Here is a 144,179-nt window from a genome sequence, read left to right as displayed (position 1 = left end):
TATTCACCAGTAACTGGCCCATCCTTTTAGGGGTGCAGTGAGCCTGAAGGAACTTAATTTTCCAATTAAAAATTAAAAAGTCATTTAGATTTGCCTTTAAAAAGCAAGAAATTGTTCCAGGAGAATTCCTTTCTAGAAACCGAAGTTAGCTAGTCCAGTTCTGACCAGGGAAAGCACGCTTCCTCCAGGGAGGTGAATTATCGCATCATAAAACCCGGCTGGTAGGACTCTAGCTGCTTGAGGTGTTAAATGCCTGCGTCGCCTTCAAAGAAAACTACTTTTGACATTTACTTCTTAGGAGAAAGGCAAGAGCTAACACAGGCAGGACTGGCCTGAGGCAGAACTGGGACAGCACAGAGGTTGCTCTTGGTTGCCTGTGTCCCTTCCTAGCCCCCCTCTCAGCTCTCTCTCCAGCACTCCCGACTGGCTGCCTGTCTCTCCCCACCTCCCCCAGCAGAACAGGTGCGTGAGTCTTCCTTTACACTAAGCTACAAGCAACTGACAATAGCAGAGAAACCCGGCCCTCCCTAGAAGAGGCACATCTCCACGGGCATCAGTTACATCAGCGTTTCTCAAACTTTCGCAAACACTGGCATTGCCTGGAAGACGCTTACACCACAGATTTCTAGGTACCACTTGAGATTCTCAATAGGAAGTTCTAGATGGGGCCCTGGTATCTTTTAACAAGCTCCCAACGGATGTCGAGGCTGCTGTGTAGGGCTCAGCCTCTGAGAACTATTGAGTTGGTGATCGGTACCCATTCAGTTACCTGCCACAGGTTCGGAGCTTTCTGAATATGAGGTCTGCCTGTGCCCACATTTCTCAAACAGGTCTGAGCATCAGAATTTAATGAATACATAAATAGATAGCCAAACATTTTTTAAAATATAAAGTCCCCTGAATTTATGCCCAAGATTCCATTTTATTAGGGCTACAGTGCCATGTAGAAATCTGTAATTTTTTAAGCTGTTCATTGGATCCTGAGGCTTTCAAGCCTTCAGGAACCCCTCTCTTGGGTGGTCAGCGTTACGGGGAAAAGAATTTCTCTTAGTTCCACCCCAACCCCACCTCTTATCACGAATGGAACTCTGGGTAAATTACTGAAACTCTATAAGCCCCAGTGCGTGAATCCATAAAATGCCATCTAAGGCAGCCTTTAAACTGCCTTTTGTTGTCAGTACCCTGCCCTGCCTTACTTGGGCGGCAACCCCCACCTCGATTCTGGAAGGGAGTAAGAAGGAAAGAGAGTGCACCTGGCAATGACAAAATTTTTAATTTGGGGCCCCCAACCAAAATCTCAGGAGTGGGAGGGGAGAGAATATACTTTTTCATCTCTTTTAGTTACAAAAAATTACTTTGCCAACGACTGAAGAATTGCCTCCCTGCAAAGTCGTGGCTGTTTGGGCAACCAGCACACACCATCCTGCAGACTCTTAAACTGGGGTAATGGGTACGTGTGCTGATGGCTTTTAACAACGGCCTGACTCATGTCATCATCCCAATGCCCAGCTTTTTTTTTTTTTAATTGGGAAAGATTAATCATCAAAAACCTTAAAGGAACTGAATTCATCCTTCTAAACTCGACAGGCTGATTAACAGATTTTTGCCTCTTGCCACAGGAAAAAAACACATAACTGAGCAGTTCACTTAATGTCTTCAATAAACAGCTCTCAGGTCACGTGGCGCAAGGGCTCCGTAGAGCTCCATGGATGGGCAAGATCAACCCTCAAAGCACTCATGGTCATTCCAGCAAAGCCTTCAAATGAAAAGTCATAGTTTCCTGAAGAGAAGCCTGTAGAGGGTTCAGTGCATCCTATATAATATCCATGTATTATATGCATGATGCTAGTGTGTGTCAAACCCATGCCCAGATGCAGGGACCAGCTAAGACAGTGCTTTCTGAGTTGCAGCAGGCATGGGTCACCTAGAAACTTGATCCAAACCACTTTCCTTAACCCCACCCCAGATTCAGGAAGTCTAGGGAAGGTCCCGAGAGTGGGCTTGTCTACCAAGTTCCCAGATACTGACGCTGCTGGTCCTTGCAGCACAGCTCACTTTACAAGACAAGGAACTCTTCCCAGGGTGTGAGAGTGCAGGCTAGACACTTGGAGGCAGCTTGCAATAGGGAGATGAGGGAGATGGGTGACGGGAGCCTGGAAGGCAGGGCTGCCTGCTGAGAAGCGGATCGCTCATAATGCAAGCGTTCAGTGGAACAAACACGGAAGCCCTGGATTCTAAGAGCAACACCAGGATGAGAGGCAACAGAGGACAACCCAGAAACATGGGCCTCAGCCCTCAGACCCCAGTTCACATTTCAGCTTGGCTACCTACCAGCTGGGTGATTGATGTTAAGCAGGCTACCCAATCCCTCAGACAATTTCTTCTTCTATAAAATGAGCAGACCGGGGGAGGGATAAATTAGGGGTTGGGGACTAACAGACTCACATGACTATACGCAAAATAGACAAACAACAAGGACCTACTGTAGAGCACAGGGAACTATATTCAATTTCTTGTAATAACCTATAATGGGAAATAATTTGCAAAGAAAAAATATATATGTATGTGTATGTATAACTGAATCACTGCTGTACACCTGAAACGAACATTGTAAATCAATCACACTCCAATAATTTTTTTAAATGAGCAAATCAAAGCCAAACTCCCAGCGTTTTTGTCAGATGAAAGGAGGTGTTTCACACCCGCGAACTTGGTGCTGTGGGCAGCACGTAGTAGGGCCATAAATAATAGTTAAGTAAGCGCAGAGCACTGGCTCGCTAACCACACACAGCCTAAAGGTGAAGACTGACACTGACAAACTGAACTTCATCCCAGGATGATCAGAATAAATGCTCTATTTGTGGTTAAAAAGTAAAGTTCAATGGAAGAACGGATTATTAACAGTAGCCAACTCACAAGGATACTTTGATAATTAGACACAATCTTGCATCTGAAGTCCCCAAGAGGAACTTCTGATGTAACAGGCAGTCCGAAAATGTTCTGTCTCCCTCCCTCCCTTTAATTCCAGTTGAGAAGATCTCTGGGAGAGCATCACAGAGCAGATGTGGCTTGGGCAAAGCTGACATTCTCCTAAGCCGGGCATTGCTTTTGCGCTTTTCACTAGCGTTTTGAAGCGATAACGCTTTATCAGACCACCCAGGTAACATTTCCAAATGCTTCCAGACCCCGCTAAGTCCAGCTCCCCAGACCACAAAGCATTGCCATTCCCTTGCTAAAAGTCCGCCCAGCCGCCTGACCGCTCCCGTCTCTGTGTGATGAAAGGTACAGGGAAACTCACTGAAGTGTAACATTTAGGATCAGAAACTCGAAAACGCTTTTTAAAAATTGTACCAGAGAGATCATGAAAGCCGCTGTGGTCAGACTCACTGTGCATGGAAAGGCGTTTTTGAACTTTTTACCTTTTGGTGATGCTTTGGATTTGCAATGCACATGATCTCTTGAAAAGCATAGTATTTTGCTTAAACTTCCAGCATTCACCACTTTTCCCAGCAGCCTGGGGCTGGGGGCCGGGGACTGCAGTTCAGGGAGCTTGATGTCACGGCATCGGCATCGTGTCATCCAGGACCCGCCAGGACACTGCTGCAGAGGTATGCCGGGGAGGGGCGGATTCGGGCTCGGCACTTAGAGAGCTCTGCAAGGTGAGGTCAGGACGCATCTGCCAGTGAGACGACGCCTAATTACTCAGGAATGCTCAGCCGGGGCCGGCCGCCACACAGGGCAATCAATCTTCGCGGAAAAGCCAGACACCTGGTTTTCAGATCAGATGCCTTGCCTGCATCCAGTGAAATTAATCGTCTTGTTTCTCAATCCTCACACGGTCTTTGGAGAAAAAGGACAGCCTACATGATGAGACCAGCCGCTGATTTGTGGCTGGACTGCAGGTGACGGGGGCCTTACAGAGCAAGCAAGCTATGGATAACGTGAGTCCAGCGTGTATACATACTCACTCTCGGGATCTTAATTGTATGTAATGGAGCTTCTCGTATATGATGCTTTATGTCTCCCCGGGGGGTGGGTAGGAAAACAAGACAAAACCTGCTCCACTCTAATCAAGAAACACTTGGAGTCAAGAGAACACAGAACATCAGCTCAGGGGGATTTGCTTCTCAGGGTGATATGCTTCCCCGTTAACATCGCTTTCTCTTCCTTTCTGCTTCAAGAATGGGATTAATTGGGGGAGAATAAATAGTTCCTCTTCTGATGCAGCCCAAACAAGCACTGAGTAGGACGTGATACAACAAAAGGCCCAGAGGTTGGAGGTTCAGAGTAATTTGGGGGCCGATGAAATGAAAGACACGGGCTAGGCAATCTTCCTTCCTTATCGCCCCCCCGGCCCCACTTCTCACCTCATACAGCTTCATCGTATCCAGTTAGAGGCAGGAAGAAGCAGGGACGGGCGAAACAGTGCAGGCGGTGTCTCCGCCAACACCTGCTTTTCCCAGGAGCCCACAGGCGTCCCTTTGTGTCACTGGCCAGGATTAGGACACATGGCCACCGCCAGCTGCAAGGGAAGTTTGCAAATCAGAGGGCAAGATTATTATAATTGTTTGGCGCAGTCACGATCCGTTCCCTAGGACACACTGAAGCCCCAACAAAATCAGGATTCCATGAGCAAGAAAGGAGGGGAAACTGATGTGGGGCTGGTGAGGGGCAGGGTGTCCCCTACACTGCATTTTGGAGAAAGTAAAGCTGCTCTATGAAATCAAACATGAGGCAGGACAAACAGATTCACTGGGACAAGCAGAACCTTCTAGACGTCTTGATGAAGAGGACTAGGGTTTCCTGGGCTTGTGAGAGATTCGAGGTGTGACTCTTCTGCTTATTGGAAGAAGAGCTGTATCTCAGTCAGGCCAACACCCTCCCCGAGCTTCTCCGGAAAGAGACCAAAGGCATCGTCCCAGAGCCCACATGCAGAGGCCTGGAGGGGGCCCCGTGCTCTGCCAAGCTCTCTATCAAAGCAAAGGGCTCCTCGTAGCTTCTGCATCAGGGCCATTTTCTTTCCTTTCCCCTCGTTCTTAACCCTCACCTTCCCTCCACCCCAACTTTCCACTGGGTCCCAGCATGAAATGCCCATTGGCTCTCACAAAGGAAACTCTAGAACCAACTTTGAGGAATAGTGTGATCTGGTCTCTTTTTCAGGAAACTTTGGCAATGTTACCAACCCCTGGGTTTTTATAAACTGATGGGTCAAATTATTTACATGTCTGAGAAGCCATGTGGAGGGAAGATACAAAACTCCTGGGCCACCTCCAGGGCACTTCCTCTAATAGTTACCTAAGAATAAATCCAGGATGGCTTCACTCTTGAGGCTTCTGTGATCATCCAGGAATGAGGGCTCCAAGTTCAGTGTTTTGCCCGGTGGCACCACCGCTCAGAGCGACAGGAGCCTCTGAAAAAAGCTTCACAGTAAATTAAGTACAATTAGCATAACAAACATGAACGCTACCAGCCCAGTAAAGAAGTAATCACTCAGCCTTCATTCTCAGCACCCATTAAGACTCGAACCATTTCTCAAATCAGTGATCTTTTTAAGTGATCGTTAGCATGAGCTCCTTCCTAAATGAGGGAATCCTCATTTAGGGGGACTACAATGACAGGGAACCTCAGCCTTCGCCAAGAAGTGGAGGGAATAAAGCTTCTCAAGAAGCCACAGCTTATGTTTTCGATCCAAACCATAAAAATAGCGAAGTCACTTTCTAATGCATTGATAAGCTAAGCTTTTTTTTTTTAATGTTCCTTTAAGAAGCATTGCCTAGAATGAGAGACATTCAGAGCTGGAAGGGACCTTGGAAAGCATGTAGTTCTGCTCTCACATTTGTCAAGCAAGGAGCCCGATGCCCAGCTACGCCTAATGATTTGCAGAATGTCTCTCAGCTGTTTAGTAGCAGAACTCGCTTAGCGTACTCAAATAGAGTCAGAAATAAACCTCATTGAGACAGAGGCCTAAAAGCATGGGCACCTCTCTGCTTTTGCCCCTTCCCGGAGGGACCAGAGAGGATCTGCTCAGTCCAGGGAAGTGAACAGGGCTAGGGCAGACTCAGCAAATAAAAACACAGGCCGCCCAGCCAAATCTGAATTTCAAAAGCCAGTAACTGTCTAGTATCGGTTTGTCCCGTGCAATATTTGGGATGTACTGATGCTAAAAAGAAAATCCGTTTTTATCTGAAATTGAAATCTGACTGCGCATCCTATCAGACAGCCCTAACCCCGGCCCGCCTGAAGACAAAGAAGAAGAAGTAATGAGATCTGCTGAGGCCGGGCCACTGCAGCAGCGATGCGTTAGGGCCCCTATGACAAAGACAGCGGACACGGGGGTTAAACCCAGAAATGCTGTGTCCCGGTTCTGGACGCTGGGCGGCTGAGGTCAAGGTGTCGGCAGGGCCGGCTTCCTTCTGAGGCTGGGAGGGGGACTCCGTCCCAGGTCTCTCCCAGAGTCTGCTGGTTTGCTGGCCATCTTTGAGGCTCCTTGGCTTGTAGATACATCACCCCGAACCCTGCTTTTACTTACTTTGGACAGTGACTTCCGTATCACTGATCGAGTTGTAATATCTGCTTCAAAGTTTCCACAAAAACACTGTGGGTGCCCCTCATGAGCAATGGTTAATCACCCAGCTTTGTACAAAAAAAAAAAAAAAAAAATGGAAGGAAGGACTTTTTATACCATAATATGAATTTTGCCCCTGATAGGACATTGCACTCATGCCATTATGTCAGAAATGGAGACAGATTAACGTGATATGGTCTCTTTGACTGAAGATGATGAAGTGATCAGAAGAAAGAACGTCAAAGTCTGGAACCAGAAATGAATCCTGTTTCCTATTGGGCGTTCCTGCGAGAAGGAGAATCGTTATTCAGAATTAATATTTTTAAGCAATGAGATTAATACACTTTAATCTTTATCCGACAGTATCTTTTGCTTCATTTTCTACTTAAATAGAATGTAAATGTACGCTGTTAACTTCTGGGATTATAATCTGTTTCAAAACCTCCTAACCTCGAGGATCCTGAGGTGTAGGACAGGTTAAATAAAAGTGTCACTGTTCTTAACCAGAGGCCTGTGAAAAGTTAGAGCCAAAAGGACAATAACAAAAAACACAATTTGACCTTCAAAAAAAAGTCTAAACATTTCCAACAGAACAAAATTTAAGATTTGATTGGGAGGAGGCAAAATATGTGAGTTCAAGTTCAATTTCGTAAAGCAAGCCTCAGAACACGACACCCTGAGGTTGGTTTAGCTTCAGCCGGACTGTCTACAATATTCTTCCGGCTCTGATTTTAAAGACCATCTTTGCAAAAAAGACAAACAATGAAAAAGATGCACCCAGGTCTGTGACAGGAAATAAACGACCATTTCTGGAATTGTTTTTCAGTGATATTGATTGGAATAGCCCCACCCTGTGAAGCGTCAGCCAGGATTTCAGACACACATGGTACAACACGAGACAGAATGAAAATCTTAAACACCTCTACCACGTTCGAGGGCAAGACGCAACAGATTCCTTGGGCTAGGGTTGTTTGATGGGTCCGCCATACACATACGGCCAGAACCTCAGTCCAGGATGTAAGAACTCATCCAGACTCGAGGAAGGTCAGGCCAACTACGGAGAGGCATGTTTGGGATCACTGTTGACTGTACGCTACCAAACCGATTAAACGTACACTGGAGGGGCCGAGCATCCGGCTGAACATGAAGCTATGGAAACCAATGTTTGTTTGCAAAGTGGCCTGGAAGTCCCCAGGGTTGAAACAGCTTCTAGAATCTCAGCTTACAGCCCCTCACGACGGCATAGCTGGGGGTGGCACCACTTTTATACAGTCCTTGGTGGTATCTGTGCTTATATATATACTATGTATTGACATAACTCAAATGGCAAATGTCCGTGGATATACGTGATTCAGGAAGCACACTAGAGTGATTACTTATTTTAATTGCAAAAATTATTTCTGAACTTCAGTGGGGAAGGGGTAGAGCTCAGGGGTAGAGTATACACTTAGCATGCATGCGGTCCTGGGTTCAGTCCCCAGTACCTCTATTAAAAAAATTTATTTCTAAACTTCAAATGGAATAATAGCACATGATGAATACTCTTGAGACTAAGAAAAATAAACATGTCCGAGCAAGAAAGGACTGGTAGTTAAGGGAATGATGCTACGCTTTCAATTCGGTTAAAATGGGACTGGGGGAGTCTACCATGCCAATCCATGTCCAACCACCAGGTGGCACACTCCTGCCTTCTTTCCACCATCCAACGTCACAAAAGAAAATACCATTGGAAGATGTTGGGTTTAGTTTATTGCTTGCTGTTTTTTGTACTGACTAGCCACCAAAACCAATTTAGCATCATAAAAGTGTACGAATCTACAAGCTGTTCTTTCTCAGCTTTAAGATTTTTATTACTATCAGTGGAAGTTACTTTGCTTTGCTTTTTCAGTAAGCTTTGAGCCAACAAGATATAAACACATCAATGAGCAGAAATACCAATAAAAATAGGTCCATTGATTACTCTTTACGTGAAAACAGAGACAACCGGAGAAATCGTTTAACCTTTCAGAATACTCAAGCAAGCATTACTTTAATATTCTACACTTGCTTATCGTATCTGCAAAGTATAATATACTTGTAATAATTACCCAAAAAGTGAATGCGACAGAATAAGTAAAAAATCAGATACAATCCGGTTAGAATTCTGAACACTGGAAAGAATTTGGTAGCTTTTTTTCCAACCCTTATGAAATGACTTTATTGCCAAAATATCAACGTCACCTCAATTTTTAAAATATTTTAACAGCATTGTCCCAGATTCAGGGACAGAGACTGTCCTAATGCCTTAGAAATAGTCCTTCTTGCCTAGAAGTAAATATGTTTTTAGCTTTGATTTACTGAAAACGGCACCCTTTTTATTTACTAGGGTATATCAAACAGATTTTAGATTTACCCCAGTTGCCTACAAATTAGCAAGCAGTAAGTTAAACAGGACTTTACACAGAACTTTTAATGTTTTCATGTCCATTGATCAAATGGGAATTTTGCTTCCTTCAGTTCTAAAACGATCACAAGACAGAACGAGGTGAATTCTAGTCCCAGTGTTGCCACTAACTGTGTCGCCTTGGGCAAGTCACTTAAACTCCTTTACGCCTCTTTTTCTCAAATGAAAAATTAAAGTAGAATATTTCTAAGGCTCCATTTCATTTTTAACACTATGAATTTATTACCTATTTTTGAAAATACCATTTCAGTATAGTACGCTGGAATTTCAATATGCTGAAAATGTCGTGCAGCTTAAGAAGGCATCTCAAGGTAACTGAGGAAACGAGAAGCTGGGGAAGATTCCTGGTACGATGACCAACCTCACGAAGAGGAGTGTACAGACGGCTCCCCCATCGCCCCCGGTGAGTAGAACCAAGCGCTCTAAACACACAAAAGAAGAGGAAACCCTTTGGTTTAGAATTTGTTTCCTCCCTCTGGTCTAATTAATATTTAGCCCCCTCAGAACAAGTTCCCTGAGCTCTTTCTTTGGCGGTGGCTGTCCGGCACAGAGTCTTCAGTAGGTAGACCCACCTCATAGAGTCCAGCTCCTGGAATCTGCAGCTTAAGGGCCCAGTAAGAACGGCAGCCGGGGCTTTAGAACGAGATGTTATGCCCAATGGAGACCATACTATAAGCACTAAACTCCTTTTCTCATAACGTGCCCCTGACTTACGCCCTTAACTTAGAGCTGCATTGTATTTTAATATTGAGTTTACAAAAGCAGAAAGCTCTGAATTCCTCAAATTTAAGAATGACTCAAGAGCATACAATTCTATAGAGGAAACCTATACTGAGCAAAGAACAGACCCATATTTTTACCTACAGGTGTATCACTTCCATAACAAGCTAACGCCGCGCGGATTTACAGATTTGCCCAAGAAGCACGTTTAACAGGCTGCCCATGAGACGATGTGTTTCTTTTTCCGTGTACAAGGGCTTCTTCCCTCCCTGGTCGTGCACGCCTGATGGTATTTTAAGAAAGCTTTTCACGAGGGATGGGTCCTTAATTAAGACTTTAAAATGAGGGCAATAAATATATTTTATTGGTTATAATACCTTTTTCTTTATTAGAGGGGTAACAGACTGCTGGTTAACTGGTCATGAAAAATTAATTAAAAAGAAAAATATGTGGTGGAAGCAATCTCACTTGGTGCCCAGCTCATGATTTTTTTCACTGGGATTTTTTTCTGCACGAAGTTAAAGGCACAGAGACCCAGTCACGTCACTCACCGGGCAACGCCACCTGATCTTGCATCTCTTCCATCGGCAGCTCCGGAGCTGCTCTGCACCGACATTAGGGACTCAGAGAAAAATCGCGTTTGGACATCGGCAGTCAGAAAACACACTCAGGACAATGCGTTCATAGCGGAGCCTCCCACAACGGTGCGACTGAACCCGGCAGCTCCGCACTGAACGACTCTGTGCCCATCAAGCTATTGAAACGGGGCACTCTTTCTGCCCCGGGCACCTACCTCCCTTGGCTAAGCGGCATCTTCCATAACTTTTGGTTAAATCCCACGTTGCTCCCAGATTTACCCCACCTCCAGACACCTCAGCCGGCCCCTCTTCATTAAAGGAAATGATTTAAAACTAAAATTTTAAAATTCAAATTGAATTTTAAAGTGAATTTAATTAAAACATTTAAAATCTTTAAAAACTAATCTAATTTGACTCTGTACCCCACAAAAGAGTTCCAACTCACAGAAAAAACTCAGAGCCTTCAATGACTCATATTAACTACAGGTAAAAGAGTAAATGTTCAGGAGATGACAAAAATGCTTTAATCTGGGGGGCCAGCGCCAGCCCCTGTGAACTTTTAACCCCAGTCCGGCCGCAAAAAATCGGAAAGTCTTGTAATACCGCCTTTGATTTACGGAAGGAAAAAAAAAAGAAGACGTTGCTGAAAAGACCCATTACTCCTGTGCCTCCCCCAGTAGTTCAGTGTTAAGTACTCTGCAAAACTGAATCCTTGGTGGAATGCAATTCTGTAATTCAATCGAGAGATCTTGCTAATGTCCCAGTCTGCAAGAACATAGCTTAAGGGTTTAGGTTTAGCGGGAAACCTTGCAAACTGGAGACAGAATTGGAGCCTGCCTCTTCAGTCGGGGATGAGTGAGGCTTGTTGGCAATAGTAAGAGTGTTAAAAGGAGGGGGAAGAATTGTAAGGTTAAGTTTGTCTTGGTCAGAGACTGAAGGTTGGAAGGTCAAGGGTGAAGACAAGGCAGGACACCAGATGAACAAGAGGTTAAGGCTGATCGTCTCTGGAACTGATGGTTGGTAAACAGGGACTGAGTAGACCCTTCACTCTACTTTGGTGTATGTTTGAAAATGTCCAAAATTAAAAGTTTAAGAAAGGGGGGAAAAGATGCTATCAAAAGGACTGTGATGGGAAAAATAAGACTTCTTGAAATCCATGGAATGTGTAGAGTTTTTTCATTTTCATATTACATGTCAATATAAATAAATGTGTGATGACTTCTGTAAGATTTTAGGTCAATTAGTCAGTGTAAATGGGACCTTTCAATGCAGGAGAAAGACACCACCTCTGCGCAGTGAGGGAGCTCCCCTGTGTGATGATGCTTGCAGGTTTTTGTTGTTATTCACCCACAAAGGCACACACAATGTTGTATATATAGTCAGACTTCCAAACGGAAAGTTAGGATGGTGGGAACACTGATCGTTTGTGTCAAAGAAGGGTCATTGCAGTATGTCTTTATGCATCAGTGCATGTCAATAATATGGCTCAAGAATGTCTTTTTTGTGGAACAAACTTTTTCTAAGCTCTAGCTACAATTATGATCAGTTGGGGAGTATTGGAAAAACACATATTACCTGATTCTGCTCTAGACCAGATTTTTTAATGCATCCAGAATTGAGGGGCAGCTAGCCTACTGCTCTCCGGGAACACAGCTAAGGTTTCAAGTGATAAGCCATCTTCAGGATGTGTCAGAATAGATCTGGCCAAGTGGGAAGATCCCAAGCCTCTCTCCTCCCACAGACACACCGAACTGCAGCTCGCTACAGAGCAGCAATCTCTGAGAATGACCCGAAGACGAGCAGAACAGACTTTGCTACAACTACCGATGTAAGAAGAGGCCACGTTGAGATGTGGGGAGGAGCAGAGGCGTGGTCGTGCCAGAACCCGCACCCCCAATGCTGCCACCCACCAGGGAAGAGAGATCACAGCTTGGGCCCCGCCCCCCAAGGAGTGAGGGGTCTGAGCCCCACGCAGGCTCCCCCACCCAGGGGACCTGCGCCAAGAAGATGTGCTCCCCCATACCATCTGACTTTGAAAACCAGCGGGGCTTCTGTCTGGGAGAGCTGGGGGGCCGTGGGAAACCGAGACTCTGCCCCTGCAGCGCTCACACACAGACTCACCTGTCTGAGCCCCAGAGCAGACGCAGCAGCTTGAAAAGCACCGGGAAAGTTAAAGCGAGGCTCTTAGAAGCACTAGTCCCATGCAGGGGAGCCCCCATGGGACCGTCGGCTGGTTTTTCAGCAGAAACTTTACAGGTCAGAAGGGACTGGCACAACACAGGCAAAGTGCTGAAAGGAAAAAACTTCCAACCAAGAACACTCTGCCCGGGGAGGGTACCATTCAGAACTGGAGGAGAGGTCAAGAGTTTCCCGGACAAACGAAAGTGAATGGAGTTCCACCACCGCCAAGCATGTCTTAACGAGAAATGTTAAAGGGCTTCTTTCAACAGAAAGCCTACGACTCGAAACAAGAAAACTCTGAAAGAAAAAATCTCACTGGTAAAGGCAAACGTATAGTAAAGAAAGTGGATCAACCACCTATAAAGCTGGTGTGAAGGTTAAAAGACAAAAGTAGCAAAAATCATCTATATCTAAAGTAGTTATGCCATACACAGAATTTAAAAGACGTAAAATAGGTGGTCAAAAACATAAGCCATGGGAGGAGGGGGTGGCAAAAACATAGTGCTTTTAGAATGCACTCAAATTTAAGCACGCATCCACTTACAACAGGCTGCTGTGGCCGAGTAGGACTCCGTCGTCTGTATATGCCCCATCGCTGTCCGTTCATCTGTTGGTGGACACTTGTACCTTGGCAATTGTCCATACTGTTGCCATGAACACTGGGGTGCATGTATCCTTTCAATTTAGTGGGGTTTTTTTTTTTCGGATATATACCCAAGAGTGGAATTGCGGGGTCATACGGTAGTTCTATTTTTAGTCTTTCTCAAAACCCCCATCCTGTTTTCCCCAGTGGCCACACCAGTTTACACTCCCACCAACAGTAGAGGAGGGTTCCCTTTTCTCCACAGCCTCGTCAACATTTGTTATTTTTATTCTTTTGATGGTAGCCATTCTGACAGGTGTGAGGTGACATCTCACTGTGCTTTTGACTTGCATTTCCCCGTGGTTAGCGATGCGGAGCATCTTTTCATGCGCCCATTGGCCATCTGCATTTCCTCGTTGGAAAAAATGTCATTTGAAGCAATATGGATGGACTTGGAGGGTATTATGCTAAGTGAAGTAAGTTAGACAGAGAAAGGCAAAATACGGTATGACATCACTTATATGTGGAATCCAGAAAATATGACCAACTAGTGAATAAAACAAAAAAGAAGCAGATTCGCTGATAAAGAGGGAAAAACAGTCATTGCCAGTGGAGGGTGGTTGTAAGACAATACCAGGGTCGGAGGGGGGGGTTATTATGGGTTATATGAAATCATGCGTGTGAGACTTTTGAAAATTCTAAAATACCATAGAATTTAAAGATTCTATCAATAGATAAATAAATACAATACTAGCAACTAAAAAAAGTAGACTGTCATACAAATAGGGTGCTATACATGAACCTTACGGTAACCACAAACTAAAAACTTGTAACAGATACACAAAAGATGACGAGAAAGGAACATAAACACATTATGATAAAACAAATAAGTCACGGGAATGTAATGTACAGCATAGGAATATAGGCAGGAGCGTTGCAGTAACTTTGTATGGTGACAGATGGTTACTAGACTTAATGGTGATCCACTCGTAAGGTACACAAATGTCAAATCACGGTGTTGTACACCTGAAACTAATGTAACATTGTATATCAACTATACTTCAATTTAAAAAATAAAAAAATAGAAAACCTTGTCTGGATAACCCAGCAAGATTGCCATATTGTTCGGATAACCTCAACCATCCATGCTGAGTAGGGACGTCTCTGCCGTAGAAGAGTTAAGTTACAGTGAAAGTCAGGGTGTGCTTGATGTTATGTAGAATAACATGAAGGAAGCTGAAAAAAAGTCCTGAACTGTGGTGGCTGGCCAGTGGGGGAGTCCGTGCCGGACTGGAGACCCACTAGTAAAACGTGGGGTGGGGGGGGGGTGCAGACCACACTAATAAACATTGGAAAACTCACCCAGCGGCTGACCGAGCAAACTGTGCCTTTTCAACCTCACCCTCCCCGTCATGCTTTATGTTATCAACAACGTCAAGAAACTCCTCCTCGCCCAGACCTTTTTTTCTAATTTCCTTCCGAGGATTCTCATGCCCCTTTCTCCCTATCAGCACAAAATCTTCTTTCTTGTATTTTTATGAGATATTCTTGTGTTCAAGGTTGTCTGCTCTTGAACCAACAGGCTCGTCTACCACAGCGTCAGAAGGGAAGACCTGGCTTCAGACTAGCCTCATTCCAGTCCCAACCCAGTCCAAAACCAGTATTAGTTCTTCTCCATTCCATCAGGGTTCTCAAGGATCAGTTCTCTCCTTAGAATGGGAATTCCTAGAGTCTAGAATCTTTTTTTTTTTTTTTCGGGAAAGTGTAGTCAGTTACGATGTGCCAATTCCTGGTGTATTCATTTTCATATTCTTTTTCGTTAAAGGTTATTACAAGGTATTGAATTCCTGGAGTCTGGAATGACCATGGACAGATAGGACCATCACAGCTAGATTCCAGAAGTAGCTGGAACACTTTAACACACAGGAATTTATTTAATCGGTACAAATCCAATTTATCGGATCCTGTTACACAGGTAGGACGTGAATTATTACCCATATCTTACATATGGTCAAGCTGAGGCTCAAAGAGATTATGGCTCACTCACTCTCACGCTGCCTGTCAGAGTGCAGGCCAACGTGATTTTCTGACTCCTGAGCTGGTGCCCCACTCTACCAGGTCTCGGCTGCCTTCCACTGTCCCCAGCCATCCCACACAGGTATTGAGCAGGACATTAATTACACTGGATGCTGCGAAAGAGACAAGAACAAAAGGTCCCCATCCCACAACAGCTTGAAATTGAATTGAGAGAACAAGGCATTTCATTTTCTGAACCAAATGGGGGAAAAAAAACAACAATATATAATACCCGTGTTGAATTTTGGAAAGTAGATAATGAAAGACAGTACAGACAATAGAAGCGACAGGCCCTGGTGTTTCAAACTGAACAAGAGGAAAGAGTCTTTCAACAAACACTTCAGTATTTATTGAGCACCTACTGTGTGTTAGGCATTTTTCTCCAAGATCGAAGACCTTGGACTTTTCTTACCCAGCCCCTCTCAGCATTTGGAGACTCTGGGTGGGAGGGACACTCGAGAGTGCACCCAGGTGACTTTTGGGGGCCCCTGGGGTGCAGAATTGATGGGCCTTCCAACCCAGGACGTCACACCGAATTAGACGTGGCCAGATGGCTCTCTCGTGCCCCCACCCTCCTCTGTCTTGTCGCGCAATCCGTACCTCAGAGAAAACCACCGATAAAACGTCCACGGGGCCAGGTTATGTCTGAGATCTGCCTAATGTACCGTGAAATGTGCTGCGCTGGCCGCAGCGATCAAAGGGGCTGGGTGACCCGTTCTGCTGCACAGCCACGTTGACCCGTCAGGCTCCGGAGTCCTATCCTTCTGATTTTTATCCTCTCAAGTCCCTGTGGGAAAGGAAATCTCCCTGCAGCTTCTCCCAGTTTGTCTGTCTTTCCCGTCCACTTGCCCACACACACATCTTCTATTTTTCTGTTTTGCTGGGGAAATTTCTTCCACGTCCCAATCTAAGCCAACTCCCAGTCAGAACAGCCAAGGAGGGAACCCCAGAAAAGATCTGGGGGTATTATTTGGAAGAGGAATTGGGTTTATCTTAACAAAATATGTTTTATTTGATTTGTTGCCGAGTGGTAATACTTCCTACAGAGAAAGCTTCGTGCTTCGCACTGGCCCTGAGCTGACCTTAAGTGATTTTTAAGTTAATTCAATTAAGTTCAATTAAATGAACTAACTCATTCGTGTAATGAAACAAATATATGCAACAAATATCTACCTACCATGTGCCAGGAATGCATAAAGAAAAAAATAGTGATTTCTTTATTTCATAATAATTTTTCACGGTGGTTATTATTAGATCTATTTAAGCAGATTACAAAGATTGAAAGAGGTTGTATTTGCCTTGCGTATCATGACGCCATCCTGCATTCACCTCCCGCCACCTCGAGGTAGCCCCTCTGTTGTCCTCACCCCCTGAGTCCATCACCTTGGCTGGAATGTTCCCAGAAATGCTTATTCATATTCTACATACCCTAGGGCCAAGGCAGTTCCCAGGTCCTACTGAAGTTTTCTTGGCCACTTGGTCCTCAAAGTTCTGTCTCCCCTGAACTCTCTTCCACAGCAGCCGTAGGTAAGATCTTTGCCATTTCTTCAGCAGGTCGGAGGCAGGATGCTCTCCTTGCACCATGCACCTCTTTGCGCACATAGTAGGTGCACTGTTTGTCAATGAATCAGTCCCCTGTATTGCTGGAGAACCTAGAAAGAAAAAAATGGGTCCTATAAACGTTTATTTTCAAATAAGTCTATTTTTTATATCCTTGTGTCAGAAGGTAGTCATTTAACCTCTCTCCTTTTTGCATTCTACGTTTTGGCACACTTTCCCCAAAAGTCTCAGTCTCTAAACTGTAGTCTTTTTTGTGTCCCTCTTTGTGCCCCATCAGTACAAATTTAACCATTTTCATTTCTCGGAAAAAATGTGAAACTTGAACGTGGTGATTCCAATTAACTAGAGGGTGTTCTTACTAAGCAAATCAGAGATCCTCTGTCTAGGAACAAAAACGCTGGTAAAAGTCTTAACATCTGCTTCATGGATCTGCAATGTCTCATTCTGCCCAGTCCCGAGTCGTTTCTCAGCTATGATCAAAACCGGGTCGTGTCGGTTCCCTTAGAAATTGTCACCTGACCCCGGTCAGATTGGAGGACATGCACCCTGGGTTGGACAAACCCAGACCAGGACAGTTTCTGCAGGATCCTCTTTGTGTGGCATAACTATACACGGTTTTAAAGATCTTAGCCCACCTCTCCTGCTCCCTGCCCCCCAGAACTAATCTATATGCTAATTCGCACCTGATCATGCCGCCCCACAATATGGTAATTGCTGTAATGTTTTCCAGGGAGGAAAAAAAAAAAGTAGAAATGGAGCCGCCACGCGTCGCTCACTGAGGTCTGTGTGTTCATGAGAACCTCAGCACAAATAGCAAGTTGTAGACCCTGAGCCCACGCTGCTGCTTTGCCGCGTCCAGGTCAAGGTGAAATCGTCCTGGAAAAACTGGAAATATTCTCCTAGGCTGCCCGATTTTGCAATGATCCCTGGAAGTCAGATCGCTGCACATGGGGATCCTGTTGTAGACGAGGTAAAATGACTTTGCTCTCCCACCTGAGAGGGTCCCCAGATTTACAGGAAATCTGAAACCCCTGACTTGCCAGTTCATCCTCTGAAGGCCCACAGCCACGTCTTCCAGGCTTCCGGCTTCTCCACATCACCTGAATCTGCTCAGGGGTCCCTCCCTTCCTGCCCCGTTTCACTCCCTGTGTCCTCCCATGCTATTAAGATATCAAATGCGGTAATGACAACAAGAGAGCCCTAATTAAACAGCAGCAGAGAGGGCCCTCGAAGGAACAGCCCGAACCCAAATAAGAGGGCCTTGGGACTGGAAATGGGGAAGAAAGACGATGGGGGCCTGGAAATCAGCTGGGTTGAAAGCCATGGGTTTGTTGTGTGTATTTAAAGGACCCGATGACACAAGCTGGAGACCGAGCTTGGAATCACCAAGACGGAAGGGGTAATACTCCCAGAGTCCTGCGACCAGAATCACATTGTAATTGGCCTCCGAGAGCACTTACGGCAATCAGGGAAGTAATATGCTTCTGAATAATTATGAATAATTAGGCACATTTATGAATAATTACACTGATAATGACTAACGCATTCCACTTGGAAATTGTAATTCAGTCATTATGCATTGGGTAGTCAATCCCGTCATCCCGCTGTCTGGATCGTCATGGCCTCATCCATCTGCTCACCCGACAGTGTCCGGAGCCTCTCTCCAGGTCAGGGCTGATCCAGCCACAGCTGGGTCCTGGACTCACCTTGGGGACCAGAGAACAGACAGGGCAGGGTTGGAACTTTGTCACTGTCACCATTGACTTGAAAGAATCTGAACAGTAGAAAGGGGCAGAAAGGACATAAGGCAACATCTTCCCAAAACACTGGTGCTTTGCTGACTTGTGACTCATTTATCAACGTGCAAATGCCTTAAAGGTGACATCTGGGAGCTCCCTGCTGCTTTTCGGAATGACGGTAAAAAGAAGCTGTGGTTTCCCCGTATCATTGTAACGAATGCCAGTACGTTGCACAAGAGCTGTCTTTCCACTGTGTCTTCTGACCAGGGAATTAGGCTGCTTAGAAGTCAGACGTCCCAGATTGAAGATAAAGTCAGACGTCCCAGATTGAAGACAGAGTCAAACAACGTGTGTTTCTCCCAGCTTGAAAGCAAACCTGCCTTGCTCTTCTCCCTCATGTCCCATTTTCCTTTTTTTCTTCCTCATTTCCTTCTTCTTTCCTCCCTCTCTCTCCCTCTCACACTTTTGCCGTCTTCCCTGTCACCTCCATGCCTCTTGTCTGTTTCTGTCCGAGCAACGACAGTTGAAAAAGTAAGCTGATACTTTCCTGATTTGAGAAGTAATATTTGTTAACTCTGACATTTGGAAAGTGTCAGGGCAGCAACTGGACAGGACCTAGACATGATCGTATTGAGCGAAGTCAGTCACACAGAGAAAGACAAATATCATATGATATTACTTATATGTAGAATCTTAAAGAAATGATACAATTCTATTTATAAACCAAAAACAGACTTACGGACATAGAAAATAAACTCTGGTTACCAAGGGGGAAAGGGCAGGGAGGGATAAATTAGGGGTTAGGGATTAACAAACACACATTGCTATATATAAAATTGATAAACAACAAGGACCTACTGTATAGCACAGGGAACTATATTCAATTTCTTGTAATAGCATATAGCAGAAAAGAATCTAAAAAGAAAAAATATATATGTATGTATACGTATAACTGAATCAGTTTGCTGTACACCTGAAACTAACATTACAAATCTACTACACTTCAATAAAAATTCTTTTAAAAAATAAAACAAATAAATAAATACAATCTAAAAAGAAAAAAAAAAAATCCCAGAATTTTAAAATCAATCATCTCAATGCCCGAGAGAATACTACTCAAAAATAATCACTTTCTGTAGTTGTTGTTTGGAGTTTTCATAATTAAAATAAAGGTTTTGCTTTCTTCCATCCCACCCCATATGAATGTTTCTGGTTGGGTTCCCCAGAAGTTGATCATCTCCATTGTTGGCTTGCCTGATGACACACACAATGTAGGAAACTTGAAACGATTCAGCCTCAGTGGGTGTGTGATTAAATATCCCAGTAGACCAAGGGTTGTTTGAGATAACCTAGACAGAAACAGTTTTTACAAATTAAGGTTCTCAAGGGGGACGGTATAGCTCAGTGGTGGAGTGCATGCCTAGCATGCACTGAGGTCCTGGGTTCAATCCCCAGTTCCTTCATTAATTAAATAAATAAACCTAATTACCTCTTCCCCCCACCCCCCCAAAAAAAAGAATTCAGGCTTACTATAATCATACAATCATTTGCATCCCTTTTCTTGGAGAACTCAAGATAATTCAGAATTTTCCGATGCCTGTAATCGTCGCTTTGAACATCTTTATTTTAGGGACATCCATCATTTTTCTGTGACAAAGACTTACAGGTGAAAATTTCGGAAAGACAGAGGGCATCTCTATAGGGGCAATAACAGTAACGGTGATGAATGTAGCAACATGACACGCCCGTAGGAGCACGGACTTACAACCCGGTTTCTCCCCACAGTCACTCTCACAGAGAGACCCCCCCCATGACTCCCTTTCACACTTGAATAGAGATGTCAAGGGACCAGGAGGCTGGTCCAGGTCAGCAGCCAGGGAAGGGCAGGGGCAGGAATTTGAAGCCTGCCCTGTCTATCTGTTTACCCCCAAGCTCTTCTATTAAAGGCTCATGACCTCCCACAGCAAGGTTCAACAAGAACTCAACAAAGAAAAAAAAAAAAAAGAGGAAACACAGTATTGACAAACAAGTAGAAAACAGCCCATTTACAAGAGGAAAATCACAAGGCTAACACTTTTTTTTTTTAAGTTCTTTTTCTAAAGGAAAACCAGGTTTGTGATTGAAACAAAGCAACAAAAAGTGCTTCATTATCTATTAAAGGCATTACAAGCATAATCTCTTATACAGTCTATTTTAAACTGATATGGAATTTAGCCTTTTATTTTTTGTGATAAAATTGGAGATGAAATGGTGGTAAGCCTCCTTCCAGTTCAAATTTTGAGCACAACATCTAAATGTCATTTTCCTGTAACTTCTGTCTTCCTATATCCAGAGGCTGATGGAAAATGAGGGATTCTGATAGAATCAGTAGAATTCTGAGTAATGTCAAATAAAATCCCTTCTGTGTCATTTCTGTTTTAATTGTACAGCGTCTTATAGACTTCGGTCTCTACCAGAATGATCAGTCTGTCACTTGAGTTATTTGACGATTGATTAATTTTCAGAAATGTGTTGACACAGGTCTTGCTGTAAAAAGAAAATCAGCTCCCCTGTCTCCTGCCACCAGGATTCTGAATCTCATGGCTTTGCCTTTTTGCATGATTAATGTTGCTCTGACAAACCTAGAAAATCAATCAACATTTTCTGCAGCAGAGATAGCTACATCCCCAAAGAGGGTTGCCTGTTCAGTTTCCCGCTCCATCCACAAAATGCATCACCCTTTGGAACAGAAGGCTCATGCTTGGCTGGTTGATGAGAATCAGGAATTTTGTTCAGATTTGTTTATGCTTTTCCGTGTGGAAGTCCTGTGGCTAGGAATACACTGCACCGTCTCCTGGGGGGCCTGGAAGAATAATTACACTTACTCAGGTTGATATACAGCCCTGAATGACCCAAATTAAACATTGGAAGTATCTGACCCTTTGAGGCATCTATTCTGTCTTTTTTTTTTAATAACAATCTTTTTTTTTTAATAACAATCTTTTTTTTTTTTTGGTATATGTATTTTGTTGAAGTCTAGTCAGTTTACAACGTTGCGTCCATTTCTGGTGTGCAGCATAATGTTTCAGTCATACATGAACATACATATATTCATTTTCATGTTCTTTTTCACCATAAGTTACTACAAGATATTGAATATAGTTCCCTGTGCTGTACAGTGTAAGCTTGTTGAGGCATCTATTTTGAATGCTTTTTTTTTAATTGAAGCATAGTTTACAATGTGTTGATTTCTGGTGTATTGAGTGCTTCTTGAAAGAATAAAACTGAGAAAAGAAATCTCTTTCTCTCTCTCTCTTACACACACACACACACACACACACTTTCCCTTTCCATATGGGGTTTTCTGGAATCAACACCGTCCCCAAGTGCCTAGACATCTACCGGGTTCCAGTGAATGTCATTCACTTAGATTGAGAAAGACCCTCTCCTCTACTGACGCCATGTAGTTTGACTCCTCTCGCTCCTCAGCAGGGGAAAGATGTGTACAAACACACGTGCGATATCTAAACACAACTGCGTGCAACACACAAGAGTCCAGGAAAGCTCGGAGCTAACGGAGAGCAGCAGATGCGGAAGAGAGAAGAGAAGAGGTTCCCTGGACCCTCCCTTCCCCCACACCATTGCAGAGGGTGGTCATCGAGGATGAAGACTGGGCTTCAGTTCTTCTCAAGATTAGGGCTTCTTTCTAAGTCAAATGAATGAAATAATTTGAAAGCAAGTTTTAAAGGCATAAAGGGGAAAAAGAAACTCATCATAAAGGTCAAGTGCTCTTGGCTCCCCCCACAGGCCCCCCAACACGTGCTCAATCACTCCCCTGTGGCCAGGAGCGTGACTGGAAGGTCCAGCCTTGAGGAACATTTGACACAGAGCCCATGTCTCGCTCCACGTCACTCCAGACCCAGGGAAGGAGAAGGAACGATGGATGACTGAACGCACAGCTGAGCCCTTTGCCCCGTGCAAATGGGATTCTTGTGATTCTGGCCTCTGAGTTGGAGCTGACTGGAAAAATAAAGCAAGACAAGGAGAATGTGGTCTGATAAGCTGGGGGAATGACTGCCAGTTCCCTCAGCCTGACTAAGGCCCTTGCCGGGACCTTGTCAACATGCTGGATTTGCACTCTGAGTTACAAGAAAAGACTTGTACTGTGCGCTCGTTCGTGGCCGCCAGCTCAGAGAGGCAGAAGCACGGGAAGCCTGAACTTCCTTCCAGAGGACGCCGTGGCTTTGTGCAGCCAGGATTCCCAAGTCAGCAAGCTTCTGCGGCAATTTGTGGCCCAGATCTTCGGCGAGAATTCTCTCTGTGCTTGGAAAGAATAAAAATTAGCAGTCCAACCATGTCATGGAACCAACCTGGGACATCACTTAATATATCTAATTACATGAGAATAATTTCATTAGCACCAGCTTTCATTTGAATATGCTACAAATGATCCAAAAACGTGTGTTGCCTTGCTGGGACACAGCCACAAGGAGATTCCTGTGGCTGAAGATTTATTCCACGTGACAATTCCAAGGCACCAAATTTTGAGCTAAACGAACACACGCCGCAACCAGGCAGGGCTTCCTGGGTTTGCGATTCTCATTATTGGCAAACTACTCATAACAACCAGGCAAATGTCACTAAAGTCCTATGCGCAGTGTCAGGGAGAGGATCTAAGTGATGGACAGCTTTTCAGAGGCCAGAGATCACTGGGTTCCTGGCTCCTTATAAACCCTTCGCCTCCCCCAAGGCGGGAACTAGGATTGGGAAGCAGGAGAGACCCACGCATCCTCCAGGGCCCCTCACGGGCCCGGGAAGCCCTTTCTCTTACCAGGCGCAGTGACCTGATTTCCTGCTCTGGGCGTCTCCGGGTGAAATCTGACCAGTCAAGTTTTCCTTCAATCCCCGTCCCCTCCTTCTCTCCTATCTTAAGCATTCTGATTTTAGTTTCAGCCCAGTCCAGGGTTTCAGGATATTTAGCTAAGCATTATTTATGGAGAATTAGATCATCCCAGGACACCTCAAAGACTAACAAATAAATACGTAGAAATACAGCTTCGACAGCAGCCAGTGACGAGCCTGGGAAGTTGGCATTAACGTCGCCGTTCATTAACTTTCCATGACCAGGTCGAACTGCCACCAGCCTCTCCCGACCTCTTCTATCACAGGTGTCCCTCTGTGTTTTATTTTTCTTTTGCACCAAGCTTGAAGCCTGCATCTCTGTAAATTGCCACCAAGTCCCCTAATGATTTAACCATCTCTGGTCTCCAGCAACACTGAAATGCCATTCCACTGGAGTCAGCAGGAGGGGGACGGCTGTTTCAGATGAAAGCAGGGCTCCCAATAAAACCTCAGGAATCCCTGCAGCTTTAGAGAAAGAACACGGGCCAGCGCCATGCTTCAAAGACGTCAGGAGATGGCAAAGGAAACCTCCTTCTCCTCCCCCAACCCCCTCCCCCGCTAAGAGCAGATAATATTCTATCCAGATTGAGTGAGAGAGAAAAGGCATCCCCCAAAAGAAGCCTGAAGGGGAAACATGCACTAAATTCGGTCCTTTTTTCCCCATAAGTCTTCCGCCGCCAAAGCACATTCGTTCCCACACTCTCCGGTAGAACAAAAGAGAGAGAGAGTCAGGTGAAAGGCTACCTACATTTATAATGTCAGGCACTGGGCCTGCCGAGGTAAAAGGTAAATGGTAATTTTATCATTAGCATGCCTGACCCCGTGGCCAGCCCATAGCTCACAGGAAACGTTACCAACAGCTCACCCGTCAAGACGCAAACGCTTAAAGGTCAATGAGCACAGAAATCTCCCAGAGCTCACAGCTGAATTGCTGACACCTTTTATTATTGCCGCTTAAATAAATGATTCAAGGGGCAAGGCGAGGGGAGACTGGCTTCACGGGCCAACTTCCACCACGGATTCTTGGGGGCTTCGTTCCAAAACTCTAAAAAAAAAGAAGAAAAAAAAAAAAAACTTTCGCTGTGTGTTGGTATCGAGGAGCAAGCCAGGCCTTGAGGATTCATAAATATTCCTGGACTTGAAGGATTTTCAGTATTCCTCAAAAATACGCTATCCGTTTGTGATGTAATTTTGCAAGGAATTTCCTGTCCTGTTTTGCCCTTTATTCCACTTCAGCATCTTCTCCTCTTTTTCGTTAGCGGCAGGAGGGCAGATGATAAGGAAGCTTTCCGCAGCCGCACGTGAATGTTACCGACTAGAAAAGCAAGAGGGCTGAACAGGGACTTGAAAGATCGTTCCACTTACCATTTTTTCACAATTACAAATCATAGATTAAAAATATGTCACTTAAGCATGGCAGCCACAAAAAGAATGAAATGAAGCCATTTGGAGCAACATGGATGGACCTAGAGATGAACACAGCAGGTGAAGTCAGTCAGACAGAGGAAAACAAGTATCAAACGATAGATATCACTTATAGGTGGAATCTAAAAAACGATACAAATGAACTTGTTTACAAAACAGAAACACTCACAGACACAGAAAACAAACTTATGGTCACCAAAGGGGAAAGGGTGGGAGGGATAAATCAGGAGTTTGGGATTAGCAGGTACAAACTACTGCATATAAAATAGATAAACAACAAGGACCTACTGTATAGCTCAGGGAATTATATCCAATATCTTCTAATAACTTACAATGAAAAAGAACATATATATGTATGTATAACTGAATCACAATGCTGTACACCAGAAACTAACACATTTTAAATCAACTATACTTCAATAAAAATTTTAAAAATGTAACTTTTTAAAGAAAGTAAGCATGGCAGGTGCTCACATGGTTAAGCATGGAGTTGCACACAGCCCAGCAATACATACCACTTCCCAGTATCCACCCGAGAGAACTGAAAGCCAGGACTTGAATAGACACTTGGCATCCAGGTTCACAATGACATTATTCACAACAGCCAAGAAGCAGAAACAGCCCAAGTGTCCACTGGTGGATGAATGGATAAACACAATGTGGTATGTACAGGCAACGAAATATGATTCAGCCTTAAAAAGGAATTGAATTCTGACACATGTTACAACGTGGATGAATCTCGAAAACATTATGCAAAGAGAAAGAAGTCAGATACAAAAGGACAAATGTTGTGGGATTCCACTCATACGAAATATCCAGAATAAGGCAATCTACAGTGACAGAATGTAGATTAGCGGTTACTTTAAGGCTGGGGGTAGTGGGGAGAATTGGGGAGGTGATGGCTCAGGGGCGTGGGCACCTTCTTGGGCTAAATGAAAATGCCCTAAAATTGACTACGGTGATGGATGCCCAACCCCTTAAACATAATGAAAGTCTGAACCTTTGCGCTTCAAATGGGTGAATTGTGTAGTATGTGAATCATATCTCAATAAAACTGCTTTTGAAAGGTAAGCAAGGTATGTTTGGATGGAAATGCTAACGCTACTAACAGGATAAAGTTAGCGTTGCTAGATAGATGCTAGTCTTTTCATTTGTGAAATCGCATCACCCTCAGCGCTGCAAATAAAATGCCTTGAAATTATATTCATGTTATGCCTGTTTAAGTCATTCTCTTCAGGGATCAGAATTTTCTTCCCTGATCTTTAGAATTTCCCCATTTATTGTTCTTAGAGAACCAAAAAGTCCTTCTGAATTTGTATCTACGTTACAAGCCTCAACGTTATGACTCAGGTAGACCGACCACGGCAGTCACGGGCCACAGAAGCAAGATCGGAATGATGGGCGCATCCGCCTCTCCACCAGGCTGACTTGCAGGCTGTGGTCAGGTGTTATGCCTTGGCAAGTGTTCCTGCTGAGCCCCCAAAAGTTGGGGCTTCCAGCCTTCTGGAAGTTTTTTGGGAACATTAGCTAGCTTTCACTAGCTCCAACCAGGTAGGAGAGACTTATCTGAACGGTGAGCTTGGGGAGGCGGTCCTGAGCATCTTAGCCCCTTCTGGGCTCTCTTTCTCAGTCTCACTTGCCTATAGCTCATGCATCGTCTGCCCCAGGTAGAAGGCAGCCTGCACCTGCCAGGTTGCCTATAGGTCCCCAGCTGTTCAGCATGTAACTGGCTAATTAAGCCGATAGAATTTAAAGAGGAGAAACAGAAAGTTCTTTCTTGCTTTTTACTGGCATTAAAGCTGATCTGGTGGTCCCTATTAGACCTCTGTGTCTCAGCTGGTTCAGAGCCCACAGGGGAAAGGGGAGTGACCCCTTGTCATCTCCAAACCCCGAAAGATCTTACTGGTCAGGAAAACTAATCATCACCCTTGCCTAGTCCCCCCACCTTGCATTTGAATAAAGCCTTAATCTCTTTCAAGCTTCTTTATCACAGCCACATTGCTGGAGCCTGAGGCCATGCTAAGAAAAAGATCACCAGAATGCCACGTGAAAGATGAGGTTGGTCATTTGGAGGTTTATTTTTTAAGCTTCAAAGGACCATAAAAAATGGGCTTGGGGAAAGAAAATATGCAGAAGAGAAATCTACAAACAGTCATAAATATAAAGTTATTAAAAATGGATTTTTCAGGATGCCAGAATTTTATCTTCTAATTTGTTCTAACTTCTAACTTAAAGCAGAAGGCAATAGCAGCTGTAACCCTTCCACCTGAGCACCATTTTGCAAACTTCCAAGAGGATCTGTTGGCAGCATCTGTGATCGCAGACGTCAGTACAACTTCCTAATGCGTCACCTGGATGCATTACTGTCTAGATGACCGTGGCAAGAGGGGCATTTGTGCGTTTTCAAGGGGGCAAGTGATCCCAACCAAAAAGTCTTCTCAGGGATCTTCCCCCCAAAGAAGTAGTTCTTTCCTCTAATCACTGTGTCCCATTTCATTCTATCTTCATTCTTGCCTTTTAAAACCTGGACATCCTCCTCTTCCATGAATGTTTTCAAGTTTTCAATGGTTGAGTTTTTCTGTGTAAAACGATACTATTAGATTGGAGAAGGCGGCAACAGTTTCAGAAGCCACTGAAATTTTATACTTGGCTCTGTGACTAGGATTAACGCATTTTAGCAAAACTCCGTGAGACATACTGTGTGTCTGTCACCAGCCATCATAACCCCCAGTAAGTCAGCCTTTCTCATAAACAGGGAGTGTATCGTAAAACCATTTACAGCCACTATAAAAATACTTGGACGAGTTTACCCGCTTACCTGGGTAGGACACCTGATACTAGTTAAGGGGAAGAAAAAGAAAAATTCACCTTTCCAATCGAGCCTTCTAGAATTTGGGGGAGGGTGGAGAAGAGGAAAGCCCTTTTTCCTATGAAAGTGGGGTGAGCTACACCTAGCAACACATCTGTTCTAACTGTCTCCCCCAAACCAAGTCTCTGCGGGAGGGAGGGCTCTGTAGTGTACGCAGACGTTGAACTGTGATGCTGGACGCCTGACACTTACATAATAAGAAAACTTGTACGTCTCTTCACTTCTCATGGTTTATTTCCAATTGCGATGATAAGGGATCTCACTCCTGGCTTCCGTCGGAGAGAGGCCAAGCATCTTATTGAGATGAAGTCCACACCAGTCTCGGTCAAGGGGAACCTAGAGGCCAACGCTGCATATAGGATGCTTCCTGGGGTGTCCTAGCCACATCCTGAGCCTTGGGAAGTGTCCCTCCCTCTTGGGACGCAGCCCCCGGGAGCAGCAGCCTGGCGCACAGCCCCCTCCAGCCCTGACCCCCAGGCAGGCCTGTGAGCCCCTCTCACACCTTGGTCTTGCATGTTCCGCCCCGGGTGAAGCTCCTCCTGCGCCTTCTCTGTCCCACATGCTTGCGTGTTTACCAGACTCCCCTCTGGGTGCCAGCTGGAAACCCAGAAGCCAGTTCTTACTTTGTGTCTGTGGGCTGAGAGCCAGTATATGCAAGTGGACAACGGCCAGACCATGTAGAAAAATGAGCTGCAATCATCAGCCCAGGAAGCCAGCCCATCTACGTCTACAGTAACCAGTCCCGGAAGCCGGCCTGCTGTCTGTAAGACAGACTTGAACACTCATCCCCAAATGGTCAGGACTGAACTCAGAACCAGCAGCTCCCCTAATTTTTGTCCCCACTTCCAACTTAGGACCAAGCAGAAGAAGGTCCAATACGCGCTCCCACCTCATCGCGTAGGATGCCTCACTCCTGCTGAGCCTACCCCCAGCTCCCCCGGGCCAACGGCCTCCGGTCAGGACACTCCTGAAAGCCCCTCTCCTCGCTCCGGCTCGCGCACTCCTCTGCCTGCCTTTGAGTCCTCTGCCAAGATGCGCTTGATGGCGGCTGACTCCCTCGCTACACCGAGTTCTGAATAATAAACAGTCTCTGCTCATCCTCCTCGGTCTTCGTCTAACTCCGCAGGACAGAAGAAATTCTCTCCCAGTGACGGCAGGCGATTCTTCAGGGGCAGTTCCACGAGGGAAGTAGACTCAGCTTACGGAGAGATGCTCTGGTATCCACTGCAAACTGAGACAGGTTACTCCCAAGTATCTTTGGGATTTTCTCAGAGGTCTGGGTGAGGTGGGTGACTTGTAACACTGTCCCAGGAGAAACATGGATGGGTCAGGAGAGGAGAATTAAAGTATGGATTTTACAGCCCTGGGGCTCAGAGAATCTTGGCCGAGCATGACTCCAAACTTCTACCCAGAATGTTTTACTGAGCTCTAGCTTTATTTCATCCCCCAAAATCTTGCCAAGCCCTTCTCTTTTTCTTTTTTTATATTTTTTATTGAGTCATAGTCATTTTACAATGCTGTGTCGAATTCCAGTGGAGAGCACAATTTTTCAGTTATACATGAACATACATACATCCATTGTCACGTTTTTTTTTCGCTGTGAGCCAAGCCCTTCTCTTCTAAAAAAATCTTTGTTTTTTTTTTTTTTTTTGGAGGGGGAAGGTGGAATTAGGCTTATTTGTTTATTTATGTTTGTATTTTTAATGGAGGTACTGGGGGTCGAACCTAGGACCTTGTGCATGCTAAGCACACACTCTACCACTGAGCTACACCCTCCCCAGCAAACCCTTCTTGAAGAGAAAGTTGAATGCCAGGACCACCCTCCCAGCCTCACCCCTCACACCACTCTTGAAATCCAGCCATCCTGGTCCTACCGTGTCCCAAATGTAAAAGACTTGTTCACCTCTCCTAAAACAGAAGTAAATGTTTACGCAACATTCGAGGCCAGGTGAAATGGGAATGTCACTTCCTCTATTCATCTTCTGCTAATTTCCCCAAGATTTCTTGTCCACTCAACTGCACTTGCAGAAATGTATATAAACCTCTGTAACATAACTTGCCTTAGCAGTCATAGCAACCTGCTTACACGGCCGTCTCCTCAGAGGACTGAAACCCCTCAAGGGCAGGAGTTGTATCCTGTCCATCACATCCCAGAATGGAGTGAAATATACAAAGGAAAGGAGGCAGGGAGAGGGGGAGGGACAAAAAGAGGAAAAGGGGGAAAAGGAAGGAAAAATAGTGAAAGAAAGGTGGGGGGGTGAGGAAGGAGGAGGAGGGAAAAAAGAAGGAAGGAAGGTAGACTTTATATCAGTTCAGTTTGTTATATAAACCCTCTCTCTTTCCGGGCGCCGTTCCAGCTCAGGCATGTGGAATAACACTGCAGTCAGAGCGCAGTGTGTCAACTGCTCCTTTTAGAACAAAATGGTTATACTTCCCCAAAGCCAGTCGGGTATCAGCCCTTTTCCTTAGCACAGCAGGTGGTCAGCTGTGTTTTCTTTGAAACCAGACGCCACCCTTCACCGGCTCCTTTTGGCTTCTGAACTCCCTCGCTATGGCATCTGTGGTGAGAACAATGATCCGCACTCAGAGGACCGTCTGTGTGAGAGTAAATGAGACAAGCAGGTAAAATTCTGGCACATAAAGGGCGCTCGCTAGGTGTGCATTTCTTTCTCCACTCTATCTCCTCCGTTTATTCAGGCGTCCAAGACCAGGATTCGGGAGCCCTGGTGCTGCAGGCCTTGCGTTGCTCCAGTCACACAAGAGAAGAGAAGCCCAAATTTTCAAAGCTTTGATATTTCGGATCAACGTCTCCAAAACAGGAGGTTACATTTTCAGGCAGGTCCACCTCCACGGCTGATGTAGGGTCACCGATCACCGAGACAAAAGCCGGCTCGGTGCTGTGGTCCTACAAACCCATTTCTCCCTCTGGATTTGGAGTGTCGCCCCTTCCTCCCTCCCCTGCTCCTCTCTCCATGTCAGGAGAAAGGCAACCTAGACACAGTTGGACAGATACAAGCCCCTTAAGGAGCTCGGCATTCCGGGGAGCTGAGAGGCAGTAAAAACAAAAACATTGCCGGAGGTGAGGACAACAGCAAAGGGCTGTCGGGGCATGAAACAGGCTACTTGACTTCCAGAGCAGAGGGCCCGGGGCTCCAAGGGCAGCTTCTGTGACCTCGCCCCTCTCCTGGAGCACCTGCCGCCTCCCTGGCTTTATTTGCAGCGGTTGCCATCAAAGCATCGGGTGAAAAACGGTGTAGGCAGTTTGTGGGCTGGAGGGGGAGGGAGGTGGGGAGACGATGGGAAGAGAGGAGAGAGAGAGTAACCGTGGAGAGAAAAGGGACTAGTAGTGCATAACCTATAATGAAAAAGAATCTGAGGCGGAATATATGTATGTACATGTATGACTGAAATGCTATGCTGCACACCAGAAATTGGCACATTGTAACTGACTATACTCCAATTGAAAAAAAAAAAGTGCATTAAATCAGAGATGGGGGCCTCCACTAGGAAGCAATTTAAGTGAGAGCGATGAAGGCTCCAAAGAGAAGCTTGAAGTTAGTTGGAGCAGGCAAGGTTCATCTGGTGCCCTTTCCAAACTCTCTGGGGTTATGGTCCATGGAATTAGCTCAGCAAGGCAGAGAGACCAGGAGCTTGAAGGAGGCACGATCGCAGGCCGCTGAACGCTAGCATCCGGCTCTCTGACATTTGCACACCTGAGAGCAGAGCCGCAAACATGCCAGCAGCCTTCTTTGCACACTGAAGGGGTGCGGTGTGAAATCTATCCGCTTCCATCCGGAAATTGCTTCCTGCCCCAAACTAGGAGGGCCAAGGGGTGGGCAGACTCAAGCCTAGAGCCCATCTGGTTCCTGTTAAGCTAACTCTTTTTTCAGATTTTCCTCAGGAAGCCATGTGTGTGGGAGGCCATTTCACCTGGATTCTGAGCGACCCTTGTCTTCAGAGTGGACCCTGCAGGGAAAAGGCCAAGGGACCTTGAAATTGTCAGCACAACATGGACTGAGACAGTCATTCTGAAGGACAGTTTGACATAATCTACTAAAGACGAATATACAGATACCCTGTAACCATCAGTTCCAGTCCTGCGTATGTGTCTGGCAGACGCGGCTAGACACGGTCACCAGGACGCCTGCCCAAGGACATCACAGCAGGGAAGAACCCAAATGTCCACCAACAGCTGAGCGAGCAAAGAGCTGAGGGACATTCATGCAATGGATCCTGTAACAAGGAAAGCAAATGACAGTCCAGATGAATCCCACAAACACAGTTGAGGGATAGAAGCCAGACACCAAATCATATAGGTTAAAATATAGTTAACAGGTGTCCACACATAGATGGTGAAGGAACAGAGTAAGCCAGGGAAGCGATCTCCATGAAAGTTTGGAGAGGGGTGACCTTCGGCGAATTGGGGGTGGACTGTAATTGGAAAGGGACTTACAGGAGCTTCTGAAGTTGTTCAGTTTCTTGACCTAAGTGGTACTTACATGAGTATTTGCTTTATTAAAATTCACTAAGTTATACCTCTGAGACCTGAGCACTCTTTTGTGTAAGTGTGCTATATTTTACTAAGTTTTTTTTAACGATGCTCAGGGCAAATTTATATTTCTTGCATGAAGACTTTTTGCACCCCATCTTCAGAGTAGGTTTTACATAAACCTGCCCATAAGGTAGGCAGATTGCTCTGTGTTCCTTTGCCAAGGCCCTACAGAATCACCTTTCCCTTCAGAGGTTTTTTGGGTGAATTCCGGTTAAAAATGAACACTAGTCAGAGCAATCCTTTAAAATGTAAGTTCAGTCACATCACTCTTCTGTTCAAAAGCTTCCCAGGGCTCCCCACATCTTCCTAAATCTGTAAATGGTCTGTGAGCCAAAATCAGTTCACCCCTCTGACCTCTTTCTGAACCCTTTCCAGACACACTGGACATGCCTGTACCTCAGACTGGCTATGCAAGCTGCCACCTTCCCCGGCCACTCCCTCTGTCCACAAGACTCTTCTCCCCAGTGTCCACGTGGTCCACTTCCTCACCTCCTTCCAGCATTTCATCAAATATCATTTGCTCATGGAAGCTGACCTCAGGCACTTTTCTTGGAATTGCTACTCCAAGTTCTTATTCTGCTTTTCTCTTGTTCCCTGCAGTGCTTATGACCTGCCACCCATACAATGTAATTTAATTTTCTACTAGTATTTATTGTCCATCACCCCCACTGGCAGGTAAGCCCCATGGAGACAGGGATTTTTGTCTCTTTTGTTCACGACAGGACCCCCCACACTTAGAACAGTGGCTGGCGTGCACACGCAGGTGTGTGATAAGTCCACACTGGATGAGGGAGTAGGTGAATGAATGAGTGGGTGGAGCATGTTGTCAAATGCATCTTGAAAAAAATGAAGAAAAGTAGTTACCATCAAAGAAGCAACACGCAGATTAAGATAACAGGCGGGATGAGGTTGTCAAGCTAGTCTCACTTGAGTCAGAAATGCTACTCAGTGTCAGGCCTTACTAGTCCTTTCAGTGACACGAGCCATCGAGAGGCACAGATGAGGCAGAGAGAGGTCTGGAATAACCATCATCCCCGGAGCTCCCAGGCCCTTCTCACCACACAGGTGCTCGCTGGCTTGGATGAACACATGATGTGTCTAAGCAGCACGGACAGTTCAGATCCCACACAGAAGAGGTCCGTCTCCTACACAACACGCCCATTCGTTCTCAGGTGGTTTATGTGGTGGTTTCCAGGGAGCTACACTCCACGAATGCATCCATTCCAGGTCAGTTTATGATTGGCAGCCCTAGGTCTAAACCTACTAAACCTACTGGTTCAGTTCAACCTGCCAAAAACATTACATAGTTAAGAACACTCTCTATATCTGGAGGGAACTCTAATTCAAAAAGATACATGGATTCACAGCAGCACTATATACAACAGCCAAGGCATGGAAACAACCTAAATGTCCATCAACAGATGACTGGATAAAGAAGCTGTGGTATATTTATACAACGGAATACTACTAAGCCATAAAAAAGAATAAAATAATACCATTTGCAGAAACATGGATGGACCTAGAGATTATCCTTCTAAATGAAGTAGTCCAGAAAGAGAAAGAAAAAAAACCATATGATATCATTCTTATGTGGAATCTAAAAAAAAGGAAAATGATGACACTAATGAACTTATCTACAAAACAGAAACAGACTCACAGACATAGTAAACAAACTTACAGTTACTGGGGGTAAAGGGGGTAGGAAGGGATAAATTGGGAGTTTGAGATTTGCAAATATTAACCAGTATATATAAAATAGATAAACAAGTTTCTTCTCTATACCACAGGGAACTGTATTCAATATCTTGTAGTAACCTATGATGAAAAAGAAGATGAAAAAGAATCTATGTATGTATATGTATGACTGAAATATTATGCTGTACACCAGAAATGAACATTGTAAATTGACTCGACTTCAATAAAAAATAAAATAAAATAAAAGATACATTTAGGACCAGTCTTGGGTTTTGGGGCAGCAGCTGCTCACATGTCACGATCTCAGAGGCTGTGGTCAAACAGACACAAAGCCCCAAACACCCCACTGTGTCTCACCGAATGCCTCAAGTTAGGCTGCGTTTCTGCAGCTGCAGGTTCGGTCAGTTCTGCTCAAGTTTAAATGCCATCTTCAACAGTAACATTTTTAGCCTAACAAAAATTAGCCTAAGGTTTAGCCTGTCTTTGTCACCAAGAATCGGGGAGATGAAAGTGTTTCTGGAAATTACACTCCATAAACAAGGATGCTGGAGCCCAAAGAGGTGACAGGGCTTCCCTGACATCTACCCCAGGACAGATTGGTTACCAAGTGGCTCCTTATTCCTTCTCAGGGCTTTTTCTACTGTGAACATCCTGGCTTCAGTGTAAATAACTTTAATGAGGTATTGCCTACGAGCAGAGCGAGGGAGATGGCAAGCAAGTGAGTACCGGATTCCTGAAATAGGTGGAGGGGCACGGAGAGGAAATGAGGAGGCCCAATTCACAAATTCTGCCTAGGGCTAGACCTTCATGCATTTAATATATGTTAATAATAATGATAGATCCACTCCGTCGTTCTTTTCTTCCAAGGGACTGAATTCGCCGGTTCTTTCCGATGGTCAGACAGGAATGATATTTGAGGGCAATGACATTCCATATACATCCTGCCCTTGACGTCCCAGGGTGCGTCTTCCTTGAGGGTGATAATTCTTGAGCTGACTTCCAGTCTACTCCTGGTTCTCACACCAATGACTTACACCCCAGAGTGTATATCTATTATAATTGCTACCTAAAGAGAATAAGAATTACAGATAAGTAATTTTCTTTTTCTAATCTAACCCCCTGGAGGCATTTTAGCAGCTAATACGGGTGATGACAGGCATTTCTGCGATAATTTATACAATTTCATTTTTCTTAATCATGGATTTTAGTTCCGTTACGTCACCTGCTCGAAATGGAAGCAGCGTCCTTTTTGTCGCTGCTTTTCCATTTGTCCGCCTTCCTGCAAAGCGCTTCAGACGTCCACGCGCTTCTGAGGAATTTAGATCAGCATCTTCTGTGAAATAGCTTTCCTCTAATCACCTGCAAATGTTCTTAAAACAATTTCTAAAGCATGAATTTGGGTGCTTTCATGGGACACCACATTTGGAGTATTTAAGAATACATGAGAAACGTTACTATACACAGCTATTTGCCGTGCAAGGAAATTGGTGGTTAAGAATGCATATTTAATATAATTTGTATGCTACAATATAGAAGAGAATTTAGGGAATGCCTGGGGGGTGGGTTTGGATAATTCATTTTTGTGGTTCTCATATCGAACACAATGCCCAATGCATGGAAGGATGCCAGTAAATACTGATAATTTGCATTTAATGGAATTAAGTGGTCATCAGATAAGGTGCTCTTCTGATCACACCCTTAACCTCCCCACCTGCCCCTTCAGAGCCCATTCAGTTCAGCAGCCTGAGGAATCCAAGACAAGCTAGTGTCCTCCAGGCAACAGAGCCTAGACACCCTGATACAGCCCAGGATCATCTGAGATCCAGAACCCTGGGTGTCAGTACCATTAACGGGTCATGAGATCAGTTTAGCAGATCAGCAACCAGGCTTTTGTTGGGGACGGAATGCGATGGTGTAGAATGGAACGGAACAGATTTCATCTCGCTCTCATCAGAGGAAGTGCTGTTTTGTAAAACTCTGTTGCTGTATAGAACGGAGCTAGGTTTCGTTGTAAAGGTGTTTCTTCCTGTGGTTCAAAACCAGTTTGAAAGCCACGGTAGTAAGTCGAATGGAGGCTCTCCAAAAGTTACATTCACATCCTGATCCCTAGCACCTGTGAAAGTTACTGTATCGGGAGAAAGGATCTTTGCAGATGCAATTAAGGTAAGGGTCTCAAGATGAGGACATCATTCTGGATTACAGAGGACAAGTGTCCTTATACGAGAAAGGCCAAGGGAGATTTGAGACAGAATCAGGAGGAAGAAGAACGTGACCCTGGAGGCAGAGAGCGGAGTGATGTGGCTACAGTCAGAGAACAGAAGAGGAAGGACTGGATGCTCCATACAGCCTCTGCAGGGAGCAGGGCCCCACGGACACAGCCACTTCAGACTTCTGGCCCCCAGAACTGTGAGAGAGTGATTTCTGTTGTTTTAAGCTACCCAGTCAGTGGTAAACTGTTGCAGCAGACACAGGAACCTCAGACAGGCACTGATCTAAAAGATCCAAAATGCTGGGTGGTTTGCACCAACTCCAGGACCAGCCTGTCCCATCCTGGTCTACACGGAAATCCCAGAGTAATCCAGAGGATTAAGTTCATTCCATGGTTACCCAAAGCTCACCAATATTTTTTAAGAGCCACGGCCCTTTATGAGAAACATAAAAATTCAAGGCCCCACAATCTGGTATAGTCCTAGGGTGGGAAAAAGAACCGCCTACGACCAGTCATCAAAGCCAGATGCAGACAATCCTCGGCCTATTCCTTTCAGATAAGGAAATTGTATTAAGCAGAATTTTCTGTGCAGTAGGTGCTGTGTCTAATTCTCCTAATATAAATTGATAATAACAGCTATGCTTTTTTAAACTTCAAGAATGGATTAGAAAATAACTATTTTCAGCTTCTCCCTAGTCACTAGAGCCAGCCAAAAAAAAAAAAAAAACAAAAACAAAAACAGGAACTTGGTAAGAATGGGGAAAGATGGCTCATTTATTAACAATGTAATTTTAAAATTTCCCTAGCCTCTTTCCAAGATTGGCCAAAAGAAGGATTATTTCTAGGGCCTGTCCATCACCACGGGGCACCTGTCCACTGATGGTCTCACCCACGGGCCCTTAGCAACTGCACGATATCCAAGCTGCACGGCGTATACTTTAAGTGGAGTGTGATAAAATGGAACTGTAGGTGCTTGTGATGAATCCATTTTACCATGTGTATCAGCAGTAATTCGTGCTCTGAATTGCCAAAGACCCACCATAGTTTTAAGCTACTGACCTTCCTTGGCTCCTCTCCAGTTTTATGTGAGGACTGTAGCACGTGTCGTTGCAAAGAACCGACACCTGTGTGAAAAGTACAGGAGGCAAAACTGTCCAAATCTCATTCAGTCACTTAGTCATTGCCATCTTTCCATCCTAATGTGAATGGCTCTTGGCACTGGTTTTAGAACACCTAGAATAAGGCTTTGCACATAGTAGTCACTCTATAAACACGTCAAACTTAATTGAATTCTGTATTCTGAGATGGTAGTAAAAACTAAATATTAAGGATAATTATCAAGCTGGGGGGAAATAGAAGGGGATTCAAGATTAATGACGGAAAAGCCATCAACCAGTGCACTGCATTTCTGAGCAGTACGCCCTTTTCCCCTTACATCTAAAAAAAAAATCGAGATAAACAAGATTTTCCAACTGGCACAGGCCTCCCCTAATAATATGTTGGGTGAACTTCAAAGCGTCTCACCAGCCACAGCCCCCCCAGTAGCAGCGAGCCACGGCGAATTGAAATTCACTAAGACTCTCGGGCCTCGCAGAGACCAGCCACGCTTCATCAGGGGACGTCAGCATTGATGGATTAGTCTCTTCACACTCATGACACTGTCTGTGAAAGTGATTTGTGTACCTTGGGGTGGCTGTAAAGATGGCAGGGGACGCCCTTAGGAGTGAACTAAGACAAAGCAAAGGGGAAGGTGGCTGATGGCAGGCAAGGAGCTGGCACCGAGTGGGTGGGGGACAGGGACAGTCACTCTGGTCCAGGAGGAAGCCACCCCTTCCCAGGGGGCAGATATGGGTGTAGCCATTTTTTTAATTAATATTCTTTTGGCTTTTTAGGCAAAGAGCAAGAGATAGAACAGTGCGAAGTTACGGAAACGGACAGTTCTGAAGATGAACTCTAACCTCGAATGGGTGAATTAAGTGCTCTAAGCCTCAGTTTTGCTTTCTGTGGACTGAAGACAACCAAGCTTCAGGTTATCATTACTCAATGAGCTAATGTTGTAACATGCTTAGCGCAGTAATCGACACTGCACTGGATAAAGCGTTTTGTAAGCCCAACCCCATTCTCAGCAACCCTGGGCTCACTGCAGCCTAGTAGCATCCAGGAAAAGTTGTAAAGCACCTTTCTTTGGTGAGGATAAAATAGATAAACTCCAGCCCAGCCTACACACTGCCACCAGCTTCCTGAGCAAAGAGCTGTAACCAACACTCCCCCAGAGGCTCCTCACCCTTCTCTGTCCCTTTCCCACCCCTTTCCTATTGCATGAGAATTCCACTCACAGCAGCAGGGAAGCCTGGAGAAGATGTGCACTGAAGAGTCCCTGGGACCCGGGCTTAACCGCGAGTCCCGCCTCTTAGTAAGACGTGATCTCTAGGAAGTTCCTCAGTCTCTCTATGCCTCAGTTTCCCCATCTGGAGAAAAGGGAACAATAACACTTTACAAAAAGGGGAAATAACACTTACTTGGGGGCAGCTGTTTTAGGGATTAAAAACTAGGACATCCTCAAAAGGCACTATTCGTGCCTGGTACAAAGTAGGCAGTGAATGAAATTTAACGTTTCGGCTCTGTTCCAGCTTTCCTCCACATCACCCCCCCTTCCAGCCCACATGCTGCTCAGACCCAGGGCCCCCCTTCGATGCTCTTGTCGCCTCTCCTTGGCTTTGTTTGTACGATTCCTTCTGCCTGGAGTGCCGTTTTCCATCCCTAAATATCCACATCCTGCCCATTCTTCAAAACTCAAGTCAAACACCATCTTTCCCACAAAGCCTTGCCTCTGCCCAGAAGACATAATTGCCTCCCCTCTGAGCCTCCTGGATGGTGGTCTTCTGCCATTTGAAAGCCTTCACATTGTTTGCAATCCTTACTCTCAGCTCCATCTCCCCCCAAAAGTAAACTCTCTAAGGGCACAGTATCCGTCCGCATCTCCTCCCTTACAGACGGAGCACACCTCAAGAGCCCGAAAAATATTTGTTGAATGAATCAATCAATAACAAATGATGTGCATTTAAAGATAAATTATATGAAATACGTGTGCTTAATTAATAAATAAGAAATTTGGATGAACTGTGTGCACTGAAGCGAAGGTTCTGTCGTCCTTTTTACTTTGCGTGTGTAGACAAAGGAACCAGCATGTGTTTACAAGCAAGTTGAAGAAGGTTCCCAGTGCCTGCCTTCAATATCCCCAATATTTTATGGCTTTTCATTTCCTGTTAAAAAAAAAAAAAAAGTAAGTGAATCTAATTGTACAACTTTCCAGGACTTGACAGCTTTGGGGCTTTGTGTAAGAGAAATCAAAGCAATCAGTTATTTCATTAATTCAACAGTGGGAAATGTCAAAATACCACCTGTCTTTGCATACGCTAGCGAGCTGATTTGTCCGGAGGTCATATAAACAACACTTCAAACCCAACTAAGAGATGGTAGTTTTCTGAAAATTTATCTCTGTGATTTCTTTAAATTTGAGGGGTTTTTTTTAACTTTTAAAAATCTTTAGCATTTAAAAAAAAACCTAATAAATGTGACCATATTAAAGCTGTGAACGGAAAATAACACCTTTCCTTTAGGACACCCAAAGCTCAAGAAACTGAGTCCAGCAGCTAATTTCAACTACTGACCATAGAAAGTCACGTCAGCCTCTCAGAGACTGAAAGTGGAACGGTAATTGCTGGAGGCTAGGGGGCAAGGGGAATGGGGAGTTACTGTTTAATGGGGACAGAGTTTCGATTTGAAAAGATGGAAATGTTCTGTGGATGAACAGTAATGACGGTCACGCAACACTGTGAATGTACTTAATGCCAGTGAACTGCACACTTCGTATTGTTAAAGTCAAAAAAATTATGAAAGAAGAATAATTAAAAAGATCTGAATCCTTTTCCTTTTCACATTATCAAAAATACCAAATGCAGATAGTGCTACTGAAAGAAATTGCGTGCTACACCCGTGAAAGGTTCCTTTAAGAATGAAGGGCTGCACCATCCTTTACAGCGGCTCACACAGCTCCTGGCCGACGGTGACCCAGTCTCCCATTCTGTTCAAACGATGGTCATACTTCCATTTTTCAGCTCTTTGCACTTCCTTCCTTTTTCCAAATATCTTTTATTAAACCATCATCCTAAAGTAAAAGACTCTAAAACTTGAGAGATGGCTCACTTTGAATTAGTAAAATCAGGGTGAATTTGCAGAATTTTTAGTAAGTGGAATCACAGGAATTAAGGAAAGGAAGCACCCTAATTCACAGACCATCCCACAACCAAAAGCCAGACCAACTTTTAAAGAATGTGATTATCCAGGGGTCAGCACGCGGGAGCTTAGAGGATTATGGAAATCCTTCACAGGAGAGTGGTGGCAGTCATGTGAATTTATTCATGTGTTAAAATTCGTTGAAGTGTACACCAAAAAGGAATCAGTTAAGATTTCCCTTCAGCAGCACAGATTCCATGTTTCATTTAATTATTTCTGTCTTTGTTCATCTTCTCTCAGTTACAGAATACACATCCTAGGCTTCTCCATCGGCCGCTAGCATGATATTTGTACTCTTAGAGGATGAGAAAGGATGGCTAATAACCATCTTCTTTTGTTTCTTTTTTTTTTAACTTTTTTTTAAATAGGGGGAGATAATTGTAGGTTTATTTGTTCTTTTTTTTAAACAGAAGCACTGGGAATTGAGCCCAAGACCCCGTGCATGCTGGGCATGCGCTCCACCACTGAGCTACACCCTCCCCCCACTAATAACCATCTTCAAGGGTTAAACAAACACTGAGCAATAATATCTTTAAGCAATCGAAAGAATGTTCATCGAAACGAGGCCCAGGCTAGGACTTTCCACTCTCTGTCTCTCCCAGTTTCCCTGCTCATCTCGTCCCAGCTGTCGGAGAAGAGTGCACCCAACAAACAGTAACCACAAGACACAGAGCAGCAGCCCCTGTTCCAGAAGACGCCTCTTGTCAGCTCTCCCTGGGATATAATCAGACCTACATTTAATATACTTGTCACAACAGCAAAGCACCTCCAGGATATGATGTGAAAAGTCTGACTCAAAAATCAGCTTTGTTTTATTTATTATGCTGTCATTTACTGTCATGTGGTAAAGGCCAGAGTCTCTAATTCCCTTTGCCACTGGGATTATAGCAGCTTGTCTTTTTCATGCAGATTCCGTATATGCAAGATGCTTAACCCGCTCGCATTGTTACCTGATGTCACCGAATCTTGGCTCCCCACCGTCTGAGTCCTCATGCGAAAAAAAGTGAATTCAACCCAAGACATCTTGCTGTTACCTTGTCATCCCTATTGGTGTCTGCCTGAGATAAAACTGAAAGACAGCGTTTGTTTTTTAACGTGAATATGTTTACATCTATGTCCTTTATGATACACATTTTTTTCCTTCTTTCTATATTCTTTTAAACTTACTTGTGTTATTCAGATGTTGACAGCAGTGCCTGGCCAGGCCATAGTGAGGCAAAAGGGAAAATTAATAACACTGGTCCTGTATTTACAATTTTGCTATTTTGTTCATCTAATGATTTGAGGCATTCATTTAAAATTTTTTAAAGATCTCCTGAGAACATTAATTTATCTTAATGACTATTTTGGTAGCTCCTTGCATTTTGCAGCTGAGGAGAATGCCTTACTCACCTCAACCTGGTCCCAGGAGAAAAAAAAAATTTAATGGAAAGTAATGAAATTTCCTTAAGAAAACAATTCCAAGGACTGAGAAATATAACTTACTGATGCTGCCATTCAGAATTGTTTTACGCATTGTATTCATGTCCTAAGACAGCCATTGCAAAGTGCTGCAAACTGAGCAGCTTAAAACAACAGAAGCTTCCTGCCGCCGGGTCTGGGGGCCGGAAGTCTGAGATCAAGATGTCAGCACGGCCAGGCTCTTTCTGAAGGTGTCATGGGTAGGGTCCTCTCTTGTCTCTCTGGCTTCCAGCGGGGACTGGACTCTTTGGCGTCCCTGGGCTGGCAGCTGCATCACTTGGCTTTCTGCCTCCATCAACACACGGCCTTCTCCCTGTGTGTCTTCCCAGCATACGGACACCAGATGGATGAAGGTCCTACCCGACTCCAGCATGGCCTCATCTTAACTAACCACACCTGCAATGACCTTATTTCCAAATAAGGCCCCATTCTGAGGTAGTGCGGGGCAAGGCTTCAGCATAGCTGTTTGGAGGACACAACTCAAACCCTAACACCAACCCAAACAGGTGATAATTCTTACTGAAATACTTGGCCCACCAGCATTTCATGGTGTGTGGGAAGGGGCGGTGTGTTCGTGACAAACGGAGGTCTCGCTGGCCACCTGACGGCCCCACTCTGCTCTCGCCCAATCCCCTCCCTTCATGCCTCCTCCTACTCACTTCCTCCTCCTTCTCCGCTCTCACCTGCTGCCTGTCACCACCTGTCCTCTCTCCCTCTGGTCTTAAAGCCCCAGCAAACCTTCCAACCTCCTGTCTCTTCCAAGTTCCAAGCTGTATCCAACTGCCCGGGGTGGGGGGGTGAAGAGCCTGAAGCCTTAATAGGGCATCATTCTTTGACCAGCTCCACCCTCTTCTCGTTCAATTAACCTGAGTCTCCCACTCACCTCACCTGCCTACGCTTTGCCACCGCTGGGTTGTGGAGACATGTGAGGTGACGCTCACAAGTCATACCCATCTTCTACAGCTTGTTTTCCTCACTCCGTGGGGAAATCTACAGAACTCGTAAGGTGAGTGCCCACCAGACTCAAGATTCCATGAGGGTTGATGGGGAGCAGGAAAAGAGAGCACTTGCCTGTCAGCCCCACACCCTGGTTTTCCATTCTGCCCGGATAGCCACCACCTTTGAGCGGTAAACCATTTGTTTAATCACTTTGCTTTTCCCCGACTGCTTGTAATGAAATGCTGCACTCTCTAAAATAATTTCCTGGCTATTTGCTAAGATTCCTCTCTGACATTTCATTAAATATGATCATTTAACTGTACAAGTACAAATGCATTTTTAATTTCGCTTACCGCAGATATTACAGATGTGGGGAAATGAATTCGTATTGCTCTAGGACAAATATATCATTCACACATGCATGCGACAAAAGAACAAATTATTAAAAATTACTCAAACTTCCATGAAGATTTCTATTTAACTTTTCCATTTGCAACCTCCACGTCCCTGTGAAAACACATAGCATGTCACTTTGTCACTTGATTCTATGAAGAATGTGGGGGTGGTTGCATAAAGGTCTTGATCAGTCGCCTCTGTCTCTGACATTGACACACTCCGGCAGTGAAAGAGATGGAGACTGAGTTTCAAAGCTGAAGCCATGAGGTTCGCAGTCTTATCACTAACGCAGTGGGTGATCTCCCTTCCCTGCAAGAGCAAAACGGCAACTGGAAGCGTGTCTTCTATGCCGTGTACCACAAATCCAATCCAAATATATGCAAAAGTTTTATTTAAAGGAAAAGTCCTCAAGTGTGAACTGACATGCTTGAATGTCTTCTCAGCATGTATTGCCATTGAATTCAAAACTGAATGAGGAAAGAACAAGCCTGGTTTTTCTCCTGGAGCTACGGAATCTAGAACTTACAACGTCACGAGCTAACAACTTGATCTCCTGTGGTGTCACGTGTTTCCACAGAATGTACTTTTATTGTTATGGAAAGAAATGGGCTTCTTTTCAAAAATCTTTATGGTGTATTTTAGACAGAGGACAAAAGCTTTAAAATAATAGCAGTTTGAAGCAATGACCTAGAGGAAAATTTATTCCAAAAGTGGAAGTTAGAAGCTTGCCATTTCCAGATATCAAAAAGCTTAAAGAACTCAAGTATCCTTCACACTTAAGACAACAATATAATAAAAATAGTAGTTTCCAAGTCACCCACTAATTATAAGATGTGGGGTTTGGAAGGGACTTTTGAGATCACGTGGGCTATGCCTAACTCATTTATTTTACAAATAAGAGAAATGAGGCTCAAAAAATTTACATGGACACAAAAGAAATTGGTGGCCAAACCCAAACTAAAAGCCCAGCCATCCTATTCTGGTCAGCACGTGATCCTCAAGGAATTCCCAAAGGCCTTGGAGGAGGCAATACCAGCCCCCCTTGCTACGAGGCTATTAGCCTCTCCAACCAAAGGGCTTGTACACAGCTGAGCAATTAGCCGTCCGCTGAGGTGGCCTGCAGCTCACCTGCCCACACAGGCAGGGATGGGAAGGGTTAAGTGATAAACAGGGTGTTAGAGGAATTTGCCTCATCAGCATAGTAAAAAATATCTAACGTCGCAGACCTCCAGACTCCCAGGTTAAGCACTTCATTAGTTGATATCTCTGATGGTTAATTTCAAGCGTTGATCTGACTTGGTGCATCAGTCGAGTCATGGGGTGCTCAGATATTTGTTCAAACATTATTCTGGGTGTGTCTGTGAGGGGATTTCAGATGAGATTAACCTTTGGATTGGTAGGCTGAATAAAGCAAATTTACCTACCTATTGAGGGTGGGCCTCATCCAATCGGTTGAGGGCCTAAATAGAACAAAAAGGCTGACCCTCCTCTTGAGTCACAGGGAATTCTTCCTGCCTGACTGCCTTTGAACCAGGACATTGGCTTTTTCTCGCCTTCAGACTCAAACTGAAACATGGGCCACTGGGTCTCCTGGGTCTCCAGCCTGCCGACTGCAGATCTTAGGACTGATTCCTATAATCCCATGAGCCAATTCCTTATCACAAATCTCTTTCTCTACAGAAATGAAGCCCATTGGTTCTGTCTCTCTGAAGAACCAACAACATCCGTGGCATCTTTCAATTTCACACCATTCATAATTGCGTTTTTAAATCGCCAACTCTCTGCTCATGAGAAACTTTCACCCGGGCAAACATTGTAGAAACCCCAAGCCCAAAAGCATTTCAGAAATAGAACAGTCGCACGCCAGAGCTTTCGGACGATAGTTCTAAAGTTGATGCCACGTAAGTCTCACACGTAAAAGTTCTCTTGCTGTGTTACAATCAGCAGGCTGTCCTTCCCAGGCTGTTTAGTGTGAAGCTTCCACTTCCGAGAGAGGATTCACTCAATACTATATATAAAATAGATAAACAACAAGGATCTGCTGTATAACACAGGGAACTATATTCAATTTCTTGTAATAGCCTATAGTGGAAAAGAATATGAAAATTTTATGCATATATGTAGGTATAACTGAATTGCTTTGCTGTAGACCTGAAACAGTTGTAAATCAACTGTGCTTCAATTAAAAAGAAGAAAGGACATACTATCAATTCTTCACACCCCAGTGTGAAACCTGGTGGTGTGACCTCTAACGACCGAACAATTACGCAGTGCCCAGTGAGGGCACGGCCCCGCCTACAGAGAACAGGCAACAGGGACAAGAGAGCACACCCGGCTGAGTCCAGAAACCCAAGCACAGGCTCACCGACACCAACCAGCTTTGCGACTCTCCTTTAAGGATGTCAGTTTCCACTAAAACATCAGCACTGAACTAGATGGTATCCAAGCGGTAAGTCTATGTCCCCATAGACTTAAATTTGCGTAGTATTTTATACTTTTCAACACACTTTCATTCGCTCATCCAACATATATTATCTCATCTTTAGCCTGTGTGGTAGGTCAGGAAATACTATTCCTTGCTCCCATATCACAGATGGGAACGCTAAGGCTCAGTGAGAGTAAATTACTTCCAGCAGGTCCTGTCTCTCTGAAGGGGCTTAATATGTGGTTAGACTTCATGCAAAAAAAAAAGAAATGATTTTTTTTTTTTAAAGTAACAACTGTTTTGTAAGGTAGTACTATGGGAATTCAAAAGAACCAACTTGGGGCATCTTTAGTTGGAAACAATACTTCCCCACGGAGGGGCGACTTGCACCAGACCAGAATGCAAAAGCAGGTTTTAGTAAATGACGGTGATTCCCAAAAGCATCTGCAGCAAGGAAAACGGCGTGAGTGAACGTCTAGTGACCGTCATTCTCCTAGACCTGTACTTGGCACAGGACCTTGCTTTCAATCCTACTGGGAAACAAGTTGATTTCAGCAAGGCAAGAAGTAACTATTAAATGCTATTGCTGAACCATAAATAGGAGAAGTGCCCACCGAGTTCTAGAGTGAGCTGGTACTCAGGATAAATACAGATCAGGAGCAGAGAACACTTCCACTCACCCAGACCAAGTCAAATGCCGTGCCATGTATCCAGGGCCACTTTGATCACCAATGATGTGCCTATCCCAGGCTTCTCACTACTGTTTTCCAGGAATCAGCCAAAGAAAATAATCCTGCTTTCATAAAAATTACCAAGAGAATTTTAATAAAGGTGTTATTACAGCTGAAATACCCTATCAAGCAAGACATGTGTTTTCCTTTTCTAAAGTAATTCCTAAATAATGTCCCACCCCTTCCTGAATTCTCTGACAAATTAGAGGAAGAGGAGTAAAACCATCCTCTGAACCTTGCTCTGGGTGAAGGACATGGCATTTGTAGCTTTCCTTCGCTTCTCATATTTTTTTAAAAAATGTGTTATATATAAAAGCAAAGTTTCAATTATTTTTGCAATCCAAGCTCTTATCCATTCTTCACTCACAACTTAATATTCTATTTTAACATGTGTTTGAAACTTAGTTGCCTGCAATTGAATGACTTAGAGAGGCAGGACTGTGTACATGTAATTCCATTTTTACGGCGTTCCAGTGCGACCTCACATCCACACAAGTACCTAACGGCGGTGAAAACAGGGAGAGCGCTGGTGAAGATGATGTTGACCAAAGATGAGGACGATGATGGTGACAATGAAAATGATGACAAGGTTCACAGGGATTAATGGTACATTCTTCCTCTCCAGTAACTTCTCCACCAGAAGTCAGTCATTTTTCTATGATGTTCAAATTTCTTTCCTCCTCCGTGACACCAAGTTTCACTAAAAGGCTTTTGACCTGCTCTTCAGGAGGCTCTGGTGGGATGAAAGAAAACAAGAAGTTCTCCCTAACTCAGAAGAACTCCTGCTTTATCACAAGGAAGCTCGGCAGTGAAACATGTCAGGGGGGATAAAGGAGAAATCGCAGAAGAAAAATAAACCGTAACAAGCCTCCGATGACCTCCTCTGAGTATGAGGAGCATTCAAGTGGAACAGAAAAACAAACGCAAGAAAGTGAGGTTTTGCCAATAAATGTTTGAAACTTGAGCCTATCTAAGAAGACCCTGGAGGCAAGACGCCCTCCAATTACAGCGCTTGGTCTGGGAGGGCAGGGCTGGACCACCTCTTCCCATCAGCCGGGCAGGAGCTGATCAGCCACGACAGGCAGCTCTGAATAATTGCTCTAATCGCTCCAGTGAGTCTTCTTGTACCTTGTCCTAGGGAAGGAGTGATGCCTCAGCCAGCTTCAGAGGCCAGACGCCCCTAACCTGACATCTCTAGCAAAGATGCATTTATTTCAACGGAAGCATTATTTGATGTTGTTCATCTGAAGAGGATACGGGGGGAGAGTTCAATAGAGACCTCAAAGTTGGCCGGAGACAAGGGCCTCATTAGACGGCCCGGGAGCTTGTATTTGTAGGTTGACTTGATGTGATGACCAGTGCGTGGAGGATGATAATAGCAAGGGGGGCAAAAATATGTCACCCAGAACTGGGATGTGGACTTAGCTCTGCCAGAGAGTGGGAGCTAATGAGGGCGGTGTGTCTTCAAAACTTCTCATGTCAGCTGTAGAACACTCTGTCTCTAAATAGGAAACTGTCAGATCCACTTAAAGCCACGAGGGACGGGGGCTTCTTTCCAGCCTCTACCTTCTCATCAGAGATGTCAGCTCCCTTCAGCGGGATAAGGGGTGAGCCGCTTCACTGGAGTCCTGGTCTCTTGTGCACTTGTTTGTTTCACTACGAAATGAAACATAAATGATAAAACTCCTCAACCCTTGAGGAAATTGCGTGCCTATGGTTTTCCCTAATACTCAAGCATTTTTGCCTCACCACTCAGATCATTTTTACAGAAGCCAAAATAACTTACTCTGGGTCTGAGCAATGAATTACTCTAACTGTCCATCTACTGGCAGGGAATTCTCATGCATAAAAATCTCTGTAATGTGCCAGAGACCACAGGGGATCATAGAGGTTAATCTAAGTAATCTTTTAGTGCAATGGTATCACCCATCCATTTACCAAAGCGCAAACTTCTCTTTATTACGGAATTCAGCATCACTTATTAGAGGGAAATATTTCGGTCTCTGTGTCCCCACATGAACTCGAGCTCCAAGAAGGCTGGAGCCAGTCTGCTCACTGTGGTCCCCCTAGTGCCTACCCTCCTGCCTGGCAGTTAGTACGTGCTTAACAAATGTTGTGCGGCCAATTTTTCTTTCAAGCCCGAGTGAACTTTGGATAGCACAATGCCAAGCGATCATTTTAACTAAACTTGTGCTTCTGAGTTAATTTCATTTTATGTTGATACCATTCCTTCACTTTTTTTCCTTCTCTTTCCTTCTCTTCCTTTCTCCCTTCCTTTTTCCATCCTTCATTCATTCTGCTTCATTCATTATGACGCTAATGTAAGATCTTCCTTAAGGAGAGAGTTTGTCAGAAGAAAAAAGTGAAAGAGAAAGGACATTTATTGAGTGACTCCTGCACTTTTGTTGGGTGCTAATTTTTTTCACACATTATCTCATTCAGTGCTCACAGAAATGCTGAGCAGCAGCTAATATTATCTCAAAGTTGAAATTTCATAAACTTTTCCCCGTATCACACTGTAAGAAAAAAATAGGAAAGTTGCTAAATGAAATAAGGTAGGACATCTTCTAAAAAAGTCTCAGAGTCCCAGTGAATTTCTTTATTATTCAACTACCAGAACCAGGCAAAGTTTCTGTAACTCTCCTCTAAGGAAACTAAATTTTGGGCCAACCAAACCTCTTCACATCTGCCTTAAGCCTTACTGACTACATTAACGTGGACGCTCCTAGAGACTGCTACGTGAAAAAATGTTCTGGAAAATAGAAACACAGCTACCCAGCACCTCTGCCCTTCTTTCCAGGAAACATGAAAAGATTCTATTTGCTTTTACAGAGGAAAGAAGGGAAGAATGACGAAGGAGGGGGTGCAGCCCGTTTCAAATGAGTTAACATAGAAAGGACTTACGTAAGAGCATGACCCTGACACTTTGTTAATGCTGCTGTTGCAAGTGTCACGCTCAGTAGAAAAATGGATACTGTCTCAGTAGTGAAGAAGAACAAGTCATGTTCACAAGGACGCACGACAGTACCTCCAGGGTTCGAGCCCTAGAACTGGAGGGTCTTAAAGCACGTCCACTCCTGAAACCGTGCCTGAGTGCTCACGCCCCTGTCTTTGAAGTAAAAGGCTTTTGCTTTAGTCTCCCAGGCCCTCCTTGAGTCTCAGAAGGCTGGCTCCAAAGTTAATGACTAGGAAATGTGAAGATGTAAAAACGAAGAATAAAACACGAGAACGAGTATGTATGTGTGTGCATGACTGGGACATGGAGCTGTACGCCAGAAACTGACACATTGTGTCCAATTACCTTAACTTGGTCTCCGTCCCTGAATCCTTAGGCTGTGGGTGTGCAGTTTTAAGAAACTCTGTATCAAGAGGCTTTCAAAGTTAAGTTATTGAAAACAGAGTTAATGCAAAAATAATCAAATCGAGATGGGGCTTTCCTCTGCAGTATGGATGGCTTTAGTCTTTTACTACATCAAAATAAAGCAACATGAATTAAAATAATGTGCAGATGTTACACTTTTATTATAAAATTAAGGTACTTTGGGATCAACCAAAGTGTCCCTCTATACTCCTGAGGCCTGGGCCCCGGCTTCTGTGGGCTTGAGCAGACCCTGATCTCCCAGGCCCTGTGGTCTCCAGGGAGCCTCCCTGGACACCAGGATTCCTCTATGATTTCGTGGTTCTGAGGAAGAGAAGTGCAGGCCGTCCGTGCGTCTATACCACACTACTCAACAAGGCACAAGGCAGCTAAGGAAACGGGGGAACGTATTTCAAAGAAATCAGCACCCCAGACCAGTCCATTTCAATGTAGACCAGTGAGAGGGCGGAAGGGATATCGTGGGCTGAACTGAGACCCCTCCATACAGTACGTTGATGTCCCAACCCCCAGTGCCTCGGATCGGGACTGCGTTTGGAAACAGGGTCTTTAAAGGTGATTAAACTAACACGAGGCCCTCAGGGTGGGTCCTAATCCAATCTGACTAGCGCCCTCATAAGAAAAGGAAATTTAGACATGAAGGCCGAAACCAAGGATGCACACTTGCGCAGAGCAATGGCCGTGTGAGGACACAGGAGAGGACGGCTGTCTATACACGGAAGGGGAGAAGCCTCAGAAGGAACCAATCCTGCCGACACCTTCCAACAGCCTGATCTTGAACTTCCAGCCTCTAGAACCATGAGAAAATAAACTTCTGTCGCTCAAGCCCAGTCTGATATCTCGTTACAGCAGCCCCAGCAGATGTGCAGGCAGCACACAGTCAGTGACCCCGAGTTAGCAGGACTCTGAACACAACTTTAAACCCGGGCAGGTGTAGCTGATCCCCTGTGGCCTCTGAGAGCCTGTGCGTGACAGCAAGTGGTGGCATAAATGCCTTCTCCCTACAGAGAGATCCCAAACTCGCCTTGGTTCTGACTCTCAACCTTCCCCCTCACCACCCCTCCAGGATTTGCTGAAACTCTGTGACCCAGGGACTGATCGGAAACCCCGAGTCCAGCTGGGACTCTGCAACGGCCCAGACAGAACAAGAGTAGGCACCGAGAAGGATCCAGGAAACAAGCAGTCTAGAAAATACACCCCCCAGATAGTCAGCCCTTTATAGACAGTTCTAAGTCAGCTGTACCTAAGAAAACGGAGGTGAAGGCTTCTGGCGCCGGAAAAAGAAACTGACAGACATAAGCCTGACACTCACCATTTGCGAAGCACAGATAATAGATTCATTATCTTGCACCCCCACCCCCGACTCCTTAACAGTATGGGTTTGATTGTCCTCTTGCCTACAGGTAATTCTCCATCAAAATTAGATCTGTCAGCTGTTCTCAATTTTATAAACTACACAGGCAGCGGGAGAGAGGAGGTCGGGTGGAGGCTGGCGCTGGGTGGGCGGGAGGTGATCTTTCCTAAGGCGGCAAGGACGCCCATCCAGAGTTTCTGTGAACCAAGGCCTTGGAAATATGCCTGCATTCATGGTCCCATAGTGACATCAGGTGGTCAGCTCCCAAACAACAGCCTAGCGAGGGAGGAACCAGCTCCAGAAAACGTTTAAACATGACTCCAGCCAAGAATCACAGTATAAATGTATTTTTCCAGCACTTGCACATTTGCTAGATTTTCAAAGGGTCTTTGATAATGATTCTTCCAAATATGTCATTGTAATAGCTAGTGGTAAGTACCAATTTAGAAGTAAGCTTTTAGAACTGGAGATTTAAAACCTTTCAGTGGCAACAAATACGATTAATAAGGCCAAATAAAGTACCCGAATTTTATAGATCACGAATGGATTTTAATCTTCAAATGCAAGGTGGAAACTAAGCGCAGCGCGAGGTGGATTTGCAGACAGTCTCCTTTTGGAGAGTCACAGCCATGCCAAGGCCCAGCGTGAGAGCAACGACTCGGGATGTGGCCGCAAGAAGAGACAGTCAAGTCGGTCTCAGTTAGACCTCTTCTATTGGGTTACCAGAGGTCTTTTGGTAGGAACTTTAGCATGATGCTGCTAGTTCCTTAACCCTGTGGTTTGCATTTTTTTTTTTCTTTAAACAATCCAGAAGACTCTGTGATTGGAGCAGAATGAGAAGTTGGGGGTGGAGGTGGGGGTGGGAAAATGGCTCTGAGCACCTTGCCTCTAACTCACAGCGGGGAGCAGAGGGGAGGTGAGGAAATATTCTTGGGATCCACAGAGCACAGTTTGAAAGCAACCTAATAGTGTTCTGAAGGGGAGAAATCAGATAACCAAGAATTAAATGAGCTAACCCAGGCACTCGGGAAGGGATTTCCTTCTTAATTCAAGTAAACTCCTTTCAAAGGTAAAGGAAATACATTGGTCAAGAAAGACCAAGAAGATTGATTAAAACTGAAGAAGGCTTAAGCATTTAGACAGCGGAGTTAGATACTGGATATTGGAATGTATTCTCATAAAAACACAGCCAATTTTTCAGTAATTCAAGTTGGTTTTCTTCTGCGCGGAGAAGCTGTTACTCGTGACTACAGCCTACAGTGGCAAAGACTTCTCGCTCACCGTCCAGATCGGCAGCAGGTCAGCAGTTGCGCTGTGTGTCTTGCTTGTTCAGATGGGGTCACAGTCATCTCGTGGTCAAGTAAACGGCTAAGACCAAACCATTCCATGGCTCCGGAAGCTTCTGCTCACACTTTATTGACCAACATAAGCCAAACATCCACGCCTGACATTCGTGGGATGAGGAAGAATAAACCTCCTCGAGGGAGACACTACAAGCCACGCGGCTACAGCCAGGGGTGTGTGATGCTCTTAGAGAGAAGACAAAAACAATTCAGAGCAACAGCACAATCCGTCACTCCACTCAACTCCCAGTGACTGGCACGATATCCTGTACAAAGTAGGTGCTCAGTAAATGCTTTGAATTAGGATGCGAATGACTTAATGCTGACGGTGACTTCATACTAAATATAGATCAGTTCATCTTTTCTGGTACAGAGTGTTATTCCTCGGAACATTACATGGTAACGTCCCCTTTTCTACGTCAAATATCCTGTTAGGAATGCAGTCTCACAAATACAATCTTGAGCAAAAAGAAGCCAGATGCCAAAATATACTAAAAGTGAATGGATAAAGAAACTGCTGTATCCATCCGGCGGCCCACTGTCATTCAAAAGACACTGCCGTTGATACACACAGCAGCATGGATGAGTTTCAAAATCATTATGGGGAGTGAAAGACCAAAGAGAAGTACATTCTGTATGATTCCATTTACATAAAATTCTAGAAAATGCAAACTAATCTGTGATGGCAGAAAGTGGTGGCCTGGGGAGAGTGGGAGAGAGGACAAAGGAACTTTGGGGGCAGTGGATATGTTCATTATCTTGATTGTGGGGATGGTGTCATGGGTGTATTCATATGTCAAAACCCATCAAATTGTACACTCCAAATATACAGATTTATTGTACATCAACTGTGCCTCAATAAAACTTTGAAAATGCTTTTCAAAGAGTGCTTACCACAGGATTATATTTACATGACACTCAACAGCAGGCAAGACTAGTCCATGGTGGCTACACTGGGGCTAGGTCCTGGCTGGAGGGATTACAAAAGGATGCGGTGACATCACCCTTGAGCCGGATGCGAGTTACACAGGTGTGTCTGTTGGTGAAACTTCCTTGCGCTGGATGTTTCTGACAGGTGCACTTTTCTGTAGGCAAGTTACACTGCAATAGCTTTTAAATGTGCTGCAATTTTTTAAATACCAACCATCTTAAAAATATTAAAGAAAGCCATCCTTCTACATAATGTATGACAGAAAAATAATCATTGTGTGATCACCTTCCTTGATCACCTAGTTATGAAATTCGAGGGCTATGAGTGGATTTTTTTCCTCCAGGTCCCCATGACTGAGGACAGAGCACACAGACTCATAGGCTGTAGACACTGGGAGTCAGCAGTCACCAGGATGATGGGGGCATGCATGGACACACCGACCAGGGTGCCAGTGCCTGTCCCCAGAAATGTGTCAATGCTGAGCTTCTGCTCTCGTTTGTGTCTCTAACTTTAATTACTGTTATCTGCACCCCCTTCTTATGCAGGGACACAGGGAGATGCCACATATACACACCAATGGTGTACCTGCACCCAAAACAACACAAAACGCAAGCAAGCTATGTCAAACTCCCACCAGCGGGATAATGCTACCGCAGACAGCTGAGCCAGGAGCAGAAACGAACATTCCTAGACGTTTTTATGAACCCATCATTTTCACCATTTGATATATTTTAAACAGAAAACCTTATTCCCACTGATTGATTACATTAATGAATACATACAATGTACAGTCAATGGTTTGATGGTTGAAAGGACTTAAATTTCCCTTGCCAAGAGTGGTCGTAAATAAAAATAAATAGAAGGTCTGTCATTTTCAACAACCCTCCCCCCAAATAAAAGATAAAATCAGTCTGAGCTTCAAATGACTCTGATCTTGGTGTTCCTTTTATAAACGACGACCTGGTCCCCACAAATACTCCTATGGAGTAAAAAAACAAATTACAGTGTCTCAAAGTGTGCACTGAAGTAATTTTAAAAGGAAATTTTTCAAAATGCCATTGATCTCTTGTGAAAACTACGACTCTCTTCTCATGCATAAAACTTGAAGATTCCCCACTAGGCTCCATCTGATAAAAGAAAAATGAAAATAACCATAACCACTGATGATCATCATTTAAAATGTGAAAAAGACAAAAAGAAAGAATTGAAAATCCAATTTCACACCAAATAGACCCTACTGACCAGGTGCTGTGCTACGGGTGACATAGATAAATGAAAGCCCGATGTTGGTACCCGGAAGTGGGGAGCTGCCCTGACAGAATCCTAGAACTTAGGTCAGCTGTCAGGATCAAGGGGCTGGTGGAAGCCCCGAGGGCCTTTGAGAGACCGTCAGCAGAACCCTGACCATGGCTGCAAGGAGGCTGTTGGTAAGAATTCAAAGGAAAAGTGGAATGGAAGCTAGAGGAAAGGCGATCCCTGTGATGCTGGAGCAGAAAATTTAGTCACACTGTCACCGTGGGAACGTGGAAATAGAAAACGTACGTCTGAAAGGGATAATCTGGCTCAGGAGGCTTCCAAGCGGGGTCCTGAAGACGCTGCCTGCCTCTATTTGCCGTTATAGAAAACGTGAGTAGAGAAATGAACTCAATAAACTCAACAACTGCTGGATATAAAGGAACCGGGACTTTCTAGGTTCAAAAATAAAACTCTTCCCATGCCCAGCCTTTCCAGGTAGCCAACAGTGCTAAAATTAAGAAATACCTTCTGGACAAAGATCAAATCCAAGGCATGTCAGGAAAACATAGTCTAATGATAAAGCCAAGGATGTGATTGTAAAACCTTTTGCTAAGATCTCAGAAGACAGCATCCATTTCTAACAGAAAAAAAAAAAAAAAAAAAAAAAAACCGAAGCAAAACAAAACAAACCAGCCTAAGGATCTAAAAGCAGTTTGTCCCTCGGCTTCCTTACAGGGAAGCTAAGCAGCAGAAGGTTTACTCAAGAAATCTCACTTGTTTCTTTTAAGCTAATGGAATGGATTAAAAATCAATTCACACACACAAAAAGCACCCTGTATTCTTTAAGGAATGGTGTTAGCTTAAGCCGAGAGGATGGACACGGCAACCGGAAACGGCGCCGTGGTTAGAAAACAGACTGAGAGAGTACTCAAACAGGGGCTGCACACTATGGAAAAGGAAGGCTGTTTCAGAAGGTGGAGCCAAGAGCTGCAGTGAGGCCTCCCCAGGCACTAGGCCTGAGCCCAGATCGTGGAACGGGCAACATGTGCCCAACTGGACGTCACAATTGTTACAAACCTGTGACTGCTGCGTGTCTTCACCTGTTTTGAACGGAAATGCCTATAATGGTTACTCCATGCCTACCCCATCATTGGATGTTGAATAAGGAGGCCCAGGTAATTTATTGCTGAAGTTCCCAAGTCTTTCAGTTAAAAGGAACAGTTTTCAAGGAGTCATTCCAGAGGAACAGTGTTCAAAAATCCTCACCCTCACCTGGACCAGATTTAAATGATGGGATGCTGGACACTGACTAGAAGGCTGATGTCATCATGGCATGAGGCTTTAGGCAAGTGATTTTTCCTTCTGTTCATCTTCCTACTTGGAATATGGATGCAATAGAGCCAGGTCACAAATTTAATTGCCTGCGAGGATCAGGTAAGAAAGAGAAATAGGCCATTTGCGAGATGATAAACAGTCACTACTTCCCTGCCTTGGTTTTAGGTAATACTCGCGAGAGGGTGAGGTCTGTGTTGGAACCATAGAGAGGATGCCCTCCCTCCACAGGCAGCAGGAGCTACTTAACTCCAGACACCTGTCCCCAAGCAGGGAAGACTGTTGAGTGTTGCCAGATTTTCCTATTCCTCAAGGAAAGCCAGAAATCTGGGGGTTTAGGTAAAATATCTTGATTTTAAATCTTGGGAACTAATTCAAGTTTTTGAAACAGTATAGATCAACACCATGCTAGATAAACAAACACATCTGTAAACTGAGGCAGATTCACTGACTGCAAATTTGTGATTTTTGTTTCAACTGCACAGCATAATCCAGGATGAAAGTTTTTTTTTTTTATTGAAGTATAGTCAGTTTACAATGTTGTGTCAATTTCTGGTGTACAGCATGATGTTTCAGTCATACATGGATATACATATATTTCTTTTCATATTCTTTTTCAGTATAGGTTACTACAAGATATTGAATATAGTTCCCCCTGCTATACAGAAGAAACTTGTTTATCTATTTTATATATAGTAGCTAGTATCTGCAAATCTCAAACTCCCAATTTATCCATCACAACACCCTCTCCTCACTTGGCACCATAAGATAGTTTTCTATATGTGTGACTCTCTTCCTGTTTTGTAAATAAGTTCATGTGTGTCATTTTTTTTAGATTCTACATATAAGTGATATCACATGGTATTTTTCTTTCTTTTTCTGACTTACTTCAGTTAGTATGAAGTCCATGCATGTTGCTGCATTCTTTTTATGGCTGGTAGTATTCCACTGTGTATGTGTATATGTGTATGTGTGTGTGTGGGTGGGTGGGTGTGTGTGTGTACCACATTGTCTTTATCTGTTGTCTTCTGTTGATGGACATTTAGGTCGCTTCCATGTCTTGGCTGTTGTACATAGCACTGCTATGAACATTGGAGTGCATGTATATTTTCGAACTGGAGTTTTCTCCAGATATATGCCCAGGAGTGGGATTGCTGGATCACAAGGTAAGTCTATTTTTAGTTTTTTAATGAATCTCCATACTGTTTTCCATAATGGCTGCACCAAACTACGTTAGGATGAAAGTTTGACCTTAGGAAATGGATGTGTATTTGCCTTAATGATGACTCACTGAACAAAATGGAGAATAAACAGGTATAGCGGCCATGCTGGTGAGTCTTGGACTTGGAACCTTTATATCGTCCTTTCATCCACGGAATTAGCTGTGTAAGGCCAACAGGTACTGTCCTCCTGCAGCCCTTCCCCCTGGAATGGTGCTCTGGACTCCAAGAAATACACTGGTTGGAAAAGAGGAACCAAAGTCAGTGATGGGGTTTTCTGGAAGGTCAATGGACAGCCACATTCATGGAAATTAAAAAAAAAAAAAAGTGGGGGGAGCACCTTTGAGAAACTGTATAAACGTATGGGCAGGAGAAATGAGATCAGGATCTGGGAACATACATGAAAGTATCTGGGCATCCTCTTTGGGCAGGTTCTAACTTCTGGGTTAGGGACCAGTTCTTGAACTAAATAGACAGTCAATTTTGGGACATCACTTCCAGGTTTTTCCTTTTGTAATTCCCTGCAGCTGCCTTGACCCTTCAGGTGATGTGTAAGAAAGCAAAGGAAGAGGACAGAAACACATGTGGGGCCCGCCCATCCTTCCTCCTTCCACAGGAGGGAGCCATACTGATTAAGGAATTGTATCCAGCAGAGAAATGAATAGTTGTCCACACCAAAGTTGGGAGAAGAGACAGAGGGCCAGCAGCGTAGAGAACAGCTCCGGAGAGGCACAAACCAAAATATTCTCTTTCAATTTATACAGAGAAAATGGCTCTTCAAGCTTATGTTGCCCATAAAATGAAATCGTGGGGACTTCAGACGTCCAATCCAGCAGTTTCTAAGTTCATTTTTCTCAGTAGCACCTCTCTTCTAAAGAAATTTTCTAAGTGTTGAAACTGGGTGATCAGTAACAGGGATTTATTATATTATTCTACTTGTGTGTTTGAAATATTCCATAATAACTATTTTTAAAGATTGCATTGAAATTTCATATATGAAACAAACTGAATGCATGCAATTTAAACTGTGCCAAATCATTCTGTCAATATTCTACATTCTTGCTTAGAATCATTTCCAAGGAGTTCTTGGCAGATGATCTGTCATTGCTTAAATACTTGTGATGACAAGGAGCACACTGATTTTGAGGTAGTCAGAGCTGGATGGCTCTGCTTGTGAGAAAATAATGTTGAAATTGAGCCAAAATATGACCCCTTAAACTTCCAGTGAGAATCACACAATTCTTCCACCAAGAAAGTATCTTTATCCTTTTTGTTTTATTCAGTGCAGTTTCAAAGAATCCCAAATAACTGGCAAAGTTTGGTATTCAGTACCACACTAATAGATGCTACAAAATCTGCTAGAGAGATGCTAAGGGCTATGTTTCCATCTTCTGGGTTAGGAAAGATGTGAACAAAATATTTAAGGAAAATTAAGATACCTACAGGCAAAACCTGACAAAGTGTTGCACAATGTGCTACATAATAGATTGAGATTTTTTTTAATATCGTGGCACTCCATATCTTCACCTACCTGTCAGCTCCACATCATTTGTTATTAATTTAACACCAGAAAGGCTGGAGAGAGCTTCAAGCTAGTGAGAGCACACAAATCAGGAGCAAAGACAGCAAAACCTCCTTGGAGATTCTTGTTCACTGACTCTAAGGGAATTTGAAAAAATGCCCCTTGATTTGGAGGATGCTTGATACGAAATCAAACAAAATAGAGAAACACGAGTTTCAGTTGCCTAATTTAAACCAGAGACTGGGGATAAGATACGGGCAGCCAGGTCATCTGTGGAATTTCCAAGTGGGGCTGAGGGAGTAATTCCTCTCTTTGCGAATTTCTAGAGCATCTCCTTCCTTAATTGCAGGGACTCATTCCCAGGATCAGCTGATTCGAGGTCAGGGACATCTATGTGCACGTCAACAGGATAAGTTGAAGGAAAGCGTGTCTGGTCTGCAGACTGCTTTTTATAGCAGTGCTCCCTCACTAAGAGCCTGGTCTGCCTGAAGAACTGTATAAAACATGCTCGTCCTGTGTTAACCAAAGTCCAGTCTCAGGTGAGTAATCTTCATCCTGATACATGTCCAAATGCTGTCAAAAGCATGTTGAAGCAAAATGACACTTTAGTGTTAAGTACATGAAAAAGACATGCCTCTACCAAATTTCCTAGTCGAATCTTATCTACTTAGGGCAGTATGCATCTATACCCACATTTGAAAGCCAAAGATAAAACCTAACAGGTGGCACTGGCCGTCAAGGACAGCAACTGACTGGAAGCTCACCAAACTTGTCTCCTCTTCTTCCGGGAGCAGTCAGGATGCTTGCAGGAAACAGAATCCAACTTTGGTGATTCAAGACACTTTAATGAAAGGACTATTTACGGAGGTGTGGAAAGGATTGAGAAAATCAAAACAGGATGTTGAGGCACCCAGGAAGGAGCAAGAAACTATTACAGCCCCTGTGTTACCAACGACTCTCATATAACACAGCCTACCTTCTGATCTTCCCACAAATGCGAAATGGATTCCCTCTCAATCAGCAGGTCCCTGTTCATTGCAGGAGCAGGAAGATCACCTTGTCGTGGGGCTTGAACCCATTCTGTTGCCTGATGTAAAGGAGAAGGAAGAGTCAAGGATGGCACTCAGACTTCTGACTTGGGCAAATGCTTGAATGTCATTCAGTGAGATGGGGACTGGGAGGGAAGGGGCAGATCTGGGAAAAGGGCATAAGAGACAACATCAAACATGAGTTTGATGCAGACATGTTGAGTATGAGTTGACTAAGAGAATTAAGAATAAAGACTTCTTAAAATTTATTTATTGAAGTATAGTTGACTTACAATGTTGTGTTAATTTCAGGTGTACAGAAATGTGATTCAATTATATATACATTCATAAATCTATTCTTTTTCAGATTCTTTTCCATTATAGGTTATTACAAGATATTGAATACAGTTCCCTGTGTCATACAGAAGAAACTTGTTGTTTATCTATTCTATACAAAGTAGTGTGTATCTGTTAATCTCAAACTCCCAATTTAACCCCACCTCTCTTCCCCTTTCGTACCCATAAATTTGTCTTCGATGTCTGAGTCTGTTTCTGTTTTGCAAATAAGTTCATTTGTATCATTTTTTTTTAGATTCCACATATAACTGATACCATATGATATTTGTCTTTCTCTGACTTACTTAACTTACTCTGATCATCTCTAGGTCCATCCATGTTGCTGCAAATGGCATTATTTTGTTCTTTTTTATGGCTGGTAGTATTCCATATTCCATTGTATAAATATATCAAAGCTTCTTTATCTAGTCATCTGTCGATGGACATTCAGGTTGTTTCCATGTCTTGGCTACTGTAAATAGTGCACTGTAAACATTGAGGTGCATGTATCTTTTCAAATTAGAGTTTTCTCAGTATATATGCCCAGGAGTGGAATGGCTGGGTCATAAGGTAAGTCCATTTTCAATTCTTTTAGGAACCTCCATACTGCTCTCCACAGTGGCTGCACCAATTTCTATTCCCACCAGCAGAGCAGGAGGGCTCCCCTGGCATAAAGCCTTCTTAACACCACTGACAAGACCCCTTCCAATCCAGCACATCTGCTTGCCCACCCTCACCTCTCCCCACTCACCTGGAGCAGATCCTGCGAAGAATAGTGTTCTCAATTTACAGCCTTTGTGCCTGCCATCCCCGCCCCCACCCCAGACCTCTCCAACACCACTCCATCTCACCTCTCACCTGCCCAATGCCTTTTCCTCCTTCAAGTCTCAGCTCAGGACCTTGACCTCCGGGAAACCTGCCCCTACCTCCCCCAGTTCCAGAGTAAGCGCCCTCTGTGGGTTCTTGTCCTCTCTATGCCCTGCTCTTTGCCTTCTGCACGATTCTACTTGTCTGTTTTCGAGCATCTTCCCTCAGGGCACCCCACACCTGAGGGACCATTCGTCAGTGTGTTCCTAGTGCTTAATCAGTACCTGGTGCACAGTAACGGCCTCACAAAAATGCGGGGGAAATGCAGGTCACACCTGTGTACAAGAGGCCTCCAAGACAAAGAAGCCGAGGCACTCGGTGCCCCTGTATCGCCTTGTTCACCATGTGGCTGATGTCGCTGGAACACAGGTTTAAAACCCCAACACATTCCAAAGTAGAAAGTTCTCCTAAAACCGAACATTTTCTGATAGGCACTGCCGAGAGCAATCTGATACAGTAACGGTTTCTGGCATCTGCAGCTCATTTTAACCGATGCCAATATGACATACAGAAAGCTGTCAGGCTCGCTCCAGAGAAGAAAGTCAGCCAGTTCACGTCCCATTTGATGAATTAATTTCTCTTGACATTTAATTTGTATCCTCAGGTACTGTGGACTTAAAACTTGATGATGATAACAGCAGATTAGAGATGGGTTCCACTGGACAAAATCAAATCATCGAGTTATTTTCATTAGGAGCAAGGCGGTCTTCAAGCGGATATTTCCAAGTCAAATATGCAGATCATCCAAAAATACACTTATTGATGATTTTAAGTAAAGTACAACCTTTCTCCTTCTTCTGCCTAATGCTGAGTGAAGCGTGGAGCAGGCAGCAGCTCACCATAGAAACACAGAAAGGAGACAAGAGGAATTTAGAACCTTGTGGGCTTCAGAACCAGGAAGCTGACTCGAAATTCCAGATCCTCCATCTGTTCAAGTGGAGGGGGATCTCAAGGCTGGCTGCACGTTAAAATCACCGGGGAATATTTTTTTTAATACCAATGCCTGTGCCCACCCTCAGACAAAATAAATCAGAATCTCCAGGAGTGTGGTATGATATCTGCATCTTCTAAAACTTCCAGGTGATTCATTTGCAGATCTAATAGCCATGTGAATCTGGGCAAGTTAATTTTATATCCCGGGCGTATAAAACGGACTGTCGTAGACATCTGTCACTGTTGTGGCTGACCTTCGATGTTTTTCATGTTTAACAGTTTTTGTCGTTGTTGTTGTTGTTAAAATTAGGCTTGAAAAAAAGATTCATACAATGTAATTGATTGCTATGTCCTTAAAACTCTTTCAAAATGTATCAGTTCCACCTCCCCTCTGCCTTTTCTTTTTTCTTTACAAGTCATTTATTGAAACAATCAGATTGTTTCTCCTACAGTTTCCTTTGGTCTAGAATTTGCTGATGGCATCTCCATGGTGGCACTTAACATGTTCCCCCTTCCTGCTATCATTTCTTGTGATCTGGTTGTTAAACCTTCACCAGACTTCAGACTCAACTGGCAAGACCACTTCCTAGCTCTCCCTCAGTTCATTCTGTCTCTTTGAGTCTGTTTGTGTGATGTGAAGTTATTGACCATTGTTGCCTCGACCCATTATTTCACTGGGGGATGCAAAACAATGATATTCTATTGTTTTATCTTCATTCATAACTGGAACACTTCTATAAAGGGAAACTTTCCCCTCTTCCTATTGGTTTTCCTGAGATACAGCATCTGTAGGATAATCAAGAAAAAAAATGTAACTGTGTTTCCTTTATTTATCACTTTTTGAAATGATGAATTGGTTCTCTAGAATCCTCCAATGACCAGAGGATTGTGTTGATTTTGTTCTTCTTTTCTTGTTTTTTACTGTCATTATGACCTCATAGATTTATTTATTTATTTTATTTATTTATTTGCAGGAGGAGGTAACTAGGTTCACTTATTTATTTATTTTTGATGGAGGTCCTGGGGATTGAATCCAGGACCTCATGCATGATAGGCATGCACTCTATCACTGAGCTGTACCCTCCCCCCAGCCATAGATTTAAACATCTTTAAAGTGTTTCAAACCATTGCAATTATTCTTACTGAAACTCAAGTGGTCCTATCCTGTCCTTTGATGATCCTCGTTACTCTTTAATAACGTCTTTGCTTTCTGCTATGACAGGATGATCCAGACTCATCTTCTACATGTCCTGTTCCAGATCTGGAGTCAGCCAGTTCTCCAAAGGACCCTCATTCATTTTTGGGGGGAACAGTATCTGAAACCTGAATCTGGCTACTAGGGGTGCTCAGTGTGATAGAGTGTCCTTGTTTCTAAGCCTTTTAAGCGAACAGAGCTAGATAGTAAATACTTTTTATTTTCTTTAAGATAAAATCATGAGTTCACACTGATAGTTCAACTTAGATTCAGAACTTAAGGGTCTTATTTAACCTCATCTACCTACGTCTGCTTCTCTCTTCTGCTGTAGCAAAACCCCTAGTTTCCAGCAACACCACATAACTAATCCTTTGCTTTGTGCCGTGTGTTCATGCCTTAGTTAGTACACAGGACATAGTACGCATGACTTAGAATAGCAGTACCAACACCGCAATGCCAGTATGCTGACTGAACCCCCCTCAAAATACATTTTTTTCATGAATTTTTCTCCTTAGAGAATATCTCACTAAGCACGTACAATTAAATTATTATACTGTATAGCACAGGGAAATATATACAAGATCTTGTGGTAGCTCACAGTGAAAAAGAACGTGACAATGAATATATGTATGTTCATGTGTAACTGAAAAATTGTGCTGTACACTGGAATTTGACACAACATTGTAAAATGATTATAACTCAATAAAAAAAGTTTAAAAATTATTATTTTATAAAGTCACCCTAAAAAGTTCCACACTGTGATCATGTCACCAACTTGATGGATGTTTTATTTTAATTCCATTTTTTTAGGGAGATCTTTTTTAATTGAAGATTTTTGTAATTACATAAAAATACACATCTGGTTCCAAAGTCAAATCTCTAAGGAAAGGCACAGTCATAAAAGGCTAGTTTCCATTCCTGTCCTCTCCCCACCACCTCCCCCTCAGAGGTAGTCATTTTTATTTTAATTTTATTAATTAAAACTTTTTTTGGTTTATAATTTCACTTTTTAAATAAAATCAAAAATATGTGTATGTTTTTACCTCCCCCAACTTTATTAAATGAATGGCAGCACGCCATAAACGCCTTCTCTGCCTTGCTTTTTTCACTTAAAGATACAGTGTCCTGGAGCTCATTCTCTACTACTACACAGAGATGCTCCTCTCCAGTTTTTCTTTTTATCATTAGCAGGATAGCATTCAATACCCTGGTACAGATTTTAGGGGGAGGGGATAGTATTTCATGGATTTATATTCATTAAATATATATTCAGTTGCCTTTGTCTGGACACTGAATGTCAAAGCTTCAAGCGCTTCCTGGAATCTTCAGCGCACAAAGTCAGGGAGCAGAGGCAATAAGCTTTACATGCAGGACTGGCTATGTAAGTCTTAGGGCCCCGTGCAAAAAGAAAATGCAGGGCCCATTTTTAAAAACGATTAAGGATTTCAAGATGGAGACAACAGAGTATTAAACCAAGTTCGAGGCCCTTCTAAGCACACCGAGGAAAGCAGCCCTGCCTACGTGTACTTCTGACCTTCTTTCTCATCTGCTGGTATTAAGCCTAGAGAATATGACAGAAACAGCCAGACCCCTCTCCCTACGGCCACCCCCAAAGTCTGTTCAAACAAGCAAGCACTTTACTTATACACCGCAGTCGGCCACAACAAAAGGCCCTTCCACCCAACAACACAAAATCGCATTAGTAGCACAGTTACATCACAAAACTACAATTACAAAATTACATTAGTGGTACAAAAATGCATGTTCACTTTAAGGCAAAAGTATCAAAATATTGAAAACCTAGATGCCAATACCAAAAGGAACCAGAGAGAATATCTAATCCCAGTCCCTGTACTACTCCTGGGGAAGCTGAGACCCAGGGAGGTTAACTGACTGCCTAGCGTGACACAGCTAGTTAGTGCTAATTAGAAACCAGAATCTTTGGCTCCTGAAACCCAGTTTAAATTTGCCTCTTTTTATGTGGCACCACCTGCTTTCCTTTTTGTCACAGAAGCATACAGTGCTCAACTAATTTTATTCCCTAGTTAGGCACATCCACAACAAAAGGAGGAATACCAGGCAAGAAGAGGAAATCCAAGCTTAAAAACCTTCAGGACTTGAATGGAAGAAAGAAATTTATAACAACTTTAAAACAAACTTTCTTTTTAATTACAAAAGCTATCTGTAATATTTCATATCAAAGTGCATACATTAAAAAGTGATATTCCACCCATTTAGCCAAACTTATTCCCCCCAAGTTGTCACTTTTATCATTTGGGTTCATATCCTTTCAGACACTTTATACTGGAATTCAAATTAAATCTTAGTTTAGGCCATTTAGATCAAGCTTTATTTTAAATATACCACCCACTGGAACTAGGTAACTGTAAAAATGTTTTTAAATGTTTTATTACAAGCAAAGCATGTACTTAAACACTGAAAATAGTTGAGTGAGTTCTCTCAAAGGACTGGTCTTTTTAGAAGTAGTAAAATATTCATTTCTCTGTATTAGGAAAATAAACAAATAATTAATGCACAATAATCCACTTACACTGGAATTTCCTTTGGATTTTGTTCATGTTGATTTGTCCAAATTTTCTTTTCCTTACATTTATTTCTGCCACCAGAATTAACTTGTTCAGCATTTTAGGGTAGGGAGGGTGTCGCACAGTGACAGCATTCCACACCAAACCTCTTAATTTCTGACTGAGTGATGAACTACCGTGTATTCCTTTTCCATTTCTCTCAGACTGATATACACTTTGTTTATTCATTCTTCAATGTGGAAATTTTCTTTTTCAGAAATCTTTTGGAAATATGCAAGGTTCAACAGGTACTACCACTTTCTACTTTGAAGATGTAAGAATATAACAATTTAGGGGTAAAATGTTATGTGCATTGTTTACTTATATACCAAAATCCACGTAAATTGTATCACTATCACTATATATATACATAAATTATACATAAATATACATAATAGACATAAATATATATACATAAATTATATTGCTATTATATCTTTGTAGTATTGCCAATAAAAATAAAACTAGTAATGGCTGGTTTTCCTGAGCTATACAAATTACTTGATAGTATCAACATACCCAGTGCTATTTGAATAATCTTTCAATTTATGCTTCTTCTGCGACCCCTGGCCTTAGCGCTGAGGTTTGCCAGTCCCTCTCCACCTGTCGCACACGCCTCCTTCGGCCCCGCCCCCTCGTCTGGCCCCCGCCTCCTGCGCACAGGCGCGCCTTCCACGCCCCCTCCGTCCAGCCAATAGCCAGTGACGTTTGTGGGAGCGGGACGTCCCTCTCAGCCAGTGCGGGAGATCCTTGCTGAGCCGATCCCGCCCCTGCCAGGAGCCCGGGCCGGAAGATGGCGGCGGCCGCTGAGCTGACGCTTCTGGAGAAGTCTCTGGGGCTGAGTAAAGGGAACAAATACAGCGCCCAGGGCGAACGCCAGGTGAGAGGCTGAGGCGGCGCGGCGCGGAGCGGGCGGGGGACTGGGGCGCGGCCTGCTGGGCCAGGTAAGACCCGGCCGCCAGCGGGGGCCGCCCGTCCCCTCCCCACGTGCCTGCGCCTCTGGGTCTCCTCCTGCGGCCCTGGCTCCGTGAGGGAGAGGGCGGCCTGCTCCGGGCGGGCTCGGCCTGGACTTTTCCTCCCGCGACGCTGTCATCCTCCCATTCCCGGAAGGCGAGGGGGTCCTCAGAGAGCCCGGGGGTGGGCGAGGGTGGAGGCCGCGCGTGTGCGCTCAGTGACAGCAGCTACTGTAACCGCTCCTTTCACTCCGAATCACGCGACTGCGGCGCAGGGCGAACAGGTTCCAGGTGACCGCACTAGACCCGGGGTGCAGCGGCGGTCGCGGCCGACATGCCCCTCCCCTCGGGAAGCTCGGTCGTGAGCTGGGGGGACGAGCATTGCAGCTGTTCTCCTGACAGTGCTGGGAAGTGCCGCGTTGAAGCGCAGACGGCTGGCAGAACTCGGTGGGCTTTGGCCCAATCCGGGAGGTTCAGCTTCTCAAGGTCAGTGTGCAACGTGAAGAGAACGAGGGGGAGAAAGTCACCCGACGTGAGACTGACTGGTGAGGTGTAAGGACTCAGATTTCTAAGGGCATTGAGGGGCGTTTGTGTTTTATAAAGGTGGTTATTTGCCGTGGAGGGAGTGTGTTAGAGGAAATGACTGGAGGACAACAACTGTGATATATGTTTTTTGTCTCTTCGAGATTCTTTTCTAAATGACATTTGTTTTTGTTCTTACTTTTTTCTGTTCTTAATTTGGTCCATGTTAAAATCTTGTTTCCAAAGCAGTCGTGTTGTAGATTTCCCACGAAAATTAAACTGAGGTCTTGGAAAGGATCCATGATTTGCCTAAGACCAACCCACTGATTGGTGCAGAGAGAACCTTCCTTTTGCTTCTTCCTCTGGCCTCCTGCTGATCCTCCCCTTCTGCAGCTACCTCCTGGTTTGGTTTCTAGTTTTTAGGGTACGTTGTCAACACGAGTCTTGCCTTCACGGAGCTTTTTATCCAGTATGAAAAATAGTCATTGGCAACTCATTTTAAGCAGAACAGAAAGTTTACTAAGTGGAGGAAAGCGTTGTTGAGGAGTGTGGAAGAGAAAGTTAATTCTGACTATAAAAATGGGTTTGTAAACTTCATGAAAAGCTGGTGTTTAAAGTGCGTCAGACCAGTAAATGGTGAAAGATTTAGTGATTCGAGGCAGCAAGTATAACATGATGAATGATGCAATCCAGAGTAAGCTCAGAATTATAGTACGAGGCCCATTTGTGAGGGCTGTGGAGTTCAGAGTGTGGTTTCTTATTTTAATTAAAACTTTTTTTTAAGCACAGGACCACTATTGATAGTTTTCTGTGTATGTGTTTGGGGAAAGGGACGAGGGTATGTGATAAGATTCATTCATTTTTGGGAAGACAGCTGACAGCAGTAAGCCAGCAATAAGGCAGTCTCTGCAGCTTTATCTTTTTTATTTTTAGGGGTTTTTTTTGGGGGGGGGGGTACTTAGGTTTATTTATTTACTTTTAATGCATGTGCTGGGGATTGAACCCAGGACCCCGTGCATGCCAAGCACACATTTTACCACTGAGCTATACCCTCCCCCCTGCAACATTATCAATAATTAAAATTTGAAAACAGTCTGGAAATACAGCTCTAGGAGAATGGTTTATTAAACGATGGTACATCAGCACACTGGAATATTATTTATGGAGCCACTGAATGCGGTAACGTTGAAGACCATGGAACCTTAAGATGAATGTGAAAATAGTTTGTGTCCCATGATTGTAGCTGCAGGTTTTCATAGTTAGACTGCGCAAGGGACGAGAATGGACTTTCCAGCCAGTTGTATTACATTTAAACCCTGACTCTGCCGTTACAGACCTGGCAACCTTGGTCCTTTACCTGTAAACTGAAGATGAGATTACTTCCTGTCTTAGAAGACACAGTGATTAGATGAGAAAGTAACTGGGAATGTTTTTGAGTTAGTGTGATAGAGTTGTGGATAATTTATTTTTACAAATAATTCTCTTTAGAATTGTCATTTTCCCCCCACACTCAGCAATTGTGAGTTCTCTTTCTGTATCTCTTTTTTTTTTTTTTTTTTTTTGTACAGTATAAGATGCATTCAGAAAAGCACACAAACCTCAAAGAGTTAACTTCCATAAAGTGCACACACCCAGGTGACCACACAGTCAACGAACAGAACGTTGGCAGCACTCCCAGCGAGTTCCATGTTGTTTTCTTTTAACGCATTTTGTTAATGCATTAGATACATGTAACTTTAGATATAATGGTTTCAGTTTTAGACTAGAAACCAAGCTAGGAAGCAGTGGCAGAAGAGGGAGGAATCAGCCGGAGGCCAGAGGAAAAGCAGTGTGAAGGCAAAAGTGCCAGGTCAGGAAGCTGAGTAGTGAATGGAAACCAGCCGGTGAGGAAGTGGAAAGCTGAGAAGACTTTGAGTTCCCTCCTTTGACTGTCAGGAATCTGTGTCCATAAGCTGTTATGTATACTTCACGTGGTCTTGTTGACCTCCGTGTGTGTGCGCAAGGGCCCTGCGCGGTGCAAATCACTGTCCAAGTTCAGGATGCCATTTCACGGCTGGAAAGAGCAGCCGTCTTCCCTAGGAAATACTCTTTTGGTTTCCTTAGCTGGTTGAGACTGTGTACTTGTTATTTATCATTGGTCAGTCTCCCCCTTGGTGATACTTTCCATTTTCTTTCAAGTTTCTGAAAATGCTTCACTTAGTTGTGCATCCAAAACAATTAAATTAATTAGCAATTTATTACCATCTGATCTTTTTGTATTGCTGTTCTAAGAGGGGAAACATAAAAAATACAATTATTTTTCAGGTGACTACCTGAAGCCCAGACTTTATTACTAGACTTTTGTTATCAGTGACCTCACTCTAAATGACTCCAAAATTGGTGGACATGCAGTCCATGGCAACAAGGTCACCAGCACAGCCCACACCTAGTTGATGAGATTGCTAATTATATTAGATCACATATCACTTAAACCAGCCTAGATCTCATTTGGTGGTTCTAACTATATCAACACGAATTCAGTGTTCAGGTAATTGTTTCTTATTTTTGTTAATACAGAAGTCGGGTTCATTTAAGTATGCTCGTTCACCTTGCTAAAATAGGGTATGGGTAACCTTGATCGAAATTAATGTGGTATTATTAGGGTTTCCGTTTTCTCTTTTTGTGCATACGTAGTTATAAACTATGTAGAAACATTACACTGATTTTTGCAATGTCATTACCATTTTCAAATCATCAAGCATCTGTTATCAAATGTAAATTATATGACTGCGCTTTCCCAGACTTTCATTTGTATATAACTTAATATCAGAGTATTTGAAAACCCAGTTTGGGAATGTATCAGTTGCTTAGAACTTACAGTCGTGGTGGTATTTGTTTTTAAATTTTATCTGAAGAACTCTTTTTCTCTTGTTCAGATTCCAGTTCTTCAGACAAACAATGGCCCAAGTCTAACAGGACTGACCACAATAGCAGCTCATCTCGTCAAGCAGGCCAACAAGGAGCATTTGCTGGGAAGCACCGCAGAGGAGAAGGCAGTGGTTCAGCAGTGGCTGGAGTACAGGGTCACTCGAGTGGACGGCCGGCTCGGTCCAGACTCCATCCGCGCCGTGCTGAAGGTAGCGTGCCCCCTCCGGGCGCCGGAGTGCACGCGCGGGCCCTAGCAGGGCGCGCTCTTCCCTGACACTCGGGAACTGAAGCTGGTGGCCTCCTTGGCTTGTTTCCTTCTGCCTCATGGCAGTCTGTGCCTGTCATCACCTGGAACAGACCCTGCCAGCCCTCTCCGTTCAGATCTCAGCCCAGACACCCCTTCCCCAGAGGCGTCCTTGACGGATGCAGTTCCTTGTTCTGTATGCTTTTCTTTCATACTGTAGCCTTTCCTGAGCCTTCCCTTTGTAGCACTCAGCATTGTCATCCTAATAGTTTTGTGTGCTTTTTCTTTTTAATATGATGGCTTGATATTTATTTGCCCCACTCAGCAGTGCTGACTCCCTAAGCAAAAAGTACTTTCTTGAAGGCAAGGGGAATCAAACTCCTTGGGGTTGTAGTTTGAAAATAACTGTCCAACTGAGCTGAGAAAGCCCACATTTCCCTCCCTTGAGACTTAGTGCTTTAGGATTTATATTTTCTTTCTAAAAAAAGGCAAATTAAAATAAAAGAAACTATTAATATAAAATATAAACTGAATATGGCTCCAGAGTCACCAAGCATGAAAAACTTTCTAAATAAAATTATTTTTGTTGATTACTTGCATAAAAATAAAGCACTTGCTTTTTTTTTTTTTAAAGCTTAAAATTTGAAGGGACCTTAGCGATCACCCAGACAACCTCATATCATTGTAGGAATCCCTTCTGTTTCCTAATTTTATTTCAATTATAATGTCAGTTGGTAACATAAGTTGTGCAAGAAGATCTTATGGTAATGAAAGTTTTTCATTTATCATTCTGGGGGAAATGGTTTAAACCATATCCTTGACAGATGCCATCAGTACAACTAGTAGAAAATAAATTTCAGATCTTTTTCCTTTATAGGTCTGTCATGATCAACTGTTCCTCGTTAATACCCACATGGACCCTTCTGCAGTGTGGCAGTGTTTCCAGAGGGTAGAAAGCATGCCTTCCCTTTAGATGAATGTGAGATTTCAGGGAATAAAAATTAAATAAGCTGTCTCTTACAGTTTTCCAAAAGAAAATGTTAGTGATAAAGTAGTTAATTCTGAAATATGTGAACAGGATTTTTTCTTTTTTCAGTTACAGACAGTTTACAGTGCTGTGTCAGTTTCTGACGTACAGCACAATTTTTCAGTCATCTATGAATATACCTATATTCATTTTCATATTCTTTTTCACCATGAGCTACTACAAGGTCTTGAATATATTTCCCTGTGCTGTACAGTATAAACTTGTGTATCTATTCTATATATACCCATCAGTATCTACAAATCTCAAACTCCCAGTCTAATGAGCAGGATTTTGTTGAATTGGGTGTAAACATTTTAAGAGTTGTATTCATCGATTTGGTATCAGGAACATAGAAGGAATTCCACCCGAACATTGTATCTGGGATTTGTAAGTATTATTATTTGAAATTTCAAGGGGGAGAGTCCGACTGGAAATAGTCCTGTTTTTTGAAATGTGTGAGGCACTGGGTGATATGGGTTGTCGCCCTTGCTCTGCCGCAGTTTGCTCATCTTACCTACACTGATGAGTCAGATACAGTCAGAGGGGCTGATGATACAGTGACCCATTAGCACAGCACCTTCCCTGGGAGAACCCAGACCCACGGGGGAGACAGCTGTGTGTATAATGAACAGCAATGTGATTTTTGGCCACATGAGCACAGATGAAAAAGAGTTAGTTTCTGTTTTATTTTGCTTTTTGCTATTTCATGATAGTGTTTTTATTTTAAAGGCAGTGTTTATTATAGGAATTTAGGAACTAGAAATAAGCAAGTAAAAGAAATTTCAGTATTTGTAGTCCCTCCACCAGGAGAGAACTGTTAGTGACACTTACGTACAGTCATCAAATGTTGAATAATCAAATCCCTTTTGCAGTTCTTTAAATGCTTTTCTTTTCATACCTGTGTGTGTGTGTTATTTTAAAAATGGTCAGCTGTTGGCCACTGTAACTTGTTTTTTTGTTGTTGTTATTCACTGACAGTCTGTTGTGAACATCTTTTCAAGAAGTCCATCAATATTCACTTAGATTATCTTTGATAACCTGCTAGTTGTGCCGGAATTTAGTCTCTCCCCATATAGTTGCTAGGCTGTTGCTGAATATTTTAACACATTCCCACTTGTTTCATAAGGCTAAATTCCTGCAGGGGAGATTGTTGGGCCAAGGCTGTGTGCATCTTTGAGGCTGTGCTGCTCATTTGCCTCCCAGAAAAGTACATTATTATAGTTTGGCAGTAGATGAGCACAGCCTCTCCCACAAACCCCTTGCTGACATGGACGTCACCCTTTTTCTCCATTACCACCCCAGTTTCATTTCCAAAACAAAACAAAAACGATTTCTCTGTTCACTTTGTGGCTTTTTTCCTTGACATTATTATTAATGCCATGGCGTTTTAAAAATAACGCTGCTGAGCATTTTCATTATTTTTAAAAATTTGCTCATGTGTATCATTTGCCCACTATTACACTGGGCTATTTCTGTGTGTATTACTTATTTTTTAAAATCTTGCTATTAGAATATTGTGAAAGGATTATGTTTATTCACTCCCGTATCAGTGCTAAAATGACAATTATAAGTATAAGAGGCTCATGATTAAGTAATATGTGATTTTAAAAAGCACTTTCAAACAAACAAAAAGCACAATTTCAAACACTTAACGTTTGAATCTAGATGCAGGATGCATAGTTGTTTATTATCCTGCTTCTTCAATGTTACTAGGAAGTTTACTGTTAGATGGTCAAGAGGAAAAAGAAAAATGGGGGGAACTCTATGGGGGAAGTATTTTTTAAGGTTTGGCAATGGCATCAGAAGGACTTGTTTTAAAAAAAAAAAGGAAATGAACATCAGACATTTAGTTCTGCTCCATGAATATTCTGAATGTGTGAAATTCAATTTCCAAACTCAATTTCTGAAATTATGAAAAATCAGAATTTAATTTCTGAAAATGTGATTTATAGAACTAATTAGAAAAATATTACCTATGCATAGTTTTTGAAACTCCATTTTTAAAGTCTTTATAACTAAAGACTGCAACCTTAAAAGAGTCTTTATAACTAAAAAATAGGTATGGATTCTATTTTAAGAATATACACATTATACACTGCAGTGTTAAATTATTGTTTCAGACCTTTTTTAAAAAATGCTTTTTAAAATTAATTATAGATACATTTATTTTATTCTTATGTTTTGTCAAAATTGTTTCATTTGAAGACACTTGGAGAGAAACCATCCCCATCCAACAGATTAATGCAGAATTTGAGTGGTAGCCCGTAATACACCGGTACTTCCCTCGGCCCAATTTTATTTTGATTCCTATGCACTTGTTTCCTTGCTTATGTCTGTGTTCCTTTACATCATCATCCGTACCACCCCTCACAGTCCCAGATTCACATACCATTTTGAAAATTACTGTCTTTAAAATGAAGGCGTGGGCAGACTCAAAGAGATCAGAGTCAGTTCAGCAAACATTTACCGATCACTGAACCACTATGTGCCAAGCATTTGGCATGTGATTTGAGAATCAAAACAAAATTGTCTCTCCACAGTTGAAAGAATTTTTCCAGAATGAATAGAGCAGTGTTTTATAACTAGTCCTTAGAGGAGCCTGTGAGAATATCTGATTCGTGTGACCTATTTATAAACCTTTCTCTCAAGGTGATATGAATCTTTTGTCTCATTTAATTTGAATGCAATTTAATGTAAATTCCTGTGCTGTTAAATTACATGTTAATTTTGAGAGGGACCAAAAGGATTCATATAAATTTTTTTAATCTGGACTTTTTTTTTCTTTTCTCAAGAAACTAATCAATTTATTCATGCTGGTCTATCAGACAATATTTCTAATTTAGATTAAGACCTTTTAAAGTTTTATTTAATTTTTTAATGTACATACTTAGAAATCTTTTTTCCTTCAAAAAGTGCCTCTTAGCTGTTTAAAGAGCTCAATGCTTCCTAGTGGGTTTTTTTGTTTGTTTTGTTTGGGGGTTTTTTTTGGTAATTATTTTAAATGAATTCTTTTTTGTGTATACTTAAATTAACGTAACCTTTTAATAATTGAGTCATTCTCTGGAGAACAAATGACAGAGACCTCGCTGGAGCTTTAAATGGTGTTTGAAACTGCGTCTTTAAGGTGTTGGAAAGCTAGATATCCAGTTGCAAAAGAATGAAGCTAGACCCTTACCTTATACAATATTTAAAAATTAACTCAAAATGGATCAAAGTCCTAAATGTAAGACCTAAAACTGTAGTACTCTTAGAAGAAAACGTAGGAGAAAGCTTCACGTCATTTGATTTGGCAGTGCTTTCTTGGATATAACACCAAAAGCACAGGCAACACAAGTAAAAAATATATAAGTTGGCCTTCATCAAAATGTAAATTTTCTTTGCATCAGTAGACACAATTAACAGAGGGAAAAGACAACCCATGGAGTGGGAGAAAATATTTGCAAATCATGTAACTGATACTGTCCAGACTGTATGGAGAACTACAACTCAACAGTAACAAAAAATTAGGAACCCAGTTAAAAATGAACAAAGGACTTGAGTAGACATTCCTCCAGAAAAGATATACAAAGCTAAAAGGAAGATAAAAAGATGCTCAACATCACTAATCATTAGGGAAGTGTAAATCAAAACCACATTGAGATATCATCTCACATCCGTTAGGTAGACTACTACTGAAAAACACCACCAGAATAACAGGTATTGATAAGGGTGTACAGAAATTGGAAACCTTGTATACTGTTGGTGGGAGTGTAAAATGATGCAGCTGCTAAGAAAAACAGTATGGTAGTTCCTCAAAAGATTAAAAATATATGATCCAGCCATTCCACTTATGGATGTACACCCAAAAGAGGTCTCAGAGGTATTTGCACACCCATGTTCATGTCAGTGTTATTTGCAGTAGCAAACAGGTGCAGTCAACCCAGGTGTCTGTTGAGAGATGAATGGATAAACATTGTGTGGTATACACACGCAGTGGAAAATCTTTCAGCCTTAATATGGAAGGGAATTCTCACACCTGCTACAACATAGCTGAACCTTGAGGATATTATGCTAAGTGAAATAAGCCAGTCACAAAAAGACTAATAAGGTGATTCCACTTATATACAGCATATAAAGTAGTCAAATTCATAGAACCAAGAAGCAGAACTGTGATTGCCGGGGCCTGGGGATGAGGGAAACATGGAGCTGTGTAGTAAGTGCAGAGTTTTAGTTTTCCGAGATGGAAAAATTTTGAAAATTGATTGTACAACAATGTGAAGACCTTTAACGCTTACTGAATTATTCACCTAAAAAATGACTAAGGTAGTAAATTTTATGTTACGTGTATTTACTGCAATTAAAAAGTTAAAAATAATACATATATTAAAAAAATGCAACAAGCCAATTATAGTTCTCTTAAGACATAGAAATTGTTGAGGGGCTTTTTATATTTTAATGGAAAAAAACAGATCTTACATGAGCATGATTTACAAAATATTCTGCCCCCCCTTACAAAAATTGGAGCCTCTGAGATTGTCAGAGATGGCACTGTGAATATAATTTTTTAATGTTTTATTTCTTTAAAATAAAATAAGACTAATAATGTTTACCCTGTTTTTAAAATTAAGGTAATTATTATATGATTTGTGATTTTGAATGACTGACTATTATTGTCAAAGATTAAATTTATGAAATTCAACATCAATATTTTGTTTTCTAATAATAGCCTTCCAGATGTTTTAAGTCAAATGGTATGGTAGTTAACGTTATTATTATTGTTTCTTAAATTAATATATTATTATTTATTTTTTCTAGGATCTTAATTCATATCTTGAAGATAAAGTCTACCTTACAGGATATAACTTTACGTTAGCAGATATCCTATTATACTATGGACTTCATCGCTTTATTGTGAGTATCTGAATAGTTACTGGCTTTTTTTTCTGTGATGTTCAGAATGATTTTTTAAATTTGTCTTGACCTTAAAAAAATTGTAACATTTTCAGCGTAGCAAATCAAAGTGAGAGGAATCGTTTTTATACAAGGTGCCTTATGCAGATATTCCTTCCATGTGTCCATCACACGTTGGAGCTTCCTGTTCCTCAGCCTACTTGATTTCTGTTCTCATTCCTGCTTTTCTTTGCAATTTTTTCTCTTGCCACCCTTTGGACTTGATCGTCATCATCACCCAGACCCCACGGTCACCTTTCTGCTCCACCCCTACATGCAGTTATTCCAGCAGCGCATCTGCTGTGCGACCGCATGTCCTTGTGCTCAGTCTCTCTCCCCAGTCTCATCACTGTCTGAAGTTGCTCGATTCCTTCCCTTTTTCCAGACCTGTGCCCTTTCTTCCCCTTCCAGCTTAGATCCCTTTTGTGTAATTCGACTCCCCAACCCTTGGTCAGTTCAAATAGACGCCTTCAGTCCTGTCTCCAGTCTGTGCCGTGTTGGAGAAGCCACACAGCTACAGATTGGCACCACGATAAAATGATACCATCCCATGTCAGCGTTCCCCCTAGGGCGGTTTCCCTCCAGCCCCACCCTCTCCCTTCCCTTGCATCTTCAGTCATGACCACAGAGCCTTCCTCCCTCCTTCAGCCGGAAGGCGGGGGCTTTCCGTGAGAATCCCCGCATTTTCCACCCGCCCACATGCACGTCCTCACCACCTTACCTCCTTTTTCTGGCCTCAGAAAGGACCAGCTTGCTTTTTCCCTAGATAAATCCATCCATCCAACCCCTTACCTCAGCTCCCCTTCACCTCCTGCCCCATTTCTGGATCTCATCCCAGATTTTATCTTTCCTTCCTCATAGCTTCAGTTTTTCCCTCCATCTGGTCAGTGCCTTTACTTTAAATTATTTCCCATCTTAAAACAATTACGCAGCACTCTCTGTTCTAGGCACCATTCTGTTTGCTTTCTGCATGTTAACTCATTAATCCTGTAACAGCCCCATGGGAGAGATGCTATTACTGTCATTCTCCCCACGTCACAGAGGGAGTAACCGAAGCCCAGGGAGGTCAGAGGTCATCTTCGAGTATCACTAAGTAAGCGGCAGCCAGGTCTGGAGGCCGGGCACTTAGACTCCAGAGTTTGTGCCTTCTTCTCTCTGTCTCCCCACCTGAGACCTCCTCCGACACCCATCTTCCCCCTGGAGAAAAGAAGCCATAGATTTTTCTGTGTCCTGCGCCTCGTGCATCCTGTCGAGCCGGTCCTGCTGCTCGTGCCTCTTGGGTGCCGCTCCCGTGGGTCTCCCCCTGTGATCCTGGGTGACGTTCTCTTCTGTCTGGGCTGTTGAAATGGCCTCCGGCCACCAGTCTCATCTCTCACCGTCCATCTTTATTGCCACCAGTGCGATTTTTCTCATGAATGTGTCTTTGTCTTTCTCAAAATAATGAAGTAACTCCCCACTGCCTGGGATGGGAGACCCTTCCTCCTACGGCCCCACCCGCCCTGCCGGTCTCTCCCTTGGCCGCAGCGTCCTCCCTGGCGTCTCCTCCATCAGGGCTCTGGCTGCTCCCTGTCCTCACCCAGCTCTTCTCTTTGGCTCCTCGGTCCCAGCCCTTCTCTTCCTCCTGAATTTGTTTGTTTTTCATCCACGTCACTCGGTTCCAGCACTGATTCCCCAGTGAAGCGCCCCCGGGCTCCCAAAGCGCGTCCAAGCACCCTTTCCCCTCTTTTTCTCTTTGTACCTCATAGAACACCCCAGTTCTGGCTGGTTTCCCTTTGCATCGCACTTCTTCTTGGAAAATGTCTCTCTCTTTTAAGTTATAAACTGCCAGAGTCAGATCATAGCTGTCCATGCTTGTCACACCCGTGTCTGACGCCGTCCTGACACGTGGTGCCGCCCGCCCTCCCCTCTGGAAAGACACTGAAGGCCACAGCTGGATAGTTCATTCCATCACTCAGAGAGTTTCACATGTATTTCCACTTAACTAAGGAGGCAGGGCTAGGGTGTTCCCCTCCTGTTACAGAGAAAGATTCCTGCTTCAGGAGATCGAGGCCTTTCTGAAGAGCTGCAGCTCAGTTCCCGGAAGGGCCGAGCACACCAGCTGTGCTGACTCAGGTGTCGCTACGTGTGGGTCCGCACTTGGTCGAGGAAGATCCCGCAGTAACATGCGATGGTTACTGTCCGCCCCGCACTCAAGCTGTAACTCCCCGATTTGGATTTACTTGACTTAGTAAATGTCATTCCTCTAGGATCTAAGTGATAGTGTTAAATTTCATAGCATTATTGTGGTGGCCTAGGGTGATGCTTAATTCAGCATGACACTCTTCATTACAAGTTTACTCACCGAGGGCTCCCTGTATATGCCCCCAAGACTGTCCTCAAGGGACAGAGAAGAGGAATAAAACTCCATTTTCAGGTAACTGTTGATCTCACTGAATGAGATTGTTGTACAGTGGCAGACAATTCGTGAATAAGAGAGAAGGGAATTTAGTGCTAATTTCTGATCAGACTGTTGTGTCAATAAAGAGGCAGAGAAAAGCAGGGTGTAGACTCATGAAGTTGTCAGGAAAGTATCTGCAGAATTCGAGTGGCTTTGGCTGTCCAGGGGAATTACCGTCGTTTTAGAAAGCTTACGACAGACCTGACTGTGAGTATCACTCATAAGCAGAGCGACTACCTGATTTCTCTTCCAGAGCAGCACTTCTGGTGGTGGAGGGGGCCGTTGACAACTGCACAGGCACAGCCGGGGTTAAGTGGGACGAAGGCTCCGCACTGAGAAGGAACAGGACTCCCTTTTAAGCAAAATAAGGAGGCCAAGGAGGATGGTGTCCTATTTCTTTTCTTGCTCTAAGCACAGTCCCTTGTGCCGCTCCGTGCTTCTTGAGATGAGCGTTACTTAGCAATCTCTCCCTCTTTACAGTTCCTATTTTAGGTTGTAAATCTTTATCATGCAAGTATAACCTTCAGCTACGCACGTCAGCGCAGTTACAGCAACCTTATTTAAGTGTGAAGGCAGTTGAAGTGGAGCCGAAATACCCCCATCACACCAGCCGCTCCTTGTCCCATTCTAGAATTAGAATATTTCAGGGGCGTCTCGCGATCACTTTGGTGACACGGCACAACTTACCTCATTTCAAAAGGCACAAAGCCCCCAAGGCAAGAAGGGTCTGCTCTTAAGGTGTCTGTGTTTCTTTCTCCCAGTGACAGACCCTGTCTTTGAACTTGGAGGAGTCCGTCACTTGATCTGAATGAGGTTAAGCTGCCGAGAGCCAGGCTGCCTTAGCGAGGGGACAAGAACAATTTCTCTCTCAAGGCAGCGACGACGCACCTGATGACATTTTAGAAACATATCTCAGTGCAGCACGACTTAACTTTGGAGCTTGGTATTGGGAGAAACGTCATCTCCTGGCCTCCGTGTGGTGGCTGCAGGCGGGCAAGAGGAGGCCTGTCAGGCCATCGCAGGCTCTGGCTCTGTGCAGCACGAAGCCGTCGTTCAGAAGGAGAGCATTTCCCCCAGATGCTTGTGGGTAATGAAGGGCACCTCTGGCAAACCCGAGTGTGCGTTTCCATCCTTCTCTCTCTGGCTTGTGCCTCTCAGACAGTAGAGGAGAGAAAGACTCCGAGAAAGGGCACGCTTGTGTGGAGTTTCCTTGCCAGCAGAGCGAACAGGGTCGTAATTCCACAATGCAGAATATTTGTGGCACCAGCTGCAGCGCTGTCCCACTGTGAGCCCGGGCACCCACGGGGGCGTTTGGTTTTCAAGCAGGTTGGAAGTGTCTCGTTCAGAGCTGCGTGTTGAAATCAGGACCCCATTAACAGTGCTCAGCGACCTGTGCCTGTCTGTACTCCCCATTCTGAGTTGTGTGCCCTCTTTCTGTGTGACGATTGCAATATGATGATTAAGGATAGCATGCTTATTTTTTTTTTCAGAACAAAATTGAGTGGAATAATATGTAAATCACTCCATTAACCATCCCTTTGGGTTCATCAAACAGGTTCATAACCAAAGCAGCTCTCACACCCTGGTCCACGTGCAGGCAGAGTGCGTCGGAGAATCACACACATTCCCAGGGAACAGGCCTCCCAGACGAACCCTGTCCTGTGACAGGGCTGCGCTGTGGGGTTAACTGACATCCCTGGTGAGTTAGGTGTAAATATACCCAGATGAGAAAGAAGTGATTACTCGGTATTAAGTTCAGGCAGAACAGAGGTGAGGCTCAGATCGCCCGCCCGCTCACATTCATCAGACAGCTTCTCGTGCTTCGGTGGGCTTTGGCAGTATATTTATTTCTGCCCTCATGTGTTCCTTCATTTATTTATTCTTCAATACCTAACATGTAATCAGAGCAATCAGCACGGTGTACAAAACAGCAGTCGGAGAACCTTCAAGTCATCAAATAATCTCGGCGTACCTTGTTTCAGTGGGAGCCCAGTTCTAGCTGTGGCTGAGCTGCTCTGTAAGATCCGGTCTGTCTTCATTCCCTCCGAGGAATATTACATTGTTCTTCCTTTGTTAAAATGCCAGTTACTGTGGCCGTTTGTCATCACACCAATGACTCACTGCTTTCTTCAAGTGATTTCACTCGTAGATAGCGGTCCCTGTGAACAGGCTGGTACTCAGAGATTACTAAAATCCTTTGTAATGTTATGTGTGGCTTGCCTATAAGATTGTTATCAATTGAAATGCATTTGTTTTGAAGCTTGGAGCACCAGTGGAGGTGTCATTCTTTTAGAAAGAAAGGAAAAGTAGAAATAGCCCCAGAACAGTCCAGGAACGCTGGTCATAAAGAAGGTCTCAGAGGCAGCGTGGTGCCAGTTGGAAAGGGAGCAAACCAACATCCCCCCTGATCTGGAATGGGTCGCCCAAAGAGTTTCTCCCATGTCTTCATGGAAAATTAGTGACTAAGAATATTATCTGTTTGGCTTTCAAGTTCAAACGAGTTACGGAGTGCCAGTATAAATAGAAAGGAATGATTAGGTAGGAAGAGCCAAACATCACTGTGGACACACTGGCATGCAGACCAGTCAGAAGCAGGAAATGGTAACCAGAACAATTGCATTGTGTTTCCTGCTATTAAAAAGGGGGTGGGGGGAGGAAAGAAAAAACTAGCCAACTAAAAAGGGATGATGGAAAACTGGTGTTGTAAGTGAAATAGTTGATGGGGATCCCATCCCAAAAGTTTTTTTTAACTATACGTTTGGGGAGGGGGATATCTGTTTTTTGTTTGTTCCTCTGTTTACAGTACATTCAAAAGTTGAATGTCTACCCAAAAAGTAGTGGAGGTAGCAAAGCCAGGTCAGTCATAGTTTTCTCAGACTCGAGGGACAAGCTCCAAAGTTTAAACCAAAAGGTCCAGTGTAACCTGACCCTTCTGGTAAAGCACTGTATTTCTAGCAAAATCTTCTGAGGGAAAAATTAACAGTTTACTTTCTCTAAAATAGAGCATCTAGTTTACAATTATTGGAATAAGTTAGGAAAGTGTTAGAAGAAACTTGAGACGCTCTTGGAATAAAAATTATTCTGTGCTGTGGGTCTATTGTAATCCTTACACTGAAGGCTGAAAATGTGAAATCTGTAAATTGGAGGAAAGTGATTCTGTGTCACAGTTTGTTGTGTGGTCAGTGACAGGCCTGGGGGCAGGAAGTGATCCTCCTTCCTGAGCAGATATTCTTCTGAAATGTAAATAGTAAACAGACACTGCCCTTCCCCCATTTCAAAATCTGAGGGAACAGCTTGAATGCAGCGCAGACAAGCATCAGTGCTCTGTTGTGGGGAAATGCTGTCTTCTCGGTACATTTTAATTCGTTCTGAAAAGTAACATCTCACACAGTGGCCAACTAGAGACTGTTTTAAAATGAAAAGAGTTCTGAAAAGACTGGATTGTAAGCAGTCAGATTTGACTCATCACGTTTTTAACAGCTGACGTTGAAATCAAGTTGGAGTAATACTTGCTTATTTCTGTTTCCTTTAACTGTCAGTAAAGAGCTTTGTTGAAGTTGGTTTTGAATTTATGTATATAGGTATGTATGTATGAATGAAGACTTACGCAATTTGCTATTCAGTTAGCAGCTATGTTTACCAGTGGTTGAACTTTTTAAAAATCTTACATTTTCTTTTGAAGTCAGTGTTGAAGTTCACACTTGGTAAAGATTTAGAAAAAACAAAAAGTTAGATCTTTTACAAAACGTGCTTTACCTTTTCACGTGTGGGCTGATACTCGGCTTACTCCACAATGGTGGTTTAAGTGCCGCCTGTGTACAGCGCACCAGACACGGAGGAAAAAATAATGTAATTGTTTACATGTGGAACCATGACTTTTCACTGCTAATAATTCAGGTAAACTGGTCCCACAGATAGACATTTGACACCTCTGACACCACAGAAACCAGATGTTGACACAGTGGTGTCTTAACGTCATAAAGGCAAAAAAGAAGGCAGGATGACTTAGAACCATTTTTCTCTTTAAATTGCCTTATAGTAAGTATAAAATGAAAATACAAATTCACGTAAACATTAAGAAAATACTACATGTATAGCTTTTAATTTTATTGTTAACATTTTCTATTCCGTAATACTTATTGGATACCAAGTAATTTGTCCTTCAGTTTTGTTGACCTAGTAACTTAGCAGAATGTTTGCCTGTTATGCTGAATAAGACAGGACATCCATCTCACTAGAACTGCCTTCCAGCAAGCAGACTGCTAATGGATTTGCAGTTCACGAGGGTGCCTGAGACTTTTTTCTTTATGTAAACATTCCGTGTCAGTCTTATGGAGACTTGACAGATACTGTTAAATAAATGAATTAACAACAGGAGAAAGAACTACACTGTTCTTACATGGTTCATGGTTGTCCTACTGGCTTCTTCTTACGTGACACCTCTTCATGATTTTTGTCTCAGAGAAAAGTCTTTGAGTCCCCTGGTTCAGAATCTGAGCCCAGTGAAGTAATAGGCACTGTCTTTCTGTAAGCAAATCTCTGGGCATCCTTGTAGCTCGATAGTAAATGCTGTGAACTGCAACATCCTCTAAAGGTCGAGTCCAGCTTTACTGCAAACGGGATTTAGGTCTGTTCTTCACCTGAGGCATGTGCCGCTGGAAACAGCCCTTCCTCCTTGTATTAAGCAATAATCACTTTACATTTCATGGGTCGTTGTCTTCCTCAGTAAAGTTTTTCCCCAGAGTTTTGTAGAAAGAGGCAGTTGTCTACTTGTATGTATACACCAGCCATCTACAAATATATATATATACACACACACACACACATACACACACATACATATATATATACTTTTTCCTTGTTAAATATGTTAGATGCCAGTAAACCTTTCTTATTTTAGGTTTGCAAAAAATATTGCAGAAAGAACCCTATCTTAGTCTCTCAGAAGCTGTTATTTTCCTTTCTCCCATTTTCCTTTCCAATAAAATAAAAAACAAACTCTTCGGTTCTCTAGACCCAGAGTTAATGTAAACTTTCCATTTGCTGAAAACTTCAGATTTCACTAGAAAGCACATCTGATTTTGAACTGAACATGAAAGCATTAAGCCAACAGAGAGCTCTTCCAAGTGGCCAAAACGTTTCACTCCTGTCTGACCGCGTTGGCTTTGAGAACTGTGAGAGTCCCCCCCTCCCCCAATTTCTGTCTCCTGCTGAAATGGTAACAATACTTGCACTTATGTAATGTCTATGTTGTATGTGTGTTTTTAATCTCTACTTAGGTTGACCTGACAGTTCAAGAAAAGGAGAAATATCTTAATGTGTCTCGCTGGTTTTGTCACATTCAACATTATCCAGGCATCAGGCAACATCTGCCCCGTGTTGTCTTCATCAAGAACAGACTGTATGCTAATTCCCACTAGAAGCCACCCGGGCCGTACAGAAGACTGATTACCATAGTTTAAATGGGAAGTGCATTCGGGACCAGAGAACTGACGTAACTTAACATGCAGTCATTCTTTATTTGTTAAAGTTGGTAGAATTTTTAACGTATAAACTTGTGTTCTTTGGTTGACATGTCTGCAGGTTTTTTCCTTTTAATGTCAAACTTCAGCTGCTGTCAAAAGTTGAGTTGAGATCAAGTCATAGATTACCTTGTTTTTATAGAGGAAATTTATTTTAATAAAAGTTGCAAATCAGTGGCTTAATCTTTAAAAAAATAGTCCTTTCAGTGGTTGACATTTAGCTATTTATTGACCTCTTTCATCTTTTAAAATTCATTTTCCCCTTCTGAATATTTATGGTAGTTTGTTTATTAAGAACTATATAAACTGTGCCAAGGATACCAAAAAGGAGAGACAGATGGATTTGTTTTCAGATATTTATGTGAGCCAGTAAACATGGTGGGAAAAACCTTTTTTGTTTGTTTCTTTCTTTCCTGTAGTCTGTACTCACTGAGGTGAAACTAACTACTGCACTGCCCTGGCGGGGGCTGGACTAAGACACATTCCCTTGAGTTAATGGTTCTTCGGTGGTGGTTGTCCTGCTGGAAGGTGCAGTAGCTAAAAAGCAATGGGACGTTCCCTCTCTCCCACTAATTTTGGACTTGATAACTACCAGATTTTTCCAAACTAAAAGCCAACATCAAAAGGCTGCTGTTGACTCTCTGTAGAGAACGAAGAGATCCTTTATTTTAAAATCTATACAATTTCTAATTCTTACCAGCTGAGTAAATAAATAGTCGATGTTTGAGTAAGTAAATAATCAAGTAATCAATTATATCTACAAATAATAATAAGACAGGAGTCCTTGAGCGCTTCGCTATTTAATATCCGGGTGCTGATGCGGGTCTCCGGAGCTACACAGCTCAGAGTCCAAGTGCAGAGAGCGGAGACTTGGGAAATACACATCCCTCTGGGTGAGTCGTGCTTTTATCACTTACCAGCAGTGTGCCCTGAAGCCAATCAGTTAACCACATTTTCTTAATCTGTAAAAATAAAATGTAAAGATAAAGCATAAGACCTAAGTCATGAGGATGAGCTGGGACGATGTATGTGGAAAAGCCCATCCTGCAGCCTGGCACTCAGTAAAGGCTTCTCTGTAAGAATGCCTCACCGCCCCTCTTCCCATCCCACCGGGTTTTTGCCCTTCATGTTACTGAGTCTAGAGATTCAATAGGCCAAGAGCGTGAGTTTACTGTAGTAGACCAAGACAGTTTTTACAGGACTGGATTTAGAAATACATTGCTACTGGGAGCATTTTTAATTTTATAAAGGAGCCTTTCTATTAGAAACTAGAAACTCGTATTTGTATATTCAGAGACTCAAGGGCTCAAGTGAATCTGGGGAGTCTGTCCGTCCACCACAGAGGCGGGCCTGTCTGACTGTCCCTGCGGACCGCTGCCCCCCTGGGTGTGCTGTGAGCATTCCACCTGAAGTTTCAGGGCTGCAAATTACTCCCTCCCCTAACACTTCTCTGGTCTCCTCTGGTATTGTCGGAAAGAATGGAACTCTTACAGTCAGGTACACACGTGTACATCCCACGGAAAGATAATACACACAACTATTTGACAAGTCATCAAAATTGTGAAGTACAGCTTTTTCACTTATATATTTTTTCCCTAACGTTTGACTTCATTCCTTTCATTAAAAAAATGCCAGATGTTACACAAACTTTAATATTAATCCAGCTTTGGCAGAGATGAGGTGATTTAATGGATTCCTGCATTAAGCTTTTTAACCTCAGAGAGCAGTATTTCTTCTTCTCTGTAATTACATAACCTGCCCCTACCCATTACCAGGGCACTAAATTTCAAATTCTCCGTACACCTGAGTGGCTGTGACATATCTGGCCATCTTAATTTTAGTCTTGATTTATTGATGCTGAATTGCCTCCCAACTCTTCCTGGAGCTCTGGGTGAATTTTATTGCAAAAGCAATGGGGAGAAAGTCACCGCTGTATATCTTTCTTGCTGGGCAGAGCTTTTAGATACACAGGGGGCTTTATATCCCACTGCTCCGTGTCTTCCACGCTGGATTTATAGCACTGGAGCCCAGCTGTAGGGTTACATACAGACACATCAAAGATAAGATGGTGAATTTTGTTCTGCAGTAATGATTACTTGCTGGAGCCCACATCCCTGCAGGCTCTGCCTTTATGCCCCACACCGCTGGCGAGTAAAACTAATTCCAGCTGCTACCTAATCTAGCAAAACTCATCTTTCTCTTACGAGAGAGGCCAAAAGAGGGCAGACAGGAAGTAGGGGAATCTGAGATGCTGGCCATTTTGCCTATTAAGTCTCAAGGGTTTCTCCTTCCACTATCAGGACTCCTTTAGGAGTATTTTAATCCTTTAAACTTCCATTCCTTTGTGGGGGGAATGAAGGCTTCGCGCTCTGCCAGCCTGGCGAGTTAAGTGACGCTTATCTGTGCTGTCTCTTCCCCTCCAGAGAGTCTGGGTCCCTAGGGCTAGCCCGCTGCATCAGGGACCCTGCAGGCTTGACTTCCCATTTCTGCTGAGGGTCATCTGTCCTCACAGTCTTGCAGGGGATAACTTTTGCCACACACACCCCTACCCCCCGCACATCATCTGCTTGAGAAATTTGTGCCTGGCAGGCCTGTCTGTCCAAGTTAAGCTTGAAACACAGTAGCCACACAACTAATTTGACAAGGCATCGCTCTAAACAGTGAGGCTGCAGGCCTGCTTTGAACAAGGCCACAAACTTCCCGCCATCTGGTTACAAATTCCCAAGTTCCTTTGGAGAAGTCCACGGACTAGTCTGTTCATGCAACTCGGCTTGTCCTTCCTCCACTGCCCCATTTTTTCCAACCTTCTGCAACACAAACACACACAGACACACACACACACACCCCTTGTCTTAAAGGCTGTTAGAGATGTCTAACCCTCTGATTAGCCTCACCAGCTTTTCAGTGCCTGACTGTTCAGCATTTGACTTAAGCCTTGTCACTTGCATAAAAGAACTCTAGAAGTGAATGAAGGTCATCATCAGAAGTTTGGGGATGGGTAACAGATGTTGCCAGAAAGCAGTGGTTGTCAGACTTCAGCACTGTGTGGTCATCACCTGGGGCTTCTCCAAACACAGACTGCTGGGTCCCCACCTGAGGTTCTGATCCATGAGGTCTACTGTGGTGACCACAACATGAAAACCACTCTATGACACCTGTCCAAAGCTTCTGTGACAAACAGTCATAGAGCAGCTGTATTCATCCAAAACCTTTTGGTCTTTTGGCATACCTGAGTCCAACTTTCTGGAGGTGGGACCAGTGTAGTATCGTAGCATCCTGTGTTCTGACTGGATGGCTCTGTCACAGGAGCACAGTTTCTCCCCATAGCAGCCCCCTATGGTAAAGCACTGCGTGTTCTCCAAGTGATGGAGTACACCAGAAGCAGCTGTACGGGGAACAAGCAGGATTCCGTCCAGGAAGGTTCAGTCCAGGACAATAAAGTTGCTGCCGAGAAGACAGCTGATGCCAATATCCAGGGTGTCATTTCACACCATGCAGCCTCTGGGCCTCGGGTGCCATATGCACTTCCAAAACTTCATAAGATTAATACACAGTAATATCTAGTATCTTAACCCCAAAAGACCACCTAATCTTTTCTCCTCCTTTATTTTCATCAGTTTCTTCCATTTTTAATTTTTTTAACCTGCTTTAAAAATAGGTTAGGATGGTGGAGCTCAGTGGTAGAGCGCATGCTTAGCATGCATGAGGTCGAGTTCAATCCCCAGTACTTTCACTAAAAAAAAAAATTAAAAAAAAACTAATTACCCCCCCAAAAAAGAAAAAAGAAACAGAAATTTAAAAATAAGAAATAGGTTAAACAAAAAAGTATAAATAGAAAATATTCCAGAAGAAATCTCATAAAGTAGATCTGATAAAAAGCAGAATAAATTTAGGCCCCCCCCCCCCAGTATGCTTACCCTTGGTGGGCTTATACGAGGGAATGGACTTCAATGTTGTCCTCAAGATGCATGTAATTAAACACACATTTTATTTTTATTTTCTAATTTTATAAGGTTCAACAAGGAGTTAGCAAATAATGTACCCTGAAGTCAGAAATTTATTTCTACTGAGTTAGCATTATTTTCATGTTTTGGACATCTTGACTCTCAAAAAGCATAATAATTGGGAAAAATCCTTTTACAATTCCATGGTTTGGAAGTGTTTGATACTGAGTCTCTGAAAAATGATCTAACAGAGGGTGTACGGTGAAGTTGAGAACAGCTATTCTTAAAACATAGGAGAAGTACTCAGTGTGAGTCCATTTATGTAATGTTTTAGAAATGTCAAAATTTTAGAAATGGAGGATTCATCATAGGTTGTCAGAGGTTAGGGTGGGTTCAAGGAGGAAGGTACATTACAAAAGTTTACAAAAAGTGGCTATGGGGATCTTTATGGCTTTGGAGATGGTCAATATCTTGACAGAATAATGAAGGGCTTTAAAAATAATTACATTTTCTAGAAGTTGATGCTAAAGTGAGGAACGAGAAAATAAGGCTTGAAAGGTTAAAAGCCAGACCCAACAACTTGCAATTAACCAAGCTCACATTCTATTTACTAATTCATCTATTTTATGCCTCTTTATTATTTCCTCTGCTAGAAAACCTCAAGTTCCATCCTCACCACACCCCACTTGGCTAACATTTCTTCATGTCAGACTGAGGACAAAGTATACTTCCTCTGAGACTTTCTTGGCCACCTCACACCCCCTAGATGCCCCACATGTGTGCTGCATCTTTCTACAACCTATCATTTAGAGGCCCCAGGTTGTAAATGTTGGTGACTGTGAGATCCTTGAGGGTAAGGACTGTGCAGGAAGAGAGGAGGGAGAATGGGAGAGACTAACACACGATTCTTAGAAAGAACCCCTGGATGAACACGGGAGATGAAGGAGCCACTGCCAAGTTGCACCGCCTGTCCTTTGAACAGGCACGAAGACTTGCGATTATAAGATGAACTTTATGGAGTTTACCAAATAGCAGCACTAGATACATGGCAGCATCGTAGTTGTCTCTTCATGACTACAGATCAAAGCAGCCTAGCAAAACGGCCCCTTCCATAATTACGTGCATTTTATCTTAGCCCATGTAACAACTGGCTGGGATTTCTTAAATACAAATGCCAGGAACAGATAAGTTTCCTCTTCACAGGGGCATAAGTGAGTCTGAGAAGTGATCCGGGCAAATGACTTAATCTCTGTTTCTTCATTTGTTAGAAAGAAACGACAAATCCGTTCCCCGGAGTGGCTATGATGACTGAATGTGACAATGCAAGCCCGTCCACATCCTCTATAAAATATTGGTGGCAGGTAATAATATAGATAACAGATTTACACCACTATTATTAATATTATTCTGCGACTGGATCCCCTCTTCGCCAAACTCTATAAACCACCATTAACTCCAGCAGGTTTAGGGAGGAATAAGCTGAGCTCTAACTTTCTATTCCGGCGGACCTGCCCTAATTCAGCATGGCGGAATCGGTTTCCGCTCCTTCACGGCGCTGGCCACCACAGGGGCTTTACAGGAACCGCCCACTGCGCAGACTCAGTTTCCCCGACGCCCTTTGATGACGTTGACCTCGCCCCACCCCCAACCGCGCCTGGAAAGCTGGCCGCGCAGGTTTGCGCAGGCGCAGCGCGGCCGCGGGTGGGCGGAGTCGGTCGGGATGAGTGGCGGAGGAACGGAGACCCCCGTGGGTTGTGAAGCCGCCCCGGGCGGCGGCGGCAAGAAGAGGGACTCGCTGGGGACCCCAGGCTCGCCAGCGCACGTCATTATCAAGGGTACGGACCGCCCTGGTGGACCCCAGCCCAGCGCCACCTCCCAGGCGGCGCCCTCTGACCCGGGGCCGAGCCCCAGGTGGACCCCCAGGTCTCGCGCGGCCTCGCGTTTGTGGCGGGGAGTCGGCGGGGATGGGGGGGTCCTTGCCTGGCCCGCCAGCTTCCCCGCGCCAGGTGCCTCCCAGGAGCGGCAAAGCGGCCCAGCCCCTCCTACTTCCCCGTAGAAGCCGCGGTCGGGAGCGTGGGGGCCGCCCCTCTCCCCTCCCCCAGCCCGGGCCCCGCGCGGAGCCGCGTGGACTGGGGCTCACGACCCCCGAGTGAGGCGGTGAGCCCGGGAGTCAGCAAGGGCCCGCGGCCTCGGGCAGGTCGCTTCAGAGCCGTGTAACGGAGTCGTTCGCTCTGCCCACGCGCTGACCCTCTCTGCCCCTGGGTCGTGCCAGGAGTAAGCGAGAGGGCGTAAGAAAGCATCTTAAAACGCCTAAGCACCGGACACTGCGTGACCATTTGTCCTGTCGGTTCGGGGGCTAGGGGAGGATTACAACCTAGTTACATCCTGGATTCTCACAGAACCCGAATTCGTTTGATTCCCCAAGCTCTCAACCCCGTTTCCTGCAGGAAGGTCTTTGCCAGTTAGGTTCTGTGCTTTCTCATCTCCATCCTCGCTTAACCCCGCAGCCCCACCGCCTTGCAGTGTTGAAGCCTTTGCTAGGATTCCCGTCCTTCAGCGCTGCCGGGGGAGTGGCATCCTCATGTTGCTGTCTGTTTCTTTTATAACCGTATCTGTCAGATGTTTGGAGACTTAAGGTTGTCTCTTAAGTCTAATACGGAGTTCGAGGGTGGTGCGTGGGTGTTAGGGCTAATTTGTAATTGTTTATCTGTGCAAACAGTGAGCTGTTAACTAGAATTTTTAAAATTGTGGTAAAATACACATAATAGGAAGTTTATCTTGTTTAAGAGTACAGTTCAGGGGCGTTAGTCCGTTCACATTATTGTGAAGCCACTTACCACCGTCCTTCTCCGTCACCTTTTTATCTTCCCAAACTGAAGCCCTGTACCCATTAAACACTAACTCCCCACTTGCCTCCCCCAGCCACCATTCTGCTTGCTGTTTCTAAATGTAATGACTCTAAGTACTTTATATAAAGTGAAATCAGGCCTGTCCTTTTGTGATTGGCTTATTTCACGGAGCATCAGTGCTGTAGCTCATGTCAGAATTTCCTTCCTTTTTAAAGCTGAATACTAGTCAGGTATTTCATTTTGTGTATGTGTGTGTGTTTGTGTGTAGAGGTCAGAGGCTGAGCATTTTTTTATGTGCTTATTGGACGTTTGTATGTCTTATTTGGTGAAATATCTATTCAAGTCATTTGCCCATTTTTTAATCAGGTGGGTTTTTTTGTTGTTGTTATTGTTGTTGAGTTCTTTCTATAGCCTGGATATTAACCCCTTTTCAGATATGATTTGCATTTATTTTCTCCCATTCCGTGGGTTGCCTTTTCCCTCTATTGATTGTGTCCTTTGATACACAGAAGTTTGTGATTTTGATGTAGTATTTTTTAAAGTTGAAGTATGGTTGATTTACAGTATTAGTTTCAGATGTAGTACTTTTTTTAAAAGGAGATAATTCAAAGGAAGTTTTTCAAGTTAATCCAAAATTGAGCTATAATTGACAGTATGTTTAGAACCTCCTTGCCTTTTTTGGTGGAACCATTTACTCTTTTCATTCTGAAAAATCTATTTTTAGTTTATCTTACTTGAAGACCATCAGCGGTGAAAAGGTATTTGTTGAGTTTTAATGCCAGGGTCTAGTGAAGGGAAATAAATAAGATGACTTCATTATTTATGCCCCTGAGGCTCTGAGGGTTTCTGGCCTGTGAGTGGGTGTTAGGAGACAAGGGGGAGGGGTCCCTGGGGGATGCAATGTCCGATCTGAGCCTTGAAGAATAAAGTGTTAGCAGTTGAGAAAAGAGGGCAAAGGTAGTTTGGGACCTAGTTGGAAACAGCGTAAGCAAAGGAACGGAGGCCTGAAGCAGCGTGGCATATTTGGGAACCACACATTTCTAAAGATGGCGTCTGCTGGTAATCAGACCAAAGAAGACTTCTTGCCTTTTAAAGGAGATTGGACTTTTTCTTGAATGTTCCACATTGTTGTGGAACAGTAGTGAGCGCGAGAGTCATGTGGTTAGATCTGTGTTTTAAGTAGAGCCCTCAGCAGACATGGAGCAGCCTTGTCATGCAGAATGTGCATTTGTGAATTTACCTACTTGATAAAATGAATTTGTTAAGTGCAAAATCTGCGGGTACAAAGGGGCCTCCTCTCCTGCGAAGAATGAGCATTAACAGTATATGGAGTGGGTTGTAGAGAGATATGACCGAGTGTTGAAATTGTCCAAGACAAGCAAGGATGCTTAACATGCGCTGTAGCACTGAGCTGTACCCTCCCCACTCTCATGCATTTCTTTATAGTTCTATTGCTTCTGTATGTTTCCCAAAAGGAAGTGTCATTTTGTGTATTTTTAAAGTTTATATAAATGGCTTTATCCTTCTGAAACTTTTTTTTTGCCTCAACATTATATTTGTGGGATTTATCCATGTTAATAAATGTAACTACAGTGTATTCATTTTCATCTTACTTTGTAATATCCATAATTTCACTGGTTTATAATATCCGTCCTATGGGTATATGTTTAGGTTGTTTCCTTTTTTTCCTTTTGACGTTACACTCATGCTGTAGTAAGCGTTATAAACGTCTCTTTCATTTGTGTAAGAGTTTTCCCAGGGCACATACTTAGGTATGACGTTGCTAGGTATACATGTCTTCAACTTTCTTAGGTGTTAGCTAACTGTTCTCAGAACTACTTATACCAGTTTATTGGCAGTGAATGAGATTTCTTCTTTTTAAAAAAATTTGTGTGTGTGTGTGTGTATATATATATATATATACACACATACATATACATATACATGTATGTATGTATTTTTTTTTAAGTATAGTTATTTTACAATGTTGTGTCAGTGAGATTTCCTCTTAATCCACAGCCTGGATTAGATTTTAACCTCCATATGTTTATGGGGAAGGAGAAGAGTAAAACAAGCTAGAGAGGATGCCACTTAGCATGGACTGACCGAGAATTTCATTTTGTCTTTACAGATCTTGGAGAAATCCATTCAAGGCTTTTAGATCACAGGCCTGTCATCCAAGGTGAAACCCGTTATTTTGTGAAAGAATTTGAAGTGAGTATTTAAAACTTACTTTGTAAAAATCCTATCCTAATTGTTAGTGCGTTAATATATGGAAGGGAAGTTCTCTAGTTTTAAAATCTCTGGTTTCTGTTCACATGTCCATAAGATACACAAAGTAAAACTTACTGAGAAGCGTTGACATTGCCAGAGGGAGTGGACGGCAAGAGCCTCAGGCTGCAGTTCTGGTGCCTCTGGGCTATTTAACGTCTGTTAATCTGAGTTGTTTCATCTGTAAAATGAGATCTAGTGAAAAAAAGATTCTAGAGACAGATGGGTCACTTTTCCCGACCGATTTTCTGTATTTTTCCCTCAGTTGGGGCATCAGCATTTACCCGAAGCACTTGAGTTAAAACCTGAGAATCATCCTGGGCTCTTCCCTCCCGTGTAGGTCACGTCCAGCGACCAAGTCTTCTAGACGCTACAGCATAAATCTCTGTCCTTTCTGACTGGTGTGCCTGCTCTATCAGCCCGGTCAAGTCTGGTCCTCATCCGGCTGCCAGAGTGCACCGTTGTTATGAAAACCCTCTGATACCCTTTTCTGTCTAGAGGACAAAGTCCGAGCGTCCTTCTGTGACCTGACCCCTGTCTTTCTAGCTTTACCATCTGTGCTCTGCCTTGTATGCTGTGTCCCAACAGTGCTGTTGCACCAGCCCACCATCCTGTTTCCTGTGCTGTTGGTTTTGCCTCTGCACAGTGGGTTCACTGTGCCCTGAAGAGTAACACCCCAGGCTGCTGTTGGGTAGATGGTAAATGGTGTTAACACAATTTTGTGATTCTATGTAGGTTGGGGTTTTATTTTCAAATGAGATTCCAACCAAGCAGGAAGTCTAATCCTGCCAAAAGGAGGGAACCTTTCCATAAACCCTTCGAAAGTAAGGGAAGCCTGCAGTACAGAGCCCTCAAGGTGGAGCTGCGGCGTTAGACTCCATTTCTAGGTTCCACAGACTGGAAATCTGCATAATCCCTGCTTTCCAGGGTTAATGTGAAGGTTAAAGATGTGTGTAACTTAGAACATTGCCCAGCACCCGGGAATAACTGCTGGTTACGTTTGGCATCATTATTGTCATCATGGTTAGGATAAGAATGATTACCCCCCACACAGAATATTAACCAGAGACTATTCCCTTATCATACTGTACAAAAATTATTAACAGTTCCTTAGTGAGAATAGAGTCTGGGCACAGCATGGTGGATACTCTGCTCAGGGTCTTACAAGGTTAAAATCAAGGAACTGGCCAGGTTCTGTTTTTATGTGGCGCTCAGAGCCCTTTTTCTGCTGCACAGGGCGGTAGCAGGACTCAGCTCCCTGCCGAGGTAGACGGAGTTCCCGTTTCCTCGCCATCAGCCGGGGGCGCTCCCAGCTCCTGAGGCTGCCCACATCCCTTGCCACATGGCCCCTTCTGTCTTCAAAGATGTAAATGGAGTCTCCCTCTCATGTTTCCAATATCTCTTGCCCAGAAAAGACCAGTCCCTGTTAAAGACTCACCTGATTAAGTCAGGCCCACCAGGGATAATCTCCCTTTCTTAAAATCAGCTGATTTGAAACTACACCTGCAGAATATCTTCAAAGCAACACCGAGATTAGAGTTTGACTGAGTAACTGAAAGGTGTGTGTATACTAGGGGAGGGGATTTCGGGGACCATCTTAGAATTCTGTCTACCATAAGCTCTAAAAACTGTATTTCCTTACTGTTTGCTCTTTTATTAGAACGTAGACTCGAATCTTTTTTGTTCTCTTGTGTTCAAATACCTGAAAGGATGTCTAGTGCACTGTAGATACTGAATATGATTCAAAAGAACAGTTATGAGAGCTTCGACTAAAACGGCTTTTCCAGTATCCAGTGGTCTTTTCTCATAAGTTATCTTTTTTTTTTTTTTTTTGCCGGTTTGGTTCATTTGAAATACTAAATAGTTTTTATTTTAAAAAATTGTAAATGTAAAGGTCTACTTTATATTAAAAGTACAGAATCCTGGAATTAAGACGGCTTCTCTAATCCAACCTCCTGACTTCATGGAAACCGTGCCCAGAGGTGGAAAGCAACGTGTGGAATGTCACACAGCCAGTTAGTGGCTGAGCATTCAGTGCATAATACGGGCCATTTCTGTGAAAGGGCTGTGCAGAGGGGACTGGGTTTGAGTGGATGATGAGGGACGTGCTACATTTATGCTGCAGGATATGTTGTGTTAAGAGCTCACCCCCTTTTGAAGCCAACACCTCTTTTAACTGGGATAGAAGACAGTTGCCAAGAGAAGACGGGCACGTGCCTGAGAGGAGAGGAGTGACCTGCACCCCGCGTGGCTCAGCCCTCCAGGGTCTGTGCAGAGGGGGCGGGGCCGAGCAGCAGAAGGAGTACTGGCCTGGAGTCTGGTGCAGTGGGCGTGCCTGGGCTGCAGTCCTGGCGTCCCTCTTCCTAGCTTTGGTTACTTGCCTTCCTAAGGCTTAGTTTCCTCTTCTTAAAAATGGGAACAGTAATATATACTGCAGAGTTTTTATGAGGATTAAACGATGTGTCAATTTAAAAATCCCTAGTATGTCGATGTTAGACAGATGTTGTTAACGGTCATTATTAAGAGAAAGATGGGAGCAAGAAAAATCCAGTTGAGTGCCTTAATTCAGAATTTGCAGTGATTCAAATGAGTTTGGGTTCAATTTTTATTATCTTTAGGGAAAGTAGGGATTTGCTAAGCAAATGGCGTAAACATCATCTTAGGAAAATGTTTACTCAAGAATAAAATTTTCACACTGGCTATGATAATTGTCAGCTTGTTAAATAAAGTCAAGCAGCATATCTCGAGCACTTATTTTGTGTGAGACATGGTGTCAGGAACCAGTGCTACGTCCGTGAGCAAGTCAGCCGTGGGCCCACCTTCGTGAAGCGAGACGGGCTCATGCCGTCAGTGAAGAACAGCCTCTGAAGGGCTCAGAAGCTCTTGTCGGCTGAGTTTGTTGTCTCCGGCCACCTGTGACCTGACTCCTCTTCTTGGAAAGTTCTCGATGCGGCCCTTTCACACTGTGGCGGCCCAGGCTGTCTGAGGGTTGATTGGCGCCCGGACGCTTGTCTGTTCGTCAGACTCGACTCCCTTTTCTGTCTCTTGCACCCTGGCATTTCCCCTCAGATGATGAGAGAAAGTGGAAGGCGTTTAGAGGTTTAGATCTGAAGAGGTGGTGCGTTACTTACAGTTCTTTTCTCTCTTGGCCCAAATGACAACCTCCTCTCCCTAAGAGAAGTGTCTCCGCCAGAGGCACGGGGCTGGGCAGGGCGGGCGGTGGCTGCCACGGCCTCCTGGGAGTTGAGTTTCGTCTCCTCCGTCCTGTCTTTAAACTGGCCAACATTTAAAAGTAAAATTGTTTATAGTTGATATAGTTCAAAAAGGTAATGCCCATGGCCACGCTTATCTTTTTCTTTATGAAATTTTATTTCTAAAAGAAGGGAAAAGGGCCACATGGTGGCAGCGTTCCTTAAACTACCCAAGGTCTGGTAATGGTATTCTCGGCTCTCTTCGTGTTGGTCACTATTTCAGCACCGTTGACTGTCTTGCTCCCGGCTTTACGCAGCTCTTTTATTCCCTTAAGTCCAGTAGATACTGTGAGCAGAGGCCCCGGTGGGGCCCTTGCAGCGAGCATCAGTCTGGTTGTGTCAGCGGGTAAAGTCACTGCACCGTTACCTTTCCTGCCACAGAAATGCCAGGGCCCCTCGTGTGGGACAAGGGAGACCCGGTTCATCAGCGTTTATGAGGTGCTTCTGGGCTGTTCAGTGCAGCCCCAGCTCCTTACTTCATCTCTAGCAAACTCCATTCTTTGACTGCTTCATTGACTAGTTACTGAATACCCAGGTATATCATAAAGAAGGAGTTCAGTTACCAGACATGCAGAATAAAGAAGAAACTGCCTCTGCCTCCAGGAGGCTTGCAGTCTGGGGAGAAGACACACCAAGAATCGAAACGGTGGAGTTACGGTGACGACGTGGCACGAGGTGACGGAGATCTCAGCGGAGCGAACAGGCCCAGAAACAAGTGCCCCCGAGCTGGGAGGAAAAGCTTCACTGAAGAGCTGATGTTAGAGCTGAGGATGAGAATCAGATGTTAGAGAAATGGGAACAGATGGCGGAAATACTGATTAAAGTTGAGGCAAAAAAGAAGATTGTCCAAATAAGGACAGTAATTACAGCAGCCGTGAGGGTTCGTGTTGATGTATTTGAATGTGGGTCGAATTGATAAAGGGAAAAATGCCTTAAAAGGAAGGACAAAGCAGAAGTTTACTTGACGTCTGATCTCTCATTTTTAGTTAGATTGTAAGAGTAACTGTCAGATTATTAAATACCAAGAAAAGTCTATCCCATACGGTATGTAATAAATTTATGTATATATAATATGGTTTTAAAACTTGTGAGACTGACCAGTTTTGTGATTGAAAATTTTAAATAGTACATTGGTCTCTCATTTCCTCTCTAATACAATCGAATTCCATCTTTAATGTAAATAGGACAATAGCTGTACTAATGTTATTAACAATTGCTGACATTTTTAATTGCTTGGTGCCAGGCGTTGTCTTAAGCACGTTACATGAGTGCTTGTTATTCATTTCAACTTAAGAAAAATTAGCTGTTTATGTACTTCTGTGGAGTGTTATCCATCAGACACCAGGCTTCATTAGTGCTACGCCTTGCTCTGAGAATTTTCACCCCAGAAATAATATTCATATAGCAAATAAACAGATATTAGTTTATAATCTTCCTTTTGTAATGGGTGTCAACAGTACGCCTTACTTAGTCGAAAATATGAGCATAAAAACAAGCACATACCAGATGGGCCTGTTTGTTGTTGTTTAAATTAATTATTGTCATTAATGGGCTGTTAGAGGTGAGGGTAGATATTCCCTTACTACAGCGTGCAATTTAAGGCTAAGCGATGGTTCTGAGGGAGACAGCCCCCCGGGCTCTGTGAACACAAGCCAGGGCTCTGTGTCCTGCCGGCGTGGACACAGTCCATGAGAAAATGGTTGGGGAGAAGAGGGTTATGAGAAGCAGAATATGCTCCCTTGCTGCCTTACGACTATTAACTGGGAGGGAAAGGATGCTCTTCCAAATCAATCCCTGAGGGAGAGGGCGTAGAGAGAAGAGCCATCATGTAGGATTAATCTCATGCGTAGTGGGGAACCCATAGGCAGCAGCGGGAAGGTGAGAGCAGGAGTATTAGATGAGGTACTAGTATAAACATAACCATGAGGGCAAAAATGCCAACTTTTTTAAATACTGAAAGAGATACCCAACAGAGAGAACAAATGGATCACGTGACCGCAGAGAGAAAGACGACTCATTGTGTGTGTGTGAGCTTGGCTCAGAGTGAAATAAGAAGCGTCTGTATATCATTTCTGTTTAGGAAGGAGGACGTTGAAATATGTGTACACTTACACCTTCATGTATATGTACACACATATGTTTTTATATGCGTGTGTATACATACACTTACATGTGTACACATGTAAATGTATATCCTTAGCAGTCAGGCAATGGCAGGATAACTTTTTAAAATAATGACCTAGAGGGAATAGGATACACAGGACAGTGGCAGACGCTATTCTTTTGAACATATGTTTTTGTTTTTATTTTTATTTTCTGTGACTTTTTAAATTGAAGTACAGTCAGTTACAATGTATCAGTTTCTGGTGTACAGCACAGTGTCCCAGTCATGCATATACATACATATGAACATGTATTTTTATAGATGTAGTTTTGGAGCCATGCAAATATTTTACATAATTTAAGAGAAAATTAAATTTTAAGGAGCAGTCCCTAAAAACCAAGGAACATGTTAAAAAGCAGACCTGTTTCTAGGCAGTGGCATTGCCACACAGAAATTTTTCCAAGTAACTTGAAAGCACAGTAACTTTTCTGTATGTTCCTAGTGGAATATCCTTTCAAAACAAAAAGTTGCCCCCCAAAAAACACAAACTATTGTCAGTAATCATTTTGTTAATTCTAGTGTTAGTATTGTCATTTGATCGACTTGGTGATAAAGCAAATGAGTAATTGCGTCGGTATTTTGAGAACTGAAAAGAAACATACAAGACAGAGGAGGGTAATTGAAATCCTGTAAGTCCTAATTTAATTCTGAATGTAAACTCAAGATGTATCTTTTCTTTTTACAAAAATACCTGTTTCCTAGCCTTATACACCGATGGCTGACCTCTAGTGCGCAGTCTCTAAGCAGACCTTCTGATTCTCAGTCTGGCTCAGGAGACGGCCAGGAAGAGCCTGGTCCTCAGGTCGTGCCAGGAAGCAAGGGGGCTGCCGCGCTGGGGTTTTGACTGCAATATCCCAGCGCCCCTCGAATAGGCTCTCGCTATCCTGACAGAGACAGGATAATTTGAGTGCCACTGAGGACAAAAAGATTAAAAACTTTAAATATGTTTAAATCTATGAGTCACAAGACTGCATGAAAACATAGAAACAAAAAGCTTTAGGGACTATCGGGGGGAAAAGTTATTATTATTAAAACTGGTGACTAAAGGGAAATAATCGGATGTTTTATTCTGCCTTGCATATATGAGCGTATCTCAGAGTAGCCAAGTAGCTGCTGAGGGGAAATTTCTCTTTATGGAGGTAGGTATTTTTGTGGATAAATGCAGACGGAGTGCTACCAGCATCCCGCCGAAAGTACACAGCCCACCGCTGCAAGAGTCTTGCATACAAAAAACAAGACCTGAATCTGATCACACCTCGAGTTCTAACTGCTAATTTACAGGAAAGAGAAGAGACAAAAGAATATCTTAAATTACACCATGGGGATTCCTTCAGTGAAAAACAGATTGTGGGAAACTGCAGAACAGTGACTCACTTTTTTCCCAGCAGATCACATGGGAAAAAATGGAGAAATCTATAGATTAAAAAAGATTTAAGAAAGATGTTGACCAACTGCAATGTATGAGTCTTATTTGGATTTTGGTCTAAATGATCTAGGGGATAAAATACAAAGAAGCATTTGAGGACATTTGAGGGAATGCGAACAATTCCTTGATGTTTAGTATTAAAGAATTATTATTGAGTGGGGAGGGAGGGGAGGTGTGGTCGTCTTCTGCCTTTATAAGGAGGAGTCTGTCATTTAAAGACAGATGTTGAAATGTTCCCAGTGGAGACAGTACACTGTCTAGGTCTTGCTTGCAGAGCGTCTAGGGTTGTGGGTAGGGGACTGTGTGGAGTGTTACAGGGGAACAGAATCAGCCATGAGTTGAAGCTTGGTGAGTGCGTGAGGATTTGTTGTTTTATTCTCTCTCAACTTCTGTGTAAGGTTTAAATTTTTTATTATGAAAAATTACAGTAAAAATCTGACCGCAGCTGCTCCATAAGAATGGTTTAAAACAAAAACCCCAGGAACTAACACTGTTTCCTTATAGTCAGGTTTACCACCCTTCTTTTTTTAATAAACTTTTTGTCTTGTATTATTTTAGGATTCGCGGTAAGTTACTAACATAGTGCAGAGTTCTGTAACCCCTCACCCAGCTTCTCCCATTGTGCACGTCTTAGATTTCCGTGCTACGTTGGTGAAAACTAAGACACTGACATCGCTGCATTACTGCTAATGAAACACCAGACTATTTGGGTTTCACCAGCTTTTTCCATCACGGTCCTCATTCTGTTCCGGGATCCGATCCAGGGCACCGCGCTGCGTTTAATTGTCATGTCCCTCTAGTCTTCTCTGGTCTGCGACGGTTTCTCATTCCTTCCTTGTTTTTCATGATCTTGACAGTCTTGAGTACTGGCCAGACCCCCCCAGTCTGGGTTTGTCTTTTGTTTTTCTTAAAATCAGACTGGGGTTATGAGTTTGGGGAAGGAGTACCGGAAAGTTAAAGTGTCCTTGTCACAGCACATCGAGAAGTGCATGCTGTCACCATGACATCACTGGCGACGTCACCTTGATTGCCTCTGCGGTAAACTTAATATTTTTCTCATTCCATCCACTGTTCTTTGGAAGCAGGTCACTAAGTCAAGCCCACCCTCAAGTGGGAGGGTGGTTTAAGCTCAGCTTTCTGAAGGGGGATGGACTCGGGGTCCCCAAGGCCACCCCAAGTTCACTGACTCACTAACAGGACTTAGCATATGGTTGTACTGGTAGCTAAGCTTTATCATGACAAACCATACAGAGCAAAATCAGCAAAGGAAACAGGTGCATGGGGAGGAGTCTGGAGGAAACCAAGCAGAAAGTTGCAGGAGTCCCCCTCACCCAGAGGAGAGCATCACGCAGGTGCTCCTCACCCCCAGCAATGAGTTGTGACAACACGTGTGAAGTGTGGTGTCCCAGGGAAGCCCGCCTGAGCCTGGGAGTCCAGAGTTCTTACTGGGGACTGGACACACAGAAGCGTCTGCCTAGCATGTATCAAAATTCCAGACTCCGGAAGGGAAGAGGTGACTTTTCATTGGCGGGAAGTTTTACACTGTTTGCTGGCCTAAGTTCTTGGCCCCCAGTCCAAGGCCAACCTTGCAAGCAGGCCTTCAGTGTTAACTCTTTCCTTCACAGGGAAGTGTCCACATACTATTACTTTTACCGTCCATTTTTAATAGAGAAAAGTAGAATCAGATTTTTAAAAATATAACATAAAAGAGATGCTATATGATGGTAAGAACAACAAAACAGAATTTAAAATCAAATCATTTCTTAATTTGCTGTACAGAATGAAATGCATGGAGTCCATCTCTTGTCTTGTTCTTTTAGTATTTCTCATGCCCATTTTTAAACACTAGTATAAAAAAATTACTCATATTGCAACTTCTGAAGCATTTCATAATTTAAAAAATACCTCCAGGTTGTGACCTCATTTATTGCCAAATAATTAGAAGACGGCTGTGTAAATTTCAGTAATGAGTAATAGCGTAACAGCCAAAACCTGCGTGGACGTCCCAGCGAAGTCATTACTAAGATTTAAGATGCAATATGTACTAAAAACTAAAACTTTCTCTTAATAGGAAAAACGTGGTCTTCGAGAAATGCGCGTTCTTGAAAATCTGAAGAACATGATCCACGAAACCAATGAGCACATGCTTCCCACGTGTGGGGAGACCATGCGGGAGAGCCTGGACCAGGTTCTCCAGAGACGTAAGCCGCGGCTTCCTCATGCTGCTCTGTTCCAGATGCGTGCTCTGCCGAAATGGTTTTCCCTGAGTATTCTGGTGGGCGGTGGAGAGAGAATTCCTAAGCGGGACACGTGAGAGGGAGTCACAGAGGAAGGGGTTATCTTGTGATGAATGTGTGTTACCCTTGTGGGGAGGGTATAGCTCAGTGGTGGAGCACGTGCTCAGCGTGTCAGAGGTCCTGGGTTCAGTCCCCAGTACCTCCATTAAATAAATAAATAAATCTAATTACCACCCCCCCAAAAAAACAAAAAAAACAATTAAATAGAAACAAAAATACATTTTTAAAAATGTGTGTTGCCCTTGATATTAGGAGAGTTCATCTCCAGAGCAAGATGGATCTCTCAGGATGTAAGAAAATCAGCAGGTGCTTTACCTTAAAAAAAAATTCATCCGTAAGAAAGTTTGATGACCAGGAGTTAGGATCTGAAATGAAGCTTCCTTTTCAAACAGGATACTAGAGTTTTTAACTTTAAAAAAAATCCTATTACAAGTGTTTGTATTTTATCACTTTTTCTCATTAAGTGGAACATTTTAATGTGGAGAGATGTTTGATAAAAAGAGTACTTATTAAGCATGTCAGATTATAAAATAACAGGAGTTTTATCAGTAACTGATTTTAAAATTAGAGGTATATCAGAAATGCAGGACTTCTCCTTGGGTCTATGTTGACCCTGTTCAGTTTGTCCAAGGATGGGTGATGCTGTTAGATAATGATGGAGTGCAGCATGAAACAGTAGCTTTTTAGGGAAAAAAGAGAAAGCACAACTGGCCAGTGATGTGACGGCCTGCAAGGGAAGGTGGCCAGAGGCCTGGTCAGTGGCCGAGCTGAGTAAGGGCATGTACAGCCCAGGCTAGCCAGTGCCTTGTGAGGCCCACAGGAGCTGGGGACAGACCTCCCACGGTCACATTCAGTTCCTTTGCAAGGAAAAGCCAGAAGTGTAAAATTGACTAGACTTTTTTACACACAATTTTTTTGTTTTTTGGGGGGAGGGGTGGGTAATTAGGTTTATTTATTTATTTGTTTTAAGCACACACTCCACCACCGGGCTGTACCCTCCCCGGCCCTTGGCAAGCCTTCTAGACACAGCACTAAAAGTAAAACTCAAATTATTATTAATAAGAATGCTTATTTTGCTTTTGAGATGTGCTTATAACTTCCCTTTCCACACTTTGAGTATATAAAAAAGTAAATTGGGTAAAACTTAGTTAAAGAAAAAACTATGATTTCTTCTCTCTTTCCTCCCTGTTCTCCACTTAAACATCTGAATGACCCTTTTAAAATGTAGCTTGGCTCTTGTTATCACTGTCTCATAATCTCCTCATCTCAGTGTAAAAGCCAAAGTCCTGGAAGTTTCTACATGGTGGCCCCACCCTGATTTCTGTTTCCTACCACTTCCTTTTCCCTCACTTCGTTCCTACACTGGCCTCCTTAATGTTCCTCTCATGTGCCAAGCATGCTCCTGCCTCAGGGCCTTTGCACTTGCTGCTCCCGCTGGAATACTCTTGTCTCAGATTCCTGTACATTCTCATTCCCTATAGGTCTCTGCTCAGATGTCAGCGGTGAGACCTCTTTGGCCACTCTGTGACATTCATCCCTCCTCACTCTGGCTTTCTCTGGCCTCCCTTCCTTGCTTTGTGTTGTCCAGAGCATCCCTCACCTCCTGACATGCTAAATATTTCTCTCGATGTTGTCTGTATCTTGAGCGGAAATACACAATCCATGAGCTCGGGGACTCTCTTTGCAGTATCCCCGGCATCTAGAACAGTGCCTGGCACACTGCAGCCCTAAGTAACTATTTGTCCATTGAAATGAATGAATGAGAACTCAGCCACCATCTGTTCCTAATACCAAACTGAGATCACTTTCTTAAGTACGTGTTTGAGCTTCACACATATACACTGTGACAGAATGAATTTGTTTCTCTTCTATGTGAGGACCTGGGGACACTGTTGACTGTTGTACGTGGCACAGTTACTCTTTGTGGTGCTAATCTCCTCAAATAATCTTTTGGTTTAGAGAAAGTAATTTGATGAATTCTTAACTTTCTGAAGTCAGTGTAGTCTCCTGAAACCCTGGGATGACAGGGGAGACGCTTTCCCACTGAGTTAGGTGTGACCAGTAAGTGACGTAGAAGTCGCAGGAGGGTTTGGTGAATGGGCCTTGGCCTCTTGGAGTCTCTGATTGTGAAGAAAGGGAAAGAAAGGTGTAGTCCGGTGATTTTCCTAGATTTTAGAGAAAGCGGATTTCATTAAATTCAAAAGCAAACCTTTTATCGTGTGGCTAAACTATTAAAAAGTACATTACTTCAAAGATACTGAAATTTCTGCGAGTGGGTATTCTAGGTGCACAGATAACCCAGGTAAAGAACAGAGTGTGCCTCTGTCAGACGTGTTCTGATTAAAACTTTAAAGGGTATAACAAATGACAAAATAAATGTCATAGTCCTGTAACTCTTCTTTCAGATTAGGCCCAGAATGATCTGAAAATGATGAAGCACCCAGAGACCACGAAATGGATTTTTTAAAAGTTATGTTCAAAGTCAGGAAAAAAAAAAACCGAAAAAAACAAAAAAAAAACAGGAAATGATAGAACCACTGTTCGGGAGAGATGATGTAATGTTAATATGCCACCGAAAGAAGGCAGATCTAATCAACTCCTATTTTGTTTTGTTTTCAACTTTTCTGTTAGAACAAACAGTGATTGGGAACTTTCATTTTTCGTACTGAAGTATTGTGCTTGATATGTTTAAAATGAATGGTTACTGATAAAAGCATAACTTTTAAAAGCTAAGTCCTCCTCTTTGCTGTATTCTCATAGGGAAGGGCCCAACATTTTTCTGGAAGAGGAATCACAGTCCCTGCCCCGTAGGAACTTTGAACTAACTGGGGCCGGGCGGGGTGGGGCAGAAAGGCCTAAGTGAAACAGCTGGGTGAACCTGGGTTTAAGCAAACGCCAGACAAAGGAATTTCAAGTAAGAGAAAATCCTCACAGGAGAAGGGTTAATCTGGGAGGGCTTTCTGGAAGCAGCCAGCCTTGAACTGGGCTTTCGAAGCACGTGAACATTTTAATTAGAGGAGAGGAGTAAGGAAAGGGCTTCCGCTCGGGCTAGGATGGTGCGTGGAATGTAGTAACAGTAGCGTTTGACTGCCTGCTGCGTGTGAAGAACTGCTCTACGTGGCTTTTATTATTAACCTTGAAGTTATTTTTAAGAAGAGTATCTACTGCGTTACCTCATTTATTTCTCGCGTCAGTTCTGAAGTCCTCTTGTTTGCTGTCCTGTTCATCTTACGAGTGAGGAGCCGAGCCTGAGAGCTTGGGGGAGTGCTGGTCAGCGCTAGCCCCGGGCACGCGGCAGGTGCCCAGGAAGTGCCGGCCGCACGGCTGCGTGCCGAGCAAGCGGACAGGCCCGAGGGCGTCGCGCAAGCAGTCTGTGCCCAGCTCGCGGTTCGACGGACTAAGGGAGCCTCTTAGCCGCCCACTACCCAGAGTGACAGTGGAAACATTCATGTACAGAAATAAAATGGGGCCAGGAAAGGAAGAGGTTTGAACACCTGGTGGATTAAAGCCAGTTTGATTGGTGAAGTCGTAGGAGGAGTGAAGTGTTGAAGGTGAGAGCCGAGTCTTTAGCGTCGGAGATCTGATGTTAAGCCCTGCTCTCCGTACCTGCAAGTAATGGTACCTCCTTGAGTGACATTTCACTCCTTTATGCCGCAGCTTTTTACAGCTGCCAAAAATCTGCATAGTGAGACAGTGATCCTCACCCCACAGGAAAGTGGGGTCAGGGCACTGATACATGGAAAGGACTTAGCCCAGGTCTTGGCGCATAGTAATACTCCGTAAATAACTGTAATAATTACTACTAGCAGCTTTGATTTATTAAGAAGGAAAGTGACTCCGTGAAAACAGTGCAGGAAGATGTGACTCTGGCAGTGTCGGCCAGGATGAGCTAGAAGAGGGAGAGGAGGAGTGGGAAGTGCTTGGAGCCAGTGCAGGTACCACGTGCTGCCTGCAGGAGAGCTGCCGCAGGAGAGCGGGAGCATGGACCTGGGAGGGAGGACGGCGAGCTGATGAGCCAGAGAGACACGGTGAAGGCCTCAGCCATCAGAAGGCACTGATAAATTTGTCAGGTGTTTTATGTCTTTTCAGAGAATTCTGAGGTCATTTTTGACAACTTGTCATTGGAATTAGTACTAGATAAATGCCCTTGGCTAACAGCTCAGAGCCCCTGCATGGTAGTGGTTCTAGTTATGACATCCTGAATATATTGGCAAAACTTTTTTTTTCCTTTTAGCCACCCCACCATGACCAAAATACCAGCTTTTCTGCATAGTTTCTTGAGAGCTAACACAATCCAGATGCTTTTGGTTTTGTTTTGTTTTGTTTTGAACCCAGGGAAGTCTCCCCTTGAGCAAGTGCTGCTGATTGAAAACCCACTGTCTGCTTTCTTTCAGTGCAAGCAGCTACTGACTCAGTCTGCAGACTCCAACAGAGGGAACAGGAGCGAAAAAAGGTAAACGTGGATCATTTGGGTGACCAGGCCTGTAACTCCAGGGCTTTTTATTGTCATCGTATTATTAACAGTTGCTTTCGATTAAAAAAATACATATATGGATTTGTTTTCTTTATGCAGTGATTTTTAACACTTAAAAAATGGCTAATTCATTGAAGATGTGTTGCGGAGGTGTGGTCACATGACTGCACCATCTATATTTTTATAATTCAAATTGCAGATCTTTTTTTCCTTCTCAGCATTTCCATCTTTTCCCTGAAAGTGGTGTTTGTCTCTTGGAGGAGAGAGAATAGGACTTTTACATGGAACAAAAACTACCCACCAGATTGGAAGTACAAATCTTTCCTTTGAGCCTGAAGCATTGAGTGTATTATGTGTATTTCTTGTAGAAAAGGAAGCATTCATGCCTGTAGATGGGTTATTTAATGAACAGTCACAAGAGTGTATGAATTACTTGCTGGGTAGTGCTTTGCTTATTTGAATTATATCTTAACTAAATTCAGATGTGGAAAAACAGCACAAGAATTTAAGTTCCTGTGATAATTTGGTGTTTTAACTTAGTTTTCATAAAGTATTTTTATAATTTATTTATTGCTCTAAAGTAGTAGAGATACACTTACTAAGAAATGTTGAAAACATTGTCACTCTGAAATAGTGCCTTTTTGCATGTGTATCATCAAGTGTTACCATCTCCATTTCTCTGGAATGTGTGGTTAATCCACAGAAACGGTGCAGATACGGCACTGTAAAAAATATATATGTGAACCTTGCCAGAGTTGAAATTTCTACACCCTCTGCTGAACTCTCACTGTTGATATAAAGTTTAAAAATTCAACAATTTGATGAATCAAGCCTTAGAGAAAAGACTTGCCATTTAAGCCCAGTGGGAAGGCTGCCCAAGAGGAACAGGACCCAGCAGGCCAGATCGGGAAGCAGGGCAGAGCCCCAGCAGGAGGACCGGTGTCGGGGTGTGATGTTCACACCAGGTCCAGAGAGCACCGTGAAGGCAGGTCCGGGGGCGTCAGTGCCCGTGCCCAGCTGGACAGCAGATATTTTTCTAGTCCTCTACTTTGCTAGGTGCCACTGCGGGGTAAAAGATTTTAGTTTAAGGCAGTTCGTACATGCAGAAGCTAAAAGTCTAGGAGTCCCAAATCACTAACACTAATATAGTGTAGGATAAAGGTAAGGGCTGTGATAAAGTTACGAAGAACTTTGCACAGTCTTGGCAGGAAGTGTAATTTACTAGGAAGATAGTGGCATCCGAGTCCAGCCTTGATCGGGGAGTAGGAATTCAGTTGTTAGAAGATGAGAAGAAGGATACTGGAGGGTAAGGGACACAGTGGAAGCAAAGGCGATGTGGAAAGTCAGTGGTCCCGTGGGGCTGGGGTGCAGATTCTAAGTGGATACTTCAGAGGGTGCGTGTAGAGCACCTTTCGTGCCATGATACACAGCTTGTTGTTGAAGCACCAGGAACTTTCTGTGTTTGAGAATCAGAAGACTTTCCGATGGACGCTGGCTGTGCTGGCGGTGACTGGCTGTAGCATACGCAATTCTCTTGGCTTTCAAAATAAAAATGAAAAAGGGACTTTTTTACGTGAATATGCACTCATACATGATTGGTCTTTCTGAGACATGATCAGAGAGGTTATGATTCTGACAGAAGGGCAGTTCTTGTCATTCTTGAGCAGAACTCACCTAAAATTGAATTGTAATTGGGATAGTTCCTTTTGTCACCTTGAACTTTATTTTCATTTGGTGCATTAACTGTATGTAAGTAGGAAAATGACCAGATTAGGTGAAAAGTACCTGGAGTCCTCTATGTCTGGTACTTCCCTTGATTAGCTAGCTCTTGCCCTTGGACAGGTTCTTGAGCTCCAAGGTAAGTACTTGTTCTACTTACCTGATAGATTGTATTGTATAATTTATGTGAAGCAGCTTTACTGTCCAGATGTCATGCAGCACCTTTTCGCTGCTAGCTCCATCACTTGTTTGCGATGCAGGCAGCCGCTCTGGGTAAGGGCCCTGCTGTGGTCTCTTGGCCCTGGCAAAGCGCTTGAGAATCCTGCCTGTCCATGATTCTCCAGGCTAGAACACACTGTCCCTTTGTTTAAAACAAACAAACAAACAAACAAACAAACAAACAAACAAAAAAGTCCTCAAGAAATAGTAAAACCCTTAGAATATTTTAGTCTTAAATATGTTTCTTGTAGGTATTATCTCAGAGAATGTTACTGAATTTTTTTTGTGGAAAAACATTTAAAATCAGCCATAAGTTGACACAAGATACTGAATATAGTTCCCTGTGCTATACAGTATGTTGTTTATTTCATGTATATTGATTTGTATCTGCAAAACTCAAAACTCCCAGTTTATCCCTTCCCACCCTCTTCCACCCCAGTAACCATAAGTTTGTTTTCTAGGTCTGTGAGTTCTTTAAAGATTTTTTTTTCCTGCCATATCTGGTTTTGCCAAAACTTTGGCAGAGGTTTCATACTGTATATGTATAAGACGTAGGAATAAAGTTTAATTTCTCATCTAGCAAATATGTACAAAGCAAAATTGACCTCTAGCTGCATTTTACAATCTAGTGTTAATTGTCACCCTGGTTATACCGTTGGCTACATCTTGTATATTTGAATGGCTCTCAGAACAAAGAAAGATGGGAGTAGTAATGGAATAAAATAGACTATTGCCATTAATCATTAATTCTTTTAACCAAGACAATTTGTGGAATTCTGTAGGAAGTAAATTACGATAAACGTCATTCATCCAGGTCACATTTCCCACAATTGATATCTAAAAGTACATTCAGAGGAACAATAAATACACATTCCCCAGTTATCTGACATGTCTTGAAAACTACCCACTAACACAAAGCTGCACTTTGGGCGTGAGCAGTAAGAAGAGTGAAATGAAAACACAACTGGCTTATCCAGTTCACTGACTTAGATTATAATATGCCACTGAGGGAGATGGTGAGCTGATCGGTACCTGTCACTAGTCTAAACTTGAGTTCGTGCACAACGTCCACTTGTGAAGTTCTGTCCAACCAGACTAGAGATAATAGTAAACATGACTCCTTTGATTCATCTTGTCCACAGATATTTATTAGGTTTAGTTTGACCCCTTGGTGTTTTTTTTTTTTTCTAATGAGGGCAATGGGATAGCATGGCTTACACAATTTTCTTGATAGAATTTGAAAATACAGAGTAATAGATCAGGACAGTCAGCCCTCGGTATCCGTGGATTCTGCATCATGGATTCAACCAAAATATTGAAAATACATACATTTTTAATTCCAGAAGGTTCCAAAAAGCAGAACTTGAGTTTGCCACACGCTGGGAGCTGTTTACATGACGTTTATGTTGTACGGACATAGCATTTGCATCATATTAGGTATTATATGTAACCTAGAGATGATTTAAAGTATATGGGGAATGTACAGGTTACATGCTAATAGTACACCATTTTTTAAGGGACTTGAGCATCCATAGATTTTGGTACCCATGGCAGGGTCCTGGACCCAAAACTCTGTGGATGCCAAGGGATGACTGTACATAATATTCTACTTAAAATAATTTCTGGTATTTGTTATTCTGACACTGTTTTGAAGCAGATACTTTCTCATTTATCTGTGTAAGGCGTATGTAAAATTAATGGTAGGTGTATTGCTGACAGATGTTCCAAAGGACATTTTAGACCTTAGTTGGCTTATTCAGAGTTTTCCCTTAGACCGATGTTTTTCACCCTCTGCACTACTGACTCTTTGGACCAAATGATTCTTTGTTGTGGGGTCTGTCCCGTGTGCTGTAGGGTGTTTAGCAGGATCCTTGGCCTCTATCCATGAGATACCAGTATCACCCCCCAACCCAGCAACCTGCGCTGGGACAGCCAAAAACCAGCATCAAGACAAGGAGCATCAAAACCACACCCTGTTGAGAATTACTGACTTAGACTACTGCGTGCAAAAGTGTGTGTTTATTATATATCCCTGGGTTCATTTACAGATTTGGTCCCAGGCATAGTTTGCGTTTGCCTTCAGGGTTGACTTCTCTAAATTTATCTCAAGTGGGATATATGTAAGCTGTGTTATTATTACTATTTCTTTCTCTGTTGCAGAAAAAGACAAGCCATTATAACTAATTTCTTTTGGTACACAGTTATAGCTCATTAATAAACTTTGTCTTTATTTTCTTTTAAAGTTGGCATTTTCTTTTTTATCTTGAGAAAACTAATGTATCCACTTCTTTGAGAAGCAACTGATTTCATTTAGGAAGAACCCTCTGAAACATGTTTTGAATTTTTGTGTGTGTGATAAAATACACATAACATAAATTTACCATTTTAACCATTTTTTAGTGTGCAGTTCTGTGGCACTAAGTACATTCACATTGTTCAGCCACCAGCACCACCATCCATCTCCAGAACTTTCTTACCTTCCCTAAGTCTCTGTACTCATTAAACACTGACTTCCCCTACCCCACTCCCCTACCCTTGTAAACTAACATTTCACTTTCTGTCTCTATAACTGACTACTCTGTGTGCCTTATATAAGTGGAATCATACAAAATGTGCCCCTTTGTAACTGGCTCATTTCACTTAGTGAAATGTCATCAGGGTTTATCCATATTGTAGCATGTATCAGGATATCCTTCCTTTTTATGGCTGAATCATATTCCGTTGTATGTACCACATTTTGTGTATCCATTCATCTGTTGATGGACACTTGGTTTGCTTCTACCTTGAGTATTGTGAATAACATTGCTATTAATACGGGTGTACAGTGTTTGTTCACATTCCTGCTTTCCATTCTTTTAGATGTATTCCCAGAAGTGAATCTTATGGTAATTCTGTTTTTAATTTTTTGAGGAGCCATCACACTGTCTTCCCCAGCAGTTACATCATTTCCTGTTTCCACCAGCAGTGCCCAAGTGTTGCATTGTCTCTGCATCCTTGTCAGCACTTGTTATTTTCTGTTTCTTTTGTTGTAGCCACCTTAATGGGTGTGAATGGTATCTCATTGTGGTTTGATTTGCATTTCCTTAACGGTTAGTGATGTTGAGTATCCTTTCATATGCTTGTTGGCCTTTTGTTTGTCTTCTTTGGAGAAATAGTCATTCAGGCTCCTTGCCCATCTTTTAACCAAGTGGTTTGTTTTTTGTTATTGTTGAGTTGTAGGAGTTCTTTATATATTCTGGATATTAGCCCCTTATCAGATATATGATTTGAAAATACTTTCTCTCATTCTGTGGATTGCCTTTTCACTCTGTTGAAGGTGCCCTTCGATGCACAAAAGTTTTTAAATTGATGAAGTCCAATTTATCTATTTTGCTATTATTCTGGTGCTTTTGGTGTCATATTCAAGAAGTCATTACCAAATTCAATGTCATGAAGCTTTCTCTTTATGTTTTCTTCTAAGAATTTTATAGTTTTAGATCCTACATTTAAGTCTTTGATCCATTTTGAGTTAATTTTTGTGTATAATGCAAGGTAACGTCCAGTTTCTTTCTTTCTTTCACACATGGATATCCAGTTTTCTTTTTTTTTTTTTAACATTTTTTATTGCGTTATAGTCATTTTACAGTGTTATGTCAAATTCCAGTGTAGAGCACAATTTTTCAGTTACACATGAACATGCATATATTCATTGTCACATTATTTTTTCACTGTGAGCTACCCCAAGATCTTGTATATATTTCCCTGTGCTATACAGTATAATCTTGTTTATCTGTTCTATATATGCCTGTCAGTATCTACAAATTTCGAACTCCCAGTCTGTCCTTTCCCACCCCCCAACCCCCTTGACAACCACAAGTTTCTATTCTATGTCTATGAGTCTGTTTCTGTTTTGTATTTATGGATATCCAGTTTTCTTAAACATTATTTGTTGAAAAGATTGTTCTTTCTCAACTGGATGGTCCTGGCATACTTGTCAAAAATCATTGGATCATGTATGTAAAGGTTTATTTCTGAACTCTCTGCTCTGTTTCATTGGTTTATATGTCTGTCTTTATGGCAGTACGACACTGTGTTGATTACAGTAGCTTTGCGGTAAGTTTTGAAATCAGGACATATTTTTTTATAAACATAGGTTTTATTATTATTCAGATCTGGTGAGGGGACGATTGCCGTGGAAAGACAGTTTGTTGCTCCCAGTTCCCAAGAGAAGGAGGTGATCCATGTGGGAGCCACGTGGGAAGCACCAGCGTGGGTCAGGAGGCAGAGCGAGGGGGAAGCGTGGACAAGCGCTTTTACTGTGCTTTCTGGAGGAAGGACCGTTGAGGCAGGGTAAGCAGGCTTACGGCTAGCTAGTTTGGATAATTTCAGCAGGCCCTGGGTGACTGGGGAAGACGGATGATGGCCCAGAGTGTGAGAGCACCGTAAAGAAGGCCCTGGGGTGTGGGCTCTGGATTGATAGGCTTGCATATAAAAGGGACCCTCGCAGGGGAGTCCTTTACTATCTCTACAAATAAGTTATCCCTGGGAGGGACAGTCTCTCCAGGGTCACCTGGGTCCCAGATGTCATAGCATCAGAAACACGTGGTTAATACAGTGTGAGCCCTCCAACTTGTTCTTCTTTTTCAAGATTGGCTATTCAGCATCATTTGAGATTTCATATAAATTTTAGGGTGAGTTTCTCTATTTCTGCAAAAAACATCATTGGGCTTTTAATGGGAGTTCCAGTGACTCTGTACATCACTTTGGGTAGTATTGTCACCCCAAGAATATTAAGTCTTTCTATCCATGAACATGAGACGTCTTTCTATGGATTTGTGTCTTTAATTGCTTTCATCGATGTTTTGTAGTTTTCAATATACAAGTCTTTTGCCACCTTGGTTAAATTTTTTACTGTCTTATTCTTTTTGATACTATTGTAAATGGGGTTGTTTTCTTAATTTCCTTTTTTGAGTTGTTCATTGTTAGTTTTTAGAAACAGCTGATTTTTGAGTGTTGATTTTGTATCCTGCAGCTTTGCTGAATGTGTTTATTAGTTCTAATAGGGTTTTTTTGGTGCAGTCTTACGGTTTTCTACGTAGAAGATCATGTCTGTGAACAAAGATAATTTTACTTTTTCCTTTCCAATTTGGATGCCTTTTATTTTCTTGTCTAATTTCTGGCCAGAGCTTACAATACTATGTGGAATAGAAGTGACAAAAATGGAATCCTTGTCCTGTTTCTAATATTAGAGGGGAAGCTTTCAGTTTTTCGCCATCTTACATGATGTTAGCTGTGAGTTTTTCTCATACAGCCTTTCATATGTTGAGATGGTTTCCTTCTATTACTAGTTTGTGGAATGTTTTCATAACATAATGTTGAATTTTGTCAAAAGTGTTCTCTGCATCAGTTGAGATGATTATGTGTTGGTTTGGTTTGGTTTGGTTTTGCCTTAACTTTAATATATTTTTTGAAAAAAGGAGGAAAATGTATATCTGTCAGTAATTAATAATGTTACAGTTTGGTTTTAATTCTTATGCAGATTTGTTAATCATTTCAAATCTACTCTTTGCATATTTGAATTCAGTAAATAGTATAGACAGATTTACCCTATCTTTACCAACAGTTGATTTGAAATACATTTTATTAATTACAGTTTTGAAAAATTTCTTTCACATGTAGCAACAGATACATAGTTTGGAAAAAGTATTAAACATAAGAAGTCTGGAAGAGATTCATAAAAATCACATTTCACAATAAATTCTAGAAATTGCAATACTGTCTTTATTCTTTGGAAACCACTTAATTAATGGCTCCCAATGTCTCCACGGTATAAAAAATTTAAGTACAGTGTAAAACATAAACAAATTTAAGTTTAAAAAATCGTAATGTAGAATGATAGATTTGAACTAATTCAGATTTTATTTCTGCAATTGCTCTTTCGTTTTTTTAAACGCAAGAATATTTAGTAACCCAGGGGCTAGAGGGGCCGAGCACGTGAAGAAAGCTGTCGTGACACTGAACCGTTAGGAATTTACTTTGGAAATGAACGAGTGTAGCCGACTCACTTTGTCCAGGACTGGCTGTGTAGCTAGAAGTCCTTTAAATTAACTTCAAAGTAGAATGCAAACTTTATTAAAGGGTAAACAGTAAAAATATGTTAATTTGAAACATACTTTACTAAACTTCAACAGTAACCCCAGCAAAAAGGAGGATGTTGGGGTCAGTATTTTATCACCAACATCACTCAGTATTGCCAGCACCTGCTGATAATAAAGAACAGTCTTTCAGCTGTTTGTGTCAGTGATTTAAATTCTGTACAGACAATGCACACCCTTACTGCCTGCACCTGGGGCAGGGCTCTCCCACGCCCCTGCTGCGGGGATGACCCTAGGATGTGTGCCGTATCCTTCCGCAACAAAGAAAGCCTCAGCTCATCGCTCATAACGTGACTCCATTTTGTTGCTGTTAAAGAAATGTTTGTATAAACGTAGGAAAGAGTCTGTAAGTGTCCCCATCAAACCAGTGATAATACTAGGAAAAAGGACAGAAGGGAGAGAAAGGACTTGCGTGTGTTGGGGGTGGGGGAGCTGTCGCTCCATATGCTTGTGTTTGAGTTTGTTTCTAAGCTCTGGGATACTTCTTTACTAAAAAGCAAGGGGAGATGCAAGTATGAGAGGGATTCCTGAGCCATAGATAATTGCACTTTCTGTTTTGATAGGTTTTTGTAAATTGCTTACCAAAAAGATTCTAATTACTCCCACTCCCATGAATGTCAACTTTTACATGTATAATTTAGTGTGTACTTTTTGGGAGCTGCTGGAAATTGAACTGCTAACCATAGCGGTAGGTAGTTTTAAGCTTTAAATGGCAAATGGTTCCGTGGCTATATTGTGTTCCTTCTGTCAGACCTGTGTGAATCTGTGTGAACGTAACTATAGTTGGATGTGATCGTTGTTTCTCAGACGTGTTTCACTATTAGAGGAATCCTTATTGCAGACCACATCTTACCCAGAGTCCGTTCATTGAACGTAAGAGCAGAATTACTGTGCACAGGCGGTGATGGGCTCGCTGTTCATGGAAGATTTTTCCTTATTTCTGAGAGTTCTCTATAGTTGTAAACAGATTCCTTGGGATGTTAGGCTAGATCTTTGGCTTTTATGACTTCCTCGTGTGTGAACTGGGAGGCATGCTACTGTGGGACCTGGCGGCGGGCGGGCTCTGCATCCGGAGACGATGTCTCTGCTGCTGCAGGTCCAGGGGCCGCTCGGCTGCCCTGTGCGTCTGCTCTGTGAGGTGGGGGAGCTGGCCGGACTGCATGTCCTTACGTTGGGAAGAGGTGGGCCCTAAATCCTGCGCCCCTGCTGGCTTAGAATACTGTTTAGCTTCCTCCTGGGTGATGCGTAAGATAGAGCTAATTTGGAATTTTTCTGCTGTTATGTACAGTAAATCCTCACGTGTGTAGACGTTTTAGAACGTGAGTCATGCCACAGAGCCAGGTTTCCCGCGAAGTTGGGATGTTCATCCTCTTTAAGTATAGGACTTTTATAACTTAAACTATTTTGGATGGAATTCTTTAAAAATATATTCCACACTTCTCTGGTTTTTACAAAAAATATATTAAATGTTACAGGTTAATTTTCTTTATGAATTAGGAATTATTAAAGATGTGAAATTTTACATTGTGGTGAAAGGTGTTGTCCCCCAGGAATTAGAGAAGGCGCGTGTTTCTCTGTTCCCTGGGCCCTCAGATACTGTCTGTCTTTATGCTTTTGTTTTTGTCTTCTCCTTCACTGTAAGGCTGATGCCTGCCATCTTTTTCTGTCTCGTTTACCAGCATTTTCCTTATCTAATTTGTGACTTTTAACATGGGGTAGTTCTGGAAGCCAGTTAACTAACCTGGTTAGAACTGTGTGTGAAGTAGGGCAAGTAGATTCAGAATCAGAAGAGCTTTTCGTGAAAACTGCAATATGTGCAAATGGACTCTGTGTTAATTATGTTGTTGTTTGGGTGGGGGGGGTTGTGTGTGTGTTGTTTTGTTTCGGGTTTGGGGGAGTTTTGGGGTTTTGTGTTTTTTTTTTTTTTTTTTTTTGATGGCTTAAAGTTCTTATCATATAGGTTTCAACTAAGTTTCAGGTGGGTATTATTTCCAGGTAGCTGAGTTTTGTTTATATGTAAAGATTACAGTGTTGTCAATACAGGAATGTACAGGCTACCCCTCCCTTTTTTTCTTTGCAAGAATTGCAAAGCAGTTATTATTAAAAGTGGGAGACTAAGAAAAAGTTAGATGAAACAGAGTGACTTCAAGAACTTCCTGATGTGAAAGCAAGACTAGATTTTCAACTGGGTTAGGGAGTAGTCAGCATTCAGCTTCTTTTTACCTGGATGAGGAGGCCAAGAATTGATACATCTTATGTGAAAAAGCTACTTGCACGTATGTGTCTTTGGTCATAATATTCTGAAACTACAAAGTCGAGACCCTGGTCTTCGGCAGTGTCTTAATTAAAGTCTCAGAGCCAAGCAGTAAATGGTGGGACCGTCCAGGAGGACTGCGATGGCTGTTGGAATGGGATTGTCGTCTGAATGATAAAAAGCCGTTGTTAAAATCAAATTACTAAAATTAAAGATTGAAAAATTTATATTGAGAAGGATAAAGAGCAGTTTGATCTGCCTTCTAGATGCATTGCTTGTATGTGTATAATATTATTTACCTTCTATTCAGCACTGCAGGCACTGGGATAGGAACTTACAATATAAATACATTTATTTGAGAATGTAAACTATCATTTTCCTTATTTTAAAGTTAAAGAAAATTTAACTTGCTCCGGTCATGCAACTGCTGACAAGTGAATCAGAATTTGAAGCCAGGTTATACGCTTCCCAAATCTTTATTTTTCTCCATTGTGCCATGCTGGTTAACATGCTGTCCGGTGGGAAGTGTAACTTGGGCCACTGCCTTGTGACCCAGCTCACAGGGCCAGCCGAGCCAATTACGGTGTTTCAATTAAAAAGAAAGGACTGATTTATTAAACAGCACCTGAGTATGCCGGGTTATTATCCTCTGTTTATTAAAAGTTAATGGACAGCTAAAGCACAGTATCATTTTGATGAAGTTCACTTGCATTTTTCTTCTCTTTTTACTCTGAGCTGTGATTTTTCTCTTAGAACATAATAGTTTTGCAAAAATTCCATGAAAAGAATTTAGTGAACTCTTCATGTTTATTCATCTTTTGGAGAATTACAGTCCAGAAAGCTGAAAATTTAAAAAGTCATGTTTTGAATTTTATTTAACCCATTTCCCAAATTTATTGGATCAGCAAACCCCGCCCCAACCTCTCTCCTCACCACTGTAATTATTCAGATCCTTCGGGTCTGCAGACATACTTTAAGGGAATGTTTCACTGAAACCTCAGATTCACTTCAGCTTCTTTTTACTTGGAAAGCCTTGGTATTGAGGAACTTCAGATCAGATTGGCAGAAAAAACACTCTTGCAATAGCCTCTTTTTTTTTTTTTTTTTTTTTTTTTTGTCTTGCAAAAGACTTAGCTACCTGTGTAAAACTTTCCTGGAAAGATCCAATGTGCACTTCGCAATAGAAAAGGCAGAGGTCTGGGGTCAGCAAGTCCTAGGGTTGAGCCCACAACTTCAGAGCTGAGTGACCCTGGAAAAGTGAATGTGGTGTCCTTAAGCCTCAGTTTCTTCATCTGTAAAATGAGAACACTGGAATCTTAGAAACAGATAAGATACACAAAACAACCCGCAGAAATACTCATTTCACAGATTCTTAGCGCATGCTGGCTTCTCCAGCTCTTCACTGCCCAGACGCCAGGGGAAGCCGAGCAGTGGGGCGTCGTGGGCGGCGAGGGAATGGGCTCCGTCCTCTTCCTGTCAGCTTCTCTCCCTGGTGGCCTGTGCCTGAGTCACCTGTGTTCTCAGTGTACAGGTGTCCTGTCTTCGTTAGAGCAGGGACTCATCAGACGTCAGGTGCTTTGTAGGTTTTTATGGTTTGCTCCTGTCACGGTGTTTGTTTCATAGGATTTAGGCTGTGTCAAAACTTCTAAAGACATGTCCATACAATATTTGAGGCAGAGATAAAGTTATTTTTATACTTTCTTTTTGCATTTAGTTCTTTGTACATATCAAAGATAGTAATTAAAATTATATTAAATTTATGCCTTTTTACTTATATATTGTTTCATCTTTATTGTGATACTTAAAAGAAAAAAATTTTATCCTCATGTGGAAATACTAAGGAACATCTCAGGAGGAGCTGAGCTATTTGACACAGATGCTTTTGGTGTTTATTTGCTTTAAGGATTGGAACTGAATCAAAAAAGATTTCTTGAGTTCTCGTCCATTGAATCAATGATTTTTTCGTGTGTCCCCAAAACATTTTATGTGAGACATGCATTTTAATTTCTTTTTTGGCATATATTCTTTAAACTTAATTTTAAAATTATATGCAATTAAATGGAATTTGAGGAGAAATAGAGGTATGAAAATTTCCTTGGATTATGTTTGATTACATCATTTAAAGATAACTAGACATTTTTGACATTTCAGAAGCGTGAATACCCATGTTCAGTCATGGTGAGAAAAGCCTTAGATGTTTCTAATATGCCGTATTCTTAACTATAATGCAGTTTTACCACCGTGCCTTACAAGCTGATTGTCATACTGCAGGGAGCAACTATCAAGAAATAAAACGATCTTTTGTCTCTTCTGCATAGAAGAATAATTATCTGGAAAATGTCACATGACTTTCGCATTTTCTTTTCTCAGATTCATAATGACCATTTACTAGCTAGTGAAAAACAGCATATAATCCAGTGGGAGGAGTTCATGAAAGGCCAGCATAGCAAACAGGCCGCAGTGGACGAAGAGCACAGGAGAGCCGTGGGGAGGCTCAGAGAGCAGTACGCCGAGATGGAGAAGGACCTGGCCAAATTTTCAACCTTCTGAGGACTTGAGCCACAGCGATGCCCATCTAATGAGAAAGCATTGACTTCTTCCCCCGCCCCACCGCCCCCCACCAGACAAAAAAAAAAAAAAAAAAACTGCTCCCACCGAACCATTTAGCCTCTGCTTCAAGCTTAGCAGTATGTTCAGTGGCACTCATCTATCAGAAGAAAGAAACTTCTGCCGGAGTCGTAAACAGACATTTTGCCGAAGAGTGCCCCGTCTGTTCAGTTTAAGTACCTCTGTGTGGCCATTTGAATGGGGAGGAGTGGGAGGAAATGGTTCATATGTGCTCTTGGTTAATAGGGATTGGTCTTCGTTTGCATTGATTGCAGAGAACTGTAAGTAGAGACTTCTTAGAAAAGTCCCTTAGCTCATTCTTACACAGGGTTAGTGTTAGTTTATTATTGTGGCTTAGAAGGCAGATAGGATGGCTGCCTGTCACAGCCTCCTTGGCTGTTGGATGAATGTATACGGTGTTACTCCGGGAGTACTGGAGACAGAAGCGACTGACCTGGGAGCAGAGGTCACATTTAAGAGAGAGGAAAGTCAAAACCTAGCTCCGCTGTGTAGAGAGGGCCACGCTGGTCTTTAGCCGGCCCACTGGGAGAAGTCACAGATTATGCATTGCAGCACGAGGCCGTGTTTCACTGGGTGACAAGACACACGTGTTCCATTTGTGGCCTCCCAGCACTTAATATTTCAGCCTTTGAAACGTGCTTACAAGGAAAACCTTACCAAAAATATAGTTGACTTTTAGTCCTTCCAGGAACCTTAATCTTCTTGCCCATAGTATTTACCTCATTTTTGTGTCTGTTTTGCTGTGGGTAAGCTTTGTAAGATAAATAATGTCTATACTTGTTTCAGCTGTTCAGTGAGTAATCAGCAAAATCTGCCAAGGAGTCCCTCTGGAACCATGTAAAGACTCTGGCTCTGAATAAACCAGAAGTATTTGCCCACATGGCAAATGATCCATGGTAAATGTAAGTCCTTTTTAGTGTTTAATGTCTGTTCTCATAAGCAGGGGTATTATGACGAAACATGTTACCAATTCTGTCATCACTGTGATCTCTAAAAATCTACATTTAGCAATCTAATTGAGGAACGAAGTTGATTTTTTTTATTTGCCATATACCAGGCAAAATTAAATGCAATAATTTCAAGAGATTTATGGCGCATGGCTTTAAGGTGTGGATCGATCTTTCAGGTATTTTTTATTGCTCTTCAGTAGGGAAAAGCACAAGAAGGAGAATGCCCAGCCCCATTATCTCAGTGGGTGCGGAGAGCGACGATTTATGGCTCACTGTCAAAGCTTCATTCTTGGCTGCATGTTGAAAATGTGATTAAAGTTAATAGAGGAGATGAAATAAGTATTTGAGATTTCTTTCAATAACACTGAACTTCTGCCAACTCTCTCTGTCCGCTACTGTAGGCTTGACAGGTTCATCAATCATCCTCTGGTACCTGGACTAAAAAGGGCACGTGCTGACACTCAGGCATGTTGGAATTTTAATTCTCTTCCAGTGGATGGGGAAGAAAAAAACCTTCCAAAAATGTCCCACACATGAAAGGGGAGGGGAGCCTAAAATGAAAATTCCCTTTGTACTTACTGTAGGCAGCCTGAGGAGTGCTAGTAATTGCCGGCACACCCCTGAACAGCTGCTGTAACCAAGAAGGCAGGGCTGTGTGCGAGCAGGGATGCGCTCCTAACTGCGGTTACTCCGCTTGCGTGTGCAGAGGTTTCTGATTGTGTTTGCTCATCTCATATGAATAATAAATACTTTACCATATGAGTGTGTGTGTATTATATAAGGATCTAAGGGACTTCTTAGACCATAATGATTTAATAGGCTTTTTGAGCTTTAAACATTGATACTAAATTCTTTCTTTTAACTTTATTTGCTGTTCAATATAGTTTCTAAAAGAGTTGGTTGATTTGTTTTCCCTCAAATATTTTTAGTAGTGAACACTTTCATCTATATTTCCCAGTTTCTAAATCACTTTTGATACATATTTTATTTATATATAAAAATCAACTTTGGTAATTACATAACATACAACATTTCTGCTGTTACGCTGTTGAGCAGAAATAATATGAATTTTATATAGCTCACGGGATTATTTTAGAATGATCAAATATTTTGTTTTGTCATTTTTAAAGTGCTATGGAAATATTTATTTTTAAGTTCTAAGTATTTTTTCATTTTTCATCATGATTTCTTTTTTGACTTATGTATGTGGGGTTTTTTAATTTCCTAACATAGATTTTTAAGTTCCATTCTTATGATTTCTGCTTTATTGGATTGTGGTCAGAGAATAGATTCACCTAAGACTGAGATGTTAAAAGGTTGAGATTTGCCATGTGACCTACAATATGATCAGTTTTTGTAAATGTGTTAGTGCTTGAAAGGATGCATATTTTCCAATTGTTGGGTGTTTACTAGACCAAACTTGTTAATTATATTGGTCAAATTGTCTCTGTTTTACCGTTGTTATTTTCTTCTACTTGATCTTTCAGATTCTGAGATGTGAAATTTCCTACTCTAGTGGATTTTCTAATTTCTGTCTGTAATTCTGTCAATTTTTGCTTTTTTATATTTTGGAGCTTTGTTATTAGGAACATACAAGTTTAGAATTGTTTATTTTCCAAGTTTAGAATTGACTCATTTATAGTCATGGCCTTTATTTCTAATCATTGTATGTTGCTTTAAAATCTATATTTTTAGAAGAAATATTTATATAGGCCACACCAGCTGGTTAGCATTTGTATGGTATATATTTCTTTATTCTTCTGTTGGTTTCTTATTATCTGTGAGCTAATTTGGTTGTTTCTATTACTTCTGTTGGATTCTTTCTACTCTCTGTAAGCTAATGAAAGCAAAGAAGAGTATGGTCGTCTTTGTTTTAAACCTGTGTAACCCTTATCTGAATACTTCATTTTGTATTTCTTTCTTTTTTTCTTTTTAGAACATTACTGTAGTTTGTGGAAATGTCCCAGGTCCCTATTATGAATATGTAGATAAGGAGTACTAGGTCTGTGATATTAAATCCAAAGCCACAAAAATCGGGAGGAGTCACAAATGCCTCCAGTATGTATTGTGAGTTCTCTTGTTGCTTCTGTCACACACAGGATTTCTATCTGAACACTTCTGTTTAACATCCATGTGTTTCAGCATAGTGGGTTCTGGTTGCCATTGCAAATTAAAAGTTAGAGGGTTTTATTGTTTTAGAATTTAGCATAATGGCTGCCTTTCCTGAAATTCTACCCCAGGGGCTCTTTTTTGCCATTTGGGGCTGAAAGTCATTATCTCAGGATGAAGAATACCAGAAAATTATTTTAAACATTAATTCAGTCAAAATATTTGAAGCTACCATTAGGGAAAATGTATTTTCTAGTAGCTTGCTCTTAATCCTTCACAAAGGTTTTATAATTACTTCATTAATTTTCAATTCCAATAAAATGTGAATATGAATATTTTATTGGCTCAGTGCAACTCAAGGTCGTACAACGAATGGAGGAAGGGAATCAGTCATCTTACATACTCTCTTCTCATGACTGCTGAACCACTGCTTGCTTGTGACTTTCCAGGCAACATTAGCAAAGCAGTATGTTCTCTGGTATTTTCATACTTAGGTTCCATAAGCAAGAGAAAAGAAACAGATTTTCAAATGTGATGCACCCCACAGAGCAATAAATTAGTAAGTCTACAACATTTGAGCCTCATAAAAGTCAAGATTCAAATGATCTCTGTAGTAATAAAATGGATTTATGGTAAGTAAACACAATACTTGCGCTTGCGTAACACAGCTTATAGTTTACGTGTACTTTTAAGTGCCTTAGATGTAATTTAATCTTACTTCATTCTTATAACCAAGATGTACTCACTTTGTTCTTTTAGAGAAAGAGCAAAATGGTAAAAATACAGCGAATACAGTGTTTTGCGCCCATAACATCGAGCCGGCAGCAGCACAACAGATAAACACTACTTTTATGGTTTAAAAAAAAAAGATTCCTTCAGTGATATCATGAAAATCCATAGTACAGACGTATCTCAAAGTTTTTCCTTACAATTACATCTTTTCTTTTTTTTTTTTTAAATAGCACTTCGTGTACCTCAAACCTTAAGTCAACATAGGTTTTGCCTACTATGAAACTTCTGTAAGCCAAGATGGTGTAAAGCAAAGAAGCCTTGGATGTGACCGTAGGGCACATCTTGCTAACTGAGGCACAAAATAAGTCGATATAAAGGACAGATGCTCACAGACACAGTTTAAAGCTATGGCAGCTCAGTGCTGAGGTGCTGAGTCTAGTTCCTGAGGAAGGAGGTTGGTGGTGTCACTCCTGTCACTGGGGGAACATGCTGCCTCTGTAGCAGCTGGCTGCAACACGCACACTGGACGCCATCTTTGTTTTTTGCCTTTTTTTCATGGAAGTGAAAATCCTCTGGATTTCTTTCAGTTAGCAAAAACAGGTGCTAATGCAGATATTTCATAAAAGTAAAGCAGCGTAAAGTGAACTTTCATAAAGCAGGGAATACCTGAATGTGACATTTCAGTCTTCTAAATTGTTCTGGATTATTTTTAAAAGAACCATTTCACGATTTACCGGATGGTCAGGCTGCACCACAGGATAGAACGTAACATGAATGCGACTTCAGGGGAGAGACCCATGCATGGTTCCAGGTCGCTGAGAACAGTCAGCACAGTCACCAGGTTCGGGTGGGCTAGCATTTGCTTTAAGCAAGAGGGGAGAGTGCACAGGATGCAGCCCCTGCGGTGTGACCAGTCCCCACGGCCAGCAAATCCACTCCACAGCCAGCACAGGCAATCCTAGATGTTTTAAAAATCGAAGCGAATGAGGAATATGTGGTTCCAACCATTCCTTTGGAGTAATTGTTTTCCCCCCTTAAATTTAAGAAAATCAAGTCTGGTTGAGACCAAGCAGACATGGAAAAGTTAGTCTCCATAGAAATATTATCACCATGAGTGAAAAAAAAAATTGACTATAAGAGAAGTCAGTGCCATTGGCAGATAGAGGCAGTTTTACTACTTATATGATATTATTTATAAAAAACCCCTGAAGACTCCACCAAAAAACTTTAGAACTAAATAAAATCAGTAAAGTTGCTGGATACAAAATCAGTATACAGAAATCTGTTGTGTTCCTATACATTAACAGTCAACTATCAGAAAGATTAAGAAGAGAATCCCATTTACAACTGCATCAAAAAGAATAAAATATCTAGGAATAAAAGTAAAGAAGTGAAAGATTTGTACAGTGAAAACTACAAGATATTGGTGAAAGAAATCAAAGAAGAAAGAAATGGGAGATACTTCATTCTCGTGGGTTGGAAGAATTAATATTATTAAAATGTCCATATTACCCAAAGCAATCTATACATTCAGTGCAATCCCAATCAAAATTTTAATGACATTTTTCACAGAAATAAAATGAACTGTCCTAAAATTTGGAACCACTAAAGTGTCCAAATAGACAAAGGAATCTTCAAGAAGAAAAACAAGGCTGGAGGCACATCCTGATTTCAAACTATATTACCAAGCTACAGTAATCAAAACAGTATGGTATTAGCATAAAAACAGACCAGTGGAGCAGAGAGCCCAGAAGTAAAGTGACATGCGTATGGCCAGTTTAGACAAAGGAGTCAAGAATATAAAATGGGGAAAGTCTGTTTAATAAATTGTGTCAGGAAAATTGGGTGGCCACATGCAGAGACTGAAACTGGGCTCTCATCTGACACCATATACAAAAACCAACTCAAAGGATTTAAGCCTTGAATTAAGGCCTAAAACCATAAAACTAGAAGAAAACATAGTGGGTAAGCTCCTTAACATCTATCTTTGTGATGATTTTTTGGATATGAAACTAAAAGCAAAGGCAACAAAAGCAAAAATGAACAAGTGGGACTACAGCAAATAAGTGTCTGCACAGCAAAGGAAACATCAACAAAATGAAAAGGCAACCTGCAGAGTGAAAGAAATTACTTGCAAATTATATACGTGATAATGGGTTAATATCCAAAAAATATAAAGAACTTGTATAACTGAATAGACATTTTTCCAAAGAAGACATGCAAATGAACAACAGGTACATGAAAACGCGCCCAACACCACCAGCCATCAGGAAAATGCAAATCAAAACCACAATGAAATACCACTTTACACTTTTTAGAATGGCTGTCAGCACAAAAGATAGGTAACAAACAGCTGTTGGTGAGGATGCAGGAAAAACTGAACCTCATGCACTGTTGGTAGGATTGCAAATTGGTGCAGCCACTATGGAAAACAGTATGGAGATTCCTCAAAAAATTAAAAGTAGAGCTAACTATACTATCCAGCAATTCCACTTCTGGATATATATCCCAAGAAACACAATTACTCTCTGAAAGAAATAGTCTGCACCTCCATGTTCATAGCAGCATTTTTTACAATAGCCAAGACATGGAAACAACCTAAGTGTCCCTTGATGGATGACTGGTGAAAGAAAATGTGTGTATATACATATACATGTACAATGGAATATTATTCAGCCATGAAAAAGAAGGATATCCTAACACTTGTGACAGTGTGAATGGACCTTGAGGGCATTATGCTAAGTGAAATAAGTCAGAGAAAGACAAATGCTAAGTGATCTCACTTATACGTAGAACCTAGAATACACACACAAACACACACACACACACACACACACAAAACCTGATAGAAACAAAGAAGAAATTGGTGGTTGCCAGAGGCAGGAGTGGTGGGGGTGGGTGATGGGTGAAGGAGGTCAAAAGGTACAAACTTTCAGTTACAAGATTAATGAGTTCTGGGGATGTAATGACTATAATGTAGTGTCATGTCATGACTAGTTAACAATATTGTATATTTGAAAGGTGCTACGAGGGTAGTTCTCATAAGAAAATTGTTACTATATAATATGATGTGATAGATATTAACTAGTAGTAATCATTTTCTGATATAGACATACAGCAAATCGTCACTGTACACCTTAAACTCAAACGTTATAGGTCAGTTATATCTCAATAAGACTGGAAGGGGAAAAAAATTATATGGGTTAGCTAGATTGTGTTAAAAAGTTTCTCTACCATACATCAAATTCCTGACTTTTATGAAATTGTCCATATTGCTAAAATTACAATTCTTCAAAGAAATAATTTTGTAAATACTTTTAAAGTTTACTATAATGCATTCTCTTAAAATAGAATCTGTAGAGAGTTTGAATAGAAGATGCAGGTTAAATCTTTGATTTCATGTCCTCTGAATCACTTCAGCAGCTGTGTTGGAAATGTATCATTTTTAGGAAAATAGTTCATAAAATTACAGTGAAATCAGCCTTATACACCAGAACCCCTTTGTGGTCAGTGTTGTATTGAATAAATTTGTTTTGAAATTAATTATGCCTCAAATAAATAATGAAAACGGAAAACAGTATTTCATTTTGCTAAGAAAAGCGTTGACGCCAAAGAATCTGTTTTTCACTTGGGATCTAAAATTTATAGCTGAAAACCAGCAGGTGTCACTGTGATAACAGAGTTCTTTCTTTTCCTCTAAGCAGTTTTATGTAGATGGGTGCATACCATCTATGAACAAAGATGTGTAAGAGATAATGGATTTAAGTTATATCCTAAACAAAAACACCAAAATGTATATAGTGTCCCTGGAGGGTTAGGAATACTTTTGAGAATTGTATTGTTTCCTGATTTTCTTCATATTTCAAACATACAGATTCTTTAATTATGTAACTGGTATGAGAGTTTTATTAGCAGTGAAAGCACAGGAAACCCCTTGGTGATGCTTCAGACTTTATATTGATGTGTAGAACAGCACACAGTTCATTAGGTTATGACTCATGTAATCAAAATCACTCAAGAAACAGCATTCCCCATAATGTTTTTAAATGGATTTGGAAAAATTCTTGGTGGCTTTTTTTTCCAAATTAGAGTTACAACTTCTAAATTAACTTTTAGAGACAAAAATATGGTAACTGGTGGGAAATAATAATAAGAATTAAAGACCTTTGTCAGGGTATTTTTTTCCCACCTGGTATGAAAGCCGAAGTAGAATTGGATAAGCGTTTATTCCTTGAAGCATTGTGGTGGGTCTGGGCTTTTATTCCAAGAAAAATACGGTCCTTAATAGCACTGTGTCTTCATGGAATTTATAATTGAGTTGTGCATGTGACAATGAAATAGAAAAACCAGGACCATAATGTTACACAGTATCATGTCAAAGACCATGTGTACCAAGCAATCAGCTTATGGTTAAAATAAGGGAGTTCCCAGTAGGAACTATCTTTGTAAGTTATCTTCAGAGGATCAGTAGTAAAGATAAAACTTAGTTCAGTAGGATTTAGAGAGTGAACAGAATGGCAAAATACCTGGTTCAGTTTATTTTAGTTCAAAAGATATTTAAGGAGCATGTGTGGTCCAGCCACTTTGTTTTCCGAGATAAATAGTAAGGATAAAAACAGTAAAACGAGCTTGATTTCTGCCCTTTACATAGGTGTAAATGCTGTCAAATTCAAATGATAATCAACAGACTTCTTTTGAGGTTGAAAACAGAGGTAGCTAAGGCTGGAAACTGGAAAGTGCACTGGTTCCAGAGTCAAGAGACCTAGGTTTTAGTCATGCTTCCATCACTAAGTTGCACAGGGACTTAAACACGTCACCAGACAGTTTTCACATCATTTCCAACTTTATTCATTTGTGCTTATCCTGTAGGTAATGAGACCGTTAGTGTAAGTGGCACAGTGGAAGTGTTACTGAAAGGTTACTCTGGACTCAGACGTGTGACTGTCAGAAGGAAAATTACTACCCTGCACGTGGAGTTTTGAGAATGTAGCTGAAAATAGCAGTTCCTAGTCTAGACAGGGCAGGGAGAGAATGAATCTTGCTTTGGAATTTAAGGTGGTGGAAATTTTTAACATCCGTATATAGATACACATACACACTGTTTATATTTCCGATGACAATAAAATTTAGATAACCAGCCCTGTTGCTTTTTTACATATAGTCATATGATTGTTGGCCCAAGTGACTGAATGTTTTTTTTTTCTTTTGAGAACACCATCAGTATTAGTTAGGAAGATCAAAAAGATTTTAAGATATCAAAAAGCTATCTTTGTCTTTCAGATAAATATTTGTCTTCTATGTAATTAGGGAGAAAATACTGTGGGGTTTTATTAAGCACCTACGCCTAGTCAAGGATTTCCCATTTCCTTTCCCAGAAGACTAAATTGTTCAAGGACAAAGAATGTCTTTTATGCTGTTTTATAGCTCATGCTTAGGACACGTGCTGTGTGATTAAAAAAAAGGAAAGTTCCCTCCATATTATAAGGCTTGTCATGAGTTTAAGGAAGATTTGAATTACCCATGCTATTTACGTTTGTGTTTTACCGTAGTTCACTATGAGGCTAAAGGTTAGGTAAATGCATTCTGTTATTGTTAACCTACACCTTCAGGTTTCTAGTCTGTCATCACCCAACTTATAATATTTGCTATTTCTCTCAGGAAAGCTTTTAAGATAAACTACATACTATGAAAGTAGAAACTTGAAGTTTCATCTCTTTGGAAAAAAAAAGCAGTGACTCCTGATGAACAAATTTTTTTTTTCCCTAAAAATTCAGGTCATCTGTTTGGAACTTGGAATGAATCTTCAGATAGAAACAATGATGGGCACAGTGATCGGGCTCTTCCAGCCCACAGACTGTGGTCTCTTAAGACATTATGGTCCCGGCAGCAGGACCAGTAGCATGTAATGACATCAGCTAGTCATCAGCCGCTCTTTTGAATGATTCTTTTTTGCTGTTGTTGTTTTCTGAGAAATGTATCCAGAGTTTCAACTTGTGGGGCCTGGAACGTGGCCCTGGAGATAGCGTTGCCTCCCACTAGTTCCTGGATTTCTTTACACCTGATTTTTCAAAGTGTAATGTGACAGAACTGGAGTATTTCTTAGTAGTTCAATTCTACATTTGGTAATGGATTTTACAAAATCATTTGAAGAGAACACAGCCGTAAACCTTTGAATGACAATGCTAGTCACAGATGTTCCACAGAAACATTTCCTCTGCTGAAGGACCTCATTCAGGACTACAGCATTCTGCCCCAGGGAAAAATGAGATCTCTCTACAGCAATTATTGGGAACTAAAGTTGAATTATAATAGAACTATGATGTTTCTATCAAAAATATTTAGACTCTTAACTAGAACATTTTCAGTGTTTATCATCTTATTAACAAACCGTCCAAATAATAATCTCTATGAGGAGGAAATAAGATTGTTGTATCATCGCTGAATCAGACAAAAGTGTCCGAGAACCATGAGAGATGGGCTAGCTGAGGGCTCCCCTGGGAGTTCAGATTCCACCCCTGCCCTTTATTGATTAGGTGACAGATGGGCAAGTTACTCAGCCTCTCTGTGCCTCCTCATCTGTAAAATAGGGGTGTAATGAAAGTACCAAACCTACCTAAATTTGTTCTGAGGATTAAATCAGTTAACTTACATATTTTAAATGGAGCCTGACGGATAAGTGCTGTACTTAACGTTTGCTTTTTATAACGGTTCTATCATCTTCATCACCGTCGATTCTAGATGTCCAATTGGGAATTCGCTCTTTGTAATCCACCCATAAAGAGGGTCATAGGTCAGGATCATAAGTAGTTTAAGCTTCTTAAAGTGAAGTTCATAGCAGTTCCCTTTGGAGCACTTAGCTGGATTAAACTGCTTTCTATGATCCTAAAACACGTATTAAAGCCAAAGAAATACTAGTTTTGTAAATCCTTGGATGGCACACCCATCCAGCTGGTACCACAAATGATGTCACATTTCAGGAAGATTGGCTAATATATTCCATGGAATCAAAGGTACTTCTGGGGATGAAATGTGCTGCAATTCTAGTTCCCAGGCTGGTCTTTGATTCAGACTCAAATTAGAGAAAAATCTAGCCTTTCAAATAGGTCTCTGCTGAGCCCATTTTGGTAGCACTTAATTTACTGGACTTATTCGTGACCACATTTAGTAATATCGGTGAAATTTCTCATTTCCCAAAACAAGTTCTGCTTACACCCTTTCAAAAGAATGTGATTGGTATGTGGGTAGGTTGTCTGGGGCCAGCCTCTTATCTAGAGACCAGATGCAAAAAGTCTGAGTTCAGCGAAGTGACTTAGGCTGCAGGCTTTGGTTTTGTTTGGTTTAATAAGCATGTACGACTCTTACTAAAACACGGTGCTACCCCCGTCCAGGAACAATGCCGCACACATCATTTCCTGAAATAATGGGGCTGGAAGGCAATTATCTACTCACCAAACAGGCTGAAACAACAGTTCCTGATATTCTTCTGGAATACTTTAACTTCCCAAGGAATCCGGAAAAAATAATTCCATGAGACGGTGTTGTGAATGAAGGCATGACATTCCAGTTTCCTTCACTGGCATCCAGTGACCAGCAGAAATGAGTTACTGCCCACTTGGTGTTAGTGAGAGGGGCTCTGCTGGGTGAGTTGTTTATTTGGCTTTGGGAGCCTCCCTGTGCTTGTGGGATGATGGCCTTGGGCTCGTCTTTGTCTTTCTGGGAACCATCCCAGAGATCACCTGCAGCTTCTGGAACGAGACTCAGTTATGACATTGTTTCCCTAACGAGACATTGAGACTCCGTTTCAGACTGTTCAGATAAGAAATGTGTATTTCTAGAATGAATGTAACGTGCATTGCAGTGGTGTGAGAGCTTTTTGAACCTGTGAATTTATCTTGAATATGGGTTGTGAATATTCACGAGAGCCGTCTTCTCTGATCCTTAATCATTTGGGCATCACCAGCATGGCCTAATGAGGTTTATGGCAAAAAAGTGGCAATTAAGATTAACATTTAGACACCACCTTCTGGAATTCTCATCTGAAGGGAAACTGCAGTAAATTATTTCACCAGGGATGCGCACACAGGTTTTCTTCTTCGTGTACTGAGACAAAATCAGGCATCATCGTTTGGCTGTTGAGCCTACGTGAGGCCAATTATAAATCTGTCCGGAAACTTCCAGGGGATCGCCTGTTTTAAATTCCATCTGAATATTGGACTCCGTGTAGATATAGCCTCCCTAGTAAATAAAACCTATAATATACCGTGTGCAGATGGCACAGGGGGTGACAGCAGAATGAGGGGACTGGAGACACTGTAACGTTACTCAGGGAGGTTGTGTAAGCCGTCTCCGGAAGCTTTTCCCAGAAAGGTCGGCTGCGATCCAGCTCGCCTGGGTTTCATAAACCTTCTCCTTATCTGGAAGGGTAGGTAGGTATTGATTTAGTGTCTTTTTCACTCAGAGACATCAAATCAAATTGTTTGACATTTTTCTTTAACGAAATACATAACTTCTAAAAATGTCGTGTGAAATTGTCATTTCAGATTGTTTATTTCTGATACAATCCTTCAGAAACAGTGGAAATAGCTAAATTGAGACTTTCTCCCTTTAAGATGTCCCTCTGTTCAGCTGGGCCCTTACTTGGCCGAGCAGCATGGTTGGCAGCCTCCTCCCGGCTCCACGTGGCCACGTGTCCGTGTGAGAGGAATCCTTGCCACTCAGCATCATCTCCTTTCGACTCCCACCAGCTCTGTTGATGCCCAGAGACTCAAACTGAGAAACTGTAGATGGAAATGGGTCCATTTGTTTCATTAAAAAGTATTAGGTGACACTAAGGACGCCTGGGGAAGAGTCTGCGCCAGCGCGGACTTGGCGGTGGGTGGAAAGCACGAGTGGTTGTGGGGTTGTGTCCACGGGGGCTTGGAGGGTGGGAGGGGGCCGGGCAGGGTCCTGGCACGTGGCTCCTCCCGTGGCGCCCGCTGCGGCCACACTTCGGTGGTCCTCGGCCTAGCTTAGGAACGCAGGGAGGACAGATGTGTCTGGGGCCTGAAGTCAGTTGCTCCTGTTGCTCTGGCTCCAGTTTGTATCCGTGGAATCATTTTTGGCTCTTATCTTGGCTCACTCCCCGGACTGGCTCCAGACAATAGTCAGCCAGCTCTATGAAGCCCAGTTACCATAACAGCCGCTCTCACGACCGCACAGGGACATCACCAGCTGTGAGAAATCAGCATGTCCATGAGGCACCTAAATCCTAATGGCTGCCACGTAAATTTAAGAATAGATGCTATTCATGTTTTCCTCTATCAACATTATTTCTTTGGTAACGTAGCCGTTCAGTCGGATATGTTACAGCCTTTTAAATACCAAGAGTTGGTTAGCCTTCAACGACTAGGAGCATCACAGGCACCGGGCACCTGAGCACACCAGGTGCAGAGACAAAGATTTAGTAAACTGACTGCACTGCTCGAAAGACTTGACGTTTTAAATTTTATATCCCATTTTCCCCCATTTTTATATTGTCACCAGATAATAATATATGTCCAGTTTGAATACAATAGTGCCCAGTCATCTTTCTTAGCAATATAGCCTGGCGGTTATAGCTAATAGGTCTATAATTTCTTACAAAAGTTAATACCTGAAGACAAAAAGGAAATCGAGCTGAATGTTCCCTGAGCAAATCCTTTACTTATTAACCTGCAAGCTGTCCTCTGTGGGTGTAGGTACTGCCAGCGTGTCAGAGGAGCCCGAGCCTTGCAAATGACTAGTAACTATTGATGTTCAGCCAGTGGTCGGAATTAAAACATAAGGTTTATAGTAATAACAGTAATAATTTTTTAATTGAAGTGTAGTCGGTTTATAATGTAGGGTTAATTTCTGATGTACAGCATAGTGTTTCAGTTACACACATTTATATATTCTCTTTCATTATAGGCTATTGCAAGATAGTGAATGTAGTTCCCTGTGCTGTACAGGTGGGCCTTGTTGTTTGTCTGTTTTATACATAATAGTATCTGCAAATCCCAAACTCCCAATTTATCCCTCCAACCCCCTCCCCTCCCTGGTGACCGTAAGTTTGTTTTCTATGTCTGTGAGTGTGTTTCTGTTTGTAAATAAGTTCATTTGTGTCATTTTTTTTAATAAAATAAAGTTCAAATCTATTCATTGACATCGAAATATTCACAACACATGGTTAAATTTAAAATGGTGGTTACAAATTGTACATATATACATATTTGTGCATAGGGAAATCCTAAAGTCTGCAAACAAACATAGACAAACACAAGTGGACATGTGAATTATAGGGTTCTAGGTATATTTGTGTCCTTTTTTTAGGTTCCACATATAAGTGATATCATGCAGCATTTTTCTTTCTTTCTGGCCCACTTCACTTAGTATGATGATCTTCAGATCCATCCATGTTGCTGCAAATGGCATTATTTTATGCTTTTTATGGCTGAGTAGTATTCCATTGTATATATAGACCACAACTTACCCAGTCATCTCTTGATGGATGTTTAGGTTGCTTCCGTGTCTTGGCTGTTGTAAGTAGTGCAGCTATGAACATTGGGGTGCAGGTATCTTTTTGAATTGGAGTCTTCTCAGGGTATATGCCCAGAAGTGGGATTGCTGGGTCGTAGGGTAACTCTATTTTAATTTTTTAAGGAATCTCCATATTCTTCCACAATGGCTGCACTAAACTACATTCCCACCAACACTGTAGGAGGGTCCCTGTTCTCCACACCCTCTCCATCGAGTAACAGTAGTAACTGGACTGTGTTAGGAAGGAGTATCTCATGATGACTAAGGACGGAATGAGAGCCAGAGGGTCGCGGGGCTGGGCCCTGACCTCACTCCTCTCTAGCTGAGTAAACCTAGCATTGACTTTAAAGCTGTATCATACATCAGAGTTTACAAAAAACCCGGCCCACGTATTTACTTGAAACTGTCAGTCCTGGGAGGTAGGCAGGAAAGGTGCTACTCTTCCCATCTGATGTAAGAACTGAAGTTCAGGAGAGGCATTAAGTAATTCTTTTTAATATATATATTTTTATTGAAGTATATTCAGCTTACAATGTTGTGTCAGTTTCTGGTGTACAGCATAATGCTTCGGTCATACATGAACATACATATATCCGTTTTCATATGCTTTTTCACTGTAAGTTACTACAAGGCATTCAGTAATTTAACTACAGTTAATGGCCAATCCAGGACTCAGAATCTGGGGCTCTTTCCTCTGCATCGTTCAGCTGCACAGACCAAAAACAAGACGGTAACAAGGAACCCCGACTTTCATGAATTTAAGAGCAGGTCCCCAGTGGCACAGACATCTGTGTCATTTGGACTCTCGGGCTGATGGTGGAAAGAGGAAACGAGGGGCAGGGGAGGGAGTTTTAAATAGTTACATTTATTCAGCTTAAAGGACTGCCTTTTACTCTGTTATATCTTTCCTACTATTTAATGTTAAAATAGTCGTATGAATTGATGACAAGACATATTAAGGGTTTTCGTTGTTAACATCTCTACTTGATACAATAGAACTCTGACAAAACCACATTGGGCCACAAACTTTGTTTTAGGAATTTTTTGAATCCAAAATTTGAGAATCAATGCTCTGGCATGATTTCATTATTTTATGTATTAACAGTTTAAGTTTACAGTGTTATTTAGTTTATCTACATTGTCATAAAATCAGGCACTTGGATTTTTATACACCTTTAATTTTCTGTTTTTTTATGATTTAAGTCGCTGATTCTTAGCTTTCTTCGGCAGAAGTCACAGACCATTTTGAGGATCTGACGAAAACTATGGATTCCTCTCACTACCTCCACCCGCCAAAAGCACGCACATGGTTACTGGTACAGAGTATTTGGCAAACTTGGCGATCCTGAAAACCAGTGGCCTCTAGGTGGAGCTGGTTGGTTTGGTCACGTATCCCATTCTGTTTCTTTCATCTTGTTCGTTTTGCTCTGTTAGATATTGGGGCTTATGTAGGTGACATTGGTTTTACAAGGGACAGGGTAGGAGGCTCAGTGTCAGGACCCAAAGCGTATTTGGGGGTCCCTACACTTTGTGTGCGTTTTTTTATGTAGAATTGTCATTTGATGGAAGATTATATTATTGCAGTAGACTGTGTTGGCAAGGAAGCAGGGAACAAGGGTTCTCACAAACAGTTGGTAACAGTATAAATTAAAGCAATCTCCTTGGAGGGCAGCCTGGAAATATCTGTCAGCATGTCAAATGTACGTGCTTTTCTGGGAAGATACGTATACAAAGATCTTTGCTGGAGCTTTTCACATATGAGTAAACTACTGGAAACGTACCTGTCCATCAGTGTAGAACTGGTTAAATAAATTACCACGTATTCAAACTGGAATACTGTGCAGCCATGAAAAAAGACGAAGCAGCTCTATTCCATGACAAACTGGAATGATCTTCCAAAATACATTGTTACGTGAAAATGCACTTTAAAAGGAGGAAATGCACACACAGGTGGGTTTGGGTATTTCTGAAGTTTACCCCACGCGATTGGCATGGGGGATGGGGCTGGGGAGACAAGTGTCTGCAGTGGGGCAGATGCTTTTCCTATTCATTGCAGTGCTTAAATAATTTTCATCGGGTCTTTGTACTACTTATTCAATTATTTTTAAAAGCTAGCTTTAAAAAAGGAATTAATTTTTAAAAATCACTGAGCAATATGAGAAAAGAGATTAAAGGACATTTAGATTAACTGGAATCTGCCTACACGAAAGAGGTGATGCAGAATGAGCAGACTTTTCTTTTGCCTTGAACAAGGCCAGAACAGGGGGCACCTGATGGAGTTAAGAACTGCTACATGAATAAATCAAAGGAAGTAGCTTTTCACACAGCATGTGGCCAGTCTAAGGAATTTACCGCCACAGGCAGTCACAGAGTCAAAGATTGTGGCTGGAATATTTTTTTTTTCTTTTTTGGAAGTCTGGTCACTTACGTCCCGTCATAACATTTGCAGTTATGCAAGAAAAGATAAGGATAATCAGACCTGAGGGTGCAGGATGTAAGCTGACCATTGCCAAGGAAAGAATTCTCCCCAGTCTCCATTCTTTTTTGGCTCCTTCAGTGCCCCAGAATAACATTACACAATTGGCTAGGTCCGCTTTGAAGAGTGGACAGGACTTCCTCTGAATCACTGGGTATTATCCACAGCCAAGGGATGGATTCCAGACCTGCCCTGGGCAGCAAAGCTCATCACATTTTTTGCACCCAGAGTGATAGCCCCGTCAGCTCAGACTGAAAAGCTGTGGCCGGGCAGCCCTCCCACCTCTGTGCGGCCCCTGCTGTTCCCGGGAAAGCGGGTGCGCAAAGACCAATGACGGGGCTCAGCTCTCCTCCCGCCAAGCCGGCCATCTCATACGAACAACAAACCCCAGCTGATGGAGGAAGGGACTGAAGAGATAGTCAGGAAATAATTCATGCTTCTTTTCCTCTTTCTCTTTCCTTCTTTGGCTCCAACGAGTGATGAGTCCCTCCACCAGAGGGTAGACAGAAGTCATAAGCTAGCGCTGACCAATCTTATTTAGCCCCAGGTACCAATCGGACAGGGTTATTGGCCTTGTTTATCCACGTGACTCCAGAAATACTGCCCCCATGTACCTCCCTCTTATGTTTTAAGATCAAGAGACATGTGTATCAGGTGGACTTGGATTTGAGCAAGTAAATGGAATGTAAAATGGAATACGTGTCCAGGTGAGCAAGAGAAGCTGCACTTGACAAAATCCACTGCAGAAGGACTCCATTCGAGTCCTCTCCTGTGACCAGGTCAAGGGCAGACCTTTAACACGGTGACCGCCACATCACCCAAACCTGGGTGACAGTTGTGTTTCCTCAGGAGCACCCGATCCACAGTGGGCGATCAACGTGTTAAGGGTCCAGTCACATGAATAAGAGGACCCTCTCGTTACAAGGGATCTCTCGCATATTGTGGGATCCGGTAGCAGGCAGACGGCGTGTCTGTTCAGTGTGCAGGATGAATTTCAGTGCTTTGCTTTGCGAGGCCTCTTCTGTCAGCCAGCAGCTGCATGACATCTACAGTTAGTGAGCCCGGGACCCATCAGGCAGCTGAACACAGGGACACAGCATCTTATATCTCCTACGGACAAGATTCAAAGCAGTCAGTCATCCAAACACCCAAAGCCAGGAGAAACTTCGTTTCCGTCATTATTGTTTGGCTTAATTACATGCTAAAAAGTTCCAACTGAACTTGAAAAACAAAATCTCATTACATTTAATTGTAATTCCTTTTGTTGTTGTTGTTGTTGTTAGCCAAACCCATTGGCCCCTGTGCAACCCCAACTTTCCAGCATCTTAGGAGACCCACTCCATTTCCAGCATTGTCCAATAGAGTTTTCTGCAATGATGGAAGTGTTCTGTATCTGAGCTGTGAGATACGGTAGCCACCAGCCCCAGGGGACGACTGAGCACTTAGAAGGTGGTCGTGTGACTGAGGACCATGGAGGTTTGATGTGATCTGGTTTTCATTAAGTTGTAAACAGCTGTGCCTGTGAGTATCAGTGTCCCTTGCGTCCCCAGCACACGTTGACATGAGATCCCAGCAAACACACCGAAGTCACGCAGTTATCTTCTTCCTTCCTGAGCAAACTTCAGCTCTCTTTTTCGCCATTAAGATTGAAGAGCAATACGAAGATAGCATTTTTGCTGTTCTCACGCCGTTTTGGGAGAGGCGGCACAGCCTTGTTGTTGCAGCAAAGAGTGTTTCAGCTCAGTGTTACAGCTCAGTTGTGACAGCAACCTGATCCGGGCAAGAGACCAGGCAGCACTCGGAGGGTTGGAGAACTCCAGGTTTATTACCCTGACGGGCCCAGAAGAGTTAACACTCCAAGCTCTGAACCCTGTCTGTACGTTTACAAAGGCTTTTTATAGGCTGCCAGTCTGTACTTTGCAACATCATATGCAAATAATGTGTAACAAAGTTGACTATTTAGGAATGAGCTTTATAGAAATGGACCGATCAGGAGTGATAGAAATGGGCCAACCAGGAGTGAGCTCCATGCAAATGAGGTGGTACAAATGGACCAATCAGGAGTTAGCTCAGGGAACCAATAGAATCTTAGGGTAAGTTCCACTTTCCTAGAAGTAAGCTGTTTCAGAGGCAAAGAGCGAGATAAAGCCTGCTGGGCCAGGGAACCGGTCGGTGCTGGCAGGAGAGTAGTGGCCCTGCCTGGGGGTCCTGCTGGTCTTTTGGGGGGCTTCCCAACTCACTGTCCCCGTGCAGAGGCTGCGGGCGTTCCTCAGGCACTGTCGCAGGACCTGTGCTCGTACCTAAGGCCTGAGTGGCAACCTCAGTGAGCAACAGTAGTGAGGCTTCTTTTTCTAAATGGAATCATCTCGAGTTAAAATCTAAAAATCTAATGTTTGCACAGCCAAGAGCCAGCAGTGGTTCTGGGGAATTCCATCAGGCAGCCAAGCAACTTCTTGGCAGCAGGTACCAAGTCTTTTATCTGTTTCCTTAGCTCCTAGCATAAATTTCAATAAGTGTTTCTCAGATGAGGGAATCAGTATGTGAATGGACAAATTAACATGGCTCAGAAGTGATGCTGCTGAGATGACATCCGAGGAGCCTCTCATGAAAGCCCCTGGGACCCCAGCAGGCATCTGTGCTGGCAGATGTGTCCTAGAGACACACAGCAGACGTGATGACGTTTGGAGCAGCCCATACAAAAACACTGTGAGCTCTTCGATGATTAGTTTGAGTACTGCACAGAATCAGTGGCAGCCTACATTTATGAAATCTGTGGGTCTGGAAAAAAATGCCCATTTTCCACAAAATTTTTATTTCTCTTTGTATTTTTTTCTTCAACATTTCTATAATTTTTATTTATTTTTTTTTTGAGAAGGTATTTGAAATCATTAACATTTTGTTACATACTTTTCAGGTTCTCCTACACCCTGAGCTGAATCTTTTTTTTTTTTTAGCTTGCATTTCTTTTTTTCTAATGTATACATAGATTTTTTTTTAATTGAAGTCTAGTCAGTTTACAATGTTGTGTCAATTTCTGGTGTACAGCACAATGCTTCAGTCACACATGTATATACATATATTCGTTTTCAGATTCTTTTTCACCATAAGTTACTACAGGATATTGAGTATAGTTCCCTGTGCTGTACAGTGTGGACTTGTTTCTCTTTGAGTGTATTTCATATGACAGCCTTCATCCCTTCCTTCCATCCCTTCTCATCCTGACCTGTTTTTACCACTGGTCCCACTGCCGGGCGTGGCACGGTCCGCGGCCTCCCTTCCGTTGCTCCCGCCCAGCTGCACCGGTATTACGGTCAGTTGTACGAAATCACCTTGTCAACTGAAGCACAGGGTTGCTCGTTTTGCGGAGAGCAGAACAAGAGCCTCGCTTTCCTGCTTCGAGGGGCTTTCACAGGATGACCTCAGCTCTTCTTCGTCCCCTGTCGGCTTTCTGCTTCATTCTCATCAGAACAGTCTGTCGGTTTCTTCACCCAATTAACCCATTCCTGCCCTGACGCCTCTTTTCTTTCCCAGCCATACCTCATGATTGGAAAGTCCTACCAACTCAAATGCTCTAGCCTCGTTTCCTTCCCAGTGTCAAAACATACTTGAAATTCAACTCACACATAGATGCTTTTGGATGACAAAACCAGCGTGTCATGGAAGAAAGAACTCAGCGCTCTGGGAAGTGTGATAGCCGATTAGAAAACCTGCTTGTGCCACTAGCTGGCTGTACGATCTTGGATAAATTACTCAGCTTGCCTGGGTCATTTGCTACCTCAGTGATGTGGGAAGAAACGAGTCTCAGTGACCCAGGTGACACCTGCACACTCGAAAGTCTGTTTGCCCCCTACTGTCCTGTCAAAACCCATAACGACAGGACGTTCTCTATCAGGTAATGCTGCCGATACATTCTGTAATGAATTAGACACAATCACGCATTTAATGTGTATGAAATGTGAACAACAATGTCCTGCTGCAGAGCATGGGGGACTCCATTCAATAACTAGTAACAGCCTATAATGAAAAAGAACATGAAAAAGTATATGTATGTATAATTGAATCACCATGCTGCACACCAGAAACTGACACAACATTGTAAATCAACTAGACTTCAATTAAAAAAAAAAAAAAAAGATGAATGAGGAGCGATCTTGCTTTCTAGGACCAGGATTGGTTTCTCTTAAGGAGTCAGGATGTAAATTGAGTCAAAGTGTGATTGGTTTTTCAACAAATTAAGTCGGCTCAGGGATGTTCTAGGGAGAAAGGAGGTGAACATGAGCAAGGCTGAAAAGTGCAGACACGTTCACTCCGCTACTGAACAAGATGGCGAGAAAAACCCATCCTTATTCAATGTTGCATCAGTGCCAAAGGCTGAGGAGAAGACGGCCAGGAGGAGGAGGGGTTCCCTGCCAGTGGGAATAGGAAGCAGAATCGGGGGAGACGTTTCCTGCTTCAGCTTGCGCTCCGTGCCGGGATCTTAGCTCTTTGGAGTGGAGTTACTCTATATGTTTGGTAGTAGCCCAGCACTGGTAGAAGTAAATGCTGGAAATAAAAGCTGTGCACATCCTGAGGGGAAAGTGCGAGGGTGTCTCTGCCTGTCCTGCTCACACGCTGCTCGCCGGTGCTGGGGGCTCCCGGAAGCACAGCCAGCAGCTCGTCTGGTCCGTGGATTTGTGGTTGCCTGCCTGCTCGCCCGGCTCGCCACCACCACCATCCCCACTTGTTAATGGCACGAACCCCGGATACCTCTCCAAGGGGGCGGGCGCTTCCTCACCAAGCTGACGGCTCCCAGGTCCTGTTCTGTGTGCGCCTCTGCTGTGCGCTGAGCACGGGCGGCCACCTTCCCTGCATCTGGCCCTCGTAGTCCTGTTCTTGTCTCTCTGCCTGGCACGGCGGCCGGCCTGCCACGGGTGCTGAGCAGATGTTTGTTGAAAGCACATCAAACAAAAGCCCAGGTGGTAAGTGGCCCTGTGAGGGCAGCCGCAGCAGCAGGAGAGCTTTTCTTGAGCCCCGTTGGGGTGTGGACTGACAAGGGGCTTATCGTCCAAACAGGGACCCTTGTGAGCAAGAAAAAAGGTATTATTAATACATATGCCAAGATAAACTCAGGGTTTTCTCGAGGAAAGTGAGGGGTTTGGCCACCCTCTGATGACTCTGTCACTACCAGGTGACGCCAGATGTCCCTGAGTCACTCACGGAAGTCCCATCTCCCCTGTGGTCCCGTGTGACACCACTCTTGTCCATCCTAGGTCTCTGAGAGGAAGGTGGTCAGGAGACTGGAGAGGGCTCTGCCTCCCGCCCCCCCACCATGTCCTCACGAATCCCACCTGGACCCGCCATCTTGCAAGGTTGGGCTCTCATCTCCCGTGGTTCCTGCTGAACCACCAAGGCCTGGTGTTTAGCCTACGTGTCACCTGTGCAGATGCCAAGAGGTCCCTGGTTCCTGTGCCCAGTGTTCGGTTTTTCCAGCGTGATGCCACGTCTGCTGGGAACACACGGTGTACGAGGTCCAGTGGGCACCCACCTTGCCCTGTGTCTGTGCTCCAGACACAGACCCTTCCCCCGAACAAGGCTTCCCGCCTGCTTCTCCGTCTGCTTTAGAAGAAAGCTTGCCATCCTTATCTCCTGCGGGCTCTCCCAAAAGCACAGCCAGTGTGATTTCCTTGACTGCACGAGGATCAGTTCAGGAGACCCTCACGTCTTGGGAGACTGAGGACTTCCTTGACTATGCGGTCTGACCAAAGGGGAGATGAATGACAAAGGCAGAAACTCACAATTGAAGAAAACAGCACCAAGAAATACTTTCCGTGCTGCGTAAGTAACACACAGACATCGCCGCCACCGCACACGTGATGAACTGCTAACGTCCCCGTGTCTCTGATAGGAAGGCTGCGGAGTAAGATAAAACGGGGGCCGCCGCGGAGGACAAACATCCCGGCATCCAGTAAACCTCAACCTGCTTCTTTTTTTGTTTGCAAGACTGGTCGCTATTTCCTCCGTGGCTTTTGTTTATTAACGTGTTGACTCATCCAGAGTCAGTCGAGCGCCTGGTTTCCACACCAGAGGGCTGGATTTGCACATCTGCCAAGCGGAGTCTGCGAGAGATAACAGCCAGCGACAATGGTCTTCCTCCGTCCGTCGGCCAGAAAGACGTTTGGCAGAGCCGGCTGAGAATAACTTATCACCAGTGCCTGTTCTGGAAGCACAGGGTGGTTGTTTGCCAGAGATAACAGGCAGGATGCGACCGGGAGCCAGGCGCTCTGGACGTCGGGGCTACACCTGGCAGACGCCGCCGCCGGAGAGCAGAGAGGGATGGGGCGGCCAGCCCGTGGCTTCCCGGTGCCCGGCCCTTGCTGTCAACAGAAACCGGGGCTCTAAGTCAGCCAGGGGACTGGGTTTATTCCTGAGTCCTGTGAAGAACATTTCATGGTGTATGCCTCAGGGAAGAATGTCCAGAGATGTGATTTTTTTTAATGTTAATGCAAGCCACTCACCTTGGAGAATCTGTTCATTTCGGTTGCTTTTGTTAAAAAATACACGATTGTGTGACGAGAGGAGGGGTTTGGTTTGGTTTGGTTTGGTTTTTTATGGAAGTGTTGATTTGCAGTGTTGTGTTGGTTTCTGGTGTATGGCACAGTGATTCAGTTATACATATATATTCTTTTTCATATCCTTTTTTCATTATAAGTTATTACAAGATATTGAATGTAGTTCCCTGTGCTGTACAGTGGAACCTTGTTGTTTATCTGTTTTATATATAGTGTTTGGTATCTGCAAATTCTGAACTCCTAATTTATCCCTCCCTTCCTTTCTCCTTTGGTGACTGTGAGTTTGTTCTCTATGGAGATGAGAGTTTGGTTGTCTTACAAATCACCCTCTCCCTGGTTGAGACATAGTTCACTCACAAGGGTGGCTTTGATAACCTAGAGATGCAGTTGAAGGTGTCTCGGAGATTGGACCTGCTTGTTCTGAGCTGCCTGAAGAGCACCTGAAACTAATATTAACTGTTCTGCTCACCACACTTGGCCTTTATTTATTTATCTATTTACTTATTTAATGGAGATGCTGGGGGTTGAACCCAGGACCTTGTGCATGCTGAGCACACGCTCTACCACTGAGCTGTACCCTCCCCAGACACTTGCCTTTAGATGTTGAAATGGGACACATTGCTTTGCAGGCTTTTCCAGCTCGAGACATTAGATGCACCAGGTGGGCAGCACCCTTGACAATTTCCATTGTCAGTTTCTGATGAAGATTTCCATCCTTGTCTCAGAATTTTTTAGAGTCATAATTAAAACAGGGATAAAGGAATGCTTGTTTTAGTACTAAGTGGAATACTCTGCTATAAATCACTTACACTGCCAGTCCTGTGCAGCGTGTGAGGGCTAATGACCTTCGTTCATCTGAGGGAACAAGCACAGTGCAGAGCAGGGAATCTGAGTTCTGTTTCAAGGTCACAGAGCTTCCTCTTCAACGTGGGCTCAGAGCAGATGTCAGAGCTGCTGCGTTACTGGAGCCTTGATGCACCCTTGATGTTTGCGGAGTGATTTACGACTCCAACACCAAAGCCCCCTTGTCAACGGTAAGTGCCTTCACGACCCTGTGTGTAAATACAGCCTACTC

General features: G+C 42.8%; 2 protein-coding genes and 1 long non-coding RNA gene across 5 annotated transcripts; 2 read left to right on the top strand and 1 right to left on the bottom strand.

The window, feature by feature from the left end:
- Nucleotides 1-39,167: 39,167 nt before the first annotated feature.
- Nucleotides 39,168-66,305, bottom strand: LOC116658187. The gene is made up of 5 exons (XR_004313401.1): nucleotides 66,102-66,305; nucleotides 59,615-59,725; nucleotides 57,188-57,353; nucleotides 55,837-55,985; nucleotides 39,168-39,339 (listed from the first exon to the last, which is right to left on the bottom strand). It is a non-coding gene; the product is annotated as an uncharacterized LOC116658187 (long non-coding RNA).
- EEF1E1 (eukaryotic translation elongation factor 1 epsilon 1) lies at nucleotides 66,305-84,511 on the top strand. Its single transcript, XM_032462472.1, has 4 exons — nucleotides 66,305-66,462; nucleotides 69,973-70,173; nucleotides 76,030-76,125; nucleotides 83,881-84,511. The coding sequence occupies exons 1-4, from the start codon at nucleotides 66,376-66,378 to the stop codon at nucleotides 84,019-84,021; spliced, it is 525 nt and encodes a 174-aa protein (XP_032318363.1). The 5' UTR covers nucleotides 66,305-66,375; the 3' UTR covers nucleotides 84,022-84,511.
- Nucleotides 84,512-89,719: 5,208 nt separating this feature from the next.
- Nucleotides 89,720-143,110, top strand: BLOC1S5 (biogenesis of lysosomal organelles complex 1 subunit 5). 3 transcript variants are annotated; one of them, XR_004313399.1, is made up of 6 exons: nucleotides 89,730-89,902; nucleotides 93,048-93,130; nucleotides 102,100-102,229; nucleotides 106,720-106,778; nucleotides 119,496-120,655; nucleotides 121,105-122,766. XR_004313399.1 is itself a non-coding variant. In XM_032462471.1 (5 exons), exons 1-5 carry the CDS (start codon nucleotides 89,788-89,790, stop codon nucleotides 141,956-141,958), a joined length of 540 nt encoding a protein of 179 aa, XP_032318362.1. In that variant the 5' UTR covers nucleotides 89,720-89,787; the 3' UTR covers nucleotides 141,959-143,110. The 3 variants fall into 3 exon arrangements, 2 of the variants coding, with proteins under 2 accessions (XP_032318362.1, XP_032318361.1); XM_032462471.1 differs by lacking the exons at nucleotides 119,496-120,655; nucleotides 121,105-122,766 and adding an exon at nucleotides 141,806-143,110 and having other exon boundaries at nucleotides 89,720-89,902; XM_032462470.1 differs by having other exon boundaries at nucleotides 119,496-122,736.
- The last annotated feature ends 1,069 nt before the right edge of the window (nucleotides 143,111-144,179 follow it).

The sequence above is a fragment of the Camelus ferus genome, chromosome 20 (genome assembly GCF_009834535.1).
Source record: "Camelus ferus isolate YT-003-E chromosome 20, BCGSAC_Cfer_1.0, whole genome shotgun sequence".
Taxonomy (NCBI): domain Eukaryota; kingdom Metazoa; phylum Chordata; class Mammalia; order Artiodactyla; family Camelidae; genus Camelus; species Camelus ferus.
The sequence above is the reverse complement of the archived record's forward strand: the minus strand, read 5'-3'. Positions and strand labels throughout refer to the sequence as shown.

Bases quoted from the DNA above. Each gene is read 5' to 3' on its own strand.
- EEF1E1 (XM_032462472.1), top strand. From the start codon at position 66,376: ATGGCGGCGGCCGCTGAGCTGACGCTTCTGGAGAAGTCTCTGGGGCTG. The intron at 66,463-69,972 runs GTGAGAGGCTGA...TCTCTTGTTCAG, and splicing joins GCGCCCAGGGCGAACGCCAG to ATTCCAGTTCTTCAGACAAA. The intron at 70,174-76,029 runs GTAGCGTGCCCC...TATTTTTTCTAG, and splicing joins CCATCCGCGCCGTGCTGAAG to GATCTTAATTCATATCTTGA.
- BLOC1S5 (XM_032462470.1), top strand. From the start codon at position 89,788: ATGAGTGGCGGAGGAACGGAGACCCCCGTGGGTTGTGAAGCCGCCCCG. The intron at 93,131-102,099 runs GTGAGTATTTAA...TTCTCTTAATAG, and splicing joins ATTTTGTGAAAGAATTTGAA to GAAAAACGTGGTCTTCGAGA. The intron at 102,230-106,719 runs GTAAGCCGCGGC...GCTTTCTTTCAG, and splicing joins GGACCAGGTTCTCCAGAGAC to TGCAAGCAGCTACTGACTCA.